Source organism: Strongylocentrotus purpuratus, unplaced genomic scaffold (genome assembly GCF_000002235.5).
Source record: "Strongylocentrotus purpuratus isolate Spur 01 unplaced genomic scaffold, Spur_5.0 spur5_scaffold_15, whole genome shotgun sequence".
Classification (NCBI taxonomy): domain Eukaryota; kingdom Metazoa; phylum Echinodermata; class Echinoidea; order Camarodonta; family Strongylocentrotidae; genus Strongylocentrotus; species Strongylocentrotus purpuratus.
In genome coordinates, this window is record NW_022145600.1 from 4,387,551 (window position 1) to 4,531,729 (window position 144,179).

Sequence of the window (144,179 nt, forward strand, 5' to 3'; positions counted from 1 at the left end):
TTAGTTACCAAAGAATAAATCATTTTTTGGTCTTTGTTAAAAAGAATCTTTGGCATATATTTATTTTTGGCCATTGTGGTCACCGTATATAGCATTTGTTTGGTTTAGACCACAGCTTAGGCTTAAACCACCTTTTCTTAATTTCAGCCATAGTTTATAACAGCAGAACTAGTTGAATTCACTAATTCGTATTCACTAAGTTTATTGTTCACAGGAGGCCATCTTTTGAGCCTTTCATGGCGCCTTTGAAACTGCCTTTGCTAATGAACACCTTACAGGATAGATCTTATGACAGTGGCAAGTGCGTTCCACGTTTCGGGGCAGTGTGGGTACAGTTCCTGGCGACCATGGCGATCAGGATCAAACGATAATTCTGTGCATTCAAAATATATTTTTAATGAAATGAGCTGGATCCAAATGTTGGGTCACCTGAAATCCCAGTCTAGCAAGTAGCATCAACCTTGATCAACCTCGACTATTAGTCTTCCAAGTCAATTTGTTGAAGCACTGACGGAGCGATGCCAAACACAGCTTTCTCGCTTCAGAGTTGGTCACCAACGAAATCATGGGCTGCACCGATGCCATGCAAAGACAAAATCTATCCATAATTCGCAGGAAAGTCGGATGAAACGGTGTGACGAATGATATAGCATAAGGAGCCCACACGATATAAAAAGAACCTGTCAGAAGAAAAATTGTGAAGAACCCTTTGAAGTTCCTCTTGCTGGGTCGACCTAAGTTAATGTTTGCATCACTTGCGGGATCAATGTGGACATTTGCTGGTTGGTGACCATCTTGACGACGATTTTCAAAGCCAGATTCAGTAGGAGGGTTACGGGCGTATCGAATGGTTTCAGGGACGGGTTCGACATTTCTTAGATTATGCAAAATGAACAGTAACCTGATATAGATTATCGTTGTAAATGCCATTGTCGCGAAAATAGGACATACCTGAACAATTGTGTGGAACATTGATATCCATTGGCCTTGGACACTGGGGTCTTGGTTTAAGCAGCGTGTTGTCAACAATTTTATGAAGGGCGATTCTGGAATGGGCAGATAGATCGAACAGATCAGCAGTATCCCCAAGAAAGTGGACGCCAGACTGAAGTAAAATCGTGTTCTGGTCATGATCGTGTAGTAGCGTAGTGGTCTCGTGACGAGGAGATAAAGATGGAAACTGATTCCACAGAGACAAGCCATGATGGACATGAAGGAGACTTGATATCCGAAGGGAAACACCAAGCTGATTATCTCACAACTCTTCGTGCTTGCCAGTGAGAACCACAGGATGCTCCACAAGTTCTGAAGGATACCAAAGGTCATATTTGATACTGCTAGAACCTGGTAGAGAACTCGCATGTATTCTTGGAGCTCTTGTTGGTGTCTTAAAACGACTAAGACGATTCCATTCATGGTCATGTTAAGAAAAATATTGAGGATGACAAGCGCAATATTGACAGCCTGCAGATTTTCGCCGGCTCCTGCGTTGTTTAAGATGATGATAGAAGGTGTAGTTTCCATTTTTCTTTTTACGATAAGTCTTGTATCACACAATTTCTTTTCCTCTTAAATCAGAATCACAGGAAAATGCAATATCCTATCTTCAAAGCGGATTATTGGTTATGACATACTGCTTTGCTTCACAAAATTTGGCCAGCAGTTAACTATCATCGTGTTTTGTAAGATGAAAGATCTAGGGTACACGAATTAACAGATGAGCGGAATATTTCAACGATTAATCTAATTTCAACTCATCAACTTTACGAATAAAATATAGGCAATTGCGAAGAGGTACGGACTACTTTACTGATGGCTATCATGTGTTGCATCTCGGGCCAACGACAATCGCTGAAATGAAATGAAGCCAGAAATGTATTTACAATCATCTGAAAGTATGAGGTTTAGAGAAGCGTGTGCGATTATTCGTTAAATTCCAATGCACGTTCGAGGCCATCCTGCTTACAGCATTCTTACAACATCGCATTGTGTTCGCTACAATCAGATATGAGCAATCGTGATATGCATTGATGTCTATTCAACTGCACATCATATCAACGACAGGCAAGTGGAGTGGAGCCATTAGCGAATTTTAAATAGGAGCAAGAGGCGACCTTATCAATCATGAAAAGAACTAAGAGCAGGGGGATAATAGGGCACTGTTACAATGTATTTGGCCGTTACCCCCCCCCCCCCCCGAGAGGCATACCAGGGCCAATGAAATATATTTTCCTTGGATCACCCTAAGCTCAGAGATTTTGCCCCTCCTGAGGCCTAGGGCTGGGTACGCCACTGCTGAAGCCGCTAAATGTTACCAGGTAGCACAATTTATTTATGCCTAATGGACGTCGGATGTATTACATGTATAGGTGTGCTGTCAAAAGCTCTATGTGGAGGAACATCAGACGTATATAACTAATGTAGTGACACGGTTAAGGACACATATTTATTACCATGGTTACATCAATGTATCATCATATTCATGATAGTTACAGCGACATATTGCCCTAGTTCCATCAATGTATTATCGTAGTTTACCATTGCTACACCAGTGCATTACCAAAGTTAGATCAATTTGTTGCCCTAGTTCCATCAATTTACTATTCTTATTGCACCAATATATTACCATCATGGTTACATCAATGTGTTACACAATAGTTCAAGGTTCATTTTTTTTTTCTTTCACAACATTTTTACATATAATAATAGAACAAAAAACAGCATAAGAAAAAAAAAATTAAGGGCAATTTTAAGTCGATATATAATCCAAATGACAGAAAGTGGAGACCTTAGAAAAGCTGGGCTTGTAAGAGCAAGGTCCCCATATAAAATAATCCATCAATGTTTCACTTTTAAAAAATGTTTCAAAGTTATCAAAACTACACATGATTAAATATGGGGGAAATATTTACAAAAGGGATAGCTTGAAATTTGAAAAGGAGAGGATGAAAATATATACAAAGGAATCGAGAGGAAAAAAGCAAACTGGAACGAGAAAAACAACAAAACAGAGAAAAACAGAGAAGGAAGAAAGTTATATGTATATAGGGGGAAATGGTATTTGGTGTAAATAAAAAAAAAATAGAAGAGAGAGAGAGGGGGGTGGGGGGGGGGGGGGGGAGAGAGAGAGAATGTGAAATGCTGACATTTATATTGAATAATCAAACATAACAAAAACAAAAAGATAATGCACGTTATCAATAACAATTGATAAATTATTACCTAATATCATTTCTGGTGATATAATTTTTACGTTAATTATCGACATAGTTACTCAATAAATGTAATTTCAATTTGCGTTTAAAAATAGTTAAGTCAATGAATACCAAAGTTACACCAATGTATTACCATCATAGTTACATCAATGTATTGGCGTAATCACTTTATTTTGTGGTCTCTCTTGCAGACTATTAGTGTCCATTTAAGAAAATGTTGGGGACAATAATTCGGAAGAAAGTGGCATTGTTTTCGGATGATCTCTAAAAGTTCTAAAATCAGAATGAAGTGTTAATGTAGGCATGTGTATTAAATATCATTATATACCTCTCTTTAGAATCCTAGCCATCTGATCGATCGAAATTGGAGTCGTGATTTAGCCACGCCCTCCTACCTATCAATAGTTTTTTTTAAAGATGCCCGCTTGTCCGCCTACTGGTCAATAGGTTTTTTTAAAGATGCCCGTTGCCCCGGGCAACAAGCCGCATAAATAATTTTGCAGTGATCTCCATTGGTTTACATGTAAAAAAGTTTCTTTGTGCGAGCGCAGATACCATTCAGAGCTTTTTGTCTGCGATTCCCGAATGATCGCTACATTCAGGCAACTTTCCAGCGAAGATTTACAATGTCTCAGATTTGCTGTGATTTTTCAACCAGTCTTAAGAATTCTTTGTAGATTTGTTTATGAATTTGGTATATAAAAGATATATGGACTGCTTTAATATTCGGAGCATAGCTGTTTCTATACTCCCCTTGAGCCTATAGAAACAGAGATGCCTCTCATAGCAGTCAATATATCTATAATATTTTTCATCTTTAATGGCGAAGTAGACACGCATGCTAGCAACGGTCAATTTGAGAGCGTATGCTGTGCGTAATTTATAAGAGATACTTAAAATCAGTAGAAAAGTATCGTAATTATACTAATATTAACTGGCTGTTTTTTCCGGATATATGGTGAGACTTTAATGCCCTCGATATAACCATATTGCCCTCCTCGAGAGGGCAAGATCAATATCATTGGGGAATGTGATCTCATTTTGCCCTCAAATCCAATATATGAATATAATATCCCGCATGTAAATATCTCAAGTTAATCAGCAGAACAAACAAAAATCCAAAGTCATCACGACCTGTCGTGATAACTATAATAATGATTGGCATGGCCTTGTGATGATGACCACATCTACATTGTTACACTAAATGTATAGTATTGGTACAGGTAGATCGTCAACAAAACGTTCATTTTCACGAAACGTGTTGCATAAATGAAGCATGTTGCATAAAATACTGAAACATAATAAGTTGGGATGGTGGGCGTTATTAGATGTTTTACGAAAGAGTGATCAGATAAATATGTCTTTATAGATGATTGTTACTACAAAATAAAAGTGTAGCAAAGAATACAGACATACTAAAACTTTTCTTCTTGCATTCGTCAGAGTGAGGTGTCGTGGAGGTGTCGCAGCATAGTGGTTCATCCCCTTGACTCTCAATCCTAGGGTTGAGGGTTCATATCTCAACCCGGCACTAACGTTCTTTCATTGGAAAGACATCAATCCACATTTGCCATTCACTACCCAGGTGTAAATGAGTAGCTTGGAACTGCTAGGGTAATAATAACTGCAGGGCCCTCAGGAATTAAGAATAATGTTGAAGCTCATAAAGCATATATGGATAGACACAAGTATTATAATTATGGTTATATCTATTACTATTATTATTATTATTATTATTATTATTATTATTATTATTATTATTATTATTATTATTATTATTATTATTGCTATTATTATTATTATTATTATTATTATTATTATTATTATTATAATTATTATCATTTGTTTAATTATTATTATCACTTATCAACAATATACAAACAGTTAAGACGTAGACGTAGTAGTCGTAGTAGTAGTAGTAATAGTAGTAGTAGTAATTGTTGTAGTAAATCGCAAGAATATCTGTAATGCTGATATCGGACAATATAAATGGTTCGCGATTTACACTGATGAGTGCAAGACGAAAATATTAAGTACGTTTATATCTATTGCTAGTCTTCAATATTTCTTTGTCTCTTTTAAAAATTAAATCGGGGGGGGGGGGGGGTATTGCCCAATTTTGAGGAATAATATGCGTCGGCGCTAAAGTTTCGTCTTTCATTTAAAACGTTTAGCCAGGAATTCTATTAACGTGACTAATGCATGAAGAAGGCTTGATGTTGAATCAATATGCAAACAGCCCGAGTCGACATAAATGCGTTTTGTCAAGGGTTTGAGAAACTAGTTCCACTTATCTCAATGTCGTTTATTGTTGGCTGATAGCGTATCCCCTGTGGATACAGGAAGATCATCCATTCTTCTCATCATGTTTTTCCTTCTTTCTTCTCGTTGTCTATTCACACTATGCTATATCCAATGTTGTGTTATCCTGTAATCTAAAATCGTGTTTACGCGCTCTCAATCTGTGTTTCTTTCTCTCCCTGTTTTTCTCTTACTTCTTTATTTTCGTGGTGATATCCCTTTTTATCTATCCCTCTCTTAAAAATATCCCTTTGCGAGATAATTTCCATTTATTCCCCCTCTCTAGAGTATTTGAATGTATGGCTCAGTCTTTCTCTCTCTCTCTCTCTCTCTCTCTTCATACCCTCTCTCTCTCTCCCTCTCTTTAAACCCCCCCCCCCCCCTCTCTCTCTCTCTTATCCCTCTTTGATTTTCTCTATTCATCCCTCTCTTTCTATTTTTAACCCCCTCTGCAGGATTCCCATCTCTATTATATTATCTCTCTCATCCACTCTCTCTCTCTCTCTCTTCCTCTCTATTTCTCTTTCTCATGCACTCTCTCTTTCTCTCTCCCTCTCTTTTCCTCTATCTCTTTCCCTCTCTCTTTCCCTCTCTCTCTCCCTCCCTCTCTCACTCTCACTCTCGCTCTCCCCGTCTAGATCTCCCCTTCTCTCTCTCTCTCTCCCCCTCTCTCTCTCTCTCTCTCTCTCCCTTTCAGACACACTTCATGACGCCTGCAACCCCTGCTGACTACGGCTCCCATCTTCTATTTCACTATCCCTCTCTCACGTCTCTTGTCATTATAATTTGCATGTGAAAGTCTAGCACTTCGGGCAAGTTCACCTTTTTTCAGTTCTGTTATCGAACCACATCACCAACCTGACACTGAACCCGACTCCCCTTTCAACATTTTATCGAATTGTGAGTGTAGACCACTCCTTGAAAATGTTGGAAATCGAGCTGGCGTGATCAGATGACAAATATACCGACCTTGAAACATCCGGTAAACTATATTACCATGCTCGAATTACATAAAGGATAACATGATTTTGTTAAACTGCCATGACCCGTACGTTTAACAATGTTAAATCTGAGATGCATGACACTACGTGTTATCAGTGCCTGTGATATGGTGTAATATTGGATCCCTAAACAAAATTGCGCTTCAAGATGATCATGAAGTGCCTCAAAAAAGTAAAAATCTTTTTTTTTCCCCCAATAAACTGTAGTGTTTTGAAAACCGTTAGAAAAACGAATTTTACAATTCGATTTCCAATCATAAATATCTTGATAATCAGACAGGCGATCGGCTTGTAAAAGTCATCGGGTTCCTGACTGACTTAAAGGTTTATAATTATCATTGCAGCATGAGCTAAATCCAGGATTTTGTTTCAGAATCTGAGATAAAGTTACCCGATCCCTTGATAGGCAGTCGGCAAAATTTCCCAGATTTTCACAAAATGATCTTTACTGAGTTCATGGCCGTTGTATTCATAAATGTTCTGCAAAAGCAACCACTCCAGACCTATAGTTATTCGTGAAAACCGTTTACCTGGCGGAGGTGTTGGCTTTCTGGGGCATACATAAGGCAATGCAGTATGTTTTATACACGGCTCACATCGACCCAGTATGGGAATTTGCTATTAAAATACCATTAAAAAAAACAAGATCACAAAAGACATTTTTAAGTTCCCCTGTATTTTCTATAATGAAGTTTTAGAAGTGAGATCATTCATTCAGCTCTGAAATATTTGATTTCCGTTAGTTAAAAAGAGTAATATTTAGTTTTAAAACCATGTATACCACTGAATTGTATGTTGAATTGACATGTAATCTCTTTCATCTGTGATGCGATTATTACATACGCAAAGCGCTTCGGGAAAAAAAGACAATTGTAAGACTTTTAAGAATGTTTTTCTTTCCATTAATGCCTTCAACATTAGTTCAGCCAAGTATGAAAACTTGACTTTTAAACTGGATTAAAGGTACTATGTCCCATTTACAGGCCAAAAACATGAAAAGGTTAAATTCCAATGGCATTTGAAATATAATACTAATTTTGAACTTCCCTTAAAAAAAAGGGGGGGTTTAAAATGTCTTTATTTTTGGAAAATAACGACTTTTAGTTGACGAATCGACTTAAGAGCTATAGAGCCAGTATATAGGAGTCTGATTTTCAGACCATTGTACCGAATGGTCGTACGTTTTATGCTGCGCAAAGATTCAATCAGTTTAATTTTGGCCATTACAAGAAGTGGGTTATTGATGTAGACAAATGCTCATGTACCCTTTACAGCTCATTTTATGTATGTTATTACCAAAGAAGAAAAAGGCTAGTCAGTCACTCAATAGTTTCTGACAGTGAAGTCTAGCAAGTAAACGGGTTTCCTTGCATAATATGAATATTAGGACACTGCTAACGTCTACATTTCACAGATAGGACATATATGACATATTCATAGATCCTGCAAAGTTCTACAGAACTTGATGTTGATGCAAAAGGGACATAGCATCTTTAACTTAAGAAAAGCTCACATCACAACATACGAAAAGTTAAAGAAAATCGAAGTTGCGGAACGATTTCTAATATGCATAAATTCGAAATGGCCTCCATTCAAGTATTTTTTTTTGCCTGATCTCTTGATCTGAGACTCATACAACCTACATTTAACAAAAATGCCCAAAACAAATTAGTAAATTTATATATTAGCTGCATTTGTTTAGGAAGATCTCCCATAATATTACACATACTTACAATTAAGGAAAATCTGAGCTGTTGAATAATGTTTAATTTACAACAAACAAAAATATGGCCGCCATTCAAACAAGTTTTTTGTCCTGATTTCCGTATCGAGACTCATAACTCGAAACAGATTGGCAAATTTATCATATTATCTGTATTTACTAAAGGATAGCTCCATAACAACATACTAATAGTATACGAAACTCAAGTTGTGGGACATTATTGATGTATAATTTGAATTTATTTAAAATGGCTACTGATTTGTCTGTAAGTATGGGGTTGTATTGCCCACATTCAGTTATCACCTGTCTGTTGGCTTCATCTGGTTCATTGCCTCATCCAATTCTGAACTTGCGAGGTAGACTCTGATAGCAACCATTGTAAAAAAATATATATATCCTGTTTATCGACCCTGAAAACATGGGTTTAGACACCAACAAATATAAACCATTATTATGTCTCAGATAAGGTCTAATCAAATTGAGTATTTTATTATGGCGGCCATTTATCCAAAACTATGCAAAATAGGTACGAATGAAAGCCCCCATGTGGTAAATATTATCATATTCGTATTCCTTGACCCTAAAAACATGGGTTTAGACACCAGAATAAAGTTCACATGAGTTTCAGATCCAGAGATATGACCAAAAGTGTGATGGCGGCCATTTTGAATTAACGCAAATTAGACATTATCCCACAGTTTTGATTTTCCTAACCTTTTAAAATATTCCATCGTAAGCTTTTCCAAATCAAATCCAGGCAAAATGGAAAGTTTTTGTAATTTGTTATGGGTTTACCACTTTTCTCCTTTTTTTTCTTTTTTTTTAAATTGAGTGGACCACATTTTCAATGACTAAACTTGAAAGCCAAAACGAAATACTTTTCTAGCGTGATTGATTTATCGGGACGATAACAACTTCAACTGCAAAAATATAAGTTCAATTTTAAGGAGTTTGTGTACGGGTTACATGTCTTAATGTAGATGAAGCACCTTTCATGTAATAAAACCCAAGAAAAGTGGGAAATATGGTTAGCTATTCCAGGTAAAACGAGCCTAATGCATGATGTATCAGCTTAATATTGATGCTCGAATAACAAGAAAGAATGTTACGGGAATTTCCCAAGTATTGCCGTGAGGTTCTCTTGAAAATATCCGTATTAAAAGGCATATCTCTCTTTGAATCTCATTTTCTGGTATGTAGCTCAAGCTTTAACCTCGGAAATTCTGAACTTTGGGATAGGGATTTCCTGAAAAAAAAGAAAATGAACTAATCGGTTGATCGCCACAAGCATTCTTTGGTGAGCAAGCAAAGCTGCGTCAATTATACTCTCAGAATAACATTTTAGAGGTGATGTTAACTGGGCCGACCATGTTTTGAAACTTTGAGGCTGTGATATAACAAAAATTATCTTCATAGAATGAAATAACTGAAGAAAAAAAATTATTCGGAAAGTAAATTATTCGTTTATTAACCTAGTATGTGTTATTATTTTCATTCACTTGTGTTGCACATCGGGCGTCATTTGACTGACGTACAGCTGCGTCAACGACTGGAGTGGTCTTTGACGCACCATGCAAGGCTAGTAGCACGCGGAGCATCATTAATTTTGCCTGACATTGCGCTGCGTTAGCGACTGGCGCGGTTTTTAACGTGTCCGGTGAGAATGATGCCGTACAAAGGGCGAATGTAAATTGAACAGTGCACACGTTGCGTGAAATTGCTTGTTCATACACTAATTTTCATGTATAGGGGTATTAGCTCAGGCAATAACGCACGCGTAATGACGACTTGTATAAAACGGGCTTAATCGAGATTGACATCGTACAAAACGTGAGTTTTTAAATTAACAATGCAAACATTGCGATGATTCCCTGGATTGCGTGAGCTATAATTGCCTTCAGGTGGCGGGTCTGATAGGTGAAGATGCAATCCCCAATGGCGCTTCATGTCCAACGGGCACTTAAAAGAAAAGACCCATCTTAAATGTTTCCCTTCTACTTATCTTAAGCTGAGATATTTAATGATCATTATAGAAACATTTACCTTATTCCATGGTGTTTCTGTTGCTCTTGAGTAGCAAAGTGCGTCAACAAAGATCTTCCGAGCTCAAAAGACGACAGCAATACACGCTTCGCGGTACGCTGATCAAATTGGCGTCAGCTATGTGAAAACCATGTACTTCGTAATGTGAAGGTCACCAATTACATCCGATTATTGGAGAAGTATTGACTGCATTCGGTCAAGTTCGCATGGTAAATTCACCCGGTAAATTCATTCGAGGCATTCGCGTATGAACGTCACTTTCCCCGTTGACCTTGATATGTTTTTATTGGTCGCAGTACCGGAGCTGGCATTACTCCTACGCTTGGTTGCCCGGCGTACCTCCTGTACTCCAGTGGGTTGCTGTTTTGCTTGAATTTTGCGTCCGCCGTCCGCCACGCTTCGAGGGATAAGTCTCAAGTTTCAATAAACATCTGCTTCCCTCACAAAAACATTTCATGACAAATATTTTACAATGTTATGTAGGAAGGAGGAGAAATTCCCCAAAGCACGAGGCTTTCGTGGCCATAACAAAACAGACAATTGATATATACAAACTCCATGATAAGCTAAGTTTCATAATCTACATAAAATATCATACTACATAATAAATTAATAATCATAATCTACATAAAATAACATACTAATAAAAATGAAGAAATAGGAGAAGTGTAAAATGTATAAACATTTACAAATGTTAATATAATATTTTCACATACATCGCGTACGTTAGTCTTGCTTGTATTTCTCTTGCTGGTGACCATTTTTAAGTGGTAAAGAGAGTACATACGTGATTTGTTACACGTAACAAAGTTACGATTGAAATTATTACAACATGGGCCTATTAATCCAGTCAACGAAACTGACTGATGTACCTGATGGTTAAAAGTATTTTATCTGAGTTACCTTGTTTTTCGAAACAAAAATTTGTCCCTTGATTCTCATCAAATTTTACATAAATCACATGCATTCGCTTCCTCCTCATACAGTGTAATAACATAGTATTAACGACTGCTTTGAGAGAAATAGTTGTTTTTATACGCTCAAGGGAAGGTTAGAATTGTGCTATTGCCCGAGGCGTGCCGAGGGCAATAGCCCAATTGTAAACTTCCCGAGAGCGTATAAAAACAACTATTTCTCGAATATTAAAGCAGTCATTAATACTTTTATATGCCGAAAACAAAAGAGTCAACTAAATGACACCACCTTGGCCTTTCTCTAGTTTATCTGCACAGTTGTTTTTTATGAGTGTATCTTTGAGAGTAGACTAGATCTAGATTCTAGTCTAAACAAGATATTTTTACAATTTTGGGGATGGGCCGGCCCTGTGGGTAATATGGAAAAGAACCTGCGCTTTCATATGACACCTTACTTATGGAGTATCACCTTCAGGATCACAACAGATAAAGGTTTGAATCTCAAATTGAAAAAAAAGAAGACTTTTTTTGCATGGTCGCGCAATGCACGTAGACTGCATAGCGACTGCATTGCGTGCAAACTCTATGAGAAGAATTTTAACACACAACATCGGGTGCGCGATCAGACACCCTGACAACTAGATCTATTTTCGTCTAGAGTCTACGTCTATGCTTTTTCAGCAACTAAACGAACATGTTTATGAATAATTTCACGTACCCTTTTTGTTGTTCTTGCTGTCAGCGAGTCTTGCATTTGATAAGTTGAAATCTTGGGAGAGTTTCTTGAGCCATTTTTGTCTCGTTTGGAATTGTCTTGTCTTGTATGTAAATACCGACCAATTCTTCGCACACGTACGGTATCCTCGATCGCTCAAACCATGTTTTAACATGTAAACCTATGGGGTAACATGGAGACTGAACTATTTTCCCAGTAACCATGGTTACTGGGATTTTAGAACTGTTTTAACCATGGTTACTGGGAATTTTACAGAAATAGTTAAAGTTTATGAATGCAATTTCGACCAATCAGATGGCTGGATTTCTTAAGTGAGGTATATAAACCTATTTGCTTGACATTTGACCTTTAGTTGTAAGGACAGCGAAATATTCTCGTTGATTGTCAGATGCATAGCGTCAGGCGTGTCACCAAGCGTCTTTTGGCACCGTAATGGCTGTTGCACACGACTGGCGCCATCTTTGACGCATCTTGAGAGAGTGCATCTACAAAGGATGAATGCAAAGTAAAGAATACACACATTACTTGGAATTGTTGGCGTATGCGCTATTTCCATTCAAAAGATTTATTGGCGCAGATAATGGCGCAATCAAAATGACGCCTCGTGTGCAAAGGCATAATAAATCTTACACTGCATGGACATGATATTAGTGCATTACGACTAAATCTATCGATGAAAATGATAATGTCCCATGCTCTAGCAAAAACGACATTAAAGCCTTGGTCCCATGTCTCCGATAACAATGTTTTCATCTCTTATGATTGATATCATGCTTTAGGTAAATCTTTAAAGGAAGTGAATTATGATATAAAGCTTAATACTTATTCAATTTAAACTGCTAGAAAATTATATTTGAGAGACTTATTTAAGAATACAGTCGCTGACTTGAATATAAAGAGAAAATGCCTACAATAGCATTTTGTAAACGCATTTTGGGGATACCAAAAGTAACCATGCGACGTATTTTACCACTTTCTATTTTCCTTGATTTTACTTAATTTCTTAAGCACTTTGATTTGATATTCAATGATTTCTTAACCAATATCTACGCGAGTAGGACTACCTCTAATCGGTTAAGTGGGACTGGGTCTTAACGAATAAATACCTGACGATTATAATCATTTGACTTTCATCAGTCTGCCATTCATGTGGAAAGTCCGGAATCGGGGAATTGGCGTGCATGCGGTGAACAAAAGATAACAAACACTTCATCATTACCACGGCATTTCGAGATGTACACAGCACGCAGCTAAGGTTATTTTTAGAAGCTTCATCTTAAAAAAAGAAGAGAAGTAATTCAATCTGGAGAAAAAATAATAATATGATGGTCTATAAGGAAGTTAATACCGCACCGAAATAACAAACAACTTAAGGAATATAATATACGGATTAGTCGAGGAGCTTTAAAGGGAAGTTTCCTGCAAGTCTGGGTGAAAATGATTTGTGAGTAAAGGTTTCATATTTCCACTAGGAGAAATAATGTGTGACCAACACAATTACGCTTCAAATTTTGCAATGTGTCAGAAATAAAGAGGAAATAGCACTTGGGCTAAATAATTTGTAATACATTGTTTTTTTGTACTACTACCTCATGAAACGCAGCAATAGTTTATTCACTATAAAATCAATCATTCAAAATATGCACGAGTTTTGCTTCAAAACTTTATTGCAATGCAAATTAATGTTGTCGTTAATAACCGCTCCCATTAATTGCTAGTTTATTGGGAACACACAACTCCACGGCGTAGAGCTTCAACGTCAAATAAAGGCAAAGTACCATTTGAAAATTTGTTCTGATTTTTGTTCTTCAAAGATTCTATTTTAATAAATGTATGGCTCCCATCCTTTCCTCCTTTTCCTTTTTTCTCTGCTTTCTCCACTTCCTTTTCATTTTTTCTATTTTGAGGAAGCAATAAAATGTCAATAATTGTCAAGTGCGGAAATATATCGAACCAGCTCAGGTGATGGTCGTCTCAAATGACATTTGTATGGGTCACATGAACTTTACTACATGCCCTAGCTTTTACTGGATGAAGTGAAATCAGTGGTCATAGCCACTGAATAAGATGTGTACGACTCCCAAGCATGTTAAAAAATAAAGAAAGAATGTGTTTGGGTGTGAAAAGTTATTTTTTATGAACCAACGTTTATGAACAGCAAACGAAAAAGACAAAATCCTAGCTTCTGCAAAGAGCAGTTTCCAAAATGTATTGACATGCACAAATTAAACGTCAAAATATTTCATGTCAGTCCCTGATTATGCTCAAAATTACCGTTTGAGTTCCTTGTTTTTTATCATTCCTGTAGAGTCTTCACCCCGTCCTAGTTTTTCCAAGTGAATGGTTTATTTATTTTTGTAAAGTTTTTTCATTCTCTGTCATGTTTTCTGTGGATTTGATTTGATTTGTTTTGCCTTGTTTTGGTTTGCTTCGTTTCGTTTCAATTCGTTTTGTTTTATTCTGTTTTGTTTCGTTTTTGTGGGGGGTTTTGCCTAGTTTTGTTTTGCTTTGCTTTGTTATTTTTTGTATTAAAGTGTCTTTTATTTTCTCTATATTCAAGAGGTGAATAACAATTGTATCATGTTTTGTGTTATAATGGTCGTTTTTTCCGGGACTGTCATTGGGCCAGTGGCATATGGAGCAGATCAATAGAGCCAGCCATGGCAGCTAACCCGTGTTTGCATCGATAAATCTATTATTTAAATATACTTCCATTAAAAGCGTTAAATACTTCAGAGTGCAGGGAAGTTGTTGAAATAAGTCTGACGGAGCTTCCATCAAGACCCCTCCCCCATCCCGCCCACAGATGAAGACCCCCCATCTTATAAAGAGTTGCGATTGCTTCAAATATATCGCAAGTCCTCCAATCAATCGCAAGTGTGCAGTCTCCTATCTTTTATGTTCATAGTGGCGATTGATATCAATTGAAAATAAGTTGCGATTTATATCAATTCTTTTAATTAGACGGGGCCCTGGCGTCCATAAATATGTACTTCGATGGCCCAAAAGAAACAAACAATTGGCCATGTTTGAATCAATCCTTTGAAACTCCACTGAGGCATTTAATTCAAAGGAACAGTCCTTCAAAACTAATGTAATTCGTAAACACGTACGACTTTGATTTCAAGCCTTTTGAGTAATGATTTTGCTATCGGATAACATTACAAATAAAAGAGCAATGAATTTGTTTTCACTTTCTTGAAGCAGCTATAGCGAGGACTGGGCGGCTGTTCCTTATAAAAATTGGAACTAATTTGTGTACATGTACTATAATGTAGTCTTAATCCCGCTGTCTCTATCCCCGAACTGAAAGGGCTTACGGGGCGTTAACGGGGTGATTACCAGAAGTAATTTAAACAAACTTTTTGCCCAACATCAGTCTTAAAGACACCTCATTCCCGCCCCGCCGATCTTAAAGACGATTCGACGTCTCTGGTGGAACACCCCTCACTTAGAAAGACCAAACCCAAGAGTGCCCCTCGCCCCCGTATCCTCATCGACCAGATTTCAAGCATGAATACTGGCAATGATTCTTAGCTTCAACATCGCCATGATCTATCAAGAGTAACGTAACTACGGTCGTCTTGTTACATCGTTTGCAATGTTCTCATTGCCACACAAGTCATGATCTTTAACTCTGTGTCGAGCCCTCTTAGTCCGCGTCGAGAACTTAGTTGAGTTGTTGAAACGGGCATGCAGCAGGATAGAAAAATGTCTCTCCAGTCCGACCAATCTGTTTCCCGTTTTACAGACAGAACTATTTCTATTTGAAAAATCAAGGTTAATCTTTACTTCAAAACTCAATATGGGGGTTTCTGACTTTGTGCATTAATTAACGGAAATAAATACATAAATAAATGAATAAATGCATAAACAAATAAATAGGTAGATATGTAATGAATTAAAGATATATGAATTAACTTACTGAATAATTGAATAAATAGATAGATAAATAAATGTTGAGATATAAAAAAATAAATGAGTAAATAAATAAATGAACGAGTACATAATAGATAAACTAAACAATAGATACTTAATCAATATATAGACGAAGACACAAATCCGTCCGTTACTGACATGAGATATTCATACGCGAGCGAATTGTGAATTAGTCATATCACAGAGACAAACATTCAAAAGCAAACTGCAATTCGTTGTTTTCTATCCTCTTTCATTTCATCGGTGAATAAAAGTTAAAATGATTAAAAAATTACTTACATGTGCTCTCCGACCCAATATATGAGACAAACTTCAGATTGGGTTTGCAATCCTTGTATTATTGAGGAGGCCTCCATATTATCCCACCTCAGAAAATATAGAAGTGGGAACAATGCCCCCAAAAGGCGGAACAGGTCAACTTAAGAACTATAAGAAGAGAGAAAGGCGTATAAACGTTAATGATGGTAATACTCTCCGAAAACGAGATAATATGTATCCCAGGGCGACATGTTTTCCACTCACGCACGAAAAGGAACTTCATCTTCTTTCTCTCTTATATTGTAACAAGTTGCCCCTTCTTGACTTTCAGTTCAAGCAGAAAAACCCAACTTGAATGTCTTCGAGTGGGCACAGGTCTTGAGTGCTCTTAAAGGTCGTCAGAAATACAATAAGATAAAGAGTGATAAAGAGATGGTGAAGACCACTGTTTGCCATGACCTTTCAAATGTAGGTTTTGGATATACTTGTTTACCTTCTAAATAGGTTGATTTGAGTTTTACTACCCCCCCCCCCCCAGTTATTTTATTTAATGAAACAAATCTGTACCATGCTATTAGCCTTAATACATCCCCCGAACACAACAAAAACAAACAAACAACAAACAAAACTAAATTCAAGGTCTCCCAGGGCAATTACCTTGGAAAACTACACTCATGGACAATTAAACTGAACAACTCGGACAAATATCCCCTAGGACAACTTCTCACTAGGACAACTACCCTTGGGAAATTTCCCTTGGACAACAGTACTGTCCCATTTACAAATTACCCCAATTACTATCAGACAGCTGCCTAAAAGAAAATTTGACTAAGAGTTACATGTACCGTGTGAGTCAAAAAGAAGTTTACACATACTCTCTTAAAAAAAGAGAGTGAATTTTCACTCTATTTTCACTTTCTTGGGAGTGACGTCCGTGATCACTTGTTTAGGAGTGAAAATCGATTGATTTTAGAATGCTTTCTAAGAAAAAAGAGTGAATGTTCACTCTATTTTCACTCCATTTTCACTCTCCAGAGGAGTGACGTCCGTGATTTTGAAAATTCACTCTTTTTTTTTAAGAGAGTAGAAAATTGCTAATTATTTTAAAACTCATCTATGAACAGTAAATTAATAAACATCTAATGAAAGAGTGTTTTATCCCAAATCATTTGGTATCATTTTTGTGTGGTATGTGTTTACGCTTCGATGAACAGGAGGCATTGTTTGCGAGAGTGCAAAAATCGACTTGCGCCAAAGTGATGCCTACAGCATGTATTATGTTGGGATTAACGGAGTGAGAGAATGAATTGAATGTATCAAATGAAATGCATTGCATATGCATTTTGCAGAAGCAAAGTCACACGCGCACACGCACACGCACACGCGCACAAATGTTCGTTGATATTTGTGGCATGATTAATTTTGTTAGGGATGTTATTTGGATCTGCAAAAACCGATTCAATAGCCAAATCCAAATTGTTTTATCTAAACATCACATTAGCAATTTTGGCGCAAGTCGATTTTTGCACTCTCGCAAACAATGCCTCCTGTTCATCCAAGCGTGAACACAAAATGATACCAAATGATTTGGGATAAAACACTCTTTCATAAGTTGTATAATAATTTACTGTTCATAAATTATTTTTAAAATAATTAGCAATTTTCTAGGTGTAAACACTGTAGTTGTCCGGGTGTAGTTATCCCAAGGGTAATTGTGTCCGTAAAAGAGTAGTTATCTTAGAGTAATTATCCCAGGGTTAGTTATCCTAAGAGTAGCACAAATGTAAAATATTATCACTTTTTCGATGTTCATGTAATCAAAATGATCTTTACAGAGGAGGTTATCACCATTTCTGGTGCCATTTTGAGTCTAATGAGTCTATGCCAGTTGCACGCGAGGCGTCATTTTGCTAACGTTATTACCTGCGCTAATCAACTCTTTGAAGACAATGAACCAATGCCGATAATACAACTCATAGTCCGTACTGTTCATTTTGCATTCACTGTTTGTAACTATGATATCACTGAGGCGCACATGGTTCATGCGTCAAGTGCCGCAAGAGTTGCTGACGCAGGCTTACGTCAAACAAATGACACCTCGTGTGCAACGGGAAACACATTTGAAAGGGGCAGGTAAACGAAAGGGACTAATTGGGGGCGTATCTAAGGTATGCACGATTGTGTTTTGCTGGCCACACTGGTCATGCTCGTTGGGTCCCTCTAAATCCACCACTGCGCTGCAAGACTTGAAAACACAGTATACACCAGGGACCCTTGAATTGATATATACCCTCAAGCTCAGCAGACATGCTTGAGGAACCTTGTAAACTGTACTGGCCGTAGGCAAGGTAAGGTATGATATGGGTTATTGTGTCTCTGTTTCACCATGTAGCAGATAAATGGTTTCAAGGTACTATGTCCGTGGCACAGATACAATTATGAAAAGTTGAAGATACTGTATTTAAATCAAAATGTATGCTATTATTTTGAATACATGCAGAGCAAATGGGAGAGAACCTCGCAAGATACATCACAGAGTAACCAATTTGTGTTTGATCGATGGCAATTTCAAAAATGTATAACCTCAATTTTTTTTTCAACTATATGCTTCTCTAATTGTGTGTGATTTTATTAAACCCAACTTGATATCAGCGTGGACGCTTCCCTGAAAGACGCACACCCGAGACTTTTTCATGTACCTTCAACCTTACCAGACAGGCTCGAGGCGATATATGTAAATTGTACTGCCTAGGGAAATAAGCTGGGTATCACGCAGCATTCATTACTCTATTTCACGGTCAATGCTTTTACAAAAAAATGATGTTCGTGGCACAGTTACGTTTGCTACAAGTTAATAACCTTGATTTAAAAATGATAATAGATCATAAATTGAATCATCATGAATTCGATCTCAAATTTGATTATTTAAAAAAAAGGTATCAGACAAATTGCTGTAATTGATTTTGATGATTATGGATTTGGATCCATCGAATCTATTCATTCTGTACAAACCTCGAAGAACGATCATGGCATTGAGACAGAGAAACTATTAAACTAGGCCTGGACACGCCGTTGTTCACACTTACTTTAATCAACAGTCACAGCGTTATCGACAGGCTGCAAACAACATTGACCAGTAGTAGATACAGGGTTTTGACATGGGGAGTGTGTGTGTGTGTGTGTGGGGGGGGGGGTACAGCATTCGCAGTGCCCATTTGTTACACGCGGATGGCAATCAGAATTAGCCAGAAGATTTTTTTTTTTAAAGGGAAGGGGCACGACAATACATGTATATATTGTAAGTCCATCAAACATTGGTAAAAAGAGGGGGGCAGTTGCGTCGCAACCCCAACGGATCCGTCACATCGTTCGATCCCCCAGTTGATGAGTTGGAGGGATCTTGCTTTCTTTTAACGCATCAAAAGCGCATCATGTGTTTTAAATTTGAAGAATTTTTTTTTCATCATGTTCACATATATGTCAATGATTTATTTCCTCTTAAAATAGTTAAATTCGATTTAAATTCATTTTTCCATCTTTTTATAACAATGGTATAAGGACATAATGCATGTTTTCACCTTATCCATTGAAATATGCAATAGAACGAACATGGCTGAGATTTTTGTTTGATGATATCCATACGTGTTAATTTAAGATGACAATAATTTGATTTGAAGAATAGAGTAAGCTAATCACCAAATTACATTGGACCAAACGGCAATTATAATACCATCATACCTCCGGCCAGGGACCTCCCTGCTCCGGTTGAACCTTTAAAATCTAGGACCCTTTAAATCCGATATCCCTTGACTTAGAATTGTAGTTATAATTAGAATCTCACTGGGAAGGCATCTGATTGATCTCTCCAAATTTTCTTCAAACATGAGTGAGAAGGAGAGAAAGAGAGAGACGGGGAGAGACGGGGAGATGGAGAGAGAGAGAGAGAGAGAGAGAGAGGGGAAAAAAGACAGAGATAGACAGAGAGAGACAGAGAGAGAGAGAGAGAGAGAGAGAGAGGAGACACAGAGAGGGGCAGAGAGAGAGAGAGAGAGAAGAAGAGAGAGAGAGAGAGAGAGAGAGAGTGAGAGACAGAGAGAGAGGGGGGATGATAGAGATGGGGTAGCATGTACCCGCATCTTACAACCCTGGATGGTTCTACTCGAATAGACTTGGCACGCGAGTATATATAACTCCCTCTGGATACTACTCATCCCAGCGTTTAAACATATCTAAACACTGCAAGACATCCCTTACACTACCTTAAAGTGAGAGCTCATCCTGACATGTAGGAGAGTAGGATAAAAGTGACCAAGCTCTATCTATTACACCTTAAAAGCCCTCTAAAGTGTTGGGAGCCCCAACAGTTTAATGGCAAAATTTCACTTAAATGTATTGTATTATAATGTGAAAGAGGATATTTAGGACACACCTCTGCAAAGATCCCCCGAATGTGTTTAAAGACAAATATTGGTAAAAGAATACATAATTCGGGCTTGTTTGTTTCACATTATGATACAATTTAAGTGAAATTTTGCCATCAATTTTTTTGCAAAGTTGGGACTCCCAACACTTTAGATGGGATTAAAGCACACCAAATTGTTGTACCTAGAATAGTGGGCCCTTAAATGGTAACTGTTAGAGACCCCAAATGGCACCTGAAATTTTAGTTCTCATTACGATTAAAAAGCACTACTTTTAAATTTCCTTTCAAATAGAGTTCGGACATTACACCTTGTAAATGAATCTTAGATCTGCCGCTGAGAGAAGAATGTCGGTGAAAACATTCTGTGAAAGAAAAAAATAATTAGTTCATTTTGAAGTGTATCAAGATCATTGCATCACCACACTATCCATTGTTTGATACAAGATATTACAATCTTCAAGGAAAATGTATTATTTCTACTCTCCTTGAAATCTATTAATATGATATTTCATAGGAAACCATTATGAAATGAATATGCCCCGTTATAAACAATCTAGAGTAAAAGATATTTTTAAGAAAAAACTCCCAAAATAATGAAGAATTGCATCAAGGTCATGAAACGTCCCTAGAATGCTTTACTCACTCAACCTGACTAGGGCATGCCAGCATCGTGATCTGGCTAAACCAGTAGCGGATTGGAAGGGGAGGGGCACAACCGTCTCGTGCCACCTTTTGAAACTAAAGTGGCATACATACCGTTCACAAAATCTTCGCGACCCCGAAAGTACCCTAAAAACCTGGTAATTATTTTGCAATCAATTATTGCTCGTCAGAGATTTTGTTATCATTTATGTTTTTATGTTATTCAGAATTATCTATTTTGTTGCTTGTCATATTTCATTTTAGAGTTCTGACCCCCCCCCCCCCCCTCCTATAATATTTTTTGTTATCGAACCTGAATCCGCCCCCGAACCTGTCATCTCCGGACATAGCTCGTAGCTCGCGCTAAATATAGGCACCATGATGAATGCGTTGAGAATTGGTGGTCTCAGCACGCGTCGACACGGTCAATTTAGCGACCTGAATTCCTCTAAAAGAAAAAAAATCCCAATTAAAATCATTATTATCACTCAACCCGCGTATTTAATATCCGACTGACCTATACCGCCTGACACACACAAGTTATTAAAAGGGGGTTGTGTTTATCATGGCCATTGATCTGAAATACAGCAAGGACTTTGTTTCGAACAACTGAACAAAGAAATTAATTTCTCTGTAATGTTCCATATTCCCAACGGCCCCAGGGACAGACTGCCAAATAGGCCTGCAATGTCAAGGTCGACATATTGTTCTCATAGGCCGTCGGTGTCGTGGGCAGTCTGTCTCCTTGGAGGTACCATTTTATACCCCCAAAATGTTTTTAAACCACGTGATTTTTTGTTTTCTAATAAAAATGTAGAAGGAGTTTAATGCTGTATGATCCTGTATTATGTACAAGTAAATTAAATTGCCTTTACCCAAGGAGTTTCTAACTCCTTGACAGACCGATAAAGAAACTACATCAATATAATTATGTCAACCGCATGCTTTTTGCTCAGATGCTTTCGCATATAACGATAAGATGGGTATTCGAAAGTTTTTAATATCTTCTTCCTTTTTTCATGGAAGGGGGAAATACATCAGGCAATACGAGGTGAAGTACTGAAGTTGTTATTGTTGTTTTGAGGGCAGACGTTCTCGGGCATCATTTCGGATTGTGAAACCTCTATTCTATTTCTTTTTTTTATTTCAGGTGAAATATAGCGTGAAGTCATACGAAGAGACGTTTTAAACAAAACCGGATTCTTTTTGCGCTTCATTGCCAGTGGTTAATTGCCGGATAGTGACATCTTTCTCCATTTAAGGAGAAATAAATACCGAAGAGGCTGTTTTTCGCGCTTCACTGCTCGAGGTTAAATTGGCGGATAGTGAAATCTCTCAGCGCCGCATGCCGGACAGGCGATGTCTAAACTTGACTTTAAGATGATGTCATCAAGGAGCTCGTTTTATTATGACCGGTGCAAGAGGTCATGGTCTAGAGCAGTCCCAGATAAACGCTCAAGATCCTTGAAGATGAAAATAAACTCACCACGAGAGCCTCATGAGATGCATGCGAGATAAGAGAATAGAGGCATACATGCGGACAGTGTGGCGTAGCGTGCAACCAGCCACTGGGGGGGGGGGGGGATGAGCCCAGTTTTAAAAAAAATGTTATCAATAAGAAATACAAAAATTGTATGAACAATTTACTCTCAGCCAATCAAATGTCACGATTTCAGTAGCTTATAACAGTAATTGTTGTAACTTGTTATTGATAACAAGTATTATGAAACAGGGTCCTGGTTTCGGGGTGGGACCTTTTGGAATATTAGATGGATTGAATGCGAGAGAGCAAGGCCATAGAGCGAGGGGAAGTGAGGGTATTGGATAGTGCATTATGATAATACTAATGATAATAATAATAATATTCACATTAATTTTGTAAGCGTTAATACTACGTTTCTAAGCGCTTTACATTGTAATCATTATCTAATGAAGATGAGTTTCTTCACGTCACCTCTCCATTCTCCCTTTCCTGTTCCCCTTACCTTTGGTGTGTCTTTTAATATGGGGAATGGGGCGTTTCCCCCTCCCCCAATGGCCCCTCCATGCAGCTACGCCATGGCATGGAGATTGATTGAGAGGACATGGATGAGGCAGGCCATAGAGAAGGGTATAAATTATGATCTCTCTCTCTGTTGACTGTCTCTCCGTCTGTCTGCCCGTCTCTCTTTCTCTGTCTCTGTCTCTCTCTGTCTCTCTCTCTCTCTCTCTCTCTCTCTCTCACCCCTCTATCTTTCTCTCTCTCTCCTCTCTCTCTATCCTTCTCTCTCTCTCTCTCTCTCTCTCTCTCTCTCTCTCTCCCTCTCTCCATTAAAGGTAGCATTATTGATTTGAAGTCATGATTTATAGGGGTGATAGAATGTTGATAAGGCACCTCATAATAGTGCAGTGCGATCGGATTATAAATTATAGCTTGCTAATGGGGGCGTCACAAAGTTACGTGTTGGAGCCCCCGTTGAAATATCTGTCGAAAAATGCATTTGTGTTTTCGGCAAATGTGTATATGGTTTAATATTTCGAGAGATTAAGAAAAGGCAATTCTTTTAATGGGGATGAGGTGCTTTCGGGAAGAAAACAAAATCGTTAAATTTGCACATCGATATGCCAGCTCTATTTTTCTTGTTTCAATTAACTTTATGCGACATTCCTCTAGTTTATATTATTTGAACTTGCTTATTAAATTCCGGCAATTTATGTATTGTTGTTAGTGAATGGAATATTGGCATGATCTTTTTATAATGTATATACCAATCATTTATGCTTCATTCTAAAGCACAAATATTAACGTTGGGATTAATAATTATTCTACGCCCTCCAGACTCATTAGTACACAGTCTTATTGAGTAGCAGAGAAAATCCACGAGGAGGCAGATGACTTTTGTTTAGAAATTGAAAGCACGTGCCATCAAGCTGCATAGGCTGTCCAAAAATCTGGAGTGACTCAAACATTGACTTGTCCCGATTTCCGAGCTTCCGTTCGTACTCACAACATGCAGAATGTGACGGGAATCTGCCAAACATGAAAACGTGGTCCAACATGTTATTTGTTTTCCAGCAACACAGTCAACCGAAGTTTATCGGTCTGTCATGAATAGTGAACCAATCCTTTTTTCTTTCATTTTATTTCGATTTGTTCATTCTGCAGTGATTAGTTTTTATGATTGTTAATTCATTAAGGTCAATACAAAAATGTATAGAATTAACTAAATTTAAAACCAGTATAGTGTATCATCTATTCACTGAGATAAAAAGTTTGCTTTACAGTATGAATATGTTAACTTATGAGATTACCGGTTTTGTCACTATTCTATATAGTTTGGTATTTCTATCCAATCGACGCGACTTCAACCCGCAATATTCAATCAGAGGTGGGAAATGTTGTGTGGTTGTGTTTAGCCTTGAAGGGGAGCATTTCCCCCTCTCCCCCCCCCCCCACCCCCGGGTAAAAGTCAACAATTCTGTCGGCATGTTTTATATTCTTTCGTCAAAATGAGAGAGCCATAATTTGCCAACACACTGCTCACTTAAAGTGGTCGCCCCTACCCCCACCCCCTTCCTTGGTGTCCCATATTAGAAAAAGGGTTAAGACGCTAATGATCACCCATATTACACGCAGACGTAATTCATCATTAATCCGAGACAGACTATATAGGCTGAAATTAGGTCAACATTAACATGAGTTCACGGCTCCTAAAATTATCTTATCCGTCTCTGATATTGATCTACTATGGCATTTCAAATTGGTCATATGAGATCAACAATCAGCGCTCGTGTCAATCTCTCTACTTCAAGGAACATGAGACAGAGTTTAGATAAAAGAAAGGGCTGGCGGGGCCTTTACTATAGGTCTTGCTAAAAGCCCCGAGCGTAAAAAAATGAAATGAACGTAAATCTAGATGCAGGTATCTTTAGTAAATTTAGCAAATATTGGCAGAGGTTCAAGACAGGTTTAGATACGTCAGTGTGGAATTATTCTAGAGGGATTCCAATTTCTGTTGCGCAAGAGGCGTCATCTTGATTGCTTCATTAGATACGCCAATCAAGCCTATTAATGTAATGAGTGCATTGTTTATGATGAGGCGTCACAAGATGTCATTTAACTGACGTAAGGTCGCGTCAGCGTTAGGTCCTGTCGCTGACGCATCACGTGAGGGAGACATGGAATAAAAATGGAATGCAAATTTGAATAGTGTAAATATTTCGGGGTCTTTTTAATTATTGACGTAATTGGGCTACTACTATGTGGGCTTACACCTGAGTGGAGAGGAGAAAATGTGGATTAATGTCTTGCCACAGAACCTCAGTACCGCAGCTGGGGTTGGAACCCTCAATCCTGGAAATAAGAGTCAAGTGAATGAACCACTATAACCACGGCACCTCCAATGATGTTTCTTGCTCCTTTGGCACTTGAAGATTTACAATCTTCTGAAGCATTCACACATTTTCAAGGTAAATTTCACGAATTCATGCGAAATATCATGCACTCTTCTTTAAACTAAAGGCATTGTGTGTTACAAACAAATTAGACTCAAATATACATATATTTATTTAACAAATAATAGTAATATTCCGCTTTTATATAGCGCCCAATACATCGATACAAAGCGCTTTACATATATATTATAACCCCGGTCATCGGATTCAGGCTTCCCCACACACAATGTAACTATGCACATTCTCCATAGTATTATGTTTAAACATTATTTTAAAAGAGGGGGATTTTCCCGAATACTGATTTGCCGTGCAGAATCGTTTGGTGGCTGGCTCGTAGAAATTAAGAGAATCTCCCCTAAGTGCTGTCGCTGATGTAAATTGCTTGTGAAGAGATGAATTGGTTCGAACTGATAACAAATCAGTAACCATCCTGTTTCATCATGTTTAAATAAGAGATTGATGTATGGTTATTGATGTGATAATGCACATGTGGTTTCCATAGCGTTTAGAGATGGCAGGTAATATATTTTCATTTGTACAAGTCGTTTTATTTGTGTTCCACTCAGCATGCTCGGAGAGGTTTCTTGATTTTCATGGGAGTGAATATTTGACTTATAAGTCATCTCTTTCTCTCCCCGATTTTTGTTCATATTCATTCTCCTTTACGGTTATCATCTCGTCAATATAGCTTTGATCTTCTCCTTAACTTCCATCACCGTTTTCTCCTCTTTGCCCTCCGCGGTATTTGACGGTTTTTTTTACTCTGCAAACTAGAGAGAGAGTTGTCCATGATTACGTAACAATCCACTGATTAAAAATCTCATATTTCAAAAAATAACTGTCTGTTTATTGGACCGATTAATTTTGCTATTCCGAGTCTCTTACTTTTCTGTTTTCATACAAATGAACTTAATCGAAGGGTTGGAATGCCCTAATTGCATGATACTCCCCCCCCCCCCCCAACCGACATCAACGGGTGATGGCGAGAAGTCGTATCCCAAGCAAGAAAGGTCCCCTGTCTAATCCAATCCAATTTTCATTCATTACTTGTTTATATCCTGAAGACATGCCTTTCTACCTCTTGACAGCTAGTGAATTCCACGTCGTCTATCATCGCCTTCGGTAAAGGATGACACAGCGCGAGGCATTTTTACAAATTAAGCGGCGAAAGCCAAGGTCAAACAGATATTTGTCTGGTTTTATTTGTAAGCTTTAGCGTTCCTGATAGTGTTTTTAGTCATGCTAGATATCGTCAAGTCTTTGGAGTTCATTTGCTAAACTAGATGAATCATCAAGCATGTCGTGGTAAATTTAAGGGGGTACAACCAGCTCTTGCTCCCCCTTTCGAAACCAATTCTGGTCTACTGAAGTAATGTAAACAATGTATGCCCCTAGTGGTGTCTTTGTATCTTTTTGTATGTAGATTCTAAAAGGGCATATGAAAAATGTGATTATTGTTTATCTATTCCATTTGTTATTTATCATTTACGTTATTTATACACTGTATAGATATTCATTTATCTATTTCCATGTATTTATTAATTTTCTTATTCATATTTGTTTCTATTTTCATTATTACTTCTTTGTTGCTTTTCAAAGATTTTTTGCGGAATCGTTTCTATCACCCCAGCCCGCCCCCCCCCCCCCCCCCCCCACAATTTAAAAATCCTGTATCCGCCCTTGATGCATCTGCTGCCTTGTCTTGTCGATGTTCTGTCCACTTATACAAATCGCCTACGCTTTTTAGCACAATCTAGATCTTGGCAAGCAAACAAACAGGCAGACAAGGGCGTTGCTAGAATGTTTTAACTGACGGGATGTCGGAGAAAAAGACAGGAAAACACAATTTGCTAATAAGTAAACAAAAACAAAAAAACAAAACAAAAACAAAAACAAAAAACGAATCTTTCAAAATATGCTGAAAATAATACTACAAAATAGACCTCCAACTGTCAGGCTTACACACATTCGATTCTACAAATGACAAATGTTTTGTCAGAGGAGAAGGAGTTCAGTATAATCATTTTAGTGAATAGATGCATAAAAGAATCATAACATTCTAGAACACAAGAGCCACATTAACCCCAATCTTGTCGACATTTACTTTAAAATAGCGCATTTGCATATTAATAGGTATATGACTCGTACCTCGGCTGAATGATTATAGATAGGGGAAAGGAATGTTAATATGAGACTATATAAGATCCCTCCCAGCCTCACCCTCGCCTAGTTGCTACCCTAGTTAATTAGCATATCACCGACCCAATAAGATCATTAAGGTAAGTGCCCCAAGTCCCCAACCCCCATGATACCTCACGCATTTTCTCACGAATTTTCGACATTTTCTTTTTTTATAATTACGGCTGTTGAAGCTTTTAATAAACATACAACTTTTTAATAGACGATCAGGCATGCAGTTTAACAGTTCTGCGGGTTTATTTATTCATTCATTTATATTTTATCGTTTTGTTCGTGTTTTCTCTGTTTCACACCAAATCAATGACACGTCCTTTAACGGTGACTTCGGCACATGGGCTCGTATGAATGCAAACCGAACATCGCCAAAGCGATTTATTTTTGGAAGGTGCTCAAAGCAGCTGAATCAATTCCAGATTTTCATGTGCTCGCTCATGTTACTAGCCGCATGCCCCCGCGTCTCATTGACCAATAACTTCCAGACGAACCAGAAGACAGGCCCTGAACGAGGGCGAAATCGAAATCGAATATGATCAGCACGCTTGATGTCGTTAATAAAAGAGAAATAGGGGGCCTTCTTTGGTGGAAAGGGCGGGGAGAGTGTGACTGAAATGCATTGGCGTAGTCCGTTTAGTTAGGTTGCAGGGAGGGGCAGGCCAAGCAAATGTGTTAACAGATAGAACAGGTATGATTTATCTATAAAAAAGTAAGAAGGTATAAAGTGGAGGTGTTATGGTATAGTGGTTCATTCACTCGACTCTCAATCCAAGTGTTGAGGGTTCGAATCCCAGCCCAGCATTACCGTCCCTTGGCAAGACATAATGCATATTTGCAATTCTCCACCCTAGGTGTAAATGGGTACCTGGTAATGCTGGGTTAATAATGATAATGATAATAAAGACCTAATTATTACTATTATCATTCTGTAATGAAATTGATAACCGTTTTAGGGCCTTTTCAGTTTCAATTGTTCAAAGCGCATTACAGTGTATCTCGGCAGCCCAAACATGCAGTGAAATGAGGCACCCATTTACCCCTGGGTATAGGCACATTATTAGCTTAAAGACGTTAGCGCAAGCCAGGGATTCGAACCTTCAACCTTTCTTTTGAATGACAAACCACTAGACCAAGTTATGTCCACATATTTTGCCTCACAATATGCAGAAAACTCTCCAAATATACATAGTTATCTTCTTATTGGGGGACTCCTCCTTCCAGCCACCCCCCCCCCCATCCTTGCCTACGCCAGAGCTACCGACCTAGATTTGCCCTGGAAACCAGAGAGTCTCCTGTAACCGACTTCATAAGTCGGTTGCGTTTTATTACACTTTTAAGTGACAACGTGCATCCTATTTTTAATATGATGGTTGTTCAAATTGAAACTTATCCAACTTCAATTAAGAAAGAGAGAAATGTACGTGTCGCTTGACTTTTTGGAGAATTTAGCAGTGGAAAGGTGGCCTCTTTAATACCATATGTGTGCATATATTTCTTCTCCAAGTCGTTTAAATTTGCAATAACTCGCAAGGCGCTTTAAACGTTGTGACAAAAATTTAATTGCGCGTGCTGCAGACGGGTGTCTATATTGAACGTTATTGAGTGTCATTATTGCCACGTCCTTTACGGAGATCATTCTTTCACGATTTCCTGATTGACGACGGATGAGATGCGAAGATGATCTCCCAAGAATGCTGTCGATAATGAATTTTCTTTACCCTAAAAAACTTTGGGGTTGAGCCGAGTAAACAAGCTGAATGTCGCCACAAACTGTCTGGTTATGCCAAACGTTTTTGACATTTTAAAAGTCGGATTCCCGTGGGGCATTGAGAGTTATAATCGTTCCATCCAGTTTGATCGTCTAATTTCCGATTTCCAGTTTCTTCAGGATTCATGTCTCATTCGGCAATCGTGAAAGGAATATATTATGTAACATAATGATAACAAAATGTTGTTGAAATTTTCAAAACAAGCAAGAACCAGCAAACTATAGTATAGACCTAATACAAATATATTTTACGAGTATATTGAAATGTAATGGCTGTGAAGAACAATCTGCGGATCTCACTAAATGATAGGAATTAGTTCTCATGATGTGATGTAGCACTAACCATATCATACGAAAAAGGGATGGTTCTTCGATTTTTCATCAACAACATTATGCATGCATGCACAGCAGTAACCTCAGGCTCTCATCTAACGTATAATCGTCGTTTTAAATTAATGATAAAAATATGCCACCGAGATAACGCTAGTAGGAACGATATGCAAGCTTCGAGGATAACATTAAGCGAGACTATTACTCTGGGGATGACATTTCCTAGCTCCCCTCCTTTCAAGATCTAGACAACTACACAGTCAAGGCTGTCTTTAGACAATTGGAAATGGGGATCTTAACTCCATTTTGGACAGTACCTTTTCTAACAACGATATGAATGTATGCAATATGCCGATGGGGGTAAAGATTTTTCGTTTGCAATAAATGAAAAGAAAAGGAGTAAGTAAAACAAATTATTGCGACAAGGGTGATAAATTAAGTTGTGATATTCACACATTTCCTCACAGACACAAGAGAAATGCTGAGGTATCGTAACAGGAGGGGTAACACCCCCACACTCTCTGCGAGCGACGCCCCCTGCTCCCCCTGTGGTGTCTATTTTTAAAGCGACGCGTCGAACCCTCCCCCGCGATCATGTAACGTCATCTCTGGAGGCGGATTGAACGAGTACCCCTTTTAATTCAGTCCTTTCTTCAATCTTTCTTCCTTTCTTTCTTTTTTAACCAAATATTTAATGTAAAGGTATTGTAACACTCCGAATTGTAGATGTTTGGTAGCGTGATTATGGCGAGTGTTAGTTACATATAGTATAGATGACTCAAAACCAAATAGTGATATAGAGTTCAAGATGGTATTTTATTAATGATGATTATACCCTCCCCTCTGTGTACGCCTACAATAGGCAGGGGCAATCGCTGTCCAATCCCCACCTGAAGGTGGTGAGGACGAGAACTTGAAGAACCCACATGAGTGATTTCACAAACTCTTTATACTTTTGGGCGAGTCCAAGCCATGGTCTGACATGAGACATTTAAGACCATATTAGGCCATGGTCAATATTATGAATTAAACATAAAGACCTCATGCCCATAAATGGCCATGGTCAGTGGTTATTTCTAAGTAGAAAGTGGGATGACATACTCTAATGGAATGTGCTTATCTTGCATTTATTTACACTTCTAAGAAAGTATTGTTTAAAGGGTGTTGTGTTATTAAGGGAATGAAGGGATCGTAATATTGGGTCTTACAGTATTTTGTTATTGATCAGTGGATATATTCTCCGTCCCGTTCAGCTGTATTGTAAATCAATAATGTAACGGTCTTAGAAATAACATATCCTTCCTTATGTATTCATCAGTCTAATTTTTTCTTTGTCTCTAAATTTTTTTTTGTAAAGAGCAATAAGTATATATTGCAATGCTTTAGCTCTGTTGCCGTTTGAAGGAAAAACTTACTATCAGGTGGCTATTTACTACACCTGGGGGTGTTTCACAAAGATTCTAAGTAGAACTTAACTCTAAGTTGGACTTAAAAATTATGGAAAGCCATTAGCATCTTTGAAAATATTTGGTAAAAATATTTTTGAAAGGCATAAAATGTTTATTCAAATCATTCATATTTTCTATCATCAAGGAGATTTCATATTCTTGTTGTGGAATTTATAAAATGTCTAAAATACTTGAATTTCTGCTTTTGAGTATATTTCATTTTAAGGCTCCAATGGCTGTCCATAATTTTTAAGTCAAACTTAGTGTTAAGTTCTACTTAGGATCTTTGTGAAACACCCCCCTGGGGGAGAGTAAAAAGTGTAGGGCCTACTGTGAGTGTTGCCATCGGACTGAGACTCGAACCATGAAATAGGTGATGCACATTCCATGGACCTATCCACTAGACCAAGGCAGCTCTTCCCTGTTCATAATATTTTAAAGGTAATACAAAGTTTTGGGAAATTGTGAAAATTGGGTGGATAGTGATTCTTTACAATTTTGGTATATTTGAATGCCCATGTGAATGTATTATAAGCACTATAAAATTTAGCCCCTAAAACATTTCTGTTTTCGAGAAAAATTGAATATAAAAATTTACCGGTGCTCCCGGTAAATTTTGATAAATTCAAAATAGCGCCTATACGGCCGTACAATAGTAGCTGCGACCATGAAAATCTCAGAATATGTAGTTGTTATATATATAATTTCCCAACAGAAATAGCTAATCGGTCGATTTTAGTCAAGAAACATTGTTTTGTAGCTTAATTAATATAATGACCTTAAGAGGGAGCTATACAACATAAAGAGTTAATTATTTACAATTTCATTACTTTAGACTCGATTTCAACCGCGACAAAAATCACTGAATATTGTAGGATAGTATATGCTTCCAATATGTTCATTTGAACCAAATTCATGACCCCATACCAAAACTTTGTAATGCCTTTAAGGATACGCGACTGTAGCGGACCATGACATCAATGACCACTTTACCTTCATTTTGTTTTTCCTTCTGTCTTTCTCTCGTTTTCTTACCATTCAATAAAGGAAGGGAAGGGGGCACACCTACTCTACTTCATTTACATGACTGTATGTATCAAGTTAAATCCTTTAGCAAGACCGGCAAATTCAACGCATGTTGAAATCAGTAAAATCTGATGTATTTTGCTTGTATTGCATTATTTCTGTAATGCAATGCCAAATCGACTGACCCAAATTATGCAAAAGTGCAAACTGAATTACCCCCCCCCCCCCCCTCACACCCTTCATGACAGCACATGTATATACAAATGTAGTCAGTATACCAATTGAATTTGCTCTCTCTCTTACTCTCCCGTCTTCAATCTCTTACCCTCTTTTTTTATTCCATTATCTTCTATCTGTCTCTCTCTTTTTCTCTTCTTCTTATGACTTCTTCTTATTATTCTTTTTTTGCCCCTTCCACACTTTCTCTCTTTCACTTTCCTTTTCTTGTTTCCCAAAATGTATATCAAATAGAGATGGCAGTACAGATGGATTGAACAGGACACTCAGAATTTTGTTTCAAATTATTTTTATTGCTATATACAGCGTCTTATAAATACACATAACCAGAAATATATGGAGGAATACGCCACTGAATTATTATTTGTTTAGAATGTATAATCATTATTCCTATCAGTAAACACAGTCAACCTTCAAACACATTCCCACAGAGCTAAGAAGATGTCCTCACCCCCTTTGAATTATCAATTTTGAAATTGAAAATCTGACAGGTACACGAAAATAAGAATCACAATACATTATTAATGACATAAAATTCTGGGTCAAGGAATACACATCTGTAAAAGCAATATACAGTCAAACCTGTCATATTAAGGCCACCTGAGGGAAACAGACAAAAAAAGTGCCACTATTAGACAGGTGGCCTTTCAAGACAGGTTCTACAACACTCTTCTTTCTCAAGTGAGACAGAAGACATGACTACTATAGACAGGTGGCCTTCATAGAATAGTGGCCACTAAGACAACATTTGACTGTATATTCAAAACCAATATAAGATTACTACTAAACATCATAACGGAAAATGATGATAGCATGCCTTCATTACGTTTTACTTTTCATTACTCTATCACAATGCAGTATTCAACTTTATATTTAACATATTTCAATTATACAATTCAACTTAAAGGGAAATACAACCTTCATAGTTAACTACTGTACTCTAAATGTAAGCAGAACAACTGCAGCAGCAGGTTGGTGAAAGTTTAAACAAATCTGATAAAAAATGAAGAGGGTTATGAAATTTGTAATCACTATGAATTATGTATGGGCACTTCAAGTTATTTAGTTATTTGAGTAAGTAGTTATTTGAGTGCTTAGTACACACGTCATCATAATGCGCTGTGGCATTTTGATCATGAATTCAAATCACGCTTTCACTATATTGGTTAAGATGAGAGCATTAAAATTGTCATATTCTAGCATGTAATTTCTTAGAAAGTTCTCATCTGTGATGATTCCGGTCAACACACAATCTTCTTCTAACTCGTCTATTGGCACGAAGTTGGTTCTGGGCAAGAAATATTGCCGCCATTATATCACCACGAAAGATACAACAACCCCCTACCTGTTGTAAATATTGTTGTAAATATTGTTGTAAATACCATGCAAAATAAGATAAGATAAAAGATACAACAACTTTCAGAATTCCATTTATCTCGACATATTATCTCTTGTGCGCACATGCAAATGAGGATTTTATTAATAATACGCACAATTACAAGCGCACCAAAGTATGAGCGCAGGCGCGGCCAAAGAGATGAGAGAAAAGATACAACAAAAGATAACACAAAAGTTACAACAATGTTCAGAATACCAACTTTATCTTATCTCCAAAGATACAACAATATTAGAGATAACACAGGGTTCAGAATACGGCCCCAGAATTTCAAACACTCAAAACTTTCTTATTATTGGTCCGATTTATTTCAAATGTTCACCATGCTGTTTCTCTTACGATTCCACTTTCATACAAATTAAATTATTACAAAGGTTGGATTGCCCTTTAGGTTGTTTGCTGGTGTGACATTTGATGTATATATGTGAGGGAATGACAAATAACCCTTTCTTTATAATGCAAATTAGTCAGGGACAAAAGGAATGTACCTAAGGAGGAGTGATATGCCCCAGTGAACATACACTCACTGTATGCAGGTAAAAGCTCATACATGCAGTGAGCAGAGATGAGACTGGCTGTAGCTGTGCCTACATGAAGCTGTAATTGATGTCTCATCCTGATATTCTTGATGTATATAGTTGATTTTGGACACCTTAATATGTGAGTATAGTATATTATTAACTCTCTAATGTTAAGATTGCTGAGGTGCTTAATTGGATAGATTATGATTTGTGTGAAGAAGAGGGAGATTTAACTTTAATTTACATGAAGGATGCATGCTGGTATTAATTGAGTTATGCCTATTAATGCTACAAAGGCGTGGTAGGACATTGCTTTTTGGTAAGCCTTGTATTGTGATTAGTTGGAGTATGTTTCTATATTGCTTAAGGCTGATAGAATAATTATAATAGCTCACTCATTTGGAGAATTGTGTTATATATATATATATATGTGAAAGTAATATATAGGGAGTGGCCTTCATTGCGGATCTATTTACTACATGAATTTCATAGGCTGAGGTAAACTCAATATATATATATACAATGTACATGTATGAACTAAAATGCATACACTGTTTAATATGGAAGATGATCTGGAAAACAGATGTAGTTAGTAATTATTTGTGATCATAATGATGAAATACTTACTGTAGTTTTTGTGTCTTTTAATTTTCTACAGCAACTGAAGTGACTTCATGCAGTCAAGGGTCTTCTACCCTCTTTTGTTTAGTTGAACATCATGAAATAAAGATTGGCCTCATACCCAATAGAACCGCAACAACTGCTTCGTCTCATTTATGACTTCGAGTCGATACCCTCACATATAGAAGTCTGAACATTAATGATGGTCTAACAACTGTCATCATCAGCAAAGTTGAGAACTTTCAGAACTTGATCCCTCTTGGTATGTCTGCAAATGACAAAACAAAAAGAAAAAAAATCATAGAGGCAAGGCACAATAATAGTGAACAAGTAAAAAGTTTGGAAAAACTTTCAGGCAGAATGTGTGTTCAGTCCCATATATTAATTTTGCATGCAGTACACATGACTTTCAGCAAGATTAAGTCAATGTCTCTTCATTTCCACTATTTCGAATCCTAAGTAGTATAAATCATGTACGACATAACAAACTCTTTCATTTGCTCCCAGTCTGTTTCTTTAACAATGTAATCACATGACCAGAACTATTCTCATCTATAAAAGGAACACACTTAGAGGTGTTGTGGTCTAGTGAATACGTCGCTGGATTGTGGATCACATGGTTTGCGGTTCGAGTCCAGCTTGGGCACTAATATCCTTTCGCAAGATATTTATCTACATTTGCCACTCCCACCCTGGTGCAGTAAATGTGATCCCGGTAGGAAGAAATTCCTTGAATGCTTGTGAGCCTTATCACGGTAGCCAAACTAAAGCCAGGATAATAATATGATCGCAAGGCCCTAAGGGAGAGCAGTATTAATACTAATGAGGCATCCATGGGTAAGCAAGTCAACAAGATCATCAATGTATACTGCAACATCAATTCGTCCCATATAATATATGATTCTACTCTCCTTCAAAGATGTTTATAGTCTTCCAGTTATTCAGTTTAAAATAACAGACCACCTACTTCCTTTCAATGACAAATTCAATTTCTCTGTATTTTATTTTTATCATCACAAAACAGAAAAGTTGACACTGACCTTGCTCTGCTCTGGAACTCGGCATCACTATCATCACTAGACATCACCAGCTCAGCAAGCTTGGACATGGTCTTGACACGACCCTTCACCTTTGACTTCACCAGGTCACTCTCATTCTCATGGTCACTGGATTGAGATTGAGACAAACATTGAGGAGATTATTTCACAAGAGAAGAGATACCGACTATGCAACAGCCAACAACCTAAGAGTATTTCTTAATTTTACTTTTAGGTCCATCAATTGCTAGATTAAAATATTTGAATACTTGAGTATAACTAAACCAATAACATCTGGCCCCATTCAATTCTACTGTTACAGTCTACAAGTCTACAAGGAATTTAAATTCAGTTGCAAACTCAAGTTCAAAGAGTGATTGCTAAGCTTTTGCTCAATTATTCATACCCCTTGTAAATTTTATGTTTCTTTTGTTTTCTTATTCGAAATTCAAAAATGAAATATGGACTTGTTATTTTGCTTATTACTTTGAGATGTAAGATGTTATGTGTCCCATTCTCAAGAAATATAAATCTGAATAAATCAATTTTCACATACTTAATAAATTACAAACCTTGGTAAGGATATGAATAATTTAGTTGTTAATTGTATTTAGGTGATTTCAGTTCATTACCTTGTATTTTCCTCCTTGACAGCAGCCTTCCTTCTGCCTCGAGTGCTGGGGGTCTTGGTTGGCTTCTTCTGAGCGGGGGTCTTCGTAGATTTGCCTGAAGATTTGAAGGGAAATTAAGGACAAATTGATAACCCTCAATGAAATATTATAGCGACATATCATTACAATTTGATTTTTTTTTAAACATACAAACAACATATTAACATTTGATCACACAAACTATAGCAGACATAGAGTTGAGAAATAATGTGCACATGGTCCCCTTTTTCTTTTTGCAAGTAGTACCACTCATGAATAACAAATTTACAACTAGAGCCTCACGTGGCAGTGTATATTTTCATGGTATGATGCCATTGGTAGCACAAATATTCTTTTTATGCATGCCAAGTTTCTGGTTTTTACGATACCAATATTTGCATCACTGCCGACCAAAAAGAGCCCTTGGCAACACAAATATTCTTTTGGGGTCTGTGCACCTCAGGAAATAGTGCTATTTATGGATAACATAAATGCATTTTAAAACAGAGCCTCAAATGTCAGTGTATATTTTATGGTATGATGCAATTAGTAGCACAAATATTATTTCCGGCTGTGCACCTCATGAATATAGTACAATTCATAGATAACAAATTTACAACTAGAGTCTCACGTGTCAATGTATATATAGTTTTATGGTATGATGCAATTAGTAGTACAAATATTCTTTCATGCATGCAAAGTTTCTGGTTTTACAATACCAATATTTGCATCACTGCTGGCAATAAAGTGCCCTTGGCAACACAAATATTCTTTTGGGGGCTTTGCACCTCAGGAAAATAGTGCTATTTATCAATGACATACATATGGTTAAAAATAGAGCCTTATGTGTCGGCGTATATTTTTATAGTATGATATCATTGGCAACACAAACATTCTTTTGGGGCTGCACACTTCAGGGAAATAGTACAATTTATAGATGACACAGTTTCACCCACAGCCTCTTGAGTCAATATACAGTCAATCCTGCTATAGCAACCACCTGTATATAAAGACTACATGTCTTCAAAGACCACATTTTTTGTTTCCCTTGAAAATGGTTTCTCATTGAAACATGTACTAAAGGAACCTGTCTACAAAGACCACTTGCCTATAAAGACCACTTTTCTTATCTCCCTTGGGTGGTCTTTATAGACAGGTTTCACTGTATATTTCAATGCTAACCTCTTGCTCTAGTCTTCTTGCCAGTCGTCTCTCCTGCAGCAAGTTCCTTCTTGCAATCTTCAGACAGCTCCTGAGCTGCTGTGATATTACATGCTGCTTCAGCCATCTAGATATATCAAAGGAGAAAATGTTTTGATATTCAATGGATCTCTCTCTAGCAGTTCATACAACCAATGGTAACAACATTATAGATTTTGGAAAACTCAAAAGTGGTTTTGAAGCTTTGACAAAAATCTTTGTCTGCTCCCTATAGCAAAGCACCAAACATGGTATTCTCATGTAAATAGGAACCATTCTATATCAACTTAAATCAGTTCATTGGACACAACCACACAAAAATGTACATGCCGATGATCATAACGTTAGCTGTTATTCTGACAATTTTTTTAGGAACTTGCACTTGTTTTGCTAGAGGCAAGATATGTGAAGTTGGGAAAACAACAGCAATTGAAATAAATTCATTTCGTACTAATTGTAGCATATTGAGAGAGAAAGTTGTGGCACACATGCCGATGAATGTGGTCATAAGTTAAAGAATGGATATTTCAATATTTGCCTCCCATGTACAAAGTCTATGGGGAAAGGGGCTATTTGAGGTGCCATAAAATAATTGACCAATCAGAAGCATCTTCCTGTGATGCAACTGTGTCTCTCAACTAGCTATAGTACCACCTACCGTTTCATCTGCCTTCTCTCCAGTCTCATTTTCCTTGTCCAACATGTCTGCCCCTTCAGCGGCTGTTCCATCCTCTGTCTTTCCTCCCTCATCCTGATTCTCCTCCACACCCAGCAAGGCATCGATGCTGTCGGAGAACTTCTCAACCTGGCGCAGGGCGACTTTCTCTTCCACATGCTAGATAGGAAAAATGACACAGATACATAGGTCATAGAAAGAAAGATGGTCTGGAAGTTGGCAATTTGTAAGAAGCACATTAAGAACCCTAGACAATATTATCAATAACCCTTCCAGTACAATAGGTAAACTAAAGACACCTGGGAGGAGAATGCTAAATGTAGACTTCAGTTCATTTCATTCCATTTATTTCATTCTCCATAAAAAAACATTAAAACATACAAACATGATATTCAGATAAAATATCGATTACAAGAAAAATGCAAAGGGAAGGAGCAAACAAAATGTTATGCCAAAGGACACTGGTGTTGAGGCAGGGAATTGAACCCCTTGCATTGTGGTCCACAGTCTGAAGACCTGTCCCCTAGACTGCAACACCTCGACATACCTGTACGAGGAGATCAGCCAGAACCTTGATGTCGGCTAGATGGGTCTGGTTGTGTGCATTGATGGTGAGCATAGAGAGGGTCTTTGCCAAGACACGGGTGCCCGGAGCTGTGGGGTCCTCCAGGATGGCGTTGCAGAGCTTCAGGGCCAGGTTGTCATGGACAGTCGTCTCCTGTAGAATAAGAAGATACATTTTCCATAGAGTCTAGATGTAATGAGGATTGCCAGATTGAAAGATTGAAATTTTTTCACACATTCATCTTTTATTTAGTAATATATAATGTATAAGGAGAATATGATATTGTCACAGAGTGAGAATTCAAACACAATGTTTAGAATGTTTAGAAGGCCATAAACAGATGTCTCCAAGAAAATGAAAGCAACATGAAGACATAAGGTAGTTTGGACAGAGCGAGTAATTGTTATTTTGACATTTGTACTGATTTTTGTTATCCTCTGTTTTAAAAAAATGAAAATAATCTTTTTTGTTCAGATCTATTACAGTCATGCCTGTCTAAAGCGACTGCCAGGTGGTCTTTGTAGACAGGTTCATTTATTACATGTTTCAATGAAATACAATTTTCAAGGGAAACAAAAAAATGTGGTCTTTGTAGACAAGTGGTCACTAAAGCAAGTTTGACTGTATAATCCATAAATATCAAATTGAATTGAATTGTATGTACCTGTATATCTGCGGTTTGCTTGTTGTTGAGCATGGTGTGGTCTGTGAGATGGACCATGAATTCAGCCACGTTACCAGGGTTGACCTTGGCCATAGGGGAGGTGGTCGGAGCATTGAAGAGCGTCCTCAGGGTCGGCAGGAAAGCCTCCTCCCAACACTCTTGGTGGACCCTGACATGGAGAAGACAAAAACAAGGACAACATTTTACAATCAATTGATAATAATGAAAATCTCAAGTAAAGTAGCAGTTTGCCAAGAGATGCAAAGGACATCATCATCATCATCATGGAGTTGTCGAATAGAATGGCGGAAGATAAATGAGACATATCCCTATTCCTTCCTCCTTATTCCTTACTTCATAGTCCTTATTCACAATGCCGTATTCCCTATTCTTTATCTTTACTTCATACTCCTTATTCTCTGTTTTTATCCCTTACTCCATATACGTCATTTCCTATTTATAACTCCTTATCCCATGTACCTTATCCCTTACTCTTTATTTCCTGTACTTTATCCCGGACTCTATATTCTGTAATCTGTATGCCCTATTCCTTACTCCTTATTCCCTGTACCTTATCCCTTACTCCATATTCATTATTCCCTGTTCCTTACTCCTTATTCCCTGTTCAATATCCCTAACTCCATATTCCATATTCACCAGTCCTTATTCCTTATTCGTTATGTATCATTTGTTCTTATCCTTACCTTCCAGCAAAGTGAAGAAAGCTTCCAGGCAGGACCTTATCTCTTACTCAAAACTCCTTATTTCCTGTTCTTTATCTCTTCCTCCATACTGCTTGTTCCCTGTTCTGTATCCCTAACTCCATATTCCTTATTCATTATGTATTACTCAATCTTATTCCTTACCTTCCAGCGAAGGAGTAGACAGGGAAGAAAGCTCCCAGGCAGGACCTGAGATGCTGGTCCTCCTCGCTGGTAGGATTGTACCACAGGAGGTATCCCTTATTCCCCGTTCCTTATCCCTTACTCCATATTCCTTATTCACCAGTCCTAATTCCTTATTTGTTACATAATATTTGTTCTTATTCCTTACCTTCCAGCAAAGGAGTAGACAGGGAAGAAAGCTCCCAGGCAGGACCTGAGATGCTGGTCCTCCTCGCTGGTAGGGTTGTACCACAGGAGAAGGAGACGGGACAGTAGCTTGGGGCTTGTGATGCGACCAGAGAGAAGAAGCTTGGCCAGACCCTCCGCAGACACGGTGCGCAACTCATTGCTCTGTTAAAAACAAAGTGAGGATAAAGTATTAAAAGAGATAAGTGAGGATTCATGTCAATATGCTAACAGAGAGTATATTTAAGAATGGTACTTTTAGAACATAGGCAGTACAAAGCTGGTGAAGGTACATGTATTGTATAGACTGTTTTCAACAACTTCAGCTTGCATTGTAAGCGTTAGGTTCATGAAGCTAAAATCTAAAACTATACTCAGAATTACATGATCATCTTAGTCAGATACTAAATCATTGCCAAAATTGGCACTAAGTATAGATGCACTTGCAATAATAATAATATAGTGATTTGCTGGATATCTGAAAATAAAATGTGAAACCTCTTGAAAGTGCTAAGATTACTCAAAATAATATGATGGATAGGCAACATTTAGAAACTGAATAATATTCTTTACTATTTTTCATACCTCGGAATCCAGCAATTTGGTGAGAATTGAGAGGGCGCTATTTGCTGCACTCTGGGCAGACTGCTCCTTTTCTTTAGCTTCTTCTTCTTCTTCATCCTCCTTCTCTTTCTCCCCTTCCTTTTCTCCATCCTCACCAGGCTTCTCAGAGCTTGTCTCTGGCAGCTTGAAGATGTCCAGGCCGTAGGTCTGGGCGGTGTCACAGATTGCTTGGAGAGCAGTTACCTGGACAGTTTCCTGGTCCACTTGTGATATCTACAGGACAGAGAAAGAAAATCAACAAGGAGAGATTATCACTCTGAAACACCTTGTGCAATAGACTTGCATTTTGTTTCTTAGTAATACTATTCGGTAATTCAAGGATATCAGTTTCACTGATAAAAATTTAAAAAACATATCCATCATTCACATTTATATCATATATCTAGGGCACTAGATATGTGATATAAATTTCAGCCAATGTGGAGAGCCTCTCGCCAGAATTTTTAAATTCATTTAGGTGATCCCCATACACTGGCGGGTGCTAAATATCATATTGTTAATGTTATATCATTTTGTCAACACGTGATGTTTTCTATGTATTGTTTTCATCTTGCCTGGAAATAAAATAAATAAATAAATATATAGGACACTCCATTCTCTTGGATGGATGACACATTCATAACTGTCACTCAATATGCAATTCAATATTTCTTCCAGCTCATTTTTAAGGAACAATGCAGGTTTATTTTATGCTGCATGTAAACATATGGAGGAGGAAGCATCTCACAAAAAGGCTTAGTCCGGGTTTTAGCCAAAAAAAATCTTACTGCTGTCAACAATAAAAACAAAGTGGCTGAATATTTATCTGTACCTGCATGAGGAGGAGAAGCTGTTGCATGGCAAAGACCCTGCTGATCTGAGCACCAAGACCAAGACACTTGACTGCCATGTTACGAACAGACGGATCCTCGTTGGTGATACCGGGCAGAACCTATCGGGTAACAGAAAGAGATAGATAAGGCAAAAATGTCAGGGAATGGATATCAAAATTCTCGAGACTGAAACTTCCAACAGAAATACTTAAAAGAATTTTAAACTAAGTTACATATCCTCATAGCACAAGTATATAGATTAAATACTTTTACATATAATAACTGGCAAATGGAATCGCAACAAAGGACTTGCCCGTAATCACTGAGGTCTGTGTTATAAGATAAATGTGGAGTGTATTATCATAAACAAATATTGTAGCGGTTTTGACACATTATATCTTAATGAGCTCCATGTGCACATCTTATCAAATAGTGATGATCTTTTTTTTTACCAAAGGTAGAAATGAAAAATATCAGTATCAAGTTTAGTTCATTGACTGTTTCCAGCACTTATCAAGAGCGACACTTAATTTGTGTCAATGTTTAAACATATGTTTGTGTGAAGATATTTTCACAGATGACCGTAACACAGACATTTCCACAAGTTGATGCTTTCAAGATAATTGTCACATGTTACATACAATACATGGTTGCCCGTGCATTGCCAGCTTATTTGCGTGTACTGTTAAATTGTAACCCTAAAACAACAGTACACGATCTTGGCAAAGATAGTGGCGTACACTTTACTTACCAGGACAGTGAAAAGAGTTTGTAGTGTTGGGTTGAGCTCTTTCATGGCCAAGTGTTGCATGAGTTCTGCTGCGATCGTCAGGCACTTCAGCAAGGTTTCTGGATCACTCTGTTTTGTGGGAAACAAAATCGTGATTACTCATAATTATGAAAGGAACTTTAAACTTTTGAAGGACATAAATTACAGTGCACTTACAGTGCAATTTGCACAATTCATTATAGGAAACAATAGGAAACATTACTACTTTGTGGCATTTTTCTGTTGTAATCCACATTACAAAACAAGCATTTTAGGTGGTCAATTGGGCAGCAAACACATTTTAAGAACACAAAATGCATAATTGCTTTTAAAAAATGATCATGTTGCACAGAGCTTGAACCACATAATTGAATTAAAACCAAAATAATTGCCCTTAACATCAAATTACGATAATCATGGTAATTAATGTTGCTAACCTTCTCTGTGCGTATCTCTTGGGTAGTGTTCATAACCAGGGACTCCTCAAGAAGAGAGTTCTTGGTGCACTCCAGCTCCTCCACCCTCCTCTTCATCTCGGCAGCCTGGGTGAAGTCTTGGTTGGCAACAGTGTCTTCCAGGGCATCCCTTGCCTGGGTAAGGTCCATTCGAATGCTAGCAAGCTGCAGGGTATAGACAAAGTTCATTTCACTTAAAGTTCAGCAAAATATAAAGAAGATGGGACAAAGGGCATGGCAGATTTCTATCTATGGAAAGCTACACAAATACTCTGGGGAAAAATGAATTAGAAAAAAGTCAACACAAGTATCTGTCTATCTACGAAAACCTAACAGGTCCTATTAGAGATCCTATTAGACAAAAAAAAATTACATGAAAATGACTCTAAAAGACTAACATTGAGATGAACAGTCCTAAACTCGCTGCGTTTGACTAGAAAATATCTTAAAAGATTATAAGACATTAAAAACAAAAGTTAGAGGAAAGGTTCACAAGATTTTAATGAATGCATGTTATCAAAAATTCTATGGATTTGACCACTACCAGCCTACCTTCAGTTCTCTCTGACGAATGGCCTCCGGGGCTATGGGCTTCTCCACCGTAGTGATCGGCACCCTGATATCTGAGATGATCTGAGCCATCAGCTCGATGCGCTCCTCATCCTCGCTGTGGAAGTCTTTGAGACGGGTGATGAGGATTGCTACGAGAGAGGGGGGCACGTGGGGGGCGATCAGGAGGTCTTGGACCAGACTGTCAAGCTTTTTTCTGCCACGGGAGATTCAACAATGAAATGAAAGTGAACTCACTGATTGTAGTGATAGCTGGTTAACAGAGTCTGTAAATACAGACTAGCATGTATAGCTATTTATATAAAATGACCTGCAACCCATGACTTATGCCAGGTCAGTTATGAAACAATGAGTACTTGTATAATACCTGACATGAATACATGACTACAAAGATGTACAGTACACGCCGAAAATCTCCGCAACACGATTACACGATATATTTTTCGGATTACACGGTTTACACGATTCACCTGAATCGTGTAACTGTGTAATCGTGTAGATTTACACGCTTGAAAATGTCGCTCTGAATCGTGTAATCGTGTAAATAATTAAGTGCGTTGGTGGGATGATTCGACCAGATGTAACAATCGTGTAACTGTGTAATCGTGTAAATTTACACGATTGAAGAATGTCGCTCTGAATCGTGTAATCGTGTAAATAGCTAAGTGCATTGGTGAAATGATTCGACCAGATGCAACAAACGTGTAACCGTGTAATCGTGTAAATAGTTATAATGGTTATAAGGGCATTGGTAGGATGATTCGACCAGCTGCAACAATCGTTTAATTGTGTCTTGTTTACATCGATTGCTTTCTACACCACTTATCTCAGTATTCATCAGGTAATTACTGTACTTTATATTCGTGTATAAACCTCATCACTTTCTAGTAACCCGTATCGTATACTGATCCGTGAGACTAGGTAGTGAACGTCAGAAAGAGGAAGACATGATAGATGAAATAGTTAAGGAAAAAAGACGGCTACGAGGAGAAGGGAACATTTTAAAGGGAAATGAGGCTTGAAAGGGCATGATAAAGATAAGAAGGAGAAAAACTATGCAAGAGAGAAATAGGGGAGGACGCCAGAAAGCAAAAAAAGGTGTCCGAAAAAAAGAGATAATGAAATAGAGTTATAGAAATATAGAAGGGCGAAACAAAGTGGAAAAATAGACATGAGAAGTAGAAAGGCTGTGAAAATGAGAGGAAAGGTAATCAAAATAAGGTGAGAGTGAAACATAATGACAGCAAGAGGGAGTAAGATAAAAGGGCAGTGGATGAAAGTGAGAGAGAGAGAGAGAGAGAAAGTGAGAGCGAGAGAGAGAGAGTGTGAGAGAGAGATAGCTAAATAGGAAGAAAAAAATTGATTACGCGATGGGGATTTAATCCAAGTAGAGAGAAAATCTATTTATCTTTATCTCTCTACTCTGTTAATAATTTGTCATTGTAGTTGACTGTTTTTCAGGAAGCTGTTTGAGGGCTTATTATAGTATTTTTTCTTCACCGTTGCATTATATTATCATTGTCATTATTGTTATTGTTACTATTTTTCTACTTCTTATTAGTGGTATTATCATCATAATTATAATTATAATATTTTCTTTGTATGTCCACACAAACACTCTATTTTACTCTTTTTGTAATATACTGTACATATCTCACTTTTCTTCCCCCCCCCCCCCACTCTCTCTCTCTCTCTATATATATATATTTCTTACCCTCCCAATCTCTCTTTACTCTCTCAATCACCTAATGATGACCTAAAAAGGATGACCTAAAAAAGATGACCCCCAACGGAACGAAATATCGATCGGTCAAATTTTCAAATTTCGGGACCAAAAAAAAAAAATGTCCTCTTACCTCCCACCCCCCCCCCCTCGCTTATTCAGCGGCTCGTCGCGAATTTTTTTGGCCAGATTTCAAAATGTTAACCCCCCCCCCCCCCCTTGAAAAAAATCCTGCGTACGCCACTGACACGGGGCAATTAAAACACACCCATGGGGCAATTGTAATCACATACAATTGCATCAACAAATCATATCCCTCAGAAATACATATATACATGTACACATTGCTCTTTGTTTATTAAAGGTGACGATAGCTGGACAGATTTTCAACAATATTATAGAACCCAATAGAATATTTTTAATAAAAACTATGAAAAAGGCTTGACTCATTGCCTATATATTTTCCTAGTTAAGTGGGGAAAATTATACTAGTTCTTACGTTGTTACATTTGCCCCCGAGGAGGGCGGCCATTTTTGTTTATATTTTTTTTCTTCTTAGCATTATAATTCCTCCATGAAACTTTCGCCAAATACAGGCCTAACATCTTGGGGTCTTTTGGACCTAAATACAAAATGAAAATCAAGCTCTTATTGGTCCAGATTTTTTCTTAAAGGTAATTCAAGATTTTACTTCCGATGTTTTTGGCTGTAAAAAGTTCCTCGATGTATTGACCTGCCCATGGACCTGCCTAAATACCCTTAGGACAGATGTGGGGCAACGAAATGTGTATGGTCTGTGTAGAGCGTGTTCCTAATATAGGGATGCATGGAGCCTCCGTTACCTAGCTTTGCAACGTGTTACTTTTGTCCCCGGTTTCAACATATATGTAGGATCATCCCTGAACAATAGGTGTAAGGATCTACTCTTTGTCCCCGGCGAGGATCAATATCAGGCCACATTCAGATTAAGCTTCGTTTGTATGTGACAGGAAGTGTGCTATTAAGCCTTGACCCGGCGTAGTTCTTCATACATGTAGCTGAATGCAATGTTGTAAAAGTTAATGTACGAAAATGAGGAAATCCAAAATAACACTGATCATGACATAAAAGGGGATAGGGCACTTTTTACAAAGTTAAAGTGGCACTCTTTCTTTGTAACCAGGGGCATTTTAGGGGTAATTGAAAAAAGTTCAAGGGGGGGGGGGGGCACTGTACCGCTAGCTAAACTTGACACAAAGACAGTTGGCAATTCACTAACTATATATTTATTCACGGTTTGCTACTGTTCCCTGTAGCCTTGTGACAATTGTAAATATTTTTTATAATTCTGACATATCAACTTTATTGTATTGTAGTTAAATACTTACTTAAAGGTGCATATCTTGGCATGATTTTTTATTATTTTGAAGCCATTATCGTTTCATAACTGGAAGTCAAGTGTTATATTTGCCACACCCATGGGGCAATTGTAATCATATACATTGTACCAACAAATCATATACCTCAGAAATATATATATTGTTCTTTGATTATTAAAGGTGACGATCTGGACAGATTTTCAACAATTAAACATCATTTTAGAGAACCCCAATAAGATAATTTTAATAAAAACTATGACAAATGCTTGACACATTGCCATTATATTTAGTTCCAGTTAATTGTGGGGAAAATTATACTAGTTCCTACGTTGTTACATTTGCACCCGAGGTGGGCGGCCATATTTGTTTTTATCTTTTTTCTTAGCATTTGAAATCGTCCTTGAAACATTCGCCAAATACAGGCCTAACATCTTGGCGATTTTTGGACCTAAATAAAAATGAAAACCAAGCTCATAATTGTCCAGAATTTTGTTTGAAGGTAATTAAATTCAATTCAAGGTTTTATTTCGAAAAACATAGAGTAGGATGCACATGCTGTAGCTCAGTGAAAGCTGAAATGTTTATGTTTACAAGTATTGAGGATACATATAAATAGGAAAGAATATCTATTCATGAAACATATCAACATAATCGTACAAAACCATGACAGATAAAATAATGGTCTGGTTAAAAAGACAACTGGTCAAATATAAAAATAAAAAAGATTGGGTTTTTAAAGAAAACTTAAAACAATCAGCGATGATTAAGAAGATCAATATAATTTGGTATTGCACTTTGTTTAAAGGCCCACTGCACTACTTGTAGGTACTTGCGCCCTCTATATAACATACAATGCCTAATCGGTGACCATTGGTCCCCCATGATCCTCTTTTTCTTATGTTAATTGAGAGCTGAGTTGATGAGATAACCACCTGTCCAGTGACCTTGCAGAGCGGTCTAATCCCTCCTGTAAACTATGGCAGATAAGCTTTAAAACGAGAGGTTCTGCATTTATATTGACTATACTTGTGTTTATTTCGTAATGACATGCCAACGATTTATCGTTCAGGAATCCAGGAATTTTTCACGCCTTATTTGTAATCGTTCAAGCTGGCATCGTTTTAAGGCGTCTTCATAATTTATAGAACTTTTCCCTAGGATGATTTTACATATCCTTTTCTAAGTTGACATAGGCCTAGATTTTGGTCTCTCACAATTTTCAAAAATGTTATGCAATAGTCGAACAAGATAGTGAGATGTTGATAAACCAGGTCTATTGCCATATATTGGTGAGGGTCAATGTACTTATATATGTCTTCCAGAAGCCACTTGGCTATAAAAGATTCGGCCATTTTTGAGATACGACTATATAGTTAACGCTATGGGGCGTAGTTGTTCAGTTGTTGGTGATTGAGGTTTTGGGATTGGAATAAGTTGACTTCTTTTCCACTGCCATGCTATGCCCTGATGAAAAGATGCATTTAAGATATCTGCTACAGGCTTAATTCATATGCAAATTCACGAACTTAATACGAGGTGGAAGATCTTCTTTCAATCCTGCTTTGTTACTTTTTATCTTTTGGAGTATGTTGAAAACCTCATATTGCTGGACCTCTGGTATATTGATTGTGAAGGTAAGAATGCAGGTACATGTATAAATCTGCTCGTGTCCAGGGGTCTGAGGTCTTTTGTTATTGATATAAACAGCTTGTTAATAGCTTCTGCTGTTTTTTCATAACATTTAGGGTCATTATCTGCAATACCTTGTTCTTTTATGTCTGGTTAATCTAAATTTCTTTTACTTATTATCTTGATCTGTTTTTACCATGCACCTGGGTTTGTTGTTATTATTGTTGTTATTTCAAGGTGTGAAACACGAGTATTATAATAACGATTGCAAAACGAAGAAGCAAAATTAAAATCATGAAAGAAAACTTATGCAGAGAAATTAATTACGTGATAGAATAATGGTATACACTTTTACGGCGCTATAATGATGAAATTTGATTTGGAAACTAGGAATAACGAGGTGCCGTGAAATGGCTTCAGATTCATGATTTAGAGTATTTGAATAGTGTTATTATAGTGATGTAATATATTTCGACAGCTATTGATAAGAATATACACACAGGAACATAATTTGAAATTGTTTATGCGTTACAACTGCTTGTCTTTACATTTACAAAATTTGTTGGATCGCAGTAACTCATTTCGTAGAGAAAATAGAGAGGGGGTAATGAATGATGTTTGACAAATAAGTGAAAATACAAATATAAAAACAAAATAATGCTACATACATGTATAAGAAAACGAAATCCAAGACGGCGTCGGTTGAACAGAAATAAAAACACTATTGAGTAGGAAAGAGAAACCAGTAAGAAAAGTTATAATAACTTAAGGCAAGTTCAAGTTCATTTTTTATTCAAAACCACACAAAACATGATATATAACCTTTTACTAAAAAGAGACTGGTAATAGTACATTAATCGACATATATTAACTTAATTACATCATAAAATGAATGGTTTTAGGACCCCTTTAGAAACTAAGCTCGTGAGCGGGGCCCTACAGTTAACAAAATACATACATGTACATTACCAATATGGCAAGGTGAATACAAAAAATGCAACGCAAAGCAGAATGAGGAGGAGGCAAAGAAGTAGAAAAGAAAAGAAAAGTAAAAGCATAGTAGGAAGAAGAAGAAGGAGATTCAATACCTATGATGTATTTTTTAAATATAGATATTTAAGTAATTCGGTGTAAAAATGCAGGAGGGTCTACTATTGAAGCAAAGCTTGCAGGATGTAGCCCCCACCCTTATTATAATTATACATGTAACAAGAGAGTAATTTGGTATTGCTGTTTGAATCGAGACCTTTATTGCTCTACTCGTAAGATTGACCATATTTGTTTTTGTTTTTGTGTTGTTGCTGTTATTACCAGCGGGATTTAGTTAAAAGGTAGTGGACACAATTTTTAATATAAATCACAGTTATTCCTTACTGGATGTAGTTTAATGGCACCAACTAGGATTTACAAGGTCAATCATCCAATTCCAGATTATTATTTTTTATAGACATGCATTTAATGTGCGAATCGGGGTCACGCGGCCTCCCGCAGTTTCAAATCCATTGCACATATATTGATCACGAATGAATTATAAAAACTAGACGTTGCGTTATTTCCACAAACATCAAACATTTTGGTATAACAATTTATGTATTATAGTGATTTCAAAAGCTTTCATACTCTATGAGTGGGCTCTGTGTCACTTTGATTGTCTCACATTATAATCATTGACCAACAATAATTCAACCTCCCATCCCAACTAAAAGCCCCTGTTCTTGATGATGTGGTATTGTTGTCATTAGTGTCCTTAAACTAAAGGGACACTAGTTTTCATGCCCGCTTAACGCCCCATTGTCTGATTGCAAGCAATTTAAGTTGTAGCGAACGGCACTTTGACACCATTGTTCAGGCGGAAAACAATGCTTCCCTCAAAGCAAACTTGCCGATTGGTTGGCGCGGCCGTTTTTTTTTCTTCATCCCACGACAGGTCCGGACCGCGTCTTATTTTTTCTGTCGTACTCAAGCGAGCCTAGATTCCAGTATGAACTCATTTCCATATATAACAAGCTACGAAAAGCTTGCAAATAGGTCACAATTATACTTTGATTATCAATTGCTTTGCCTCACTATTTATTAAGGCACGCATCGTTATAGCTCAATCGATAAAGACGGCGTTACACAACGTTTGAGTTGTGGGTTAGAAACTTAGAATATCAGTATTTATTCAGTTCTATTTTGCCTTTATAAATAGTGAGGCAGAGCAATAAATAATCAAAGTCTAATTTTTTGTGACCTCTTTGCAAGCCGATAATTACATAAAAAGTATCAGCCAAAGTCCGAAACTCTCGTGAGAACAGATGACTCCCCTCGCCCAGTCATGGATAATGTCGATATCAAAAACATAGTATAACGATCTTTATAGTAACGAATGAGCTGGTGTCCCTTATTTTAAATGGTTCTGTCTTGTAATGTAAATTATCACAACATAATTAGTTGTACTAGCCCTCCTTTGAGTTTTGTAATAATATTTGTTTTTATATTTACAACTTAGGAATAAAAAGTCCCAGCCCCCCCCCCCCCCTTCTCTCGTCGTTCATCGCTTTTGTCTTTTTTCTCACCTAGGAAAACATCCGAGAATGCTTTTCGGGAAGTGGAATGATTTTTTGAATTTTCAAACAGTCTAAAATAAAACTAGAGACAAATACTGCAATTACAAATATATAGGAGAGACAGAAAGCGTCGTCTTTGCTCGTCCCCGTTGTCCTCGTTCAATCCACCCTCCCCCCTCAGCTCTTGGCAATTCTTGCTTCTACTCAACTAGTCCATTATCTGGCCTATTTAATTTTGATCTCCACCACACCAACGCTACCCCCCCCCCCCCCCCCCCCTCCCTCCCTACTTACTTGCTACCAGCCGATGGTGGAGTGATAGGACGCCCGGCAAAATGGTAAGCATAATTATGAGTTTGTTGATAACGCCATCTTCGACGGCTTGAATCAACACAATTCCAGCGAGCAATCGAATCGTGTAAATTTAAATCGTGTAATCGTGTTGCGGAGATTTTCGGCGGGCAGATTACACGATTACACGATTCGACCTGAATTGAGGAATCGTGTAATTTTACACGATTACACGTTTACACGATTCAAATTCCGATCAATTGGCAAAAGACGAATCGTGTAAAAAAAATGGTTACACGATTCGAGCGAGCAATCGAATCGTGTAAATTTTGAATCGTGTAAATCGTGTTGCGGAGATATTCGGCGTGTACTGTATGACTGCACAGTACCTCAATAAAGCTCTTATTAGTTCAAACCAAGCTCCCTAACTGATCTTCTATAAGAACATAATACTGATGCTGGTTCAGTTGGGTGTAAGATATCGTGACAGCTAGGATTGTTGCAATAATTAATTGATACTCAAGACAAATTATTCACCTGCCAACATATCAGGCAAAAATCATGTGGAATGGGTTAAGGTCCTTTCAGAAACCTTAAATATGCTCTGGGCTTGACTTTGTAAAAAATTTGGGGTTTGGATTGTAATTGGCTTTCAGCCTAGTTGACATTAGGGTTAAGCTAAGGATTGGATCATCCAACTGAACCAGAATGGCACTCATCTTAAGGACTTGCTCAGCCACAGATTCTTTGCGGAGGGAATGCTCTACAACCGTCACACGATGGACAAGGTCTACAGATTTGATTCTTTAAATGTGTTTCAACATAAAAATGTCACTAACATTCCACCAAGAACAAATTCCATGGCTTAGAGAGAATAAGAAAATAACAGCTTTAAAGCCCATCTGCACTAGTTTGGCCAGGGGGGATTAGACCTCCCTGCAAGGTAACTGACAGGTGGTTATCTCACCAAATCAGCTTTCAATTAACATAAGAAAAAGGGGATCATTGGGGACCAACAGGCACAGATTGGGGAAGTTTTCTATATAGAGGGAGCACGTAGCAAGTAGTGCAGTGGGGCTTTAAATCTCCTGGCTTACCGTCCAACTTCATCCGACTGATCCAGACTTCCCGTCATCTTGAGGAGATGCTCAGAGACAAACTCTTTGCTGAGGGTATGCTCTACGGCTGTCACGTTATGGCAGCTGATCTCCAGATTGTCACAATTCCTATCGTAGTCAAGAAAGAAGAGAATCTTAAAGTTGTTGCCCAGGTCTGAAAAGCTGTAGCTCAAGATTGATTTTGTTTCGACATATTATTTGTTTCACATCAAATTTTGCCAAGAATAGGAAGAAATGTAATAGGGTAACATACATGGTCTATGTAGGCCACAAAACACAGAGCTGTTAGTTTAGGATGGGTGTAAATTCAAATTTTAAAGAAATTTGAAATATGAGAGCAAGTCAAGAGCGAATCTTTCTTGTGACATTGCTTCTTTATTCTTCCAGACTGATATCACAAGAATGAGAACGCGCACGAATCATTTTTTCAACTTTACCAGAATTTCAATCTACTGTTCAGTTTCTTACTTGTGGACATAGTCGCAGAAGGCCGAGGCTGTTGGCATGAGCTTGTCCATCAGGGCTTCGTCTCCCTTGGACCGGACATGTTCAACGAGACAGCACCAGTACAGTACGTTCTCACAAGACAGCTCCTCAATCGGTATTACAAGACTATGTGAAGGAAACAGATGGAGAGAGATGCATCCAAGTCTTGTTATCAAGAATGATGCTACCTTTATAATATGATTAGAGGAACATTTAAATTTTTGTCAAAAGACAACGACGGTGGTGGTTTCTTGTATAGCACCAGTACCAGTAGTATGTCTCACAAATTGAATGGTAACTATTAACCGTTAACTTTGGTTTAGTGCTTGCAATATAAAATAAACACACATTCAGAAAGTTTTGTTCATTTCTTACAACTAAATTCCTATCAATCATGTCACAACATGAATATAATATATTTCTCTTTTTTCCATGGTTTTCTTGTAAATTTTCAAGCTGAAACTCTATTCAATGGTATGTAAACTAGACTTCACCATTATCAAAAAAATTGAATACACAATTTTAAATACTTAATATCATTGTGTACCTGATAAATAAAGCGAAATGTATTTAATGGTATTAATCACTGCATGCTTTTAAGATTCATCTGTTTCTAGATACAGGAAAAAGAAACATGCTATTCTCAAAACCCAAACATTCATTTTAGTTCTTGGATGGCATGTGGCAATATTTACAGCTTTGCACATCTCCAGACACAAGAATATTTTTACATTTCTCATGATACTACTTCCTGCTCTTGGAGGAGATCAACATCTTCCACCAATTCTGGAGTGCAAACCTTCTCAAATGATTGTCTTTGAGGACAAGTTCCAGTTGTATCTGAACGGAGATTAAAAAGTAAATTCATAGACTTAAAAAATCTCAGATCCCCACTTACTCTTCATTGAGGAGATCAAAGTCTTCCACCAATCCTGAGGCGGGAACCTTCTCAAATATAGCCTTCAGGGCAAGCTCAGCCGTGGTGCACGAGTTCTCGACGTCCAACCGCTTGAGGAGGTCGATGGCGTTACCATCAAAGGTTCTCAGCCAACTTTGAAGCATCTTGCCAGTGCAGATGTCCTTCACCATGTCTAGTTATAAAGGTTAAATTTATTGAACAATCTTTTATAAGTGATCGATATATCTCTTTATATGTCACACAAATAATCTCCCTGTGCCACATTGCATTTATCAAGGAATAGATATACCAAATACCAGAGGTTAGCAGTACTTGTCCAAGAAAGGTGTTTAAAGGGCAAGTCAACTCCAAAAATAACTTACTTTCAATAAAAGCAGAAAAATCAGACAAACCAATCAAAAAAGTTTGAGAAAAATTGGATTACTAATAAGAAAGTTATCAATTTTTGAAAAAGTATGTAAAACTATGGAACAATGAGAATCACAACACAAATTGCCAAGATGGCACTCCAACATTTGGCAAATATGTCTTTGAATGTTCAGCTTTCATTATTTACAGCAAACCTCTTATAATCAAGGGCTTCCTAAATTCTACTTATGAGTGTATACCTAAATGATCAGTGAGTCCAGTCTGTAACACTTTGATCCTCTGCGAGATGGTAAGGGCCCTGATATGAACCTTCTCTGCAAGAACCTGAATGCAAACATGATGGTTTAAAGTAAAAATGATTTAGTGGCCTGGTGGCCATATGTATAGAAACACCACCTGTCTATAAAGACCAACTGTATATAAAAAGACTACAGTTCCTGTTTCCCTTGATTAGTGTTTTTCTCTTCTCTTAAAGACCTAATGTAAACATGACGATTACATAGAGTGAAACCTGCTAATTTACAGCCATGTGTATAGAAATACTACATGTCTATAAAGATCAGTTTATGTTTTCTTTCATACATGCTTTGTTCTTCTTCTACTCTGCAAGAACTAATTCAAACATGATGACATAACGGCTTTAGTAGCCATGTTTACAGAAAGACCACCTTTATAATAAAGACCGCATTCTAAATTACCCTTGATGTTTTTTTCTTCTTCTTCTCTTTAAGAACCTAATGCAACCATGATGACATACAGTAAGACTGGCTTTAGCAGCCATGCTAATATTAAAAGACTACTGTCTATAAAGACTATACATCAAGACCTTCAATATTCAATATTTCTAGCCTAAAAGCACATGAATGATAAGTTTACTCCCCTGAAACATGAATGCAACATTCTTGCAAAGTGGCATGCAATGAAGGATGTATTACCTGGTAGGCCATCTTGCGGACAGTGTCTTTGATTTCCCTGGTGCGCTCCAGGATGGCTACATCAAGAACTTCAATATTTAATATTTCTAGCCTAAAAGCACATGCATGGTAAGTTTACTCCCATGAAACATGAATACATATAACATTCTTGCAAAAAGGATATATTACCTGGTAGGCCATCTTGCGGACAGTGTCTTTGACGTCCCTGGTGCGTTCCAGGATGGCTGGTAGGGTCTGGGAGGCAGGAGCAATGCAGGACAGGACTGTCCTCCTCACCTCAAAGTTCACATCCTTCTCCATCAGGTAGAGGTATGCTATAGAAAGTGTGGAGGACAAAAAGTAACAATATGAGTATTAAAGCCCCACTGCACTACTTATAGCTAATTGCGCCCTCTATAAAGAAAACAATGCATAATCGGTGACCATTGGTCCCCCATGATCCCCTTTTGAGAGCTGATTTGATGAGATAACCACCTGTCAGTGACCATGCAGGGAGGTCTATTCCCTCCTGACTAAACTAGTGCAGTGGAGCTAACACATTACCTACTGGAACTTTTGATCCCTGTAAAAAGCCTATGAGGATTAGAGAATTCAGTAGTCAAAGGTGTATAATACACACACTGATGGCAGAAGCAAGGTCGTGAGAATGTGTGTTGTAATTGTGGTTAGTTGGGAGCAGGGCTCTACATTTACCTAATACTTTAGCTAATGCTATAGGCCGATTCTGTGCAACGTATCATGTACGACCTATGACTTTTTTCACATATTTCATCCAAAATGAAGAATCTCTTGATATGACCATTGAATAATGGTGCTTTGCGGTATCACTACTATTAGTCAATCATGGATTAAATATAAGGATAAATGTCATGTCGCAAAGGACACATTGCAAAGAATCGCCCCAAGGCTTACCGAACCGAACCTAGAACCCAATTGCAACCCTAAAACTACATCTTTGATGAAATAAAGCCCAGAGCAATTGTTGCTGGTGCATAAGTCAAAGTATCAAGACAACCTACCCTTGATGACTGGACAGTCCGGATCCTCGGGATCCTGCAGACGAGCCAGCGCCATGACAGCCTGGACTCGCACCGCAGGGAACTTGTCCTGAACCCTGGCCAGCATACAGCGATAGATGCGATCGTAGAGGTCATCATCGATCTGAGCCTCCTCGCCAAGGCTGGTGAGGAGCTTGTTAATCATCTGGCAGGCGCGGAATCGCACTGCACGGTCACGCCCGTTGTGAGACTGGTAGAAGGGGAGAACAGGATAAATAGTTACCTTTAACTTATCCAATTCACAGCATACAACAAAGGGGAGAGGTATTTAAAAGATATGCTGACAAAATGTCTATATGTGTATGATCAGTAACTAAATTACATTTGAGGTTAAATAGGTGTTGGTATAATAAAATATTTGATTCATTTATGGTAGTACACAGTACACAGCAAAGGGGAGAGATACTGAAAAGAGACGCTAACAAAATGTCCACAACTGTATGTGTATGATCGCTTACAACTTCATAACTTTTTTGTCTGTCATTAAAATTTCTGCAATCTTTCACAGCTCTCTTTCTTTAATTTTCCTGTTTTAAAAAAGTCCTTGGTAACTAATAGCGTGGTAGCTAGCTACAGAGCAATGTTCATTCACCTTCAAGAGAAAATCAAAGAGGAAAGTGAGGAAAGTGTTGTCAGCATCCGGTTGGTTCTCCTTTCCTTCCTCGTCATTGACGGCAAATGACGCAGCAAACTTTGCAACAAAGTCCAAAGTTCGTTCAACTGCGGATTCCCTCTTGAAGATGACCATGGAATACTTGAGGTATCCAACAAATTCATCATTGAATGCTGCTTTATCTTCGGTCTGAAAAAAGAAGAAAGAAAAAAATTCTCAAAGAAATTGGTGCACAGATGTGCTTTTTATTCATTGCATATATATGCACATCATGGTGCCTACAGTCATTTTGGTCTTATTCCTCTTCCTTTGTTTTTAAACAACATTACAAAAATACATAATACAGATGAGCTGAATTCCACCCTCATCCGAAACAAGGAAGTTCAATTATCGACAATCGACATGATAGGCATAATTGTAACAGGTTAAAGTTTAGCTGTAAAACGCAAAACTAATAAAAGACACATACTAAGGAGTAAGGTGGTTACCTTAGACTTAGCAAAGTATGCTATCAATTAGCATTTTTTGATATGCTGGAAGGAATTGATGAAAATAATTGTCTTCCAAACAATAAGGACCGGAATGTCTCTTAGAAAAAGAGAAACTTTTTACATGCTTTGATCGACTAATAGAGCAAAACAGTGTACTGCCACAATCGACTTTTGTCACTCAAAGTGTTTATGAACCATATACGTGTCCTCCAAAACATGGCAGGATGGGATTTTGATCCATGGCAAGTTAGAGTTTTAAAAAAATTTCTAAACTTGACGTACAATCTAAATTTTAAAGATTAATCTACATAGTTATTCAAAGGCATCGTTTAACAATGTTAAATCTGAGATGCACGGCCCTAGGTGTTATCAGTGTATGTGACATGATGTAATATTGAAGCCCTAAAAATAAAATTTCGCTTCAAAAAGGATCAAGAAGTGCCTCAAATCTTTGAGTGACCGGTTTTACCTCACTCATTTTCCCCACTCATTTTCCCCAATAGACTGTAGTGTTATGAAAACTGTTAGGAAAACGCAAAATTTGATTTCGATTTCAAATCATAAATATCTTATAATCAGACAGGTGATTGGCTATTTGGCTTGTAAAAGTCATGGGGGTTTGTGACTGACCTAAAGGTTTATAATTATCATTGCAGCATGAGCTAAATCCAGGATTTTGTTTCAGAATCTGAGACAAACTTGCCCAATCCCTTAGATAACGCATGCAAATTGCCAAGTACCTACATATAGACACAGTGTACTCAGTGGAAGTGAACTGGTGTTTTCAGGTGGTGTAGGTACTAAAGGCTCTATATATATCTGAATGGTATGAATTATGATATCATTTGGATAAGAATGACCGGATCCCTTTAAAGATCTGTGTTCTCACCTGCTTGTAGTTCTTCTGCAGTGCTGTCATCAGCTTGTTGTGTGTATGAAGACCTTGCTGACATTCTTCAAAGACCTCCTTCATGGTGTACTGGCGCTTTGGAGCCATCTTCCTTTCACTTCATGTAGTCTATGTCTAAGTTTACACAAAGCCTGGAAAGTAATTTACAATGTGTTATTTATTCACTGTTTTCATATCCAGAAACGCAAGTGATGATTGGTGTATGACTATAAAAAAGGCAGAGTTTGATTATAGACCAAATTTTTCTGTCTCTTTCGTTCGTTAGCCTCTGATTTGGATATGGTCGGCTCTCTCTCTCTCTAAAAAAAGAGAGAGCCGCGACCCTACCCAAATCAGAGGCTAACGAACGAAAGAGACAGAAAAATTTGTGCTAAGTTTGATATTCCCAAATCCAATCATACAATATTTATCCTGCCCTTTTAATTACTTTATAAACAACACATGACTCATGAGTATAAAAAATAAGTATCATGGAACAATACACACAGCGAAATAATTGTTAGTAAATATAGCACTGAAAACAATGACAATATGAAATATCAGGCACAAGACAAAAACATGTTCGCTACCTCGGACCTCCGCATTGCGGAGAGCGCTCATACAATTTAAGACTAGGTTCTCAAGTCTCAACGATTTAAAGGAGCAGCAAACATCCCAAAATCGCAAGCCTGCTGTTACGATTATGCAAGATTGCATAAATGATCGCATCCATCCAGCTGTCAGATTGTGGTGGGACCACACTCTATGCCTCTGGGTTTTTGCATCAGCGCAAAATTCAAACCAAGTGGTGGAATCGTAGACATAGAATCTAGGATCAAAGCTAGGGACTGCATCGTCAAAAGTTCATTCTTAGTCAGTAGGGGCGCTGGTCCGAGAATGAGGATCGTCCTCATAAACAAGGATATCCTCATAAACGAAGACAAAATGTGTCCTCAAAAATAAGGGTCGTCTGCATTTTCGAGGACGTTTTTTTTCATCGGCGCTCTGGGGGTTTCATGTTACCGAACGGCCCACTGGCGATGCCAAAAATGGATTCCCCGAGGGAAAATAACCCTAGTTGTCTGTCTACTTTTATGGGTTGTCCGTCTTCCCAAGGATTTATTGCTCATAATGTGAAGGTCTCTGTACAAAGTCAATGTAAATTGCATCAAGAAAATCATTGCAGAATCCGTTTTTTGCATCGCTAATGCGCCGATCAAAAATATGAAATGTCTGCAAAAATGCAGACGGTCCTTATTTTTGAGGACGCATCGGTCAGTGTTAAAGAAGACGATCCTTATTCTCGGACCAGCGCCCCTACTGTTAGTCAGTAGGCCATAGGCCTAGGTCCATGGTCTCACTCTCACTCTCAGCTCACTGCACTCTCACTCAGTCTCAGGTCTCACTCTCACTAGATCTAGGCCTGGCCTACTTGTTTCACAGTTTACTTTTCAGCTCCTCAGCTAGCAGTAGCTAGCAGCTGAGAAAAGTCAGATTTCCAATTTTCAAATTATCTTTTCCAAAATCCAAGTTCCAACATAGGTCTAGACTCTAGACTAGATCTACTCATCTACTTGATCTAGACTAGTCTAGACCTAGAAGTCTAGTAGGGTCTAGTCTAGACTACTGAGTTGAAGTGCCTGCGCTTTTCTGTTTTTAGGTGTAATCAATTGTCATTAAATTTAAGACCAGTTCAAGTGCTGATTTGGAGAAAATTCTGCCTGGTGAGTTTTGTCCAGTGCATTTACTGTCGGTCCGTGAGCAGACCGCCCGGCCGCGCCGTCGGCGTATCCACCCCTGCCAGCGCCCTGCGTCCGCAGTGGCATTGCCAGAGCAATGCCACTGCGGACGCAGGGCGCTGGCAGGGGTGACGCCGACCCGAACTCGCAGTTATGATAACTTAATAGTAGTATCAATCAATCAATCAATTATCTTTAATCTAGCTATCAAAGCGAAGCGTTACTTATAAACAAAAATATAGAATTATAAATTGACATAAACATTATTTACCTTATATCTTGTAAAGTGACAAATCTCGGTGTTTTGATTGACCACTTCGTCGTTAGATTTTGAAAACAACCGCGATATTTCTGAACGTTGAGGGCAGCAAACCAAACACGGCTCTTATTCGAGAGCCACATGCACAGTATCGTTTTTATAAATATTTATTTCATTTTGTTGTCCTTGTTATCCTGAGCAGTGGCGGATCCCTGGGCCCCCCCCCCCCCTTGAGAAAAAATCATGTAAAATCACGTGATTTTTACCTTTTTGGGGGTTGGCCCCCCCCCCCCCCCCTGGCGCTCAAGGGGTGGGGGGGGGGGCAAATTTTCCTGAGTATGTTTATGCTGAAATATGTTATGCGCGGTTCACAAAGATGTTATGATACTTTTGCTGAGTTATTTCATCTTTTTAATAGAATGTTTTGAATAATAAAGAAACTTAATAGGCCTCAAAGGCAACTTTTTGTTAACCTTCTTCAAAATTTAGGCTTCTTTAGATCACAATAACGAGTGCTTCTTGAGGGAAAATCAATATGGTGTCCAAGATAACAAAATTAACATGCTTTCAGTCTACTTTGTTTGGGGTAGACCTATACCCATATTTTTAAAGACACTGATGGCTAAATAACTTAAAACGGACCTCCGTTTCCTGCATTGATTCGAAATTTTTACGATTGTAACACTGAGCAGGGGCGTACGGAGGGGGGGGGGGGGTTTGGGGGTTCAAACCCCCCCCCCCCTTTAGTATTTTTATGTGTGTAAACCCCCCTAAAAAAAACTAAAACCCCCCCCCCCTTTATTTTTTATTTTATTTATTTATTTTTTTTAAATAAAAAAAATAAATAAATAAATTATGCCCACGGCTAACGTAAAGTGACCTTACCCCCCCCCCCCCAACGAAAAAATGTCAAATTTTCAAATGTCAATACCAAAAAAAAAAAAAGTGTTTCCGCTTATTTGGGGTCGGAACTGTAATTTTGAAAGAAAACACTGATTGATGTAGCCGGCCATGAACTAAAGCGGCCCAATTTAAGCCCGGGGGGGGGGGGGGGGGGCTTGACTCAGATTTGTTTTGGCTGGTGGGTACGTGCGCCGCTCCAACCTCGAAACCCATTTTAAAGGTCATTTTGAGGGATTTTCTCGAAGTAAAAACCATTTTTCACAATTTTCGAAAAATCGGACCCATGTTTAGGCATATTTTTGTTAAAAATTGGACCCATGTTTTAGGATTTTATGTGAAAAAGTGACCCACTAGAGCGGCGGCACACCCCCGTATGTCTTAATGTGAGTAGGCCTACCCCCCCCCCCCCCCGGAATTTACGAGATATACAAAGCAAAATATACATAATATCCATTACAAGAATTAAAAAAAACATCAAATGTAAATCATTATGTCGTACAAAATATTAAAGATCACCATAATAGACCCGTTAAATTTATAGACAATTAAATTGAAGACAATTTTATATTGACTTCTTAATAATTTTCAATCATGTTTCTTTCTTTTTTTTTGGTTATGTTATTATAAAGTTATATTTTATACCAAATCTTAAGGTGATTTATCAATTTATCTTAATGTATTTGCTCGAATCTAAATTAAAAAAAATTGATTTGAAGGATTGAACCAACATGGAACATGTTATACTCATACAAACAAACGAGAGAGAGAGGGAGGGAGAGAGAGAGAGAGAGAGAGAGAGAGAGAGAGAGAGAGAAAGAGAAGATCAAATTTAAACAAAAATGTCAAACGACATTCGACCAGTAAAGGCTTTGGCCTTATTCGTGTATAGTAGCGTTAAATGAGCCCTTTTTTCTTCACACTAGTATATCCATGGTCATACATAAATAAATTGTTACACAGCTAGACTTATATGAGGACCTGGATAATGGATTATTAAGCCGTCACAATAGTTGATTTTCCCGAGTAATATTATGTTGTGATTTTGTGAAATACATCAAGGAAATTGTGCAATAATTACATTATTAATCACACAAGCAATAATTACTCGTTTTCAGCGTTATTTTATCATATAGGCCTACATGTACATGCAATTTTTATTTAAATTTCGGGGGACAAATTCTTATCCCAGAAAGGTTTAATTGCAAATCATCTTCATTTGAATTCTGCGAGGGAGCGTAGTGATCGAGAAGAAAGATTAACTCAGTGGCGGATCCAGGCCCCCCCCCCCGACCAAATTTTAAAAAATTGAAATCAGCCCCAATTCGCCCAAAATGTACTGGCAAACAGGGACGTTCCCCCCCCCCCCGGGAAGAAATTCCTGGATCCGCCCCTGTAACTACATACAGAGTATAGTACATGTCTATTTTTAGAAGGGGTAGTGAGCACTAATTTTACGAAAATCGTGCCGGCCGAAAATTCGCTCAGTGGGGGGAGGGGGCGGGGGGTAGTGAGCACTTTTTTTCTCCTTTTTTTGCCCTCGAAAATTTAAAAGGCCCCCCCCCCTTGAGCGCCAGGGGGGCCCATCTTAAAAAAAATATTAAAATTCACCTTTTTTGCCAGGGGGCGGGCCCCTCGACCCCCCTGGATCCGTCACTGCCCCCCCCCCCCCCCACCCCTTATCCCCTGTCAGTCTCTACAGACTGTTCTGAACAAAGCTAGCTGCGGTCATCAAAGAGGCCATTGCCTTTTGGCGTTCCATAATTTGTAGTCTGCAAATGAATCTGTGACGTGAGTGCGAATCTCATGTTGTGAGTCAGAGCTGGGTATGTTTGTTTAAATAATGTTTGCCTTTATCGTAGATTAATTTTATTTTTAGCGTATCAGTTCTAGTTTGAATGTTCAAATTATCATTGCTGACTGAACAGTGTGGCGCGAATGAATTCAATGATTGAGACTGAACGAGTGAAAGAGAGCGGAGTGTGTCCGAATTTGTACCCGGTTGTTGGCAGGGGCCCAACCGGAGCCTCGCTCGGCGCCGCGGCCACGGCGGGTGCAGTAGCCTCTTGTGTGTAGTGCATCGGGGAAGTTGACGCTCGTCTTTGCAAAGAAATGGTTTTGTGAATATTTGGCAGAAAAGTCGAGCGACAGCATCTAGATTTTGTAAAACGACCCCAGGTATCTAAAGGCTACTATAATGAATAAAAAAAAAATAAAAAAAAATAGAAATAGATCTAAAGTATAAAGGCTCAAATAAAGCTAATAAAAATTAAAGCTGCCTATTGTCTTAGTATTGAAGGCAACATGTTTTCACAAGAATAAGGCATACAACCTCCAGCCAAACCATTGTATACAAGTAATTCTTTGAATTTGAAATGTTTTGTTTTATTTTGAGGCTTATTTCTGTTTCACTTTTATTTCAGATAGAATGAGGATCAACGAAAGGACTTGTATCATCGGCACCAATGTGGTCTTGGTGCCGTACAAAGATTTTCATGTTCCCAGGTAAGAAACTAAAAAACCCTCATTAAAGTCATAGTTCGTCGAAAGACTAGTACAAGGTTAAATTATTACATGAACATTGGATGATTGGGTAGAAAATATATCTAAATTGTGAGAGAAGGTCTGTGAAAGTTCTTTTGAATGAATGATGAGAGATGGTTTAATAGTATAGTATTAATGACTGCTTTGAGAGAAATAGTTGTTTTATTACGCTCAAGGGAAGGTAAGAATTGTGCTATTACCCGAGGCGTGCCGAGGGGAATAGCCCAATTGTAACCTTCCCGAGAGCGTATAAAAACAACTATTTCTCGAATATTAAAGCAGTCATTAATACTTTTATATGCCAAAAAAAAATAGACTAAAAAATAAAAAATAAAAAATACTTTTTTTTTTTGTCGAAGATGAGATTCGAACTCTTGCGTACAAAAGGTGATGTATCTAAAGTCAGCGCCTCAGACCTCTCGGCCATCGCGCGATGTTAACATGCTTGGCAGCTTTATACAATATATACATTAGATGGATTGAAACCGGCTTCGCGTGTGATGAATGCTTCGCAAAAGCTCCATATACGGACTCTTCTTTTACTTTTGCAATGCATATTGGCACAAACTTAGATCAAGATCTATCGGCAGATGTTGTTTTTTGTTTTTGGAAGTTTATTTTCGTCTTCATGTCAACAATGCAAGATAAAATTGTCGGTAAGATCGATCGAGATTCAATTGTATTGAAATTACCGACCAATCCTTCGCACACATACGGTATCCTCCATCGCTCAAACCATTTTTTAACATGTAAACCTATGGGGTAACCATGGAGGCTGACCAACTATTTTTAATAACCATGGTTATTAAAAATATTGAAATGTTTTAAGCATGGTTACCGAGAATTTTACAGGAACAGTTGAAGTTTATGAATGCAATTCGACCAATCAGATGGCTGGATTTCTTAAGTGAGGTATATAACAATGAATATTTGTTTATTATTATGATGAGGTTTTGGAACCCTTACAAAAATGATCAAATATACTAAATCTTCACTGAACCTGAAAATCACTTATCTAGTACATAAATTTACCTGGTTACCATAAGATTAACTTCATGATTTCTCTTTTACATCATATGATGTTGCCTCCTTTCAATTATATAGATACCATGAATGGATGAAGTCAACCGAGTTGCAGGAACTAACCGCTTCAGAACCATTATCCCTTGAAGAGGAGTATGAGATGCAAAAGAGCTGGTTTCAGGATGAGAATAGTAAGGTTCATTGATTGTACAATACATGCTATGGTGGCAATTGTTCCAGGATGTCAATTCCGAATCTACTCAAATGCCTAAGTGCGCTATGCGCCAGCGATTGCTATGGAGTCCTTTTCCTAATCTAGTTGAATTCTAACCTGGATGCAACTCTATTTCTTTGTTCGTGATAACTACGCTCTCTCACAGAATATACTTTCAAATGAAGATGATCTGCAATTAAACCTTTTATATATCACATATAATTGGTTAAGAATTTTTACAAGAGATATTGTATATACATGTATATTCATGTTTATTCATGCTTAAATTTGATCTCTCTCTCTCTCTCTCTCTCTCCCTCTCCCTCTCTCTGTCTTTCCCTCTCTCAGAATGTACATTCATCATGCTGGACAAGGGCAAATGGGCATCAAGTACCGATGAGATTGGTAAGCACATTCTGTGAATCGGACCACGATTGATTTATCTCTGGAAAGCTAAGAATGAAATTACTCTGATAGGGAAGCAATGTATGTGGAAAGATTGCTTCAGTTAAGAAAATCTGAAGACTTGACCGTGGACCACAACTCAAGGCAGTGGAAATTTATAATGGAATGAAGAGGAATTAGAAAGAGCTCTGGAACAATTGGAAATAACATTCATGAAAATATTGCCCTGAGGAAAATCTCACTATTTCTGACATCAATTTTACATACTCTGCAAATAAAGACATTCCCAAGCTCAATTTTGTACTAAAGTTCAACTGATATCTCATGATATTTTCCATCAGAAAGCATGTGTGGGGATGTGAATCTGTTCTTCAATGATCCAGACGAGCCCTCTATAGCTGAGATTGAGATAATGGTGGCAGGCAAGTACAAACAAAAAATTAAAGTTATACAATTTGAAGATCTCTAAATTATTGTTAAAATTTTGTTTACAGAATTTTCAAAATGTCTTCATTCTTGAGTTTGAATGCCTATCTGCACTAGTTTGGCCAGGAGGGATTATACCTCCTTGTAAGGTTGCTGACAGCTCTCAATTAACATAAGAAAAAGGGGATCATGGGGAACCTAATGGGGAATCAACGGTACCAATAATGCATTGTTGGCTATATAGAGGGCGCAAGTAGCTACAAGTAGTGCAGGCCCGCTTTAATGAAAAAAAATATTTATTGAGTATATACATTGAACAGGAAGACAACAAAATTGGTGTTATCTTATGTCAAAACAAAAGTGAATCATAGAGTTGGTTGCTGTAGTAAACTGGATTTATATTATCCTCAATTAAGGTTAAGCCATCGCCCTTTTGGTGTTCCATATTATAATGCACACTACAATATGCATCGTTCAAGTCATTTTGAGGCTTTAGAATGTCTTCGTTTTTGTATATCCAGAATCATCCAGTCGTGGAAAGGGGTTCGGCAAGGAGGCACTTCTCATCATGATGCACTATGGTGAGGATACAATTGAAGATTTCTTCCACTGGGGCATTTTGTTCTGTTTTTGTAGCTGACAAGGGGAGGGGAAGGGGGCATACAAGTCATAAGTCTCAACATTTCTGTATATTATCCCATAACACCTGCCATAAGATGTTGATATGTAGAATAAACTTTTAGCTTTTTTTTAATCCAGAATTTGTTTATAAATGATTGAATCCCGGAATATCATATCCATGTGCACTTTTGTAAACTAAATGGAACACTATTAATTCAGTGTTATGGGCAGATAAGGCTGTCAGAAGGTGGAGAACAATGGGGACATCAGAGCCTTTGCTTACCCCTCTTGTTTACTCTACAAAGGCAGTCCTCATAATGGGAGGGAGGAGCATACCCTTCCCACATCCTCTGCTCCCCTGCAACATGTCACCCCCTTTTTAGAACCCGTTGATACCCCTGTACATTGTAGATGGACAATGGCAAACATCGAATGTAGATAGGCCCTCCGGCTGCAGTAAATTTATAATTAAATATTCTATATTCAATCAAAAGAGAAAAATCAGGACTTGTTAGAGACAGCGCTTTATTTAGTTAGACGTCCATTTTGTTTGTGTTTTAGGTATGGATTCCTTGAAGGTATCTAGATATGTTGCAAAGATCGGAGAGAAGAACAAGGTCAGTCTTGGGCTCTTCAAAAAACTAGGATTTCAGGAGGTAAGTGTGTCGCAAAATTACTCTAACAACCATGTAATTCACTGTTTCTTCCACTGAATAATTGCTACAATGCACTAGATGTTAACGTAAACGCTAATTAAATGATTGCTTTAAAGTGGAGATATCACCAGGCGTTTATTTTTCTTAATTCACATTTTTTCTGGTGATCAACTGGCTTAGGTGAGGTAAAATAGTGTGATGAGGTCAAATTATCAAACAGCAATGATCCTTGTCACCAGTTTTTAAGACAAGTAATGCAGTTGTGTTTAGGCGCTAGTGAAATAACCCACCCTTGGTACGTTTTGTACTGTTGGTACCTTCAAATTACCGGTTTGTCGGTTTGTGTTTCGGACTGATCAAAGTTACAGCTTATGTGGATAATTCTTACAAACTCCCTTGCTATTTTATATCTATATTATGTGTATGCCATTTTGGGTAAATTTTGTTTTAATTGTTAGAATAGGTTGTAAGCTGACACAGGTTAAAACCTTTGTACAAAACATTTACAGTTGGGATTTAAAAAAAAAAGATATTGCCTATACTTTTGGGATTTGAATATTCTTTATAGCTGTTGATATCATGGTACATATTATATCAAAATGAAATCAGAAAAAAGAAGCATAATTACCAAATATGTTGAAATCTTGTTTGTTATTTGTATTCATAAACTTAGTTTTACTGCAGGTTTTTTTTTTGCCCTTGTTATTTTGTAAAAACACTTGTACAATTGCACACTTGCACAATTATCTACTGAAAGTTGGTGCCAAAATTTAGTTAATTTCCTTCTCTACATTTTCTTTCACCACCAGACTTCTGTCAGCAAAGTTTTTCAAGAGGTGACCCTTGAACTTGAGGTCAAAGGTCAATTCCAGGACTGGCTGAGGGAACAGATGAGTCACTTACAGATTGTGCAGTACACCCCTAATAGATGACATATGAGTAGAATTTGTTCTTCTTCAAGAGGTGACCCTTGAACTTGAGGTCAAAGGTCAATTCCAGGACTTGCTGAGGGAACAGATGATTCACTTGCAGATTGTGGAGTACGCCTCAAATCGATGACAATGGAAGAATTTTTTTTTTTTCAAGAGGTGACCCTTGAACTTGAGGTCAAAGGTCAATTACAGGACTGGCTGATTGGAGTACACCTGAAATAGATGACATAAGAGTCATAGTTCAAAAATAAGTTTTTAAATTGTGACCTTGAAGCTCGTAGAGAAGATCCAGGCATATAACTTTGTCGTTGGATGGACAGTACATGAGTAGGTGTATGCCCTGGATTGATGATGTTAAGTTCTAGAACTTGATAAGAACTCAAATGATATCAGATTATGCTTTAATATTGTTAACTGGATTCATGTAGCGCTATGTAATACTGTCTCTTAGGACTTTACAGATATTATTACCCCTGTCATCGGACATCGGGCATCTCTTCACTTCCTGGGGAATATTCCTACTAACTTCTTTTTTGTTGCATTAACAGTAATAGTATTGAAAAAAAGAAGAGTATGTTTTATTTTTAAATGTGTATGTGATATAATTCAATTGAAACAGTTTTCAAACTTGGAAACAGTTTTTATATAAGAACAATTTTGAAACTAATCTTTTTTAATATTATAAATTTTTACAACTTACACCATGGAAACCTCTTTTATAAATATTCCTATCTGCCGTTTTTCATGAGGTAATATGTAAAAATGTTCTACACAAAATCAAGATTCTACAGATTCTGGCCAATCTGATAGACATATCAATCATTTTGGATATATATGCAAGTAATAAAAACCCTAATAGTTTTATATTTTCAATGGTATTTTGGGTGCTATTAATACTTCTGTACATTCAGACATTTTAACTTTACATAATTGTAGTTTTGTAAGGTGTTTGGCTATTCATGTCCATGGGTGTCGATCCCGGGGGGATGGGGGGGGGGGGATATATCCCCCCCAATATTTCAGGTGGGGGGGATGGCCTGTACCATCATCCCCCCCTAATAATTCACCCTCAAAAAAAAAAAATTAAGAGAAAAATTAGTGATGAGAGTAGTTAATGTTTTTATGTTGTTTCCGTTCACCCTTTTTAAAATTCACGTCATTGTATCTTTATTGGTGTTTTTTCACTCATTTTATTTCTTGATATTCCCTAAAACATTTTTCATTTTTGGAGAAAGATTATTATGTCACAATTTATTTTTGTTTTATTGAAAAGTTGATGTAGGCCTATGTCACTTGCGTTCTGGTGGGGGGGCCTCCCCCCCCCCCAAAAAAAACGAATCGTCTTCTTTCTCTAACAATTTAGCGAAACGGCAAAGCTTCCGCGCTTTGCGCTGGATGGGCGAAAATGAATACAGACAAGGATTAAGAGTAATAATTTATTGAAACGTCAAAGCTTTCGCGCTTTGCGCGGGAGGGCGGAGGGAATTGCACTCAGACAAGGACACAAAGAATCGTCTTCTTTCTCTAATAATTTAATGAAACGTCAAAGCTCTGCGCTTCGCGGGGCTTGGGGAGGGGGGTGCATCCCGCCACACGCTTCTACCTCTTGGTTGCTTTGATCCATTGCCGAAAATATTTTGGCACCTATCATCCCCCCCAACCACGGATACAAATCGACACCCTTGTTCATGTCACAATTATTTTGTGAATTACTCTTCAATAATAGGCACTAATAGTATACGTTTGTATTTGTTTCCGAAATCCGCATAAGGGTGCAAAATTTAGGGTACAACTTTTACACCCCTTGATGTTCAGTCTGGCCCTTGTTCTTCCTGGTTGCCAGTTTGCAGCCATTGGGAGCTGCTGTTGTACCAATTTTGATGCAAATTTGAACATTTGAACATGTTTAATATACCAGATGTGCAATAAAATCACAGAACATGGAATCAGAGGCAGTGTTCCAGTATTTTGTTTGTCTGTCACTTATATAATCATGATCACTCTGTGCACTGTGAAATCTCAAATGGTTTCAACTATACTAGGTTGTGTTCATGCATTTTCAAAGCCAGAATCACAAACATGAATCATGACTAAAAACAATGATTTGAAACACGTTTTTTTGCAGGACTGTCGGCGATAAAGCCCCAACAAATTTAATGGCAAAATTTCACTTAAATTGTATCATAATGTGATAGAGGATCTTATTTAAGACCATTTCTGCAAGGATTTTTTTGTTTTTTAATGTGTTTGAAGTCGAATATTGATGAAAAAATACAACATTTAGATTTTCTGCATACAACAGGAAACCCAAATTATGTATTCTTTTATCAATATTTGTCTTCAACCACTTATTCCGCAGTTTGACCTAGGAAGTAAAGGTCAACTTTGGCATTATTATTAAGTTTCCTGTTTAACAATAGGGTAGCATGGGACCATTTCAGTTTTTCAATAGACTAGACTAGCACACTTATTCTGGAGACGTTGGAGACTGCCCAAATCCTGCTTAACCATAGTTTCTTTTATGTGTTTTTCTATATTTTTTCCTTCCACCTTTTCTCCTATTATCCTTTTGTATTTCTCTTCCCTAGCTTTCCATCCTTTCTTATATTATTCAGTTGCTATTACTCTTTATCATTCCTTCTGTTATTCTTTGTTTGCATCCTTCTGTCATCTATTCCTCATATATTTCTATATCTTCCTCCTTTCTATATTTTTTCTTTAGCTGGTAATGCTAAAGTTCAGTATTTGAAAATGGAATATCTCCTGGGTCGGTTCCTTCGCTCTCTTGCATAAAATGCTATAAATAATGATTACAATAAATAATTATATGACCTAATACGTGCAGGGTCGGCGATTCATTCAACGCCTCTCCTAGAAAAAAATTATTGAAGGGTTCCTTCTTCCTATATTCATCCGCCCGCGAAATTTAGAAGAAAAAAAAATCACCAACAATATGTAAACATGCCTAAAGGGGGATCCCCGTTCGCGTTGCGCTCGATCAAATATGTGTGATCGCGATATACGATACTAGCCAGCGGTGTTCATGTTAATCGCGAAAGGAAATTCAAGTAAAAGAATCAAACTTTGGCTACCACAACGCAGAGATGAGGTTGATATACCACAGGAAGGCCTAGACCTCTACCCCAATTACCCAATTTCAACTAGATATGAGTATCAACAAATTGCCGTGTAGTTGAATGAGTGAACAGAATTCTCACTCGAAGTCTAAATTCCAGTCTCAACCAAGAAGACGCAAGACCACGCCCATGCAGCACCAGGGATCTGACCGCCTTCAAGCGTCGTGAGTCTACCGCCGCGTCGCGTCTAGATCTGCACGGTATGGTAAATATAGTTTGGCACACTGCGGCCTCGACCTCCAGCACAAAATATCACTTGCCTGGCCATCATTCATTTCATGAGTTTGGTTTTACTAAGAGAAGTGCTAGCGATACATCGTCATCGTTACCTTAAATACCCCCGGTCCCAGAATCAGATTGATAATAACGTTTTGTAGAATTTCACTTGAAAGAAGGATAGCCTAGATCTAGACTAGATCTAGAGAACTAAAGTTAGATCTACGAAGAAGAAGGAATACAATATTAAAATAAGAGGAGAATAGGAGGAGAAAAGAAGGAGGGGGAGGAAGAAGAAATGTCATCATTAACATTTACGCCTCGATCCGTCTTAATTATTCTACACATTATGTTACATAACCCATGCAGATTCATCCAAATTTAGCCTAGATCTAGATCTAGACTAGAGTCTAGGCTTGACTTGACTTAAAATGTTAACTTTTTGACAAAGTCTAAGACTAGACTCTAGGTCTAAACTAGAATCTACATCTAACGTAAATTAACAATAACAGAGAACTGGGATTTTTCTTGAGAAAGGGATGTTGTATAAATCAGACTCTTGCTTCTTTTATGATTTAATACAGATCAAGGAGCCAGTCTGATTGACTGGATTCATCTTCATCGGTCTATCTCACAGCTGTTTGTGAGCAACTGAGGCGGGAAAATCCAGTCTTGGGCTCTGAATAATTCTGCTCTGAATCAAGACCAGGAATTGGTTCCTGTCTACGCTTACATGTAGCTCCAAGTCGCCACAGCGTTCGCTCTGTGTACCCAAGACCATGTCTTACCGCATTGATCTGAAACCTAAACAAACTAAGCAGGTGTGGACACCTCTCAAGAAACCACCCCATCCTGGATCTGTTCATATACTGTCGGATGATGCCCTCCTTGTTTTGGCTGCTCTCAGAGAGGCTCACTGGAAGAAGATTGAGGATCAGCAAAGGAGATGTCAAAGGTCAACAGGTCAGTATTTTCAATTTACAGTTTGTTACTTTATTAATATCAACGGGAGGAGACCATGATCATTGTTTAATATTATGAGAGGGGATTAAGACCTTAGTTTAATCATATTGGCCCGAATTCACAAAGCAAGGTTTGAGCTCAAACCTCCTTTTGTTTCGCTAAACCTCCTTTTGTTCTTTACAAACCAGGTTTGTAAAAAACGCGTCATATGACGTACGAAAACCAAGGTTTGTCGACAAACCTCCTTTGTGAATTCAGGCCTAAAAGTTTGAAAAAATGCAGTTTTACCAAGGGAGCTATTTTTACATTTCATGAAAAATTAAATTAAACAAAGAGATACAAATTTTTAAATGTGAAACAATTTGAAACAGTAAAGAAATCCCAGTTTAATAAAGTTATATCAATGCTGCCTTAAGAAGCTATATTTTAGATTAATGTCAATTATAATAATGTCTCACTTTAAAAAAACAGAAACTTTCATGTATGCTGGTATATTAAATGTTTGCAACAATTGTGAGTGGTTCAGATTTATTACAATACATACACAAATACAAAGCTAAATTGTTGTGGTTTGTGAAAGTTTCTTGCTGTGATAGTGGTCATCCAAATCCAAATCACAAAAGTTTCATGTTGCAAAAGTTAAATTATTACGGTTATAGTTTCAATTAAATCTACGCCAGCATGGCATGGGTGGTTACTGTATTAATACTAAAGGAATTCTGAATGAAAGAATTTGGTAGTCACAAGATTGATAGGTAGAGGTAAGTTACATGTATTTAGGCTTACCATTATATTCCAACCCTGGCTTAGAGTTCCATAAGTACAAGCATGTTTCACTTTGTTTTCTTGTCCGACAGATCACGGAAGGAGCTACTACACTCAGATATATGCGCAGAGTTTTAAGATTGAAAGAGTTGATGCTTGTCTAGAAGATAGACCCAATCTAGACACACAGATGGTTCCAGGACCAAGAACTGTAAGCCAAGTTTATTCATCACAACCACATGGGCAACTTGAAAACTTTGACAGTAATTCTGGAAACACTGAGCCAACTCCAGATCCAACGATGTCCATTGAGTTGGTCTCTACAGTGAAGACAGAGCCGGGAGGAGAGAGTTGGTTCTCCAGCAAAACTCACAACTTCAAAGATCCAGATGAACAGGTCGGTGAAAACAGATTTCAGTTACAGATGTTACCCAACCAATTTCCAAGGAAACATGAAATCAAAGTTTATCATCAGCAGACCAAAGGAAGTGATGACTGTAAATTGAGACCAGGACTAAGTAAGAGTGATGCCAGTAGTTCAAAACTGGCTGCTTGTTTGTCATCTCACCCACCAACAATATCGAGGCATTTGCCATCTCTGCAAAGTTTGATCGGCGATGCTAGTCAGGGATTAAGAATCTCAACAAGAACTCATTCTCTTCAGGTCTCCAGATCCCAATCAACGGAAGATGTTGAAGAATTGGAAGGCCATGCAACATTGCCAATATCTAGGACAGTAACATCTAAGCAAAATACTATTGGTGTGAATAGTGGAGGATCAGGAATCTTTCCAGGTGCACAGCCTCTTCTAGTCTCCAGAGGTTTGTTATCATCCAAAGATGTAGAAGAACTAGATGGCCATGTCATACCCTTGGTATCGAAGACAGTATCACCTCTGCAGAATATACCAGGTTCTGTTGATAGGTCTGTGATTCAAGGATCAAGAAATTGTTCAAGAACATGTCATATTCCTATAGCCAGTGATTTGTCATCAACTGAAAATGTTGAAGGATTAGATGACCCTGCAGCAGTGCGTCACGCTGACAGACAAGGAAACCTCACTATTCCTTCTAGAATGGTTCATACCAATACAGCAAGTGAGTGCCCCAAAGAGATGATTGCCTTAAAAATGGCACAGACAGAGAAATTACTACCGGGGAATCAGAACAGTGTGTCAATGGATTCATCTTCTGTAGATATGAAACAACTGTCGACCCATGCAGGCTCAAAGGGCAGGACTCAACATCGCCAGACATCTAAACCTAGCAAGAGAGAGAATATATGCAGCATTGGTAGCTCATCTAGGTGAGTTGGTAGACTCTATAGAGTAAAATAAAATTACACATGTAGTTGTCCCAAATCCTATTGCTTTCTTTAATAAGATTTCATTTTTAAATGAAAAGAGATGAATTGATGTGTTAAAAGTATTTATTGAAATAAATTGAATGTTTTTTCAATCTATTCTATCTTATTTTAAATGACTGAAGTAGATTATAATAGTATCCTCTTTACTATAAATTACGAAATTCAGTGGAGAGATGGCCAGAGCCAAATGTTCAAAAATAGAGTTAATTGGTTATGATATTTCACTCTTACTATAGTTTGATGAAAAAATTGAATAATCACTCTTTTCTTCAATGAAGGCTTTCTTAACAGAAGCACACAGTGATTTTTCATTTCAACATTTCAACATAATCTTTGAAATTCTCTCTTAATATAATACAACCTACGTGTGTCATTTTCTAAGAATGTAATTAAGATTAATCTTGTGTTTTTTTTCACCAGTGATGCGCCAACAGCAGTTAAAAAGAGAGTTGTACCTACATTCCACAGAAAAGCATCAGGTAATGAGGTATTGTTCTTCTTTAATGAGCACATCTAGTGGAATTTAAATGTGCTAATCTTATGACATCAAATATAACATAGAAAATGTTTGAATATGAAACTGTGAAGCATTAGTTTATTTTTTTAATACAAAATATCTTAAAATTCTGAAGTTTGTCTTAGATTTATTCATAGATGCTGACAATGCTTTCTGTGTTTATCATTTGTATACAATGTTTGCATAATAGGGCAAGATTTCATGCATCTTTGTAAACTCTTCTCCCCTTTAGGTTTGAAGGAGAAAACAAAGAATAAACCAGAAAAACTGTCACAGATGTCCATAGAACAGGTAGAAAAGTAAATTGTATACATATGTTTTGAAAAAAGTCATGATTGCAAGGGCAATACTTGCCATGTCAATGTAATTTAAGCTGGTGGTACATAGTTTTATTTAATTGATGATAAACTAAGTGAATAGGAAAACAGTTTTATTATCACTCGTTTATATCCTCCTGCAGTATTGTCCTTTTTCTTACAGAATTGATGGTCTTTTGTGACAAAATGTATACATGATCTATCTAGTTGCTTAAAGGGAACTTGTAAAGGCTTATTCACAAATATATGTTAGTTCAAACTTTTGCGGTTTCCCGCAGGGTCTTTAAAAAAATTATTATTCAAGTGTCATGAAATTTTTATACCTAAACACACAGATAAGTTGATACAGGTTGGACCTTCGTTGTGTCTGGCTCTTTTTTTTCCATTCCCACTAGTCCTTCATTTAGTAGACAAGAAATTGCTGCGCTCTATCGCAACATATGTGAACGGGTCTCATTTGATATCTTACTGGAGATCATATTTTCCCCACCAGGTAATGGGTACGACTCACAGAGTAAGTGGAGCTCTTGTCCAGGCTGCTAAGACTGTCACATCCATGTCACCTTCAGAGCTAGCAAAGTTACAGGAGATCATTTCTGAATCAAGCGAAATGCTCATGATGCTTACGTATACAGACGGTTCAACACAGCTCAGAGAACCGAATGAGGTGAGAAATATAAGAATAATACATTGTATTTCATGGACTACAGAACAGACTGGTGGACAATGACTAAAATTTAAGAATATTACTCTAATGAGTTCACGTATCTTCTTTTTTTTCCCTTCCCCATTGTTGTTTTACTACTACATGTACAAGTACTCCTACTACTACTACTACTACTACTACTACTCCCCCTATCTCTGTATCCCCCTCTCTCTTTCTTTCTCTCTCTCTCTCTCTCTCTCTCTCACTCTTTCTCCTCTTCTTTCTTTCTCTCTCCGCCTTTCTCCAAAAGCACTCTATGCAGTAATAAAAGTACTATAATCACATCGATTTAAGACAAATCAATCAACATTCTGTATTGAATGAAGATGTGAAATGAGAAACTTTTGTTTTCCTTTTTGTAAAATATTTCTTATTGTATGAGATAACACTACTTACAATTAAATAAGTATTATTTGCTTTACTCACCCGCATGTTTTCAGCCCAGGAAGAGAGCTTCTGCATCTCTTCATGAGGAGGGTGTAGCTAACTCTGTATTAGTTGCCATCCAGCGCAAGGCTGCTAAGAAGGAATACATGTTTGTTTCTTTTCCGCTGGCAGGGCTAGGCAAAGAAAATGCATCAGAAGCAACAAGGTAATTTTACCATAACCTAGCTAGTACACATCATACTTACGCTTCTTTCATTGTCCTAATTATACTGAAGTCATGGTTTACAACACTTAGCGAAGAATTTTGTATGCAACTGTTATCCGTATTACTTTTAGATCTGTGAATACTATTGTGATCTACATGTACATCTGAAAACAAAGAAAATGTTATTTAAAGTTAAATCCGTTTTACACCCAGAAAATGGACTTCAGAGCTGAGATGCATAGCAACTTTCATGCAAAATAATTTGCTCGCACAATTCCACGTCTATGCATGTAAGCTCCATATTTATAAGTCCTTAAGAACTTGCAAAGTTGCCGTTGTTTTTAAACACTCAGTGATTAATTAATTATCGCTATCCCTATTCAGAAATATAGTTGTGGCCGGCAATGTGATTGCGAAGAAACTAATATTTGTTTGGTTGGTAGGAATGTTCTACTTGAGATTCTGCAGTCCAGCACTAGAAAAGTTTGCTTTGATGCTCAGGAACTGATGCATGCCATCATCATCAACTACAGCCTGGATCCTCAGTCAGGTGTGGTATGATTGAATGGCAAAAAATATTTTGAATCTTATTATAGAGTTCTACCAGGGGGGTGTTTCACAAAGATCCTAAATTGAACTGATCTCTAAGTTAGACTTAACAATTATGGAAAGCCGTTAGCATCTTTGAAATATTTTGAAAAAGTTATTTTAAAAGGCATGAAATGTTGATTCAAATCATTCATATTTTATATTATCAAGGAGATTTCATGTTTAATGTGGAATCAATGAAAAGTCTAAAAATACTTGAATATTTGTTTTTTAATATGTTTTCTACTTTAAGGCTACAAATGGCTCTCCATAATGTTTAAGTCCAACTTAGAGTTAAATTTGACTTAGGATCTTTGTGAAACACCCCCAAGTAATAGAATTAGATTGTCAGAGGAGCTTGCTTAAATCAGATCCTTGTTTATCATGCATTAGATATGGGAACTGCCGCTTGGACTAGGATAGCTAGAGACAGAAGAGAATGGAAATACTTTTTCCAACGTCTGAATGAACTATAGCCTGATAGATAGATTTAAAAAAAAAACTTATTTAAGAACAAAAGCTTCCTGTAAATAGCTTTCACTAAAACCATGCAATCCATAGCTTAAATTTGTTTTAAATGCTTAATTGATTTGTAATGTTGGAAACATGAATAAATTTGAATCTTGAATCTTGAATTGCTTATCTATTATTCATTTTTTCTATTAAAATTGTTTGACAGATATCAGTTATTTGTTGAATTGATATTCAGCGTAAGTTTAGTCTGAAATTTAGGGGTATTATCAACCCTTTAACTTTGTAACTTCCATTCTCTACATTCTAGGATGCAACAAATGGGTGATAATGGACCCTAAGATTGCTTGCTGGCTCCTGGATCCAGATAACCCTCCGGTCACATTCTCTGGAATGCTGAAAACATTCGTAACTGGGAAGTACAATGATCAAGCTCCAAACAATCACTTGGTAAGCATCGATCATGAACCCAAACCCAACGACTGATGAATTCTTCCATTCCCATAGGCTTTAATACTGCCAAGGGAGCATCAATCCTGTTTAAACCATATTTTCACGTGCGTAAAACAACACATTTTTCTTTAGTGTATATATTTTGGTTTAATTTTGTTTACACTGTTCAATATCATTGTAATTCAACTATTATGAGTTCCTGAACTTTACGTGTTGATGTTTTTAAACTGAGTAAATAAAATCTACTTCCTGTATTAAAGCAGATAGTGAATTGCCATTAAGAAGTAGAAGATTTTGTTATGTCAGTAAGGCATTGGTTCCTGGAGAGGGGGGAAGGGGCAAATATCTGGCATTGCCCACCGTCTCCCCCACCCAAAATAAAAAATAAAATATTTTTTTTCTTCATATTTTGACAACTGTGGTATGTTTTCTCAATACTTATGAACATCATTGTGCCATACACTTGAACATTATCTCATAATGTCTTGATTTTTTTTCTTCACTCCCCTTGCAGACACATTTGGAATTACTTGGGCTGGTGATGGGAGACCTAACAAACAAACTCCAGAGGAAGAATTTATGGGAGCTCTTCATCAACTTGGAAGTCCCCCTCATACCAATACTGGCTGGTAATAATGATACAGATCTTACACCTTTTGTCTTGCTCGACCCCTCCCCCATGGCTTAATTTTCATTATTGACAGTACAGTCTGGTAGTTACATATTGAGACATTATCCCTGCCCCTCCCCCCTTTGGTTCAGAGTACCACACTCACTTTCCCCTTTACAAAGTTGTCATGATCTACCCGCTAATTTGTATTATGTAATCATATTTTGTTATGAGTACATATGTTTTCTACAAACACATACACCTAATTTCTCCCTCCCTTATAATTGTTTTTGTCATTTGCCGTCGTATTTTCATTCGTGTACATGCTGCTTAATTTTTTTTAAAAATCTGATATGCATTTTATCTGTCATTGTTTATTGTACTATTCTGAATAACAATTCATTAACTCTTTGCATACGGGAACCGAGTGGTCCCCCTTATATGTCTATGGAACTGAGATAATTCAGTAGTTAACGGGTTAATATAATTTTAGGTATGGAAGTCCAAGGAATACAAGTCAACCAGAAGATGCTCATATCCTACAGTAATATCTTGAAGGTATGCACTCTTTTTCATATCCGTAGTACTAGTAATACATACCAGTGTATAAGGTAAATGTTATGTGTGTTGTCATATACGATCAAGAAGTTTGAAGAATATGATAGTGTAATCTGACTTTCTACCAGCATTCCCATATGACTGATCTAGACAGAAGTTGACAGCTGCATGAATAAACAAACAGGTTGATTGCCTAAATAGACTTAGAGTGTAATATAAAATGATGCCAAATGAAGTATTTGCTCGACCAATGCACCAACAAGAAGAATATCTAACCTGGAGCCATTTGTATGACTGGTTAGGGCAAATCAAATTCATAAAGAAAATGAGACATGGAAAAGCAAATTTGAGTTTTATTGAAGTCTAAGCAAATATATGGTAAAAGGAATTATTTCAACACTTTTTGCACTTTTGGGGCAGCTTATAGAGCTTGAATGATATTTTAGCATCTTGCAAAACTGTTCAAATTAACAAAATTAACAAAAACAATCAGTGTTATCATCTTTGTAATTGAAATTTATTATATTGTCATTGTTGATATTACTTGTATGTATCATTGTCTGTTAATGTATGTTATCTTTTTAGGATGAGATTAAGGATGTCGAGAAACAATGCTACAAAGAGGCTGGACATCCTTTCCAGATCACCAGTCATATCCAGCTCAGACAGGTAATAATTCCTCGTCAGATAATATTATAGATTTGAAGTAACTGAATGATCCCAATAAATGACATAAAATGGCCAGAGGGAGAAATCCATAACTTTGTAATCACCCTCCAATACTATGTGATAGGCAAAGAAACTAAACATTTTTCACTTGCCTTTTGATAATCGTTGAGAAAGAAGGGACTATTCTTCTTCTTTTTTTTTGAGGGGGGGGGGGGGGTATGTAGGATGTGCCAATTGGGTTTGATGTGCCCTCCCAAACGTGCCAGTGTCTGCTAACTCTTCACAATATTTACATGTATGTTACTAAATCTATGACAGTATGTTGGAGTAAGATGTTAAACTATCTTGAAAATATCAGGGGCATTGACTTTAATTACACTGCTACTCATTATAATAGAATGGACAATGCAATCGTTGAAAAAAGTTGCCCAAACTCGTGTGTGCTATAAGGAACTGGTGAGTGAAGAACAAGTTTTTCAGAAGAAAAAAAAAAAAATATTGGAACCCACTTTTATTGATATTAATGAAAATTTCAAAAATTGTTTTTTTATTCAATGGACCGAGCACCAAAAATGTCATTGCCTCTGATAAATTCATGTATTGGCTTAATACAAGATTGCCTGTTACTGCAAGGAATTGAACAATCGACAATGAATAAATAAACAATAATAATAATAATAATAATAATAACATGTCTTGTTTACCCAGGGTAGCCTCATCAGTATTCATACTGTTCTTCCTGAGGGCTCTTCAATCATATTAACTGGCAATAATAACTATTTCCTAATCCTTATTGTGCAGGTTCTGTTTGTTGAGCTGAAGCTAGATGAGCAATGTCCTGGTCAGAAACTTGCAAGAACCAATGTCCAGAATCTCAAGTCGACCTCAGAAACGGTGGTAAATGGAAAACATTAAGTTAGACGTTTTAGCACTTGTCAATTGTGAGCTTTGTGCAAGTGTTACAACCATTCTTCAAATATAATGTTTGCATTATAGTAATACAGTGAAACCTGTCTTTAAAGATCACCCAAGGGAGACAAGAAAAGTGGTCTTTAATATAGGCAGATGGTCTTTATGTACATGTTTCAAGAGAAACAATTGTCATTTGAAATATTGTCTGTTGCAGGTGTTAACATTATTTTGGGAGATTATTTATCTGTCACGAGTATGAACTTCAGCTTCTGTAGCTTAGAGTCATCAACAATATCGCAACTATTTACTTTATTGCACATGTTGGTTTCTTAATCTTGTTGATTATGCCTAGTGAAATCAGGGAGTGTTTTTTAAGATTGACTTTAAGTTCGACTTAACTATGGCAGGCTGTTCATGCCACCGTTCATGCTCCACCATTTACTGGCATTTATCTCTCAAGGGACATACAAATCATGGTGACTGCACCTTTTGATAGTTCATTATTGAAGGAACAGAAACCATTATCTAAAGATCATAATTTAGAGACCAATGGTGAGAGCAATCAGTGGCATGAATGGCCTGCCATAGTTCAGTATAACTTAAAATCGATCTTAGTCTCTGTGAAACACTCCCCTGGTATGTTGTATTCAATACATATAAATGCTTTTATGTATCTTCTATCTAACAGTTACACAAGCTTATAGATCTGCATCCTTTGCCAGAGCTAGTCCTGACCCACAGACAGGTAAGGTACATGTACAATGAAAAGGATGATTCGATGGGTCAGTGACACAAAGACGTAACTCTATTTCGGTCATTTTGAGAAAAAGTAGTTTATATGTGTCACTGAGCAGTTGAGCCTTAAGGAGTTAAGTCTATGTTTCACTAGCCATTGACTTCATTGGGTGTTGGGTGGAGTTAAGCCTTTGTTTTTCCTGGAAAACCCACATTTTTCTGAACATTTTGATATAAAATACTCATTTTGGCAAAATATGGAGTTACGTCTTTGTGTCACTGAACCCACGGATTGCCGTATTTGAATGTACAAATAATTTCTATGTCTATGTCTGGGACTTATTTGGATATCAATGAAATAATCCATATCTCATGTTGATATTGGCCTGCATCATGAGCATTTAACAAGTTAGATTTCTTGCAGAGATACAGGGTTTTAAAGAATAAAGATGTCATGGTAACAAAGGGATCAGAAATTGCTTTGTATTTAACTTGCATTTAAAGTCACAAAAGGGTTGATATGCATGTGTGTACTGGTAACGAGTAATGAATACACTACTGTTTATTGAAAGGTATTCCTGTATGAATGTGAAATATAATGTTAACATGTCTTTGCCATCCTCCAGATATATCTAAACTTGTTAACTTTTATATTAGATGTTGATTGGTAAATGTATTTCATCATATGACTATAATCATCTGTACAAGAATCATCATCTGCCTTTCTTATACTTCATATCTATCTAGCTTGTGAAGCTGAAATCTACCTACTTAGATGGGCTGTCTGATTATGTATCTGGAGTAAGTGGAGACTTGTTCGTCTAACTATTTATTATACCGGTATACATAATGTTTATTAACGCACTTAGTTTCTTAAGGTGCACAATTGTACAGAATCATAATCCCAAGAAATTATTTGTAATGTGAATGAAAAGTAATTCATTTACATGATAATAACAAAATCTTGATTATATTTTACTGAATGTAAGCTTAAATGTATGAATGAAGAGCAGTTTCAAAGGGAGATGCATAGCTCTACATATAAGAAAAAATACATGAGAAAAGAAAAGAGAAATAGAGAAAGGGGGAGTGTGAGAGAGAGAGAGAGAGAGAGAGGGAGAGAGTATTGATCAAAAGAAGCAAAGTAGAGAAAAGGAGAGAAATGGAGAGACTCTTCATAAATTTTGTTGGTCTGGAATATTAAAGCTACTCTTGATAATCGTTTATTGATAGGGCTATATACACACCAGTTGGGACCAAACCTCAGCTGCCTCAGGTAGACTCCAGTCATCAAACCCAGTAAGTAAACCTTTCCTCTTATCTGTTCTAAGTTTGTGAGGTAAAGTTAAGATACTGAGAAGGAATTAATTAATAGGTTACTATCTACAGTAGATGGTAACCCGCTCACATTGAATTTTATTTACTTGTTTGTTTGTTCGTGTAATTGCCAACTTCTGATTTGGTCTGTCACAATGCATTGCACCTACAAACCTACTTAAGTAGTTTTACTTTGCACATTATATTGATGAAAAATGTCGGTAGTTCATTGTCATAGGTGTCTGTATATGGTTTGGTAGTTAAATTGTAATGCATAATCAATATGGATATTCACTCTCTCCCCCCCCCCCCCCTCTCTCTTCCCCCCTCTCTCTCTCTCTCTATCTATCTCTCTCTCTCCCCTCCCTCTTTCACCCTCTCTTGCCCCCCCCCCCCCCTCTCTCTCTCTCTCTCTCTCTCTCTCTCTCGTTCTCTGCATTGTTTTCATCTGTTTGCATCTGTTTTCTGTTCTAGAACATTCAAAACATTCCCAAGCAGCCTCTGCAACTACACAAAGATGCAAATGGGTCAGTGGTCAATGGTAAGTGGATTGTAACAACCGGTAAACCTTGTGTTGTGAATTTTTTTTTTTAAAGCCCCACTGCATTACTTATATCTATTTGCGCACTCTAATAGCAAACAATGCCTTATCGGTGACCATTGGTCCCCCATGATCCTATTTTTCGTATGTTAATTGAGGGCTTTGAATTAAAAAACATGTTAAGGATATTTGTCTTTGCTTGTAGACTGTCAAAGTGAAGAGGTATTTACCCTAGAAATATGAAAGATACCGGTAGTATTTCCTTGATAGAGGTAGATGAAAAGAGATGAAAGTACATATTTATATCAGCTGACTTGATCAGTTGCTATTCCTTTTCTAAATAAATTTATCCTAACTAGGTATGAATTGTTATGGAAACTATTCATCATTATATCATAAATAATTTAGTCAAACTTTGTAGTGAGGGGCCATTTTAATTTTTTGTTTTTTGTTCATGTTTCCATCTTTGATAGAGACCACTGCATCTTCTACCACTCCAGCCACTACGCTGTGGATGAGAGAACCATTCTACTCACACGACGGCTGGTCATTCTTTGCTGCTGGTAAAATATCTCCTTCCGTTTCTCTGCTCTTTGTTTCTGTATGATGTGCAATGTCCTTCCGTGTTAGTCACACTACTTCAGAACACTGCTAGAATATTCTGATAGGTTGGATTTTGACTAAATGTCCTGACAAATTTGTTGACAGAAAAGCAAAGTTTGCTATTAAAAGGAAAGTAAAGTTTGCCATTTTTTAATGTTTTTAACAATCTCGACTGGCAAATAATAAAAAATGAATAAATTTTACTGAGGGTCAAAGCAATCCTCCAACAATTTACTGACAAATGATTATATCCCAAATATTACTGGTTTTGTTCACAAAAGTGAAAAATGTCCTGATTCTATTAGGTATCACAGCTAACTTTTAAAGTTTCTAAATTTCACTTCCCCTGCCCATTTCCTTTTTGAGCACATGAAAAGAAGAATTTTAATACCTCATTTGTCAAATTTGAATAAGTACTTTTGAAAATACGGCCACTTACCTAAGAGACGAAATGGTCAAATTTTGCGTAATTAGGCTATAACTGACAATTAGCCATTTTCAAGGTGATATAATTGTGAAATTAATTGTTGAATCACCTTTCTTTTCAAGAAATCTGTTCTCTGTATGGATTTCTACATTTTTTTTCAGGTTCTCTTGACAAATGTTTTTTTTTGTGGAATTTTTCAAATAATTATATGAAGCCCATTTTGATGCATGTGACAAATGGCTATTTTTGCGTCGCCGGAACAAGTTTTCATGGGTTTTGAAACATGGCTAGATTTAAGAGTGTCTATCAAGAGGGGCTGAATTTCAGCATATCTGGGGTATATATATAGATTAATTATTTCTGTAAGTTTGGACCATCAAATCCATTTAAATTGATTTTAAATGGCATTTGAAAATGGCTCTAAACTCTTCAAGAAGTACAGGTAGACAAAGAAACATCCCTTCACTGCTATTGTGTAAAAATGTGTAGAACAGGTGTCACATGCATATTCACCTGTTCTACACATTTTTACATAATAGCAGTGAAGGGATGTTCCTTTGTCTACCTGAGGAACTGTATATTTTGTCAGCTTTCTTTGTCCGTCATGTTCATAGTGTCAGGGTACAGCTGTATTCAACGGATTTGCGCTCAAGCACCATCTCGCGGTCATTCTTAATATTTACATGATTGTATTCTCCAGTAAATTCTCTTTCTTCTCGTATCAAAATTGAATTAAAAGTATGTTTTTCTGATATAGAAAAATTGTTTCAAACTTTTCACTCTGATTTTTCACGATCATTTTGAAACATACTCCCATCATTGTTTATATGAAAATAAAGCTTAAGATGTGCTCTTTCCAACCAGTGGATTTTTAAAACTCAAAGACAAATGGCGTTCAAGCGCATTGAGCTAAAACTAGCGATGCAAATTGGCGATCAAATAAAAATGGTGACAAATGAAGTGACACGGTACAAATCAGAGGGTAAATCACAAGCAACTATGTCGTAAGTAATTGATGGATTTTGATGAAAATGACATGACATGAAAGACAGAATCCTGAGCTTTCGAGAGACATATAATTTTATAATATTTATTTTTTCCATGATATGAAAATCTTCCTTGATAAAGAGAGAATTTGCGTGGTTGAGCCCTGCGTGTCCCCACTCAACGCAGCTCTTCTGTGATACCTAATTCTATACTTGTGCATTGGTGTGCATAGCATATATACTTTCAACAATGACACCTGGAAGAATTTTAACTCATTCATCAATGTTTATCTTTTTACTTGCCTTTGATAATATTAATATTATTTCTGCTTATATCGCGTTTAATACTGCAAGTACGAGTTTCTAAGGGCTTTACAGTTATTACCCTCGGTCATGGGATTCTGGCTTGCCCGCGCACAATGTATGCACCTTCTCCACTCCCTGGGGAGCAATCTTATTTAATTTCTAAGCATACTACATTCAGATGGTGCTTGATGCTCCTTTTGTCTTCTCTAGATTTCCAGTCAATTGAGCTGAGGATCTTGGCCCACCTCTCTCAGGATGCTGTGCTCTTGAAGGTATTCAATGATGCTGGCAGTACAGACATCTTTGTTCAACTCACCTGTGAATGGTAAGCTTAACCCTTTGCCCACTAGCACGGGATAGGCCCTGCATCAAGCCTATACAGATGGGAGAATTCAGTATTCAATGGGGATGATTGATTGATTTTAACTGATACTCAATTTTCCTCAGTAACTATTCAACGAATTTGTACGAATGAGATGGTGCTTATCATGGTTTGCTTTTGAAGGACTGGAATAACTCTTAACGTTATTATACTGTCTTTAATTGCAGGCTTGGTTTGAATTTGGACGATGTGAAGACAGCAGACAGAGAAAGAACCAAACGAATAGTGTACTCCGTCATCTATGGTGTTGGTAAGAATATATTTTTACCCTTATCAAGTAGTTGAAATCTGGTAATCTTTCAAAGGTTTAATGTACTAGAAATATCATGGGTCGGGCCTGAGTAAATATGGAGGCCATACTTTTGTGTACCTATGAGAGAGGCTAAGGAATGAGACATGACGAGTTGCTTTGACGGTGTCCAAATAACAAGTGGAGAGTACTTTATTAGATACTTCTCGCTAGTACACAATTCTGTATGTTCACTTTAGATATTAACTGGATGTGTGTATCACTTACACATTACATAACACATATGGCAATGGTGGGAAAGTATACATCAAAGGAATGTTGCGCATCCAAGAAGGTTTCGCATATACAAGCAATGTATCACATTTTGGGTCAAATGAAGCGGGATGGAAATAAACAAGATTGGAATGTAAACACACAGACACAATTATCTCTATTATTGGGAATTTGTTCTTATTTTCATCACTTTTTGTAATATTTCCTTCTTTCAGGGGCTGAGCGCTTGGCGGAAACACTTAATGACACCAAGGAAAATGCTAAGGCATTCACCAAAAGTTTCTTGGGTAAGGTGAAAGGCATCTAGTTAAGTTCTAAGTTGCATTTTTTCATTTAGTTTTTATTACTCAACAAGACTTTGAATGTGATTAATTGTTTGTAGTTGTAAAATTTTGAAGAAAAAATATTGTCCCTTTGTTGACAAATCTTATAGATTCTTCTTCACGTTTTGGAAATTTTAAATACCAGTATGCATTTGAAAAACAGGTATTTAACAAAATTACATATTGTGAAACATACATGACATCAAACTTAAGATTTTGGAGAATAATTTTGCTTGTTCTATTTGTTTTCTTGGTTATCATTGTTATCATCCTGACTAGCTCTTTTACAGAGGTTTGCCAATTTGATTTATGTCAGTTATTTTACAGAAAATTGATAAAATTTGAGTGGATTTAAGACTTTTCCTGCCTTTGTTTTTAATAATCCACAGTGAAGTTCAAGGGAGTGAATACCTTTGCCCAACGCTGTATCTCAGAGTGCCAGAGACACGGTCATGTGAAGACCATCTTCCATCGTCATCGACTCATCTCAAACATCAGCTCACAGAACTTCCATGTCAGGTCTCATGCAGAAAGACAAGCTGTCAACTTTGTCATCCAGGGTTAGTGTAAAACCTTTTCCCATATGAAACGATAAGCCACTTAAAGTGGAGGTGTTATTGTGGTTTAGTGGTTCATTGACTTCATTCTCAATCTAAAGATTGGGGGTTTGAATCCCAGTCTGGTACTAACTTCCTTTAGAAAAGCATAAATCCACATTTGCCACTCTCCACCCTGGTGCTAAATGCATTCCTGGTAGGATGCGAAAGCCGTCATTGTAGTTTGCTCAGCACCTGCTTGGAATGTTCCCCAGGGAGTGGAGAATGTGCATGCAGGAAAGCCTGAATCTGATGACAAGGGTAATTATATCCTGTAAAGCACTTGGACACATCGTTGATGTATTAACCCATAACCCAGAATATTTTTAATAGTAAAAAAAAAAATGCAGCAGCAGTATAATTATATTAGCATAATACTCCATGCACTGCATTTAAGCAGGTTACCAAGACCCTTCCCCCCCCCCCCCCCCCCCCCCCCCCGCCAGTCGACATCCCATTGCACATAATGCTATGCTAGTTTACCGCATCATATAGTGTATAAGCCTTAACCCTAAGTGTAGAGGTACAGTGCTAGTGGATAAGTTCAAATCGATCGAAAGGTGCAGGGTTCAAATTAAGACATTAATCTACATACAGCTCTCTTGACCCAGGTGAATTAATGAAGAGCTGATGGACAGTTTTCAAAACTGTTAAGAAAATTTCAGTGATATTTCCACATCTACTGAAGATGACTAGGGCCCTGTTTTATAAAACCTGTTATTGATAACAAGTTACAATAAGTTTAATAAGCTACTGAGAACATGACATTAGATTTGATGGGAGCCAATTTGTCATAGAAATTTAGCATTTGTTATTGATGAAAAGTTTTATGAAACCGGGCCAAGATCATTTGTTTATTATCAATTTTTTGCTACCACCCATTTCATTGTTTTGACATAGAATTCCATGCATAAAATCTAATTTTATGTATTGCTAATCTTTGATCCTGTGAGAATTTGTTGGTCTGTGTTACCAGACCTCATGATTACCTTTGATTGTACTGATAATACAAATATTTGTATCTATCATATATGCTAACACTACATTATATTTTATTTTAAAGATTGTTATAATGTACAGTGAAACCTGTCTATGAAGACCACCCAAGGAAGACAAATAAAGTGTTTTTTGTTGACAGGTGCCTATAGTATAGTACATGTTTCAATGAGAAATTATTTTCAAGGGAAACCCCAAAAATGGTCTGTGTAGACAGGTGGTCTTTGTAGACAGGTGGTCACTAAAGCAGGTTCGACTGTATACTATTCTCTTTTGGCAATGTCATTCTGTATATATCTGATTCTTTTTGGAATTCTTACAGGCTCAGCTGCTGATATCTGTAAGCTTGCTATGATCCACATCATGAAAGTGTTGTCAGAGAAGAACACTGTTAGAGCCAGGTATATGATTTTTATTTTCCCACTGGTGTTATAGATATCAAAATAATAAACAATCATTATCATCATCATCAATATCCTTATATTTTACATTTGACTTTCACTTATTTTTCCATTTTGCATAATAAATTTGTTCATCTATTTCATATTTGTTTTGGGCTGTCATATTTTCAAGCACTTTGCTTACAATGGCAGTCCTTCTTTCGCTGATAATAATAGGACTATATATATATATATATATAAAGTTTGATGAAATATGATAATAATTTGTATATATATTTGCTTGTTTATAATTTGTTGTCAGAAAGTACTTTTTAGTATTTTATGTTTGTAATGTTACAGAATTTTTTTTATATTTATATGGAATACAAAAGAAAAAAAATCAAGCCAAATAATGGGCAGAATAGTCAGGAGTTCCAATATCTCTTTCTGGGATGGTATACTATGTGCCTGAAACCAGTACTTCACAGTTTTCTATCACATAAATGTATTTATTATTGATTTTATTTCTCATAACAATTTTTCATATTTTAATTAACAGATTACTTGTGCAGATCCATGATGAACTCCTGTTTGAAGTCCATGATGAAGATATCAATGAAGTCAAAGGTATATTTTGATTTTAGTGACACGTTTATCTTTTTTACATGGCTCAAATATATTCATAAGCAATTTCATTTGTCATTCATGCTACACATTCTACAAAAGTGGAATTTTTGAAGTTTTTTTTTTAAACATATGTTTCTATAGGAATGAATTATTGAAAAAGAAGCATTGGACAGCATGCTTCTAATAAAGTATTAATACCTTCACCATGCATGTACCATGACATCAATCATACCTGAATAAAAGAAAATCTCCTAGTTCATATTTCTTTCTTTTTTAAATTTGATTTGAATTTACTGATTTTCTATATCTTTTTTTCAAAATGTAAATATTCATGCTTATTTAAGTGACACCAATACATTGTTTCCCTTCAATACAATACATGTAGTAAAGGTAAGAAATTTAGTTACACCTTAATGCATATCAATAGATATTAGATATGAAGCATGAAGCTTGATGCACTTATACGTTATAGCCCTCAGCTTAACTGAAAAAAACATATAAATGGAAGAGAGTCGTGACACAGAGTTTCTCAGAAAATATGAACTTAAATATCATCTCTTTGACAGGCATTTTGAAGACTGTCATGGAGTCTACTCCAACATTGGGGGAATCCATTTGTCAGCTAAAGGTAAAGACTTATGTGTATAAAGTTTAATATTCAATGTATGTGCTGCATTGGATATATTTTCCTGGCAGATGGAATTCTGTAAGAATATTCCTCATATAAGGGCAGTCTCTGCTTACCAAATCAAGTAACATGATTACTATACAAGTTGTTTGTGACTGAGTTTTTGATGATTGATGAGTAGAGGCAGGTTGGTAATAAAAAAATTCATGATGTGTGAGATTTTCACGATCATGATATCCTTGTCTTTGTCCAGCTGATTTTCTTGCATTATTACTACTTTTCCATAAGATATTACTATATTGTTTCTCGTATTTAAGATGTTACTGTTAAGACCAAACAAATACAGCCATTGAAATTGGTTATTGCATGAAAGAGCAATATTTACACAAAGTTAGAAATCATACTTTGATTTAAAATAAAAAAAGAATTAATTCTTTATCTTGTTTGACTTGTCATTGATTTTGCAGGTCCCTCTTCCAGTTTCTCTCAGTTACGGGAAGACATGGGGTCATCTCAAACAAATGGTGTGATCTGAATCAGATTCTTGCTTGCTAACATCTCCTCAGAAGCTGTCTAGGAATAATATTATATGTCTTCCAATGATTGTTAAAATGCTATTGGTTACATATATGTGACAAATTCTAATCCTATTTAAAATAAACAGTACCATAGATACACAACAAAATATCAGGTGAAAAATACCACTCAAAATTAAACAGTGTTGGTAACTTTTGGTATTTATTCTCCAAAGTGCATTGCAAAGCACAATCTGCAAAGAAATACAAGCGAGGTTTAATTCTTTTTGACATTAAGCAAAAGCATTCATGGGGCTGTAACTTTCCAATATGGATTTAAAGCAATTTCTTTATACAAATCTGTACCACCTCGTCTTTTATTCTAAAATATTTTTTTTGTAAACCAAAAAGAGAACAGTTTTAAAGTTACTGGAAACTGCTGTACATACTTCATGAAACTGTTTCCCTGATTTTACTTTTAAAAACTTACAAAATACAAAAGAGAGTAGTTTTAAAGTCACTGGAAACTGCTCTGCATATATGAATCATCACACCCATAATCTATGCTTCATTGAGTTTACTTTCCAATGGTCATAATTTCTTTGCTGTCAACTTTACAACCAAGTTCTTGACTTAATGTTTACGAAAATTGACATCTAATAGTACAACTGTAGTATATATATCACAACGGATGTTATAGACTCTTTGTATTATGGAATAATATAGCTAACCCAAAAATATATACTACAGTATATCAGTAGAACTTAAATGTTATCTAAATTCATTGTTGAAAATTTGGCAGTATTTTTTTGTTGAAAGACGAGTTATTTTGTTGTTTTTGTTGAAATACCATTGAATGTAATGGTCGCCTGTAATTTCATATCTTACATTATTTCATTATGATAGAGAGAGTAAAGTTTCATGAGGAAATATATACTGGAGAGTGGAGAATGACTTGAAGTTTGGGTATATTAGAAAAAAATGAATGTGCAATTTATTTCATTTCATGCTTTTCAAGGCATTGAATGGAAATGTTTAATAAAAATCTGGATTGTGCATGAGAATGATGATTTTACATCCTCTTTATCTTTCTTCTATTCCGTGGATGGTCAAAACATTGTTTTTATTATCATACTGTTAACTCAAATAAATTGGAACAATGTATGTTTATAAGTATTATAATTTAGTATTATTGTAAGGTATATTGTTAAAAGAGGTATTTTACATTTGAATTTGAGTTTGAAATTAATTCATCTTGATGGACTTTGATCTATTTCTCCAGCTATCTGCTATCCATTCTTGTACTTTTTCTTCTTTGTTTGGTGCTATAATGGCATTTAGTCAACTTTGACTATTTTGTTGACCATAACCACTGTTATGCAATGGTATTATCAAATAAAAAATGGAAAAAAAAAATGTTTTTATTATTGGAATAATAAATGTTTATAAATATTTAATTTAGTAATATCAGTTACTAGTATATGAAGAACTGAGTCCTTAAGGTATATTGCAAAAACATATATATTACATTTTTATTTTAAGGAAAAGACAAGGATAGATTCACCTATTTGTACTTGGTCAATACCTTCCAGATCTAACTTCAAAGGTGGGGGGGGGGGGGGGGGGGGGGGGTGGTGTCCCAGCTTCCGGGTCTTGCACCGGCCATGGTCATTTCACTTCTGTCTCCTGCTTGCTGGGTCATATCAGGATTGTCAACTGGGAGAAGGGTGAATTATATTGCTCCGGCCTTCTTCCAGTGTTTATCAAGTCTGGCTTTGAAGCTATATTTACCAAGGTTGCAGATTGTCTGTTTAGAATACTTTGCTTTGCCATTGAATTGATGATATGCTGTAAATTTATAAATGTAAATGATCATCCTACTTTCAATAAAATCATTGTGTTTAGTATCTCTTAAATTGCATTCATCATATGATGCACTTTGTATTGATGTTCTTAGCTCAGATTTAATGCAACATCAAAGTCCACTGAAGTTTTTGAAAAATGTAATGTAATTTTTTATTTATACATGGCACAATTAAAAATCGAATCAATAATGAAAAAAAAAGCAAAAATATTAAGAAACAACATTCTGGAGTGTCTCTCACTTCCTCTTGCTTCTTCCAAAAAATGAACAAATGAATAAAAATGAAAACTACAAATATACAAAAAAGGATATTGGGGTTATATTCCTTCAATGATACAGCAAACAAAAAATAGAACTTTAAAGGTAATCTATGTGGCCTACGCCTTTGATTTAATTCAAACTTCTCCCCCATCCCCCCAAATTTAAAAGATAGTTGTATTCGATACAAAATTCAAAAAAACTTTTGTGTTAATTGGATAAACTTTTCCAACACAAACTTTGATTTGTATGATTATTACTAGTTGGACAGCAATCTATTCTATTCATTAAAAAAAATTGAGCAAAGAATTGTTATTAAATGTAGTATTTTTTTCATAATTATAACGGATCGCTTTGGCGTTTTTATTGACTCAAAAGAACAATTTAGAGAAATATTAACTTTTTGCAAAAATGCCGTGACCAGGATTCGAACCTGGGTTATTGCGGCCACAACGCAATGTCCTAACCACTAGACGATCACGGCTTCTATGCCACGTAGGGAACTTTATAACTATATATACTGTTGTTATTGCCGATTTACTAGGTCTAAATATTTTTTTATAAATGATTAGAAAATAAATGCAAATCCATAAAAGTAATGATTTAAATTTTATTTACATCAATAAAGATTTTAAAATTATATTAATTCATATACATTTTAAATTATATATAAAAATTCCTAATCAAAGTATTTAAATACGAAATAACGCAACATGCATGACATGAACACAGAGCATGCATATGACGTCATCATACCAAAGCAAAGCAAAGACGATAGGCCTTATCGCAAATAGCCTCACGCAAGGGACGATGGGATTGAAAAGGGAGCAAGAGCGCCGCAAACGTCTGATCGCGACGATGCGAAACGCTAGCAGCCGACGCACTCTGTGTATAGTACACACGTACGTACTATACTACGTACATCGAACGTTTGCTTATTCTACTTTCAGCTACTATACCGATCAAACATCTCGTGATATTTTGTCTTGCAAACTCACCGATTACATTGATTCTACATGATGGGTGGTGGAGACAGATGTGCTGTCTATGGATGCAAAAATAACCGAAGATATCCAGAAAGATAAGAATGATTTTGATGTTTTACTTTCGAGTTTTGTGATGACAAAGTGGGAGGCACTGCATGCCTCTAAATCTAGTCGAAACAGTGTTACGAGCGAGTGGCGAAGGGAATCGTGTCGAGACAGCTACGGCGTTGTTGCCAACAACAGGCGCTAAAGCTGACCTTGTCATTCTTAATGCTTTTCATCTACCTGGTAACCTGGTTTAATTTATTTGATTGCCCCTGTGATTTTCCTTTTTTGAAAGAAAATTGCCTTATCAATACATTGAAATTAATCAACAACATTTTTGTCTGGAATTCGGAATACCGGGGAAGTTTTCTGCAAAAATTAGTTGAACGAAATGAGAAAATAAGTTCAATTGACAATTTTAAATCGTATACATGATGATTGAGATGATTGTTGATCTAATTTGTGTCTTCTTTTTCTTCTCCCCACAGATATGTTGTGAAGAACTATGTTAACAACTAAGGTTTCACAAGTGCACATATCCTCGGAACTATACGCCCAGTGGACCAGGCGTTTTTTTTCTCAATCCTATAATATTTTTTTCATAGCGAAGACATCCAAATACATGCAATTGAACCTAATTTTTTTGTGTGTCTTTTTATTTAGACTTGAGATTTGCAGACATGGAAAAAGATAAGAGAATAAGTCATTTACACAAGGGCGAATGTCTGAAGAATGCGAAAGAAGAGCTGGCAAAATATAAAAAGAATAAAAGAAACAAATGCTACATTACAAGCAGTATATGTATGAGATAGAGGATAAAAATGTGAAAGAGAATGTGATTAAATATTCGGAGATAAAAAGTTGTGTAAACGATGATCATTAAGATACCCAGCTAGCAATGTTGTAGCCAAAGTGAATGAGGGGGGTGGGTGAGCTGTGGCATTCCCATAAGTTTTTGGCAATATATCTCTTCCTCCTCACTACTTTTCTCAACAAGTACATCTCTTCACTCCTCTTCTCAACACGTACATCTCGATATCTTCACTCCTCTATACTTTTCTCAAAAAGTACCTCTTTTCCTCCTCTCTTCTATACTTTTCTCAACAATAACGTCTCTTCACTCCTCTATAGTAGCTCAACACTTACATCTCTTCCCTCTTTATATTCATTACTATACAAGCAGTATATCTGAATCAATTTTTTTTTTAAATCGTCGCTCATTGTGATGGCTTCATTAAATGTTGGAGTCGCTATTAACCCTTACAAAAAAGTACAATTGAGTAATCAAGATATTTTCTCTCATTTTATCTCTTCCATAAATTACAAAACTGTCCATACACAGTAGAAATGAATAGATACAAGCCCATGAAAGATAGTTGTCTTATATTGAACATTTACTTTATTTCTCATATGTATACATTATAAAAAGCAATCAGTATCATGTAAAAAAAAATTACAGATCATAAAAACTAAGGACATGTATTTGCTTCATACGAGATAACAAACTTCCAATTCATTTTCGGAAATGGAGATTTAAATTATGAATATTGTTGATTTCTGGGACTACCCATCTTCCATCATCAAGTATCAACTTTTCCTGCTGACACTTTAAAATCTCAGTGCTCAGCTTTATCATCAATCAAGCTTTTCTGTCCAAATGGCTTTTTCAGCAAGTTCAGCGTGCTTTTCACCATTGACTGGTACGCGCCTATCCCTCAAAAACTTCTCGAGTTCAGTGGCTGAAAACTGTAAAAACCTACAAGCTCCGTCTGCCATAATTGCAGTGAAGTACCACAAAACAAAGATTAGTTCTTTAACTCTGGGTACAAGTATCAAATTTTTTACAAACTGCGGCTGAAAGAGCATTAAATTTGATTAAAAATAGCTTCGACTTCGAGTAGTACTATACAAAACGTGTGACGTTGTATGGCTTCCCGAAAGCCGAGATCGTGTTTGCTCCCTTTTCTATCCCAGAGGCCTTTGCGCGAAGGGCGCCACCCAGCGACAAAGGCTATTTGCGATAAGGCCTATTGTCAGTCAGTCTGCTTTTGTCTTAAATTTGCACGTAAGTACGTAAAATAACACGTTTTTGTGAATAAGTTAGGTTTTGACTTCATTATTTGGATGTTCTTGCATTGCAGAAATTTCATTTGAATGATTAGTGAATGTAGAAAGAAAAAAAAAATCGGAATTTATGTTTGCTAGAATTTTTGGCCCAAGTCCCATTCCTTTCTTTTCGTGTACTGTAAGCTAGATTTAGTTGGATTATCTTCTGAAATTTTCTCCCTCCCTCCACATCCCGTGCCATGCGAAATATGGCTTGTAGTTTGTATCCGATGTGTTTGTTAGTTGCAGGAGGGTGAACATTGAATAATATAGACCCTTCTTGTAATAATAACATGTTCCTTATCTCTCTCTGTTGACTGTTGTCATGGTTGTTGTCCCTCCGCTTTTCGGAGATCAGCGAGTTTATCGCAATCGAAGTAGTAGGCAGCTGTCTCTTTCGTTCAAATCAGAGGCTAACGAATGAATAGGGTTGGCTCTCTAAAGACAGAGCCGACCCTTCCCAAATCAGAAGCTAACGAACGAAAGAGACAGAAAAATTCAGTCTACATGATGATGAGCTGAGCTATCGTCATCAACTCGGGTTTCGTGTGATTTACATTACACAAACGCTTGCCTCGGCTCTCGCTAACTCTCCAGAGCCTGCATAGGAAAATGATTCAACAGCAGGTTGGGTCACATTTTTTCGAAATGTAAAGTAAAGAAGTAGTAGAATCTAGACCTAGACTAATTACAATTTTGACTTGCAATGGGCATCTGTTCAACAGTAGGGCGCTGGTCCGAGAATATGGAATGTTAGCCAAAATTAGGATTATCTTCATAAATGCGGACAGACACGTGCGCAAAAAATAAGGATCGTCCACATTTTCGCTGTCGATTTTGATTTCCGATCCGCGCGTTGGCGATGCCAACGACTGATTCCGGGATGATTTGCTTGATGCATTTTACATGGACTTTGTACAGAGACTTACACCGTTATGAGCGATAAATCTTCGGGAAGACGGACAACCCATAAAAGTAGACGGTTAACTGGGGGTAATTTATTACCCCGAAATTGCATCGCCAGCATGCGGATCGGGAACCCCAAAACCTGCAGAGCACCGAAGCAAAAAAAATGTCCCCAAAAATGCGGATGATTCTTACTTCTTAGGATGCATTTTGTCTGCGTAAACAAGGATATCCTCGTTTAAACGGACGATCCTCATTCTGGGACCAACGCCCCTCCTATTCAACAAGTTAAAATTATAATTTGAAGAAGTCTTTGATGGGACAAAAAATGATTCCTCGTACAATTTCAGAGATTTTCATGTTTAATTTTCAGTGAATATTCACTTTATTGTCATTCAATGGGTTACAGAAGGAATGACCAGTCTTTGGATATGGAAATGCAATTTAGTACCTAATCAGAACTTGAAGGATAGTGAGAGTTGGTAGTTAGTAAATGATAATGTCTGTAGAATACCATTATCATCAAAAAGTATTTTGAGAATACCTGCATATTTTTTACAAGAGCTCTGTCCTGATTTGTCAACATTGCATCTTTAAACAATTTTGTTGCAATAATCCATTCTATTGATTAACTTAAATCGTATTGGGCACCTACAGTGTAACTTTTCATTTATATGTTTGTTAATTGTTATGTTTTTTCAAATATATTAGAATATTGGAATTGAAAGAAAACAATTAATTTGAAACAAATTTGACACTTGAAACTAGTGCTGTAGCTCGGAACCCAAAACCCGGACCTGGCCCGACCCGGCAATTTTCCAAATTTCCTAACGGGACTCCGAAAGGTCCGGTAACCCGGTGAGAGTTTGACTGAAATAATATTGACTAGATTCTATTTGAAAGCTACTACAAACACATCTTGTGTGACCTACCGACCTTGTCCTGAATAGAGGGCACATCGCTTCATTTTGTTTATCATGCTGTCTGCGAGTCCAGACATATAAGTCCCAGGTCAGCATAAATTATCACCCTTAATCCATTCCCTAAAAAGATGAAGCATAAGGCTAGCTACATGTATGTAGGCAACCTAAAAATAGCTCATTTCCCTGTCAGAGTGCCCATACAACATGCTCTACTATGATTGGTCTGTTTGTCTGCCAATTAAAAACAATGATCACATGTAAGGCACATGCTATAGCTTACCCAATATTTGCATATTTTTTGGAATGTGCGCTATAGCTGGACAAAGGCTGCTTGTTGATCTTTTGAACCCTGTTCAAAGAAACCGCGTGTAATATTACACTCAGCTGGGCCCAAGCTGTCTGGCATGCATTAAACTTTGATAGGGAATGTTTTTGTATTCTAAATTTCTGCGACATGAATGTGAAAGAGATATATCAGATGTGAATGAATTTTTTGGGGGATCGAGAGACACAATGTAAGAAACTTAAGAAAGAAAAGAAAACATGAGAAAAACTACATTACGTAAATAATTCTGTACTTTTATTTTTTTAAGAAAGAAGATCAAATTGATTTGAGGGGGGGGGGGAAGGGTTTAAAACACATTCGGAAGATGAATAAATAGAATAGGCCTGTTTACTAATGTATTCACGGACCTTTAAATTTGCACACGGTTGTAAGCTCTGGCAAACAAACCGAGCGCAGTGTCTGCTACGGCCCTGCTACACACACTTTGTATACGGCGATGTGGGGAATGCGAGGAAAAAAAGGCTGATCATCGTCCTAATAAACTTCGTTTAAAACTGTTTGTTTTCCAACCTTAGGATATATAATTAAAATAAATATAGTTTTTCTCAGTTGTACATGACAAATCTTCGATTTTATTTTCCGAAATCCGACGAAATATCGCAAAAATGGGAGGTAAGCATTGCTGTTACGGCACGTGTAACAGCGATTCACGGTACGCAGACAGACCCCATATGAATGGTGTGTTTTTCATCCCGTTCCCCAAACCAAAGACGAACCTGGAGAAGTGTAAAATATGGATTAAGAATTGTGGAAGAAAGGACTTTGGAATCGACAGGATTTCAAGGAATACCTACGTCTGTTCAAAACATTTTGTAGGTGAAAAGGGTTCAACAAACGATTATCCACATCCTGTACCCGCTGCTGCAAGCGACTTGGAGAGAAGGATTGCGACTAAGGTCGTCCGCCCGCCACCCCGGGACCGTTCGGCCAGTTTACCGCCATGCAAAAAGCAAAAACAAAACGACGTCGAATGCAACGACCAAGAATTAGACCCTCATCAGGATCCTGTTGAATATGCTTTTACAGATCAAGGTATAAGTTGATGTCATAATTATAATTTTTTTAGCGTGAAATCCGAGCATGGAATGTGTGAAGAAATTATGATAGTAAATCATTGTTGCAGCCCCACATCGCTAGCAATGGCTTTGTATGTGTATAGCGTAGCGGGCATGGAAAAAACAATGTGGCGACCGTGCCGCACCACGCAAAGCTTGCCCTACGTAGTAACAATCGCTAGGGTGCGAGGGATTATGACGTCACTCGCATATCATTAGTAAACAGGCCTATTGAAAAAAGATGGAAGGAAGAATGATGATGAAGATAACTTCTTTTTCCTTCTCATCTCTAAAGACTATCAACATTTCACACACTTATCATTATTTTTCTTCATTTATTCTTCTAATCTGGGCTTAAACTTTTTGTTCAATTTTGGTTACGAATGAAGGCAGAGAGAGAGACAGGGGAAGAAGAGGGAGGATAGACCCCAATAATTTTTCTTCGGAGAACAAATTAGCTTAGGTACATGAATTGTTTGCTAATTAAATCCGCTTGTCAGGAAGTATTTTGGTGATGAAATTACTCTTTTATTTAACTCTCTGCCAACTTCATTTCAGCTCAGCCTCCATCTCAAGCATAACAAATTTTCACATACACACTCTCATACACATTATGTCAATTTGCCACTCACTATATCGTCTATCAGCTAGGTCAACAAACTTCATAATTTATGAATCGTCTGTTCTACAGTCCCAGCAGTCACTGAATTTTAATTTATGCTGGTTTCACTCTCCGCCCACTCAGGGGAAACTTTCTGATTGGTCAGTACAGTGAGCTGATCAGTCACATCACTTGCAGACAGGGCCAGGGAGATCAATATACACACTTGAACACACAACACAAAATCTATGCGTGCAGTGTCTATTGCAAAGACAGGTCAACAGATGTAAAAGATCGAGCCGTCATGCTGTGTTTGTTTACAGTTACTTTTGACGGTTTTATCATGATGAAAGATAAGTAGATAACGAACAATGAGCTATTTAAAAACTCTTTTTTACTGTCAGGTTTTGTTACCGAGTTGATCCAATTCTGGCTACAGTTCGGCCCGGAATGGTCCGGCCCGAAATGCTCAACCCGGCGGGTTGGAACCCGGTAAGCCTTCCGGGCTACAGCACTACTTGAAACTTGATACATAATAATATCCTACACCAATCCATGTCTTCAAAATTTTACAGATCGATCTTCTTCCTGAAGTCTGATTTACTGCAGTCCAGGAGACCAGAGGCATGTCTTCTTACCAAGGGACAACGCTGCCCTCTGTGGCAGCCCTGTCCCAGAAGACAGAGGCCCCGGAGAGCCAAGGGAGCAGACGAGAGGACTGGAGGAAGGCCAAGGAGTTGGAAGAGGCTCGTAAAGCAGGTACTGCTCCTGCCTTGGTGGATGAAGAAGGAAAGTGAGTGCAGATAGAACTGTCTTTTACTAACCAAAATTATACAGTAGGCTTGCATACCTGCCAACCACCCCGATTTAGGCGGAGTTCCTCCGCATTTTTCATACCAACTCCGAATTCCGAGTGCATGCCTCAAAACTCTGATTTTTTTTAATTTTAAAATATTTTTAAAACAAACGACTGTTGCATAAGACTATAGCATAACACAGCACTAGGCCGTCGTCTCTTTCCAAAATTATTTATTTATTGAATTTTCTCTAAAAAAAGTTATAGGGTCTAAAAAGAAAAAAGAGGAAGGAAAGAGGATGGAAAGAGAAAGAATCCTAAAAATAGTCATTTATGACATGAAATTGTACATATGTATATATATAAATAATTCAATAAATAGTGTGTGGCAAAAATAGTCAACTGTGACTGATTGCCAAACAAAAACAAATCAAGAAGAAGAAGACTGATAACCAAATCACGCCGACATCCGCGCTCATAGAAGATATTGCATAGTAACTGCATGCGTATAGCCCACGTGTATTTATATTACATGTGCAGTTGATACACCGGCCGTGCATAAACACTGTATACATTGGCGTGTTTTCTTCAATGCTTGTGCGATGACTGCGATCGTGGAAGCTTGTTATTTACCGGACTTCCTCGGATTTATTTTGGATTACTTCTACTATATTCTTCTTCTTCGTTGATTTCTCCATTTTTGAAGGACAAAATGGGTAAGACTCGTGCTGTTCATAATCAGAAGTATAAGAAAGAATACGGGAAACAATTTCCAGTTGCAGAATCAGCACTCGGACTTCAACACGCATTTTGCATTGTGTGTTCGGCCGACTTCAGTATCAACCATGGGGGAATGAATGACATTCAGAAACACATGAACTTGAAGAAACATAAAGCTTTCAGCGAAATTAAGGACAAGGCTCGTCCAATTTCAACCTTGTACATCAGCTGGATTGGTTGGTTCCAGTAGCCAGTAATTCTGAATCTTTCTACCTTTGCAAAATAGGGCTCCTAACTGAGGTGGGTAGTGAAACATGTAGTTTTGTGAGTGTTCACATTTTGATATTTCAAAATTGTTTATGTGTGGGGCGAAAAGGTTGAAGGAAAAGGCCCATTTGCACCATTAAAATGGAGAGAGAAAAAAATAGACCCTAAAGTCCTGTGTACCCCCCCCCCCCCCCCCCCCCCCCCCCAAATCTACGGGCTACTACCCCAATCCTTCGGTGGTTCGCGACCTCGTAGTCCATCCAGAAAAATTTACTCCTAATTTCTCTTGTCTCAGGTTGGCAGGTATGGGTTTACGTTTGCACCATGTGAGAGAGGGGGAGGATTGGGAAGTCCTGTGAAGGACTGTTGGTAATCTTTCTTGAGCTTATAGTTCTAAAGAGAACTATAGCGCCGGTTAGAGAGGATGGGTAGTAGGGGTGGCTCAACGTTTCGAACAGGTTGACTATCCGTCGTATAAATGTAAACTGTCTCATGTGAAACTTCCAGAGGATGAACGCATGGCCATTGACCCGTCTGAGTCGCTCCCTGCAGGATTCGACCTACCATGGATCACATGGCACAGTCTTAAAGATGTTCATGCATGGGTATATAGTCGTTCATGAAGTAGGCAACTTGACAATCACTACATAACACTGTGCATACGTCCGTGTGCTGCCCTCTATATACCCACGCATGAGCAACTTTCATGTGCTACGTACAGGTATGGGGAGACGCAACGCAAATATGCCCAAGTGGGGATGCATTAACACTACTTCAGCAAACTGTGAGTGTGGTCAGGTCTCCCAGGCCATGGACCATCTACTGGGCTATGACATGCTTACTTACACATGCACTGAGAGGGAGGGATCAGGCAGAGGCCAATTGAATGATGTAGCTTTTACTTTTGCAATGTATTGAAAAGTAGTTGTGTGATGATTAAAATGATGGTGATTATACCTTGGAAATATACCTTGGAAGTAGACATTTAAAGTTAAAAACTTATTTGCCTCTCTTTGACATTAGGATAAAGAATCCATATTGGGACACATGTTTAGTGGCGCTGTACAGCAGTTGATGAACATAGACAAACGAAGGACTCTTTTGGGTCAAATTGACCTTTTCTTAACAACCAAAATTTTGACAAATTGGATTTAATGCTAATTAAGTGACGTGCTCTCCACAATTACAGAGGAGAGATTGTTCTATTCATTGATACATCTCTCTGAGAAAAGGAGCCATGTCTTAGCTTTAAGTAGACTTTCTTCTTTGTATCAACACATGATGATGTGAAAGATTACTATTCCAGACAATACTTCTGGATAATAAAAGACAAAAAGTGTTGATGTTTGATAGGATCATAACTCCTCTTTCTCCAGGGACATTAATCCGCACATCCCACAATACATTGCAACGGTACCGTGGTACGTTGGGATTGACAAACCCACCCTCAAGCATCAGAGGCCTCAGAGGGTCGTAAAGGACGTGTCAGCGATCAGCAATTGGTACAAGAAAGGCGTACAAGAGGTAAGTCCAATCAAACAAATTTAATCGATTAATCACTTTCACTGATAAGGCATTTTCAGTTTTCAGCAAATAACTTTTTAACCTTTCTACCTGTCTCCTCATTCTCAGAAATGCTCACTTTTCCCTATATTTTGTCCAGATTACCTTTATGATGTATACTATATTGTATGATTATATTCGTAATGTATGTTATTTTGTCTTTATATGTATGCGATATTGTATGATATTTTATCTAAATGTTTTTTATGATGAATGAAATAAACTCGACTATCTATCTATCTATCTACTTGATATGAAATGTTAAATGAAATGAAAAGAAAGGAGAAAGTGTGTAGACAGTCTAGTCTTTTCAGAATGGTGGTTAACAAAAATGCATTTTTAATTTAACTTTCTTGATGTGCTTAGATTTTTCATGTTTGAATCAATTCTATTTCTATTTATTTTCATTTTGCAATAGGGAACTTTGTCTACGAAGTTTAGAAAAGGTGCATGTGAAAACTGTGGCTCACTGACTCACAAGAAAAAAGATTGCGTTGAGGTAAGATATCATTCAGTCCATCTCTCTCCATCTTTACCCGCGATCAAAAATGTTTTGATTTTTCTAAAAACATTATTAAAGTTGTGTCATTTTTGGTTTAGACAGTGTTCGAAATATGCTGGAATTAAGATTAATAGTGGCAAATGTCTTGGTGTATGCTCTTTAAAAGTTTTTGTTTTCTCGTTGTCTTAGATGAAATGATTGGTATTGGCTTCAGCATTATTCCTTCAGATTTATTTTGTCAATAAAAAGGGTTAGGGTTGTGATATGATTTTTGTTTAGATTTTAGGGATATTATCTGGCTCAGGAATAGCTTTGGTTCTGGTTCTGCTTCTGCAATCAAAGTGATCACAATACGAGCCTCATAAGCTGTGACCTGGTTGACTGTGATAGGATCACGCTTGGCTTCTGCAACGGTTTCAGGCCATCGGAGGCACTTTCGGATGGTGACGTTAAAATAATATCTGATTGATACACTTCTGTAAAAACCCAATTACACACACACACACACACACATAGTATCGTCTTCTGAGATGGGGGTAATAAGGGCAAGTGTCTGTTCCCAACAAAGATAAGTTTCTCTAGTTGTGAGGTCACGATAGTCTGCACAATGATTGATAGCACCTGATAAAGCCCTTTATCCCCATTTTCATATATTTCTTTCTTTGATACATTTCTTTATACATGCAGAGACCTCGCAAAGTCGGAGCCAAATTTTCCGGGGAGGACCTGGCCCCCGATGAACACCTGCAGCCCAACCTTCACTTTGACTACGATGGTAAGAGGGACAGGTGGAATGGATACAACCCAGAAGAACATGAAGCAGTAGTGGAAGAGTATGCCAAGATGGAAGAGGTTGGTCTCATCATAATGATTAAAGTGTACCAATCATTCAAACAATTTTTCGCTTTTGTTGTAATAATAATAATAAAAACAGTGCTTATAAAGCGGTTACCACCAAAGTTTCTAAGCGCTATAACAAACAAAATGCAATGATAAACAATTACATATTAAACAAAAAAAAACAATTACAAATAAACTTACAAATTACAATACATATGAAATATACATCAATGTGAACAGATGAAGTTAATCATCAAAGCAATTTTGAGTAAATGTGTCTTAAGACAAGTTTTGAATTGGTTGACAGTCTGATAGTTTTTTACATGTTAAGGATTTTTTTTCTCAAAAGTTCAGGAGAAGCTTTGCAAAAAGCGATGACCATAAGAAAGAGTTGACATGTTTCATTTTCTTCTCAATGATCTCCCTGGTATTTTGTATCATTCTTTTCCCATTTTAGGCCAAGAAACAGCTGAAAGCAAAGAAACTTCAGAATGAGATGATCTCGGTCGATATGGAGAAAGAAAGGGTATGTGTGAATTATAGTTGTTGTTTTATTTTTAGTTGGACTGACTCTGTAATGGATTTTTTTATAAAATCAGCTATATGGACTAAGTGATTCTTGAGTTGATTGTGAAGAACATTTGTCTAGCAATTATTTTATAAATGAACCTCGGCATTAATAGCATATTTTGTGTCTAAAATCCTCCTGAGGCACGTGTTGTACATGGAATGTGTATGTCTGTAATTCTATTATCCAAATGCTTATTCGTGATATTTAGAAAAAAAAGTTGTTGAAAAGGAATTTTATATCAGATCGCCTTAAAATGTTTAGGAAGTATACTATCAATTCCGGTTGAAAGTTTTAATGCTAAGTTATAATTTTATGAGCAGCTAATAGAAATGCTCATGTAAGTTTTTAAAATATTACTAAACACAGTGATCTATTACACAAAATCATTTTACCTTTGATTAAGGTATATTGGTATAAAACTGATTGAGCTACATGTATGATTCCAATGAAACAAATATATATAAAAATTGACCAATTGCAATGATTGGTTTCTCAAAAGTAATCATCCCTTTTCTATTTGATGTACAGGACAGCGATGAAAGTGATGCAGATGAAGACAAATACGCTGATTCTTTTGACATGCCTGGAACCAATTTTGACAGCAAGAGGTACCATATATACTATAACTTCTAAAAGGGGGTAGCCATGTACTGTATGTACATTTCAAGTGAATTTTACTTGTCTCATTGTATCACAATTCTTCAAAAAATTGGTGATGACTACCTACTACATTGTAGAGGTGACCTAACAGTTGCTGGTTGACATGTGCTTGTACCGGATATGTTGTCATAGAATTTACGTAAAGGGTTAGAGATACAATTAGGATTAAGGTCAGGTCAAGGGTTGACGTTGAATGGCATCCTCCCTAAACTTACATTTCATATCTCAGTCCATCTTTCCCTAAGAAAAGCCATTTTTCAGTTCCCGTATTTAGATGGATGATCGTAAACTGTATTTTCTTCTGCATATCATTATTTTAATAAATTCTTACATTGGTATTGCAAAAGGGGATACAGTACCTTTAAATCTAATATCAAGTTCTGATGAGGAAGCTGCATTAGGACAGAAACTTGTAGTGATTCTTGATCATTTGTCATGTAGTAGATTGAGATTTTGGATCGGCAAATGCAAATAAACTTTAAAAAACGGGAAATACACATTCACTTACACCTTGTTATAGTGCTTGATGAATGTTTTGACAATCAACTTTATGTTCTTCAGCTATCGTACAACTTTAAGTAAGTTTGTTTTATATTTCATTTTAGTATTGAACAGTTATCTCAAGAAAGATTACAGAGACTCCTCAATCCTCCCTATCTCTCACATGGTGCAACCGCAAGCCTACTGTATATCTACATCACCATGCAAGCTGATACTTACAAGCAGCATCTGAACAGTTATTATTAGTTTGGCTCAAATCTGTGAAATTTTAGTGCCTGTCATGACCAATGACCAAAATTGATTACCTGTATAATATTTCTTTTTCTTCTTTTTAAAAAGAATTATTTAAATTTACTTTAATACTTAAACCATCCCCCCTCTTTCATTGTGTTTTCTATTCTTCCTCTTTCTTTAGGCGAATTACAGTGAGAAACCTTCGCATTCGTGAGGACACTGCCAAGGTATGTGTAATTTTTATTTTTTATTCATTCTTTTCTTGCTCTATTTTCGTGTTAATTTGAGATAGAAAGTGTGATAGACTATGAAGTTCAATTTTTTTTTTTTTTTTTTTTTTTTTTTTTTTTTTGGGGGGGGGGGGGGGTTTATTGGAGGTAGATGTATTGTATTGATTTTAGAAAGCAAAACAATGAGAATGTACCAGTAGCTCAAAAAGTAATTTTGACCAGGCGTAGAGTGGTTAGCTCCAACCCAGTCTTTCCTTTTCAGACATCCCCTTTTTTTAATAATTCTGACATTGTTATGTCATGTATTTGCACTCTTTATCCACTTTTTTTCTTTAATCACAGTACTTGTATAACCTGAGACCCAACTCGGCCTACTACGATCCCAAAACAAGATCTATGAGGGACAACCCCTCCAGAGATGTAGGCGCAAACCCAGATGAGTAAGTTATCAATATGTTCCATTTATTTTATTTTTCTCCTTGAATACAAAGGAAAAATTACTGGCAATCAATAGATTGATATCAATTTCTTCTGAAAGATTCACTGTCTTCCCAATATGTGTTCATCATATGCTTCAATTGCCCATGAAAAGAAGCAAAGTTGTAAATATACATTTAATATTTAACTTTGGAAAAGAGAGATATACAACTTCCAAAATTCAAAACTTTCTAATTTTTTATCAGATATTGCTCAAACTTTCACTACTTTGTTCCTCTCATTTTCTGCTTTTATTGAAGCTAAATTAATATCAGGATGAACTTCACTTTTAACAAGAGCGTTTTATTTTCAAATTCTGATTATGATACGCCTCCATTACAAATCTGTTGTATTTGGTCCTTCTACAGTCTGAAGTTTGCTGGTGATAACTTCATACGAGAAGGAGGTGATACGGTTTCCATGGCAAAGGCACAGAGTAAGTAGAATCCTTTGTTATCCTTTTTTTTCCCCTATACAAATCAGTTAGCCACCTCAAGATACTACCGGCTGAAATTGAAATTGCATTTATAAGCGAAGTGCACCTCATATTTCCTGTATCTTATAATACATAAATATGTCATTATGCATAGGGCCCTTTGTTTAGCTTATTTAAAAAGTAGCTTTGCTGTACAACCATGTGAACAGTACTTAAAAGGAATGAGAAGACCTGAAAATGAGTGAAAGTCACTCCTGACGACGGACAGTTAACTTGTCTTAATTGAGTCTTAATTGTTTCACAGTCCTTTTCAGTACTTCTCAGTCAACACAGAAAATACAAATAGTCCTTCCAAAGACTCTCCATGAGGTTATACCGCAAATCTACTCTATAAGTTATCATCTCCCCATGCGAACCTGTAATTTCAATCAATACCTCGTTGTCTTTGACAGTGTTTGCGTGGGACGCATCCAATCGCGGTACCGATGTCCATCTCCAGGCCGAACCCACCAAGCTCGACCTACTCCACAAGGAGTTTGGCAGCAAGAAGGACAACTTCAAGAAGAGCCAGAAAGAGACCATACTGCAGAGGGTAAGTTCTTTGTAGGTAGCTTAGCAAATGTAGGACTGTGTACTGATGAACTTATGTTTTCTGTTATGTTAGTGAAAGGTATATGATTGTCAATACCAAATTAATTTTCCCAGAGTACATGTGAGCACTTATCATTGGTACTTTTAAAAATGTTTCTCTTAACTCTATGCACTTGTATTCAGTTTGTGTAGCCATTAACTGGTGGCATAACATTTAGATTGTTAGGACAATTAACATACTTTCTTGAATATTAAAGATGATATAGTTTTCTGAATACCAACCTTACCACCTTGTCTTACGCATTCATCCTTTCATTTGCATAAAAAATAGACAGGGATTGGAGAAAATGAATTATAATCCCTTATAGGTAGATACATCTCTCCGGTGTGTTTTATACCCCTGCCCTTTCCTCAATCTATTTTCCCGTCTAACATCTATTTTACCATCATATGTTTAACAAAATTGTGTTTTGTTTTTCTTCAGTATGGTGGTGAAGAGCACTTGGAGGCACCCCCTAAGCAGTTGCTGCTGGCACAGACGGTAAGTCAGACTTTATACGATATCGCAGTATGGTGAAGTATGGTTTTTCCCTGAGCTAGTGCCAGTGCCAGTACCAGTGCCAGTGTTAAGATATCTATAGGCATTGTGATAATGTCCACTGTTTTTGTCCAGCTAAAATACTGTTGTAAGCAGTTTGTTATTTAAAAGAAAAGTATAGTAATCCACAGTTTTGTACAATTACAATTATCATAACCAGGTCTACAAACCGATTTGGGTTCAAGGTAAGTTAGTGCAATAATTAGTGAAATACAAAAAAGCAAGCTAGAATACAAAGATGCAATAATGAAATTTAAATAATCATGATCATAGTGGCATTTTGCCATTATTGACAACTCATAACATAAACAAATTTGTGTTTAATTTCACGACATATAGGAGGAATACGTAGAGTACTCTCGACATGGAACCATCATCAAAGGCCAGGAGAAGGCCCCAGTTAAATCCAAATACGAGGAAGATGTCTTGCTTAGCAATCATTTTGTAAGTACCATGCTCTCTTAACTCTTTGACTACTGGAACCATGTGGGCTCCTGTATTAAGCCTATGACAAACAGAGAATTCAATAGTCAACAGGTTAAAAACAACTTAACATTCTGAAAGAGTCATGAAAGGAGATTATTTTATAATTGAAAGGTGTAAAAAAAAAAGCGAGAAAAAGACATCCTGAAAGTTTAAAAGGGTGAAAATCGACTGGATTTATGTATTTTTTGTTTTCAAAACAAACCCCACATAATACTTTTTTCCCTAATCCCGCATTTTCCCTTCTGCAGAAGTGAGCTAGAGGTGAGCTAGTGCAGAGCTAGTGCATACGCCACCAGACTGTGAAACACATGTTTCAAGGTTTAAGTCACACCGCGGCACTAATGCCATTTGGCAAGACATTAATCTATATTCTCCACTCTCCACCCAGGTGTAGTAGGTGGATTCTTGATAGGAATTTTTTTTCCTGGAATGCTTTGTTTGCCTTAGAGCAGATGGGCTAAAGCCAAGGTAGGGTAATAAGAGTACTTTGCAAGTGCCTTGAGCATCCCCAGGGAGGAATATGTGCACAGTAGAAATGTATACAGGCCTGATAATTACCTGATTTAAATCGGTTTCCTGATTTTTTTTTTTCTCCTCGATTTTTCCCTTATTTTCCCAATTTTTCCTGATTTTTCCCTATTTTTTCCCAATTTTCTTACTCAACAGGGGGGAATGGTGTTGGGTGCCTTTTTTTTCAACCGAATTCCCTTTTTTTTTTCATTCAGGGGGCGTAGTTGAGGGGAAACACCCCTGTGTACTTGACATTATTATTATTGTTGTTTGTTTTTGTTGTTGTTGTTATGTATTCTTAAAGTTGTTATTATTTTTATAATTATCATTATTATTGTCATCATCATAATCATTATTACTACCCATCTTTATCTGCAGAGTGTTTGGGGTTCGTTCTGGAGAGACGGGCAGTGGGGCTTCCGCTGCTGCTACTCCCTCGTCCGGGGCTCCTACTGCACGGGGGCAGCAGGCAGGATGGCTGCAACCGAAGACTCTGTCGTCCTACCTACCGAACCCACCGATGCACTCCCTGGAATAGAGGAGGAGGAGGAGGAGGAGGAAGAGGAACCTGTGAAATCAATGGTGGAGGTGAGATTGATGTTGTTTAAAAGATTATAAGTATGCAGGCCTTAAATTTCGTCATTTTTAGGGCAAGGCCAGTTTGGCCTTGAGTACCTCATATTTTTAAGGGCACCAAGGCCAAAATATTTTTACAAAAAGGGCATCGAGGCCAAAATATTTTACAAAAAGGGCATCGAGTATGAGGCCAAAAAAATTGATTCTATTTTTGTTAGATGTCATGTGTATTTTATGAAACTTGTGCGGGATCAATTTCCCATGACTTTTAGCACCAGCTTCTTCACAGAATGTATAGAGGTCTACGGTACATACAAACAAGGCGGCGGCCCGCAAGCCTTAGATTTAGCAGCCAGGAGCAAGGGGCAATTTTTTTTTTAAGTTGCCCTTTGCCACGGGAATTTACCAGAGCAAGGGGCAATTTTCCAAAAAGAGATAGGCCCCCTTATCTAATCATAAGTTCAAAGAGAGTCTACAAATGTTAATTTCATAATGTGAATAGATCGAACGATCAATTTAATAACTTTTTAATCTTAACAATATGAACAGGAAAGATTGATTAAGAACATCAAACTTGCACATTAAACAGTATTTTAAAGTAACTAAAAATATTGATGAGCAAATGAATAAATAAATTGTCAATTTCACAAACACGAAAGTCAGAAGGACTTGGCAAGTTTACCGGGCCGGGTATCCCAAATCAAAATCGCACCTCACACACAAACCTTCCGCCACTCTCTCGGTAGTAGGAGCAAATTTGAAGAAATTATCTTTTTAACTGTTGTAGTCTATAGAAAGGTCTAGATAGGCCTAACTAATGAAATAAGATGTAAAAATGTCCTTATAGACATTCGACAGCTGAAAGTGACACGCTCAGCTCAGTTGCGTAACGTGCATTCACGAAACCAAAATCGTTCCTCGCACACACACTCTCGCCACTTTTGGTGGGAAGCTGTGGGGCTGGAAGTTTGCCAGCGAAACCGATGCACCCTCGGAGATTCGCAGCGCGTAATTTTACCGGGACTCGAAACGTTCGTCTTGGGAAGCTGGCGGGGTAGCTTTTTGAAGCGAGGTCGGCTGGTGGCAAAATGAGAGTAACTACGATCGAGAACATCGTAGGTGTTCTTAACTTATTAATAAGATAATTCTAAATTCTATTTGAGATAAAATAATAAACTAGACCTACAAACAAACCTCGACAGATCTCTAATGACTATTTGAATGCTTGTTTATTTCTCCATTTGACGATTTGTTTTCTTGATCCTGGCCTTCGATTTGTACGTACGTACGTACGTGCGTGCGTCAACAGCATGCACCATATGCATATCATGCGATCGATCGCGTGATTGTACGTGTGCTAGCGCATTGCCTATATAATAACAAAGGGCGCATTTTCACGGCACTTGCGCCTTATTAAAGCACTAAATACGAAGCTAGAAGAGAGCTCGTGGGCGGCAGACTGTTCGTGATTCGTGTATTTTTACTGTTCTAATAATTTATGGGCGCATTTTCACGGAAAACACTTGCGCCTTGCCGTCTAGTTTTAGATGATTATGGGCGCAATTGGTGGTTTTATGTGCGCAAATTTAAAAAAAAAAGGGCACGTCCAGTTGGAAAAAAGGCACGTCGGCCAGTTTGAAAAAAAGGGCACGGCCTTTTTGGCCGTGAATTTATCTTTTTTTGGGAGGGCACCGCGGCCAGTCATAGGGGCATCGACGGCCTGGCCGTCGATGGCCGTCGATTAATTTAAGGCCTGAGTATGGTGGTGTGACAATAGTTCGCTATCTCACAAAATCTGATACATGTACCACCAATGGAAAGAGAAACCTAAATTTATCCAGTTGTCAAAAAAAAATTTGAGTCAGATGTGAAATTATGAATATATTTACAAAAGATCTGCAAATTTTGCAGTATTTTGCGTCTATTCCGAAAAAATATGAACATACCGACAAGGGTCTAGAAGTCTTTATTTTGAGACCAGATATCTTTAGAATTGTGAGTTAAAAGTCACAGGGGTTTAAGTAGAAAAGGAAATGTTTATATTTTATTTAGTCGATGCGCAGATTAAGGTTATACACAACGTCTAATTAAACTGTTACAAAAGCAGGAGGATATTTATAGTTTAAAATATGCAATTTGTAAACAAGAAATCACTCTCAATATATATATAAAAAATTATGTGTAAATAATTTGCTTGAACGAGATTTAGAATTTTGACCGGTGACAGTGCGACATGCATTTGTTTATGAGATTAACTTTTGTTTTTGTTTCACAATTCTAGCAACACAAGGAGAAACTCAACTTGGAGAAGGAGAAGAAGAAAGAGAAGAGGAGGAAGAAGAAGAGGAAACAGAAGGAGTTGAGAAAGCAGAAAGAAAAAGAGGAGAAGAAAAAGAAGAAGAAGAAGAGGAGACATAGCTCTTCAGATTCAGATTCTTCAGATTCCAGCAGTGATGATAGCAGCGAAGAAGAAGAAGAACAGGAGGATGAGGAAGCTATCAGGAAGAGGAAGATTAAGGAGGTGAGAATAATGAAATCAGTTCTTCTCTTCATCTGTTGTGTGATATTTTCCTCATTTTATTTATTTTCTATGAAGGTTTCAGCAATCTTGTGAAATCAACTAATACTCGTTCACCCTCCATAGTGGTTTTTTACTTGTTTTATTTATGGTGACTTCTTTCCGCCTCCCCAGTCAAAGATTTTGTTTCGCAAGATGGCCAAACTTTCACTTGCTTCAGTATTCCAAAATATTCAGAACAAGTTTTTTTTATTTTTTTATTTCTATTTTTTAAATATTTTTTTTGAAACCATGGGCAGGTAGGTATACAAGGAATTACATGATTTGTGCATATTTTTCTACACATTTTTTAAATATTTTGTAAAGCTGATTATAATGTAATAATTTTAAAGATTTTGTTTGTACAAGAAGTCAAGAATATTTACAATCATGGAATTAAGTTTTGAAAAGAACAAATGTAGACTGCTACATAAGTGTCACTCTGAATTTGAAATGCTTCTTTCTTTGCCTACCGTATTTGCCGGCGTAAAGGCCGCACCGCCGTATAGGCCGCACCCCCAACTTTGACATTTCGTAGAGGAAAAAAAGAAAATACAACAAAAAAAACAACAACAAAAAAAAGAGAGAAAAAAAAAAACGGACCAAACAAAATGATCGTAATTTTCTTGTAGAACACTCTTTTTTTTTTACAAACTATACCAAATTCATCAATATTCTTATAAATCAACAAGAAGTTAACCTCAAAAATGATCATAATTTAGCAGATCTTCATCGACTTTTAAGCTAGTACTGTATCGTACGCAGATTTGGTATCCTACAATACCCCTCCCTCGATGTGCGGTGTAATCCGAAATAACATTTTTTGACCTGCGCAGTTGCGTTGCGCGGCAGCTAGCTCCGTAAGTAACGGCCTGTCCCTTTGTTTACTTTTTGGCGATGCAATGGTATGGACTTAGATCTAGATCTATCGGCAGATTTTATTAGAAAAATAAGTTTTTTCGTCTTCATGTCAACTATGCAACATAAACTTGTCGGTAAGTTGTGTGGAGTTATTCTAGAATTGTCCTGTACGAAATGTCAAAGTTGGGGGTGCGGCCTATACGGCGGTGCGGCCTTTACGCCGGCAAATACGGTATGGTAAAACAGGTCACTCAAAGATTTTTTTACTTTTTTGAGGCATTACTTGATCATTTTGAAGCACAATTTTTTTGAGGGCTTCAATGTAACACCATATCACAGACACTGATAACACGTAGGGCCGTGCATCTCAGATTTAACATTGTTAAACGATCCCTTTAATCAAACCAATGACATCTGTTTGTCTATCCTTTATCATCAGGCCATGAAACGCCAAGAGGAGCATGAGAAGGAGGTTGACAAACTGCTTGCCATGGATGAGAGGAAGAGACCTTACAACAGTCTCAACTCGTATGACAGCGTGAGGCAACCAACAGAGGAAGAGATGGAGGCGTACAGACTCAAGAGAGCGAGAATGGAAGACCCAATGGCCGCTTTCCTTAAACCGTATTAAGGAACCAGCCCTGGCAACGTACTGAGAACAATATTAGAAAGGATGGAGGATTTAATGGAAACATACAGACTCAAGAGAGCGAGAATGGAAGACCCAATGGCCGCTTTCCTTAAACGGTATTAAAAAACCAGCCCTGTCGAGTATAATGAACAGTCCTCGCAACGTACTGAGAACAATATAAGAAAGGATGGAGGATTCTATGGAAGCATACAGACCAGAGAGACATTGAATGGAAGACCCAATGGCCGCTTTCCTTACAAAGTATTAAAGAACGGTTCGTACCAAGTACTGATAACAATATTAGAAAGAATGGAGGATTCAATGGAAACATACAGACTCAAGAGAGCGAGAATGGAAGACCCAATGGCCGCTTTCCTTAAACGGTATTAAAAAACCAGCCCTGTCGAGTATAATGAACAGTCCTCGCAACGTACTGAGAACAATATTAGAAAGGATGGAGGATTCTATGGAGGCATACAGACTCAAGAGAGTGAGAATGGAAGGCCTAATGTCCACTTTCCTTACAAAGTATTAAAGAACGGTCCTTACCAAGAAAGATGGCAGATTCAGTGATAGGTTTTGTCATTTAGTGTCATGAGCAATAGCAGCAGAAAATAGATGGATGGAAGTGTCGATGGCCTCAACGAGTATTTAAAGTACAATCTCCGTGAAGTGTAAAGAACAGTCCTTGCCTAACATTGAGAGCAATATCATCAGAAAGTTGGATGGTATAGTGATTGCTTTCCTCTTCTCATCTTGTTTCAGAAGAGTAGCAAAAAATAAGGATTGCTGATTGAAATTTATTTATTTATTTATTTATTCATGTTTTATTTATTACAATTGGTAAAACAGTGGAGGGTAGTCCGATTCAGTTAAAAGAAACTGCTTTCCAACTTGAGTCGGTACGGTCGATCACACCGGGACCCGACCGTTGCCGTCGGGTCCCGGTTTCGTTTTTTGAGAACCGGCGCTCCGAAAAAAATAATGAAATATGTAAGAAATTGCAGTTTTGCACACCACTAAAATCAATCCACCCTAAAACTTAAGTATTTAATTGTTACCAATCGTATTCTAGCTCATCCAGAATCAATCCGAACTGCTGATATAAATATGGGTTGCAAAGCAGTTCGCCCCATGGGGTTGTTGTTGCCAGCTGCTAGCTATAGCTACTGTACTGGCCGGGTCTCTCGGCAGAATTAATAAATCAGGTTGAAAGAAACATTAATGTTTGAATAATAAAACGACTTTCTAAAAAGTACTTCTTTACAACATACCGATCGAATAATTTTTAAAAGACAAAATATATATTTTTTCTTTGATTTTGAACACCGCATGCTTCTTTTAAAAGCTGAAAATGACTTGGTAATCACAAGAAGTTTCGATACGGATAGCTGTTGCAATGCAAGTTGACTAGTCTCGGAAAAATGCGCAGTGCTCCTTGTTAGCTATAATGCGTGCCAGGGCGAACCCAAACAAAGACGTGATCGTAACGAGAGAAAAATCATTAAAAACTACGAGAGCACAATTGGAAAGACAACTACTCAAAATTATCGTAAGCAGATACATAACTTGGAGGAAGAATACAATAGTTGTCCAAGAAAAGCCACATAAATAGTGATATTTAATGAGTTACTATAGGTACAATCATTATCGGAAGGGCCTGCTGCAATATATCTAAACGTGTTTAAATTGAACACGAGGCAAATACCGCCCTCTACGGTAAAAAGCAGTATAACAAAGGATTCGAGTATTTGCAGCAGGCCCCTTGCGATAAAAATGTACCCAGTTACTCCTCGATTATCACAATTTCTGTGGCATTTCTTGGGCGATTATTGAATTCTTTGTCCAAGTTATGTATCTGATTATGGTAATTTTGAGCAGTATATCTTTCCAATTGTGCTCTCGTAGTTTTTAATGATTTTTTTTCTCGTTACGATCACGTCTTTGTTTGGGTTCGTTCTGGCACGCATTACAGATAACGAGGAGCACTGCGCATTTTTCCGAGACTAGTCTGAACTTGCCTTGCAACAGCTATTCGTATCGAAACTTCTTGTGATTACCAAGTAATTTTCAGCTTTTAAAAAAAAGCATGCGATGTTCAAAATCAAAGAAAAAATATATATTTTGTCTTTTAAAAATTATTCGATCGGTATGTTGTAAAGAAGTACTTTTTAGAAAGTCGTTTTATTATTCTAACATTCATATTTTTTGACCAGATTTATTCAACCTGCATTAATCAAAATGGCGGCTCGATTGTAGTCTTTATATTTTTGCTCGAGTTTTTTTTTACTTTTAGAGGCACGATAATGGCACTAAACATCGCCAATCATGGATAAATATAATGTCAAATGGAAGAATATACCAATCTGTGCCGAGGTATGCATGTGTTGATTTATTTGACTGACAAAAATGTCACTTAAGTTTTAAGGGACATACTGATGATATGCGCTTTTTATAGAGGCAAGTGACAAATCCTGCGAGCTGATTTCGGGACACCGGGTCCCGACCGGTGCAAGGCCGTCGGGACCCGGTTTATGAAAATCCCGACATGACTCAGGCCTATAAATTCCAACGGAGCCCTCCACATGATACAAACAATAACATAAAACATAAAAACATAACATAAATTGAAACATCAATATAACTCAATATATAAAAACATTTATACATTTGAATACTACATGAGGCGCACGTGGGATGCACGGCGAGACCCCCCCCCCCCCCCCCCCAGTAGGCCAGATTCTCGTGTGTTTTTTGTTTGTTGTTAAAGCATGTTAGAGAACTGTTTACATTGTTTCTTGAAATTGTTTAGTGACTTGCAATTTTGGACAGATTTTTTAATCACCAAATACAGAACAGTGGTTGTAGAAATATCAATGGACGTTTTAATGATCATTTTATCATTATTTATCAAGAAGTATACCAGTATGACCACTTTTTTCACCAAATATTCCAGGGTTCTGCACCTCTGTCTCCTGCTTACTGTCAACTCTCAAGACATCAACCACAATGATTCTACGGAGGTGCTGTCCTCGTATTGAAGATGAGCTCATGATCAGTCAAAGAAATGTTGCGTAGATTTGATTACAGCCTCCAAATTTACATAACCTAGAGAATCCAACGACTCTCCTTGTCAAGTTCCATGATACTGATAGCAGAACAAACCATTGATCCCCTTCCCTGCCTTGGGAAGAAAATCCTCTCTCCTCAGAAGGAACAACATACAATGAGACTCAAACTAGCTCCATTTTTACTTCCTTGAGCAGATACAGGTGCCTTTATTGTGAAGTGTATTCCCATAGGATGTATTTCATGCCCAGTACTGGATCAAGCATTATAAGTTGAAATTCACCAGTAAATCTCATTTTTAACAAACCTTTAAGAACTTTTTAATGAATTGTTAATGATGATGGAGCGAAGAGAAAAAAAAGGACAAGTTTTTATCTTTGAGGAAATGTATCTCTGTGTCATCAGGGCACTCTCTCACAGCGAGTAAATTGATTTTTCAATCTGCTGTTTCTTGAATATAAGTACAGTTTATTAAACAATTTCAGAATCAAAGCATTGAGATGCTGTGAAGAATGCAGAAATCTCTTGGTCAAGTGAAGTGTAAGATATATTTTTGATAATTTTACAAATTGATTTTTAATAGAGGTTTGAGAGCCTTGGGCATGTTAGACTGTTCCAAAGGTACCTTGTGTGGGTATTATTTGTTGTATATTGTGCCCTATTGGTTGTACCTGCCATCAGTTTTGAAAGAAAATCCAAACTACTGTACTCTAAAAGAAAGAGAAAAAAGCAGAGAAGCGAGCTGGTGAAAGGATCAAAAGATAATGCAAAAACACCACTAAAAGGAGACACTAAACTCCCATTGGGTTAATGAACCGGATAATTCCCTACCAGCATGTATAGACCTGGATCTACATTTTCTTAAAATAACTCAAACTGCAAGTTGTTGCTGTGGAAATTCGGCATTTTGGGCAGTTCTGAGGAACTCCCTAACCTTTCTCTTGTATCAAAATGTTCTGTGAAATCCTAATTTTTCTGATCCTGTGTAATTCCCTTGCATCAAATACACGCATATTTTTTTTTTTAATGAACAATTTTTATGAAGCATAGTGACATGACACATTTTGAATTGATTTGTTTTATGTATTTTATAGAAATCATAATTTCTTATTCAAGACATCAATGGCTTATAAACTATTCATGTGACAAGCATAGTAGAATTCGTCGGGCAAAGCTTAGAGACTCTTTGGAATGCTTTAAACTATATGCTATATGTTTGTTTTATCAGTTCTAATGATGGATTGGTATTTGATGTACATTTGCACACACCCAAGAAAAAACCTTAAAGGAAACCAAAACCTTCATACTAAGTTACTTTTATTGTAAAGTTTAAACGATTTGAATAAAATCAGTGAAAATTTGAACAAAATCGGGCAAGGAATAAGAAAGTTAGAGCATTTTGAAATGAATAGTCACTAGAGGGCAGTATTCAATTTGATGACATCATCTGTAAACAACTCTCCATGCCTTTTGTACATAAAATTTCACAATTTTTTTGTTTTCTTCGTATTTATTTGTGTTCTTGATCCGACTTCATAACATGTGAAGTAGAATATCATTTTGCATTCTATATCTTGCTTTCAGGGGAGTACATTATCTCAATCACAAGAAAGAAGGAAAAACATGAAATTTGATGTACAAAAGGCATGGAGAGTTGTCCACAGATGATGTCATCAAATTGAATACCGCCCTCTAGTGACTAGTCATTTCAAAAAGCTCTTACTTCCTTATTCCTTGCCCGATTTTGTTCAAATTTTCACTGATATTTTTCAAATATCTTAAACTTTACAATAAAAGTAACTTAGTATGAATGTTTTGGTTTCCTTTAATACTGAATACCAGCCATGTTAATAATATGATTGCAGGGCCCTTCGGGAGAAGGGTATTAATACTACCAGGCTTCCCTGGATTGAACGAGTTACATTATTAATAGTATTATTACCTTTTTAGTCTGATCTGCTGTACTCCGCATCTTTTTTCAATTGCATTTGCTATTACATAGCTAGAAACGCTCCTCTTGTACATTTACCTGTAAATAAACCATTTATTATGTACATCTTAAATATTAAAATCTGATATGAAATGTGACATTTTATCCTTGTAATTTGTGTTTCATGTACATGGAGTTACTGTTTGCAATTTTGAAATGAAATTACAGTCAACAACTACATTATTCATACCCTTACCAAGTTTTGTACTTTTATCTATGTGAAAAATGTATTTGTCCGGATCCTGTTTCTTGAGAATGTGGCACATTAAAGCTTACATTTAGAAATGTTTAACAAAGGCCCTTATTCAAACCAGTTCACCATTCATTCTTGAGTTACGAACTAAAACACAAACAAATTTACAAGGAGTATGAATATTTCTGTTGTTAACTGTATGTAAGCTTGTACCAGTGTTCATGGGTAGCAAAATGATGAAGAAAAAGAGTGAACTTTTTCTTCCAACAAGGCATTTGAAAATACATGGCAAATGTCTTAAACAAAGGTCCTGCTTGTATTCACTGCGCTCTGTATTAAAGGTAATACAAAGTTTTGGTATTGGGTCACGAATTTGGTTCAAATGAACATATTGGAAGCATATGTGATCCTACAATATTCAGTCATCGTTGTCTCGGTTGAAATCGAGGCTAAAGTTATGAAATTATAAATAATTAACTCTTCATGCTGTATAGCTCCCTCTCAAGGTCAAGATATTAATTAAGCTATAAAACAATGTTTCTTGACTAAAATCGACTGACTAGATATTCCCGTTTGGAAATTATATATCACAACTACATATTCAGAGATTTTCATGGTCGCAGCTACTATTGTATGGCCGTAGGAGCTATTTGAAATTTGTCAAAATTTACCGGGAGCACCGGTAAATTGTTATATTCCATTTTTCTCGAAAGCAGAAGTGTTTTAGGGGCTAAATTTTCTAGTGCTTTTAATACATGCACAGGGGCATCTGAATGTATCAAAATTGTAAAGAATCACTATCCACCCAATTTTCAAAATTTCCCAAAACTTTTTATTACCTTTAAGATACAGAAATGTGAAGCATATTATACTTTACATCATCAAAAAAAATGCAATGGTTTTGCCGCCTCATAACTGAAAGAGCATTAATTACATCCAGTTTCACATTGTGGTCCCGATACTGTGAAACCAGAATACTTTATCAATTTGAAATTAAAAAATTGTAATGTGCAGCATTTTTTTTACCTGCTGAAAGTATTGTGAATGGCATAAACTTGGGGTTATGGTTTTAACAGGAAGGTGCCTAAAACGATCTGCAAACGAGATCTTGTTATAAAAGAGCGGGTAAAAGAGATATGTGAACATCCTGCAACTACGTTTATTTTGATACTGTGGCATAGGCATTACAAATTTCTGACAAGTGAAAAAAAGTAGATGACAATTTATACAAAAAAGCCTCGGACAAGCAGTAGAAGAAAAGAGAGTTATCAGAATTTCGGTTGGAAATATTGAAGGGGGTGTCACTTTTTCTTTTGTGTACTCACTGTATGTCACATCAAGTTATAAAGGGGCATGTGTCAGGTTGTGTCCCCCCCCCCCTCCCCCTCTCCCCCCCCCCCCCCCCACCCGACATTAATTGCTCACTGATACCAAGGACATATTCAAACTTTCTGCCCCTGGATATTCCAAGCCCACCGCGCACTTTACGAACTGAATATTTTTCAATAGACAGCGAGTTAATTCCACGCCCACACAGTTCTTGCTCTTCATGAAAATAAAATTCATAATCCCAGTGAAGACTCGAAATAGATTTTCCCTTAATTTAAACCATTTCACCTTTTAACAAATTGCACTATTTTATCTTGATTTGTGTTAGTTGACATTTTCGGTCAGTTTTCTGACAAAACCATCAGGATGCTAATTATATAAACATTATAAATATTTATATAATGCATATAATTACTATAATTTGTACGATTTATGTATTTGTAAGGGAAAATGGATGTATGAAGGTATTACTTTAAAAAAATATCTTATTCAGCCTATTTTTTGTTTCAATTTCTTTTTACATACGAGATTTTATATGTTTACTTGTTTTGTTTTGTTGTTAATGACGAAATGTTATTTGCAGGGAAGTGATTGAAAACAAATTGAGAATGTTAAAAAACTTGAAAAGAAGGAGCAGAGGAGATAAAGAAATATAAATGTGACGATGAAAGATAACTAATAATATATGACAATTAACAAAATAAGAGAACTCAGTATTAATAAAATACAATAGACTAGATAGTTTAGAGACTAATTAAGTAAGTGGCCACTATCCACAAATTGCTCTACAACTTGAGATCTTCGGTAAATCGGGATTTTCGATTATCTCCTAATTATAATAATTGCGCTATTCCGATTTTAGATTATCTTCGAATGGATTTTGATCTAGTAAAATGACTTGAGTGATCGATGGAGGGAGAGTTGGTCAATTACGCGATTAACTTTCCAGGGAGTGATGAACAACGGGTCATTTACCTATATGTTGGCAAGTTGCATGTAAGACTCCGACATTATTTGTGACATAGATTAATTTGAACCTCTAGGCAAAGCTTGTCGGCATATTTCAAAAGAACGACTTCCTTTTTTGTTCACCCTCGTAAAAAAATATCATTCAATATGTGATTCCCCTTTCTCTCGTCCCTCTCTCTCTCTCTCTCTCTCTCTCTCTCTCTCTCTATCTCTCCCTCTCTCTCTCTCTCTCTCTCTCTCTTTCTTTGAGTGTTTTTTTTTTATGTGTGTATGTGTGTGGCTGATGTTGCTATGGACGGACTCCATGTGGGTGTAGGGTGGGGGAGGGTGGGAGGGGGAAAGTTAGCTCATGTGTCCCCAAGTCAAAATCGTTTTCTACACTTAATCACCCCCATTCCTCCCTCCTCCACTGGAAAACCTTCTCCGGCACCTCCCTGTTTGTTAATTCATACATTCATACTTATTTATTTTAATCTTCTTTTTTTTTGTGCTGTTGTTGCTAAACCACACAATCAAAATATTGTGCCCTCCCCAATCCCCAAGTGGTGTGAGGATTTGTGATGTATTTTCAGTTTGCATGTTCCCTTTAAAATCAGGCCTAGGTGTGATTGTTCTTTCTCTGTCTCTCTCTCTCTCTCTCTCTCTCTCTCCCTCTCTCTCTCTCTCTCTCTTCCTCTCTCTCCTCCAGATTGTCCGCTATAAAAAGTAGAATAATGTAGACTCTATTTCACGCGTTGATTTCGTAAACCCTCCTCAAAGTTATGACAAGGTCAAAAAGGAATATAAAAATATAGAATACCAGCTTATTCCCTTCCCGTTATATATGTTACGCAATGAGGGGTTAAAACAATAGGTCCCATTAATATCTATCATTAATCGTAGATGAATGGAGGCAGTGAATAAACCTATTAAATCTTACGGAGTCATATGCAATATGAAAGATATATACCACGAAAACAATGTCACCGCCTTCCGAAAAAAAGCTTTTCCTGATAGAATCGAGTAGGTTTCTTATTCATTTTTTGTAATGCTCATAAAACATAACGGCACGTGAAATACACGGAATCATGTGACCCCAATACGACGATCCGTGTCCAACAACAGGCAGATATCTTAATATAGCTAAACCAATTTCATTCATCTAAAACAAGGATTCTTTCCCCATCTCTTCTCGACTGAAAATTAAATATTGATGAGAATTCAATTCCGGCATGCATGATGGCAGAAATTCATGCTTTTGAAAGATCAAAATAGAATTGATTCATCGCAGATCTCCCAATTCGGTGTTTCGTAGGCCATTTTTGACGTAAACTTCTCAAGAAATGCGAATATACTTCCCTCGAGAACCATCTAAAATTTATTTTATTTTTCATCCACGGCACACTAAGGCAGTATTGGGCCATTTTTTGTTTTTCTTTTCTGTTTTGTTTTTACAAATACAGGATATCTTTCTCAAATGTAATCACAACATATTCTGTTATTAGATGAATGTGATCACTTTATTGAAACTTCTGCAATAAAAGAACACGTAAATTATGACAAAGGCCTAAACGAAAAGGAGAGCATACTAAGAACAGCACAGGACTTGATTGATGGTAGAGCAGGTAACATTAAAACAAATACAAATCATGAAAAAATAACTTTTAAACATTAAGTTCAAAAAATGGCAGTTATACTGATTGGGTAACCACGTAATGTGATAAAGGTAATAAAGTCATGAAAAATATAGAAATACGGTAAATACTAAGTTTTTCATAAAATCAGGGGTAATCTAGACAAAATGTAATTCATATCCTGACACTGTCACTGCCCCCCCCCCCCCTCACCACCACATAGGATATTAAAATAAAGGAACATATAGATTTGAAGTAATGAGTATAGTGATGTAGTGATGACGATGGGCATAATAGTGCATCAGACCTACTACAATCATACTAACAACGTGGTACACAGAGAAGGTTTTGGGCTTCCCATTGTCTTTTTTGTATAATAGATAAAAAAAAAAATAAGAGGTCACTGCTAATTGCGAAATTATCTCGAAAAAATTGAACTTTGTTGGTTTACAAAATTCATTTAGGATGGTTTTCAGTCATTTTGTATTTTCCAAAGAGATAAAACCCCGGGAGCCAAAATCGATAGGAAAGTATTGTACAGAGTATCCTTCAGCCTTTTCACACACAGCTAAAATTCTATAATCATGATTAGTTTAAAGGGCTTCAAACTAATCACCTGTACATAATCATTCACACAAAGAAATTTCGGTGCGATCGTTAATCGTTTCGTGATTAACTACTGCTCGTAAAATGCGCAGTAGTGCCATTGCGCATTGAAGGTCATGTCATATCAATCAAAGCGCACGCTCCATCCAGTTTAAACACGTCTGAAACACGTTGAAACACGAATAACCTTTCACACACAAAAAAATTTCAAGCTCTCTAGATACGAACTTCGTATCTGCAGCCTGCTTTTAGGGGCGTATGAATCGCGACTTCGTATCTATCCCATTATCGTATAAACGATGTTCACACTGGGTAAATTTTCTATAAACATGTTTAAAACTGTTGAGTTAAACACGTTTATACTAATCATCTCTGGATACGATGAATTTTAGCTGTGTGTGAAAAGGCTGCTTGTGATTTAATATCAGTCATAACATAATCACATTCCCCTCCATGACCGACCTGTTTTATATGCGTGTTGTACACTGAGGACCAATTACAAATCTATTCTTAATTATCATTGTTTTACCATGTACAATGCAATCACATGTACTTTATTTATTTTGTTGGAAATGGAAATAAACGAAATAAAGCAATTTGCAAAAAAATAAATCGAGCAGCTATTCAAATGAACATTAGTATATGTATAAGACATTATTGTCCAGCAATGAGAGACAAAGAGGATAGTTGAGCTCTGGATGTCGACTGTAGTCTCATGATTACATGGTTTTGACAAGCACGGTCAAGATGCCTCCCCCCCCCCCCCCCCAAGACCGTGGGCTAGCCATAGGACACCTCCGATGATCATCAACATTTGAATGGCCAGATGACCTATTTTTCAAATTTTCTTTTAAAGACTCATTTATTCATAAATGGCTATGCTCACTAGTGCATGAATAGTATGATTCGAAATGCATATCATCTTGAAGGGGATTCATGTAAGTTTGATAAGTTTACATCAAATATTTTTTGCTGATTGCACATATATATATATATATATATATAAAATATCTACTTGGAGTGAAGGGAGTAGGGGGAAGAAAGGGAAAGAGGAGGAAAGAAAAAATTAGATTTGGAAGTATAACCCCCTTCCACACACACACACACTTTTTTTTTTTTAATTTTAAAACAATTTTGTTTTATTTCTCCAGATGTGCAATACAAACCATAACATACAATTGAATAAAATAAACGTGTTCAATATTGATGCTTTTACATAAACATAATTAAACACAAACTTATTTGCAGGATATAACAAAGTAAACGTACCTAAACATAATATGTCAATTGTAAATGTTATTCACTTATATACAAAAAAAAAAAAAACTTAAACAAATCTGGAGGTAATTTCACTGGAACAATCCTGCCCCCTCCCTGCCCCCTCCATCACACAAACATACTCACCCACCCACCCCCCCACGCACACACACCACTCACTCAGTGGATGTCTGTTAACATTCTCAACTCAAGAAAAATATACTAAATAAGTTATCCAGGCCGCAAAATAGAGTTACCCTTTTAGCAGGCTCACGGTGGAGAAGAAAAAAAACAATCTTAATTAATCTTAAGCTGCTCCCACTTTAAGAAATGTGATCCCAGCTTTTCCATTTTAATTGCTATTTTCTTTTCCTCATCCCTATACTTAATTTTTTTTTCATCTTTTCTAAAGTTGGTACTCGCCCCCGATCTTGACATAAATGTAACATACTTCACCATGAAAATGATAGTATTACACATTTTTATTCTATATGAACTACCTACCAACCCAACAAATAATATCTCGCCATTCTAAATCTTTAATTTCATCTAAGTCAAAAAGTTGTATTAAAGCCTGCCATATCCTTTGAACGCTCCCGAAGGATAAAAATAAATGTTTGTATGTTTCTATTTCCTGCTTACAAAACGAACATGAATTATCACCTACAAAACCAAATCTATGAAGATGCTCATTAGTGTATATGGCTCCATGCAATAATTTAAATTTAAATTTTCGTTGTTTTCTAATGAGTATAGTAATTTTTGGTCTAACAAATATTTTTTTTAATTCTTTATCTATAAAATCATAATCATAAAATCATAATCACACACAAACACACACACACACACCTTTCTCTCCCTCTCTCTCTCTTTCTCTCTCTCTCTATTTCTTCCTCACCATCAATTATATGAAATTCTACTTATCCACCCAGAACATGAATTTATTGATAACCTAAATATTCATGGTAATGGCAACATTTTGATAAGGCGGCTCATATAAAATTGCTATAAATACAAAACTGACATTAATCGCCTGGGTTACAATATAAGGCATGTTTCAAGACCAGTTGGATTTCTATCAAATCATTTGAAAAATTCGATTACAGAGTTTGTACAAATTAGGTAGATGGTGGATATCTAGGATGGTGATTTAGCAAATAAATAGCTTAGCTTTGAAAATCATGGATCATTTCGATATAAGACAATTTCCAAGGGAACTATAATATTCATTCGTCTGTCATGTTATCCATCAAATCTACAGTTTCGGGTATTGCACAAAATTTTGATACATTTACATTTAAATTATTTTTTCTGAGTAAACGTGGGGTTAAAGCTGATAATAAAAAAGGGGAAAAACCCTTTGCATAGCTATGATTGCAGTCCAGAAAAATGGTAAAATAACATTAAAGAAAGGGGAACCCCTGGAGCATGGAATAAGAGGAGAGAAACTAGAATATGATGATGTACAAGACGGTTTGAATCCAGGATTTTTACAGAGTGGGGCACAGTATTCCGGTCAAGTTTTGACACAAATCGAATTCAGAATTTTCAACCCTGTTAACCCATACCTAACCTTTACCCTAAACAAAAACCTATACCCAACCTAAAACCAAATCGCAGCCCACACTCTGGCCCTATATCATTCACGAAATGAAGCCCTTGCAGAGCCATTTTTGGCGCAGGAGCAGCAGAATAATGTCGGGTCTCTTGAGCCCGCCCCATTCCCCCCCCCCCCCAGTGTTATTTAGGGTATTCGTATGCATTTTCCCTCCCTTTGAAAGCAACACCTATCTCACGTGTGTAAAGTCACTACAGGCCGGATTTTCGTGTATTACGGGCCGGACTTTGTTGCGTGAAAAGTACCCCTTTAACGGAGATTTTGGGAACACGAATGCGGTTCCCCGGAGTAGAGGGGGGGGGGGGGGGGCTCTAAAGAGTGGCGAATGCCTAATGTTGGCGAAAATCAGGGTTCGCCTCTGCGACATTAAGCGACTTTTAGCGATGTTTAGCGACAATTATTAGCAACCTTATTTTGGGAGAATGTTTGCCAAAGTGTTTGCGAAAGGTAGTTGGCGAATATTTGCGACTGTAAGCAAATGTTAACGACAGTTTTTGCGAAGATTAGCAAATATGTGCAAATCCTATTTGTGAATGTTTGGGACCTTTTGCTAACTCCTGGTACTCAATGGGTCAATTTTATATAGGAGCCATATATGGTAACGTGGTCGCTAGCATTGGCGAATTAAAAAGAAATTCAGCTCACCGTCTTACAACCGTTTGCAAAGGCTAAGAAAAATTGTTTGCTACAATGAAAATTGTTTGCGAACTTTTTTGTAACCGTTAACGAACCTTTGCCAATCTTTTACGTACTCTGGCGAAACCCCAAATTCGCTACATTCGTAAGAATTCGTCGCTATGTGAGATACCGCCTTTACAGATCGAGGTAGAAAAACGACGACAGCTTTAGTGATACCAAATTATTGCATTAATATTCCCCCAAACAAGATGCGAGAGTTCACCATAATCTTTATGGTCCGTAAACAAATTGCTTTATTTTCATCCTTTTAGCGTCGCCCGCACGGTCACTGACATTTATAGCCCTGTCGACACGGAACCATCACAGTTTAAAACATTAAAACAAATTGCGAAATCTCAAAGTTTTAAACGACGACCTTAGCTTACTAGCAAACCCGAGAGTTTAAACGGGACCGAGACAACGAGATGTATAACTGCAGGCCGAGCAAGCAGTCGTTCATGCTGGAATAACCTAGAAGTTCATGATGAACAGATTGGTTAAAGTTTGAAGGGGAAGGATATATCTTGAAAGAATGATTGGACGAGTTCTTGTTGACCTCCTGTAGATTTAAAATGGGTGAAATGGCAATAATTCTCCTGTATGATCAGATAACTCTCATATTAGTCCATTCCGAGGTGGTGTGATCCCTGTCGACCAAATATCAATTTTCCACTGGCTTTTCAAAATGGCATTTTTTGTTTTGTTCGTCATGGTAAATAATGATATTTCGTCACCATAACACCCTAGAAAAAAATTACAGTGGACATTACATATTCGGGTACCTCTCTGCCCGAATATTCTTTTAATTTCAAAAAAATATCCGGGGCTGTTGATGTTGGAAGGAAGAAAAGTTTACCATAATCCCGCCCCCCCCCCCCCACTCCGGGGTCGGAATGACCGCATGCGTGTTACCAAAATGTCCGGTAAAGGGAAACTTTTCGTGCGACAAAGTCCGGCCCGAGAATTGTAAAAAAAATTGGGTTTTTTTTACTTTTCACCCGGAGATGTCTGTAAGAAGGGGGTGATTTTCTTTTTTTTCTTTCTCTCATCTCTTTGGACTCCTGAGAAATTTATTCTGAATTTAGGGGGGTAAATTGAGCATTTTTTCCGTATTTAGGGGGGTCTCCAAGGCAGGAAAAGCCCGCGAAAAGCCCGCGAAAGGGGGGTTCGGAAATGTTGGCAGTCCTCAGAAAGGGGGTGCTTTCAAAAAGAGGGAACGAGCATACGCGTACCCTAAATAACACTGAGTGGGAGGGGGGCCGGGACCATAATGTCAACGTGTTTCATTTTTGCGTGGGAGATGAAATATATCTCGTGTTGTTGTGCGCGTGAGGTATGACTATGAGACGGCAGGCAAACATGTTTGTAAATCATGATGACTGGCTTCTTTCAATATTACACCGTTCTTCCAAATTCATACCAAAAGGTGCCAAGTCCTCATAAAAATGTAACGGATTAAAAGCATCAGTTGTATTTTAACAGATTAGGTATTATGACTTTCGAAAGCTCGACTACAGTTTAAATTTTATATAGAGAGCACTATCGTAAAGCTCTCACGAAATGCCCTCAAGGCATTAAACTAATGTATATTCCATACAAATCATGTTTGGATTACGTTGTAATGTTGGCATATTTCAAAAGATTAATGAAGTTGTCGTTATTTAGTTTCGGGGGGAAGTTTTCACGATCGTTTTATTTTACATTAAAACATAGGATGTAAGTTATGCGTCATTTTGTATTAAGACCAATCTGAATATGGCGCCTTATTGGCAATTGGCGTGAACTGGCAATTAATTTTCCTTTCAAGTTTAACAGAGTGATTACGAAATATGATATTAAAGTAAAGTGCTTCGGAGATTCACAGACATATTAATCACAAAATCATCCCATTCCTCAGAAATGAATTAAGAGCCTTCTAGCTCCCAACAGAAAGAGAGAGGTGGGAGTGACCACACAGAGGGAGATGTGATATCATGCACTGACAGAAGAGGGGAAAGGGCGGCCATCTTGAGGTATGACTCAAGATGCCTCTATTCTTTATGATTATTTGCCCAGCTTGACTATACCTATTACATCAAGAGATAAATTTCTGTTTGCAAATCCTCTAACCCTAAATTGAAAATATGATCGAAGCGACGGCTCAATGCTTGTTCCAGGAATTCTCATTCGTCGCTAAACTACGATAGAAGGATTAAACTACGAGGCTAAACTACGATAGAAGGATTAGTGGTATTTTCACCACGATATAAACCTGTCATGACATGACTACAAGCATGGGACTAAGAGATATATTACGAAAGTGTTGTTTTGACTAAAAAGAAGAGAAAGTGAAAGATCAAAGTAGCTTTGAGAAAAGGAATGCAATCTAAAAGAAAGAGAACAAAATCTTTCTTTCATAATTTTTTTGCCATTCCTTTTAAGGGAAATATGCAATAAAGTAATATCCTCTCTGAAATTGCAGATTTGTATGAATAAAATTATAAAATAATGACATGACTGCTCTGAATGTACTTGGGAAGATGTGTCTATCTTTCATTTTGTAGAGAAAATATCATTAATTTCTCCCCCAAAATCCCCATCCCTGCATGTCTGTCTCTATTCAAGCATGATAAAAGGTTGCATTTTTCAGCATATATTATTCATAGTTTAAATAATTTTGCGTGTAAACAAGCTCCATGACCGAGTTGCCAATTGGTCTCCAAGGAAATAGTAATCTTCATGACCTTAAAATTCATGGCCCTTTTATTTCGATTTATTTCTAATGGGATTCCCCCTCAGCTTCATTTCATGTATCTAACCGTTTGTCTGATATCCTCTACTTCTGCCTAATGGAAGTTTAAGGATGATATTATAATCCTGTAATCTACAATTTCTCTCTCTGAAATAAATATCTTGTTGCCATCAAGAAACATTTTTCCCTGAAAAAAACACAAAAAAGTAATTTATAAATCGCATCTATAGATGAGCGCTCTGGTTTTTGTACTAATTCGTTTAGATTACAATTTCTCCTGCGAAATAGGATCATTAATGGAATAATTTTGACACGCAGTTTTTTTTCCTTTCCATTCCAGAGAAGAACAACTCACATAAACAAATAAACAACAACAAACAAATAAAATACCAAAAACAAGCAAATGTCAATGAAACAATCACAAACATAAATAATGACGATGACAATGACATTAGCTTTAAGGATGACAATAGTGATACTAATACTGATTATGATAATAATAATTAATAATCATTATCATAGTAAAATCAATAATATTATTAATTTTAACAATAATGATAACAAAATAATGATAATAACAATAATAATAATCATCACTATCATCGTCGTCATCATTATTATTAATATAATCATCATCACAAATCATAATGCGCCACATATTGATCACTACAAACTATGAGCGATAAAGAAAAATGAAGCTTTTCCAAATTCAACGAGGAAACAATTCAAGTATAATGACTATATATATCTTATATTTCTATATAACAGACATACCCGCACAATAGATTCATAATTTTATTATCTTCCGTTTCTTTACTAGGGTTCCTAGTCATTAAACATTATTATTCGTATTTTATGTTATACGACCATCAGTCAGAACAGGAACAAGATCAACATATAATATTGGTGTTTCTCAGGTCACTTTGAAGCTGTCTAGCTTTGTTGAAACTTCCAATGTTATGATCATAATGGCCATTTCATTTTAATGATGTAATTCATTTTGTGTATCTTTTCCAGTCAATATTACATTTTTATTAATCTTATAATTCATATCAATATTGTTTTTTGCAATGAATAAATATGAACAAAACAGTCTGTGACTGCTAATCGTGTACTTTAACAAACCTGTATTGTATGAATTCAATGGAGAAACTATATCTTATTATACATTTTATACCTCTAGAGTTTGAATAGGATCCAACTACCTCCCTTTCACGTTTTAAGGAAAGTCACAAATATGAACCTAATAGGATTCAACTCTTGCAGAATTCATAGACACATTCGAACCCCTGAAGTTTAATGTTACATCTCAAGGGTATTGCTTAAGTCTCCATTTCCATTTCCATATTCATGTCAATGTCAATGTCAATGTCAAAATGACACCGCCGCCTTTTCTTGTAGAAATAGCTTCCTTTTTTTGGCTTGAATTTCGACAACATCTAGACTAGAATATAAGAAATAAGATGAGATCAAGCATAAGTGGAATACCATCGCCAATTTTCGTCAATTTGTTAGGGGCTTAGACATAAGGCCCCTCCCCTTCATACTGTTATTATATATGTAAGGGGGGCAATTCGAACAATCATTTCCTATAGCACGCTGTAAACAAAAATCACTTCACCATAGTGTTGAAGCTGTTGTATGATTCTACATTTATTGATAAGCTTTTCTGCATTTGATATTTTTTGGCGCCGTTCACGTAAAATATTCCACAGATGATTTCACTTTTCATTCTGTTGGCAGCCTGACATACAACATTCAAACAAAACGTATACTTAGAACAAATAATTTGTCAGTATCATTTACGTTTCTTTCAAGCAACTTCCTTTTTGAAGGTCAATGAAAACAAGAGAATTTGTTGTATGGCTGATTTGATGGATGCTCAATACGAATAGAATTGTATATTAATCGTTTATTTCATAAACAAGCTATTTTGCCCTCAGAATTCAATATTTAAATCCAGTTAGTACGTTTCTTGTCTAAATGACGTATCGCCTTAATCAATGGGTTTTATTATAGTCATAGTGTTCGGGAATAAGTCACACCACCACATGATTAATATTTATTTAGATATAAGCATCATCATGGAAGCAATTACAAAACAAAAGTAAAAGTAAAAGTAATAATGGAATATTTTGTTCGTGGAAGAAAAGAGCAAGGACGAAGTAGAATACTATAGTTGTTGTTTATTTTCGGGTTTTCCTCTTCTATTGTGAAGTGACGTGTATGCATTACTTAGTGGCGTAAAAAAGGTGTGCGTGAGTGAGCGTGAGTGCGTGTGTGTATGCATTACTTAGTGGAGTAGAAACGATGTGCGTGAGTGTGGGGGAGAAGGTGTAGGCACGTGCGTGTATGTATGTGCGCGTGGGGTGTGCGTGGGTGCGTATGTGTGTGTGTGTGGGGTAATGCGCTCCAATTTGGGGGTATTCTGAGGAGGCTAGGAACAGTGTGTGGTGGAAGTATGTTCGGGTGGTGTGTGTGTCGCATGTCGGGGAGGGGGGGGGGGGGGTAGTAGTGTGTTTGATTCGATGGGGTTATTTATTTTATGTTACAACTGATTTCATTTTTGTTTTCATCAATTGAATTCATGTCAAGGAAAAACAACTGTATTTTATTTCTAAAATTAATTTGTATTGTTTGGAATCAATAAAAACAAAACTATTGAAGAAACAAAAGTGTGTAGGTGTGCGGAGAAAGGTAGGCCTACCCATCAAATGTTAATGAAACAAAATAGGGAGAAAGGGAGTAAAATAACTGAAAAGAGCAAAACTTAAACATCACAATACGATGAAATGAACAAAAACTACCACGTACCCTCGTCTCGACCCTAGCTTGCCCCGTCGAAATGTATGAACATGTGAAGGCTGTGCCCTAATACCCCCTCCCAACCAGTACTGCAACAGCCCCTTGAATTAATATATTTATTACGAAATATCTCAACTATTGGTTAATAATCTGTTTAAAGGTATACAATTCCAGCTATAGATATAGGTCCGTGAATAAAACAATGCCTTGATAAAGCAAACCGTGTTGTTTGTTTGTTTGTTGTTTTGTTTTTTATTTATATATGTTTGTTTTTTTGAGGGGGGAGGAAGTAGTGGTGAAGATATTAGGGACTTTTAGATTTGCGTGGACTGATACGTGTGACGTCCATTCAAGACAGTGCATTAAAAGGACGTCGATCGTAGCAATCCCCATTGTCTTCGTGCGAATCTGAAAGTCCCTAATATCACAAAGGTGACCTAAACGGGGTCATATTTTGGACCCCTGACTACAGAGAGTTGTATATTGGTAGAGTAATATGGACCCCATGGAAGAACAGGACCATTGTGAAAATGGTCCTGGAATGGGCTATCCAACCGTTTGTCTATACTTTACACATTTATTATCATTTGAAATGTGTTTTATATGTATGTTTTATTAAACTTGTATGTTTATATGGATTTCGGAAATAAAAAACAAACAAACAAAACGTAACTGACTTTTTACAGGAGGGTAGGGGAGGCATAGGTGCATGGTACCCAGCTATATGGTGTTACATCGCAATATATATCACACATGACTTTGTGGAAAGGGAAATAGACGAAAAGAAGACTACCGTTGAGTATTTGCAAACGTAACATGGACATCTTCATTCTGTCTAATATAAAAACATAGACGTGAGAGTAAATTTAGCTCTAGAGATTCCCCGCGAAGTATTCCTCTCCGATTTACAAGAAGCGGGGTGGTATGACGCAATGGCACTATGATGTATTTTGTCATAACATACTATATAACGTCCAGTTAGTCCGTCGATGGTTCAAGTTGTTCAAAGAAGACTGGAGATTCTTCTTTATCATAAAATGGCAAAAAAGTATGATAACAAGTTCCCCAATATATTATGTAAAGGAATTTAATCTCTCTGACGATTTTAACCCATTGCCTACTGGAACCTGGTGGTCCCTGTGTTAAGCCTATGGGACCTATACAATTCAGTAATCAACGGGTTAATATGTTCTGTAAGATATAGGTATGTGAATACAATGACAGATATGGTATAACATGACAAAGCAAAATATGATATCTACAAGAGATTCAAAAATACTCCTTTCACAAATAATATACAGTCTGTGGATCCGCTATGTAAGATAGCGTGTGTACTTTAAATGAAATAGATAGTCCGACTGATGGCTAGACATAAAACATATAATTTGGTAATGAAATAGCGAGGAGTGCGACGATGTGAAAGAAATTATTAAAGAGCAAACTACTCGATTTATTCAAGAGTGTAATCCAAAACAAAGGCGGGAAACATTCATGACAAACTCTGAATTATTGATGGTGTATGCATGTCGTTGAGATCGTTTTGGAAATTATGTACATCGGGGAGCAATAACTTTTCTTAATGGAATGTGAACAAAAATCCTTGTCTAAGTTTGCTTTTGTTATAAAAACAGGATGTTTCTTTAAACTAAAAACGTCTACATCAAATTTTACGACTAGGTTCTGCATTCGTATATAGGGAGGTACCTGCAGAAATGTGTAATACATCCGCCCCTATATTATCTTCCATCATCAAACCCTGTCTCTGTCTATCTGTCTGTCTTTTCTCTTTCTCTCTCTCTCTCTCTCTCTCTCTCTCTCTCTCTCTCCATCTCTCTCCCACTCCCTCTTTCTTCCTCCCTCTCCCTCCCTCACCCTCCCTTCCTCCTCTCTCGTCCTCCCTCTTCCTCTCCCCCTGCCTCCCATCTTCTCTCACACTCTCTTCCTCCATCTCACTCTCTCTTCCCCTGCTTCGCTCTCTCTCTCTCTCTCTCTCTCTCTCCCTCCTCTACATACTTCTAAAAGTTTATATAAATAGAATTGTCTTGATATACATGATGGAACAAATGAATTTTCAGGGGATATGAACCTGTGCAACTCAAATATGTAACCCTTAGTTCTTTAAATTTGCTTAGATTTGAATATCTCTATGGAATATGACCACATTTTCCCCATGAACAAAGGTCGATTTCTATAAGAGATCGATTAAATCGAAAAGTTTACACTACCAATAAAAAGGAGAACTTACAATTACCAAATTAATGGATGACAAAATTATGAAATGTTGAGGGAAATATCGTAAAATTTGGCTGTTTTCAGTCGGGGGTTCGTTCCATTTTTTTTTATTAACTTACTTAAAATTAATGTCTGGAGCCACCTTCTAATATGTTCCTTACTGAGGTCCTGAATGATGATAGGAATATAAAATTTGCATGGTATTTTAATCCTTCCCGTCTGGGAAATAGGCGAAATTACACGCATGATGTCACTAAATTTGTATGGAATCGGGCCTTTTTTCGACAGAAAGGCTTACAACGCCCCTTATTTTCATATATGTTTTTCACATTACAGTTCGGGATCTTAATCAGGAAGAATTTACATCTTTGAAGTTCTATTCCAATTAATGTTTCCAATTGATCTTTCAAAGAAATAATTTGATTCAAAATATTTAAATATTTAAAGAGAAATAACCTAATAACTTATAAAACTGTATGCGTTGATATGTGCAAGGTTTACATGTCTTTAAATGCTCAACAGTCGAAGATTGACGTTTGTTCATTTTAATTTATGTTATTAGAAATTAGTTTGGGTAATAACGGAATCTAAATTTACAGGAAGGAATGAAACTTAGAGTGAATGTTCAAAAAAATTATATTCATCAAGCGATATTGGTATTTAACAAAAAGGGAAATGTATTATAAATATGTAGCAAGCAAATTAAGAAAAGAAATCTAAAAACACACATGTGTATAGTATCCTCGATCCACACGCGTATCACTTTGCCTCTGTAGTGCTTTAAAGTAGACGTTATTTAATGCAAACTTCGTAATTTAACAAAAAAATTGTCTTGCTTTAAAAACCCTTCTAGTGAAGATAAACAAATGAGAACTAATTCCCTTACCAAGATCAGTTTTAGATAATGAAATGGCCTACATCGTTCGATAAAACCAGTATGAAGTAGGATAGAGAATGATAGATCCATTTTCCTAGTGACGGAGATAAACGCCTGTAAAGTATTATAATGTTGGAGCAAGCAAATTCAAATCACATGTAGACAAAAAAAGTCATCCATACAATTGTTTTTGTTAAATTTCATTTATTCATATTCGACATTTATTTAAACATATATAATAATGTGATATATAATGATATAATATAATACAAAGTAATATAAATTAATATAGAATAAGAGAATTTCTGTACACTAACAATAATTGAGTATGCTATAAACCATATACATTCATGACAACACACTACATGTAAATTAATAGAGATTTGTATGTTCATATGTTATATATATATATATATATATATATATATATATATATATACTCATCGACACACACATAGACAAGCACATAAACTCTCTCTCTCACTCAACCCCCCCCTCTCTCTCTCTCTCTCTCTCTCTCTCTTTCTCTTTCCCTCTCTCTCTGTCTCTCTCCAAAATGAAAAATACCCTGATAGACTCGACGAGGAACTATTCATTCATCTTGATAATAGCATCGAGGGGGCGCAAAATAATCATGATGTAAAACAAAGGCAAACAGGTTTTAATGACCAAGTTAATATCTTTAAAATACAGTGTGTTCACTAATTTCGTTATATTTCGGGCGATGGGAGCAGACAAGCGCAATATTTTAACATGTAAACGCTCTAGAGAATGCACTCTCTGTTTTAGTCCTCATTATAAAACATTTTACTATTCGTCGAGTGTAACCTCATAGTTTAAGATCATTAGACATGCACAAATATTGATTACTGTCCCAAATGAATTTAATAGATGCTTTATATGTATCTAGATTCTAGAATAATCACATTCTAATTATTTTGCTCTGTAATTTTGATTCTAATGAAATCCTATAATATATTCCAACAAATGAATCTTTTTTGAGAAAGGATATTGCAATTTAACCAATTTAGGACTCTCAAAACTTATCCCTTGATAATTGCACATTTGAATACAACATAATTGATATCTAAAACCGAGTCTTTCGGCCATTCATCATTTATATAAGCTAATAAAGATGATAAGCAATAAAGATGATTAAAAAAAACTTTGTATTAGAACGGAAGATAACCAAAAGCCATGCGAATGCAGCCTGTGGGCACAACACGAATGACGGTATAGTCGTTGTCTGAGATAGTTTATATCTCTAAAACAAAATGTCCCCTATATAATTATTCTACTTATCTCATTTAACCCGATGCAAGGACAAAAGTCACGTTAGACGAAGGGAAATCTTAGAATTGAGAAGTGACTTTTATAACCCAAAATCAGACGTAAGATTTAGTAGAACAGGGACCAGTATAGGTCTGGAGAAGTACTAAGGGTTATGCACGGATGGGTATACCTGCTTAGGGCCGTTCCATTCTCTGATTCCGTAGGTGAATCCCTCTTCACGTTCCCTTTTGTAGCCCAGACAATGTGAAACGTACCGTACTCCATCGATAACACGATCGCGATTACGATGTTGGTGCCCGTAGACGTGGAGAAACGAGCCCAATGTCCTTACCTGCGCGTCCAATCCATGGCAGCCCGCGTACCGGGTGAAGTTGAAACCTTTTATCGAACCCTGTCTCTTGGGAAGCAACAACGGCTTTCCAAGATGGCGTCGTTCGTGGACGATACACCGATCGTCTTCGATGGTTGACTTCACAAGTTCTTTGCGCGGCAGGAAGTGGCTGAATGTGATGACGGGCGCGTCGTAGATCGTCTGCGTGCGCGCGTTATTGAGCTTGCAGAAGAATTTGGCGCGTGGCATACCGAGGTCCTTGGGCCAGGCGCAGTTGTGGTTGTCCATCCAGAGCTGGTTACAGAGCTTGACGTCTTCACGGAGATGACTGGCAGTGATGTGAAGTGAGTCTTGTTTGTCGTCCTCGGGTGTTGCATACCTTGACAAGGATAACAGTTAGAACATCTCAGTACATTGTCAATATCAGTCAACAGTTCCCATTTTATGATATACAGAAATTGCCTTCATTAAATATTTTGATCAGGACTTGATGAACTTGACAGTTGTAATGGGTGTACAACAGTTTGTACTCATAGGTGTTAACTTAGACGTTCAACGAGACAAGTGGTTTGCGGAAGAAAAAAAATTAAGAGATAGCAACCGTAGCTATTCAACAAAAAAAGCATTGATGATTAACACAAAAGATGATGTTGTTTAAGGTTTTGTACCGTACTTCCATGAAATTTCATGAGATTGAAGGTAAACAAACTCTTTTCTTGATTTAAGCTATACAGGTATACAGCCACGCAGCGAAAACTAAAACCTAAAATGCAAGTGAATGCATGTTGTATCTTGATAACTGACCATTGTTTTAATATAATATTTGATAAAATTTCATTAATCATGACTATGATCTAGGAATCAAGAAAAGAGAAAAAGTAAAGTCTAGTTACCATGAAAATAGAGGGACTATCCACACCGCGTCACCATCTGGCAGGACCTCTTTGCCCGGGTCAGTTCGGACTCCTATTGTCTCACAAAGGTCCAGGATCCGCTCAAATTTCTCCACCGAGTTCATGTGATTGTTCATGATGTTTCTATCTTTGACCCACAACTCGTGGTTGCCTGTAAAATGGAAACAGAGAGAGAGAGAGAGGAGAAAAGAGAGACAGATGTCTTCAATATCCACCTTTAATCATAATAGATTCATTCTGCTTTTGTTTACATATTTGTTTAAAAACATTTCTTTAGAAAATCAATCATGTTTTTGGTGGATTATAAGCAAATACAAAGTAAAAGACAGATCAAGAAAATCAACGGCTTAATATCTAGAAGCAGAGTGAGGCGAGGTGATCTAGGAGACAAATATATAAATAAATATTATCACTACCAGCATGAATTATAGGAAAATCAATCATGTTTTTGATGGATTATAAACAAATACAAAGTAAAATACAGATCAAGAAAATCAACAGTTTAATATCTAGAAGCAGAGGGAGGCGAGGTGATCTAGGAGACAAATATATACATAGATCTTATCAATACCAGCATGAATTATAGGAAAATCAATCATGTTTTTGATGGATTATAAACAAATACAAAGTAAAATACAGATCAAGAAAATCAACAGTTTAATATCTAGAAGCAGAGGGAGGCGAGGTGATCTAGGAGACAAATATATGAATAGATCTTATCACTACCAGCATGAATTATAGGTTTATTAATGCTAGCCCAAGCGGAAGGAATAAATGCGGAGTTTTTTTATACAAAAGTTAATAATAACAGAAGAATTCATACTTGGGATAGGAATTATCATATTTTTGTTGCTCTTGTTTTTGTTGGCGTTGATATTATCAATATTATTGTTATTAATATTGACGCCATCTTCATCCTAATAATTATCATTGCTCTTGTTGTTTGAGTATAGTAGTAGTAGGAGTAGTAATGGTAGCAGTGATAGAAGTAGCAGGAATAGTAGTAGAATTAGTCGTAGTAGTAATTGTAGATGTTGTAGTAGTAGTAGTAGTAGTAGTAGTAGTAGTAGTAGTAGTAGTAGTAGTAGTAGTAGTAGTATAAGTATTAGAGGAAGAAGTAGGAAGAGGGGAGTTGGATTGGGAGTAGGAGAAATAATGGTGGTGGTAATTGTATTGGCAGCAGAAATAGATAAAGAATATATAATAGAATAAGCAAGGAAGAACATTTGCAAGAAAAGGGAGCTCCTAAGCTTGACAAGGAAAAAACAAAACAAAACAAAATTCCGTTCTTGTATAACGCATATCACGTTATGATGTAACGTCCCTTTGCGATATAATAAGAATAATTATGATGATGATAATACCAATGATAATGTTCAGGGCAGCTAATCAGCGTCAATGTTGTTCTTCCTGAGGGCCTGCACTTGTTATTACCCAAGCAATTGACAGGTACCCATTATACACCTATATGTGACGTTAGTGCCGGGTTTGGATTCTTATGGTTTGTGACGCTTCCATCTCAAGTCAAGTTACCCACCAAGAACAGTTGACTGCACTGCTTGGTACCGAGTTTATTTATGTGATCTTTCCTAAAAACGTTTTAGTGCCTATGAGAGATATCATCAAAATTATTTAAGTAATTGATGCTTACTGATATCTGCATTAGATTAGCATTTAAAGAGGCAATCAGATCAGCGAGATATGGAAAACGAAATAATAATCGTAGCCAAGGTTAATTTTGTGATTGGTATGCTAACGATCTGTTCCTATCTAAGCAGTTAATCAAAGGACTTAATCGGATGCTGCTACGAGAAGAAAAAAGTGATGGAAATAAGGATGGGACAAATTAAAAAGCAAATAAATCTTTGTAATCCTAACCACGTAGAAATTTTGACCGTATCAAAAAGTATGATCCAGTTTTTCTTCAGTATACAATTTTTCAAGAAATAGATGTGTGGCTTAAAGGTTGTCTATCATCGTTGATTCGAGTTATGATGCAGAATATACTATGAATGATTATAGGGCCGGATTTATAGTAGGCCTACAGGCAAAAGCCTAGTAATTGCCTTACAGGTATCTCCAGCTATTTTGATTAAGGAATTACTAACATGGAGCAACAGTTTGTTTCGTGACAGGAATTGCTACCAGACCTATACTGATCCTTTCAAATAATATCCCAGGATTTCCTGTAATGCTTGCTGTATGATCAAATATTAACCAAAAAGAATTTGCATATAGAAAAAGAGAAGCATACAGAGCAGACACAAAAATACAGAATGGACATTTATTTAATTAGTCAAACTTATTGGAGTCGCTCGCATGGAATTAATCAGCCATTATCTTTTTCTTTTCCAGTATTATATTTACTATATGTTTTTCTTACTATAGTTCGCTGAGACCTCTCTTCGGTTACATAACTTCTAATATGACATTTTTGAAGGTTCAATCAAACCTTTTATAGGTAAAGGTATTGCCAGGGATTTGCTATTTTAGTCAATTTGACACATTTTAACAGGCAGCTCTAGTATATTTCGACTTCACCAAACTCTGTGCTTATTGAGCATGTGCTATTCATTATTGTGTCTCAATGTTAGATATGACATTGCTGAATTTTCCTTTCGCAAATTTGTAAATCTCCGACAAACCCCATTCTCCAATAATATATTAACAATATATAAAGTAAAGAAAAGGATTGTGATATTTACAGATGGCTTTTTCGAAGGTCTAAAATTGTGAAAAAGAGAGGCAAATCTTTGTGTGCTTTCAGGGTATTCCAATTTGTAAACGGGAACGCTCCCATTATCACCCCCCCCCCCCCTCCTTCAACCCCCGCTGAAGCTGAAGATGACGATATTTTTAAAGAAGATGATGTATATCAGGAGATTAGAATCATACACTACCTGGTACGAAGTAAACCGTCTTGAACCTTTTGGTGAGGGTGATGAGACTCGACTTGAGAAGAGGAAGCTTATCAGTGACGTCACCAGCTACTAAGATGACGTCGTTTTCGTACCGATGGAAAGGCAGTCCCTCCAGCCATCGAAGGTTGTCTGGGTGATCGACGTGGAGATCGGATATTGCGAAGATTCGTGCCATGGCGACGTCGATGACGATAACGAAGGTGATACGAAGATGGAAGAGAAGATGACGGCGATTGCAAAATTACTTTTTGGTGGGTTCAGTTGGTTAAAGAAACATCCGGTGTCCAATCTTCATGAAAGAAATAAATGTGTGGTCTGGAAGCAGAGGTTGAAAGAGGAGCTAAAGCAACGCCGGCTCTCTGAAGAGAGAGTCTTGCAATTGCGGAACCTTTCTCATCGGTGGGCAGAATGGAACAAGAGCTGTACAGAAAAGGGCGGTGGTATAAAAATTAATTCCCTTCTATAAAGAAATAGCCGCACACGTTTAGCTGCTCCGTCATAGAATCAGAAAATAAGCATCACTATACTACCTGGCTTGAACAAAATCAGGATCATCGAAAATAAGTCTTAGGTTCAAATACGTTATTGTCGAAGGTGCGTGTTCAGAGCATGTTACAAGAGAAATAATCCAATCAAAATGCAGATATTAAAAGACGATCATAAACTTTTAGTCGGTGTCAAAAGTTAGATAATTTTTATGGAGGAAACGAAATATGGTTGTGCCCGCATCTAACTCGTAAATTAAAAAGTACTGAGCAAGTATAATGTATAATTGGCCGGTAGTAGACAACTGTCAGCTTTCACTGAAAGCTTTAAGCAAAATGACCTTCTTATTGATTAACATCAAGCTCTAGAGATAATTCACAGTTCTTTACGGATAAATTAAATATTTCGCGCATATTTTAATATCTTTACTATCGTTATAATACACATCATGTGATGACTATCATACAACTCGTGAGTTGCATACAAAATTTCCCAACGAATTTCGTCAGACCTGCAAAGATAATGTCATCGTATTCATTTTGACCATAATTGTGACATAAATGGGTAAAACAAGGGGATTTTCCTTTCCCATACTTCATAGCCATGTGATTATCGCAACCGCAACTTCCTGTGGTTTCGTCTTAGGGGATTCCGAGTATGCTAGGCTAAAGTTGCGTGTATGCGGTGGATGTGTGCGTGTGAGTGTGTGGTGTGCGTGTGTGTGTGTGTGTGAGTTCAGTGTATGAGTATTGAGGGTGTGAGTTATTTGTTTGTGCGTGTGGGTGTAATGGTGTTATTGGTACGTGTAACTTGATTTGTGTGCGTGGGTGTGTGGAGGAATTTGTGGGGTTATAACTGACATGAAACTATGATGGTACCCTCTCATCACTGAACTATCATTCCAGTTATAGAGGCGTCACTTTTCCTTAATCCTCTTCCCTTCTGTCTCTCTCTCTCTATTTTTCTCCTCATTTGTCCCTCCATTTCTCCCCCTCCCCCTTCCCTCTCTAATTCCCTTTTCATTTGTCCTTTCTTTCTCTCCCTCTCTTTTTTTTCTTACTCTCTCCCCTATATTTTTCTCTCTTTCTCTCTTGTTCTTAATATTCGCAGATCAACGCTAATTGCTCTCCCTATTCCTCACTGTAATGCCTGACATGTATCATTTTCCATTTGATGATTATCATATAAATTAATAGCTTTAAAAAATTATAACAAGACATGGAAATGAATATTTGAAAATACGCACTATACAGTTTTGTAAAAAAAAAAAAAACTCTCGCTCCTATTTCCTATTTATGGCAAGTTAATTCGTCTTGTCAGTTAGGATTTTTGTTTTGGTATTTGTACTTCAATTGCGTGTGTAAAAGCATATTTTGAAATGTAGGTCGGAGGTTGAAATCGAATATGAAACTGGAAGTCATTCCACACCGGATATCCA

General features: G+C 37.0%; 5 protein-coding genes, 1 long non-coding RNA gene and 1 other non-coding gene across 8 annotated transcripts; 4 read left to right on the top strand and 3 right to left on the bottom strand.

Annotated features, from left to right (window-relative positions):
• Window positions 1-34,004: 34,004 nt before the first annotated feature.
• LOC115923990 (condensin complex subunit 3-like) lies at window positions 34,005-60,779 on the bottom strand. Its single transcript, XM_030985404.1, has 23 exons — window positions 60,700-60,779; window positions 58,690-58,841; window positions 57,289-57,498; window positions 56,658-56,886; window positions 55,807-55,952; window positions 54,943-55,027; window positions 54,314-54,506; window positions 53,398-53,541; window positions 52,909-53,037; window positions 44,244-44,457; window positions 43,674-43,856; window positions 43,219-43,326; window positions 42,467-42,586; window positions 41,617-41,868; window positions 41,015-41,196; window positions 39,962-40,130; window positions 39,280-39,450; window positions 38,715-38,891; window positions 38,039-38,144; window positions 36,839-36,932; window positions 36,210-36,335; window positions 35,353-35,437; window positions 34,005-34,449 (listed from the first exon to the last, which is right to left on the bottom strand). Exons 2-22 carry the CDS (start codon window positions 58,795-58,797, stop codon window positions 35,377-35,379), a joined length of 3,207 nt encoding a protein of 1,068 aa, XP_030841264.1. The 5' UTR covers window positions 58,798-58,841; window positions 60,700-60,779; the 3' UTR covers window positions 34,005-34,449; window positions 35,353-35,376.
• LOC115923991 lies at window positions 34,449-35,305 on the top strand. The gene is made up of 2 exons (XR_004064105.1): window positions 34,449-34,687; window positions 35,207-35,305. It is a non-coding gene; the product is annotated as an uncharacterized LOC115923991 (long non-coding RNA).
• Window positions 60,780-63,359: 2,580 nt separating the features above from the next.
• LOC115918668 (N-acetyltransferase 9-like protein) lies at window positions 63,360-72,416 on the top strand. The gene is made up of 10 exons (XM_030986417.1): window positions 63,360-63,413; window positions 64,011-64,092; window positions 65,236-65,345; window positions 65,717-65,773; window positions 66,115-66,195; window positions 66,721-66,780; window positions 67,382-67,476; window positions 68,286-68,389; window positions 71,645-71,745; window positions 72,346-72,416. Exons 2-10 carry the CDS (start codon window positions 64,016-64,018, stop codon window positions 72,414-72,416), a joined length of 756 nt encoding a protein of 251 aa, XP_030842277.1. The 5' UTR covers window positions 63,360-63,413; window positions 64,011-64,015.
• A 2,030-nt stretch (window positions 72,417-74,446) lies between these two features.
• On the top strand, window positions 74,447-92,510 carry LOC105447057 (DNA polymerase nu-like). Its single transcript, XM_030985405.1, has 24 exons — window positions 74,447-74,794; window positions 75,275-75,333; window positions 75,604-75,662; window positions 76,182-76,355; window positions 76,835-76,986; window positions 77,430-77,536; window positions 78,356-78,495; window positions 79,013-79,127; window positions 79,602-79,666; window positions 80,252-80,335; window positions 81,137-81,232; window positions 81,936-81,992; window positions 82,730-82,783; window positions 83,216-83,281; window positions 83,774-83,840; window positions 84,314-84,403; window positions 86,373-86,487; window positions 86,712-86,794; window positions 87,283-87,354; window positions 87,780-87,950; window positions 89,305-89,383; window positions 89,922-89,989; window positions 90,556-90,617; window positions 91,085-92,510. The coding sequence occupies exons 1-24, from the start codon at window positions 74,565-74,567 to the stop codon at window positions 91,145-91,147; spliced, it is 2,328 nt and encodes a 775-aa protein (XP_030841265.1). The 5' UTR covers window positions 74,447-74,564; the 3' UTR covers window positions 91,148-92,510.
• A 1,156-nt stretch (window positions 92,511-93,666) lies between these two features.
• Window positions 93,667-93,738, bottom strand: TRNAH-GUG. The gene has a single exon. It is a non-coding gene; the product is annotated as a tRNA-His (tRNA).
• A 2,582-nt stretch (window positions 93,739-96,320) lies between these two features.
• On the top strand, window positions 96,321-115,649 carry LOC115918625 (pre-mRNA-splicing factor SLU7-like). Of its 2 annotated transcripts, none has more exons than XM_030985408.1 (16): window positions 96,321-96,350; window positions 100,832-101,015; window positions 103,382-103,529; window positions 103,987-104,067; window positions 104,758-104,922; window positions 105,368-105,436; window positions 106,010-106,089; window positions 107,058-107,103; window positions 107,449-107,546; window positions 107,952-108,019; window positions 108,472-108,611; window positions 109,095-109,151; window positions 109,548-109,652; window positions 110,583-110,792; window positions 113,062-113,301; window positions 114,638-115,649. In XM_030985408.1, the coding sequence occupies exons 2-16, from the start codon at window positions 100,849-100,851 to the stop codon at window positions 114,827-114,829; spliced, it is 1,866 nt and encodes a 621-aa protein (XP_030841268.1). In that variant the 5' UTR covers window positions 96,321-96,350; window positions 100,832-100,848; the 3' UTR covers window positions 114,830-115,649. The 2 variants fall into 2 exon arrangements, with proteins under 2 accessions (XP_030841268.1, XP_030841267.1); XM_030985407.1 differs by having other exon boundaries at window positions 96,338-96,354; window positions 100,798-101,015.
• A 21,432-nt stretch (window positions 115,650-137,081) lies between these two features.
• Window positions 137,082-142,726, bottom strand: LOC115923992. The gene is made up of 3 exons (XM_030985409.1): window positions 142,235-142,726; window positions 139,314-139,485; window positions 137,082-138,799 (listed from the first exon to the last, which is right to left on the bottom strand). The coding sequence occupies exons 1-3, from the start codon at window positions 142,428-142,430 to the stop codon at window positions 138,232-138,234; spliced, it is 936 nt and encodes a 311-aa protein (XP_030841269.1). The 5' UTR covers window positions 142,431-142,726; the 3' UTR covers window positions 137,082-138,231.
• Window positions 142,727-144,179: the final 1,453 nt, after the last annotated feature.

Bases quoted from the DNA above. Each gene is read 5' to 3' on its own strand.
- LOC115923990 (XM_030985404.1), bottom strand. From the start codon at position 58,797: ATGGCTCCAAAGCGCCAGTACACCATGAAGGAGGTCTTTGAAGAATGT. The intron at 54,507-54,942 runs GTATACACTCAT...CTTTATAACTAG, and splicing joins TGGACTCACTGATCATTTAG to ACATGGTGAAGGACATCTGC. The intron at 35,438-36,209 runs GTCAGTGTCAAC...TGTCATTTGCAG, and splicing joins GAGTTCCAGAGCAGAGCAAG to ACATACCAAGAGGGATCAAG.
- LOC115918668 (XM_030986417.1), top strand. From the start codon at position 64,016: ATGAGGATCAACGAAAGGACTTGTATCATCGGCACCAATGTGGTCTTG. The intron at 65,774-66,114 runs GTAAGCACATTC...ATTTTCCATCAG, and splicing joins ATCAAGTACCGATGAGATTG to AAAGCATGTGTGGGGATGTG. The intron at 67,477-68,285 runs GTAAGTGTGTCG...TTTCACCACCAG, and splicing joins AAAAACTAGGATTTCAGGAG to ACTTCTGTCAGCAAAGTTTT.
- LOC105447057 (XM_030985405.1), top strand. From the start codon at position 74,565: ATGGTTCATACCAATACAGCAAGTGAGTGCCCCAAAGAGATGATTGCC. The intron at 76,356-76,834 runs GTGAGAAATATA...GCATGTTTTCAG, and splicing joins AGCTCAGAGAACCGAATGAG to CCCAGGAAGAGAGCTTCTGC. The intron at 86,795-87,282 runs GTAAGAATATAT...TCCTTCTTTCAG, and splicing joins CTCCGTCATCTATGGTGTTG to GGGCTGAGCGCTTGGCGGAA.
- LOC115918625 (XM_030985408.1), top strand. From the start codon at position 100,849: ATGTCTTCTTACCAAGGGACAACGCTGCCCTCTGTGGCAGCCCTGTCC. The intron at 103,530-103,986 runs GTAAGTCCAATC...ATTTTGCAATAG, and splicing joins ACAAGAAAGGCGTACAAGAG to GGAACTTTGTCTACGAAGTT. The intron at 107,104-107,448 runs GTATGTGTAATT...CTTTAATCACAG, and splicing joins TTCGTGAGGACACTGCCAAG to TACTTGTATAACCTGAGACC.
- LOC115923992 (XM_030985409.1), bottom strand. From the start codon at position 142,430: ATGGCACGAATCTTCGCAATATCCGATCTCCACGTCGATCACCCAGAC. The intron at 139,486-142,234 runs GTAGTGTATGAT...TCCATTTTACAG, and splicing joins GACGGTTTACTTCGTACCAG to GCAACCACGAGTTGTGGGTC. The intron at 138,800-139,313 runs GTAACTAGACTT...ATCCTTGTCAAG, and splicing joins ATAGTCCCTCTATTTTCATG to GTATGCAACACCCGAGGACG.